General features: G+C 47.7%; 3 protein-coding genes across 6 annotated transcripts; 1 reads left to right on the forward strand and 2 right to left on the reverse strand.

Annotated features, from left to right (window-relative positions):
- Window positions 1-43,504: 43,504 nt before the first annotated feature.
- On the reverse strand, window positions 43,505-66,285 carry SNX5 (sorting nexin 5). 3 transcript variants are annotated; one of them, XM_082857920.1, is made up of 14 exons: window positions 66,177-66,285; window positions 65,856-65,937; window positions 56,257-56,361; window positions 55,030-55,140; window positions 53,855-53,976; window positions 52,672-52,795; window positions 51,900-51,995; window positions 50,587-50,692; window positions 50,429-50,504; window positions 49,124-49,163; window positions 48,948-49,034; window positions 47,549-47,708; window positions 44,964-45,049; window positions 43,505-43,688 (listed from the first exon to the last, which is right to left on the reverse strand). In XM_082857920.1, the coding sequence occupies exons 2-14, from the start codon at window positions 65,904-65,906 to the stop codon at window positions 43,638-43,640; spliced, it is 1,215 nt and encodes a 404-aa protein (XP_082714046.1). In that variant the 5' UTR covers window positions 65,907-65,937; window positions 66,177-66,285; the 3' UTR covers window positions 43,505-43,637. The 3 variants fall into 3 exon arrangements, with proteins under 3 accessions (XP_082714046.1, XP_082714047.1, XP_082714048.1); XM_082857921.1 differs by having other exon boundaries at window positions 65,856-65,933; window positions 66,177-66,224; XM_082857922.1 differs by lacking the exons at window positions 65,856-65,937; window positions 66,177-66,285 and adding an exon at window positions 61,004-61,147.
- A 76-nt stretch (window positions 66,286-66,361) lies between these two features.
- On the forward strand, window positions 66,362-75,165 carry MGME1 (mitochondrial genome maintenance exonuclease 1). 2 transcript variants are annotated; one of them, XM_082857924.1, is made up of 5 exons: window positions 66,362-66,440; window positions 67,679-68,256; window positions 71,407-71,626; window positions 74,374-74,506; window positions 74,894-75,165. In XM_082857924.1, the coding sequence occupies exons 2-5, from the start codon at window positions 67,746-67,748 to the stop codon at window positions 75,053-75,055; spliced, it is 1,026 nt and encodes a 341-aa protein (XP_082714050.1). In that variant the 5' UTR covers window positions 66,362-66,440; window positions 67,679-67,745; the 3' UTR covers window positions 75,056-75,165. The 2 variants fall into 2 exon arrangements, with proteins under 2 accessions (XP_082714050.1, XP_082714049.1); XM_082857923.1 differs by lacking the exon at window positions 66,362-66,440 and adding an exon at window positions 66,516-66,601.
- Window positions 75,166-94,168: 19,003 nt separating this feature from the next.
- OVOL2 (ovo like zinc finger 2) lies at window positions 94,169-120,653 on the reverse strand. Its single transcript, XM_082856476.1, has 4 exons — window positions 120,542-120,653; window positions 119,654-119,874; window positions 108,715-108,907; window positions 94,169-94,966 (listed from the first exon to the last, which is right to left on the reverse strand). The coding sequence occupies exons 1-4, from the start codon at window positions 120,639-120,641 to the stop codon at window positions 94,653-94,655; spliced, it is 828 nt and encodes a 275-aa protein (XP_082712602.1). The 5' UTR covers window positions 120,642-120,653; the 3' UTR covers window positions 94,169-94,652.
- Window positions 120,654-143,325: the final 22,672 nt, after the last annotated feature.

The following is a 143,325-nucleotide window of genomic DNA, read 5'->3' on the forward strand; positions in this document are numbered from 1 at the left end:
CCAGAGCCACCTCCACCCACGAGGGTTAGGAGCTGGCCGGTACATCCCTCAGCTTCCCCTTCCCGGTGGGACAGTTCTGGGGTGCCTCCTACCCGGTTCTTCAAATGGTCCCGGGAGGATGGAGTCCCAGGTGCCGTCGCAGGTAACCACCCACTATCGCACCATCACCTCCCCCTTCCTGTCTCCTCTCTCGTCCCTGCCTGTGCACTGCCTGCACCTGGGCTTGCGCAGGGTCTGCTCTGGTGTGGAACTTCATTCAGACCTCGGTCTCACCTCCCGCTTCCTTCACACGCGACAAACTTTTGTCCCGTGTCTGCTGGCATCAGGCAGTGGTGACGGGGTGAGGAGAAAGTTCTGTAGCCCTTGCCTGCCCCCCTTGCGGTGGGCACCTGGGCACCACGTCCCGGGCGAGAACTGGGAGGGTTCCTCCCTCGGGTCAGTCCGGGGTCTGGGCACCCTCTCTGGCTTCTCCAGAAAACCCCTCCATCCACGGGTGGCCCCACGGTCCTGCAGGCTCAGGACCCACCCTGCCCCGCACCCTGGAAAGCTGAACCCTGGGTCTTGCATTGCCTGGGGCTCTAGTCCCCTCTTCCTGTTGGATCCAGCCCTGGGGGGGAGACCCTGGCAGGAGACTGGGGGAGGGCTCAGAGCCTTGATCACACCCCTCACTCCTCCCTCCCTCAGTCATCGGGGTCTGGTGGGGCTCCTGGTCGGTAGCTGCACTGGAACACCCTCTCCCTGGGCCCTGCTGGCTGATGCTACTAGTGGATGGCTCATCAGCCCCTGTGGTTCCCTCCACCCTGCCCACCTGGCTGTAAGCAGCCACTCCATTAGGAAAACATCCTTAGTGATCCCAGCTGAGTTGCTGCTGGTCTGTTGTCGCCTTGACAGAGCTGGGGGCCGTGGACAGCACCCGGCCCCAGCAAAGTGTTTGGTATTCAACTCGGATGACCTTGACGCAAACCCCAACGCTACCTTTTACTTCCAAGCTGCTAGGTGTCTCTCAGCCTTTGCTTCCACATCTGTAAAATGGGTATGCTAATAGCTATGCTAATGTCTCGGTAATCTCAAAGCGGCAAATAACAGAGAAGAGGGAATTCTCTAAGGGCCCTGGGGCTCCTGACTTGACAGAGGAACCCGAGCCATGTTCTCATCCAGGTTCCGTTTGTCTCTCTGTCTGCTTCTCTCCTTACCTCACACTTGGCCAACTGTGGTTCCCCTCCAGTTCACCAGTCTTTACACTCTGAATAAATACAGACTTTATTCCACAGAAATGGGCCCACACTGCACAATGGGCTGCAACCCGCTTTTACTCACTGATCGCCAGGAGCCTCCCCCGGTATCACTGGATAGTCTTCTGCTCTGCAGCCGCACTGCCCCGTGTACTCTGGAGGTTCTACTAAGATTTATTCCTTTGACTTGTCCCTTATCCTAGGATGTTTTGTAGTGACTGTCACCGGTGTTTGAAGCACACATCCCTTCCAGAGCCCTCTCCCAGGACCCTTTTTTTTTTTTTTTTTTTTTGGCCACACCGCATGGCTTGTGGGATTTTAGTTCCCGGACCAGGGATTGAACCCAGGCTCTCAGCAGTGAGAGCGCGGAGTCCTAGCCACTGGACCGCCAGGGAATTCTCCCAGGATCCCTTCTGAAGCAGGGACTGACTTCCTTCCCATCCTGATTTCCTTCCTCCACCCCAGCCCTCGACCTGGCTTCCACCTGGAGCTCCCTACACACAGCGTGGTGCAGGCACGGCATCCTCCCCTCCAGTGCTGCTCTGACTTACTGTGAGCTTTCTGAGGACAGCCCCCTTGGGGACGAAACCATCTCCAGTTTGGGCCCCGTTCCCTGGCAACCGTGACTTTTAAAACACAGTTGACTCTTGCGCTGAAGAAAAGCACAAAGCTACTCTTGTCTCCTTCCCCAAAGGCCTGTTTTCAAGTTCAAACAATAGAAATTCGATTGAACACACACATCCACATCCCTCCTGAGGCCTTCGAAAGAGGAAGAGGACACCACAGAGCTTTTGAAAATATTGTACAAAATAAAGTTTTGAATATCGGGTGAGGCACAGTCCCTGGGGGCACAGAGGGCACTCAAACTGGGTGATTTGAAGGGAGTTTGGTAGATTATTCACAAAGGAGCAGTAGGATTTAGGAAACGAGCATGGGGCTGTGCAGAATCCTGGGCTCAGCAACATCGAGGGGCCCTTCCCAGAGCTGAGGAGGGATCACCAGAACCCAGAGAGAATGACCGCATGGAGAGGGCCCTAGACAGGAGCTGGGGCCTTTAGGAGAGGGAGGCCCCCGACCTGTGCAGACCCAGAAAGGAAGGAGCTGGGGGGTAAATACCCAGACCTCACTTTCCTCCTGCCCCCCAGACATCATCCCACTGGATGGACCCAGCTGGAAACAAGACATCATGGCTTAAGTGTCCAGAATCCCAGGACCCAGGTCAGAGTGGAGAAGGACCAGGGGTGCCCGGGCGGGGAGCAGGGAGGAGAGCACTGAAAGATATACTCTCACAAAGCCTTTGAAAGTGTGCAGTCCAATTAGAAATTATGAATTTATTGAACAAGGAGTAGTCATTTGCACAACTAAATGATGTTTTTGATTTTACAAACATTTTCAACTCGTTACCTTTAAACTAACCAACTTCCCCCTGCAGTTAAAATATGGTTCCATTTATGGACAATTCAGCTGATTCAGAGTTGTGCAGGACCCCAGACGTTCAGGTAAATCAAACCAGGGCGCACCAAGGGCTGGCTTGGAGTTACGCATAATTCCCGACAACGTCCCGTCCAGCGACCTCCCTGACGGCATCGGAGTGGGGAAAGGGCAGATAGTTTCCCAGAAGGAAATTAGAGGCCGAGAAAAGAGGGGGCAGATGCTGGAAGGCCAGGAAGCCAGCTAGCCATTCCATGAGGCGCAAATTAACTTGCAAAGCTCACCCTGTTCATTTAGTGGCTGAGTCCTGATCAAAATACCAGCCTGTCCTCCCCGACAGCTCTCGTGAATATTTCAGGCTGCCTTCCACCTTGACCTAAGCGTCCGACCAGCACAATCTTTCCCAGAGATGTTCTTTCTTGATGCTCCCATCAGGAACTACTCAGGCCTACCACAGGAGCCCCTTGCCTTGGGAGATCCAGGAGCCAGTGAACATTTCCCAAGGAAAGTCCTTATGATGGGATTTTTTCCTGTGCTCGTAGCTCCCCAGGTACGAGACATCACTGCAAAGCTGTACTTCACTGGTAACAGTGTAACACATGACAGCAATAAGGATAGACCCGCATGCAGCTGGGGGCTCTGCTCAATGCCAAGGCCCAAGGCACCCACAGAGCCCCAGCCAGCAGACATGCAGCTGAGTCCACTGTCCTCGCTGCTGCACCCAGGACAGCACATCTGCCAGCACTCTGCTGGATACCTGACCTCAGCTGGAAGTCACGGACACAGACAGAACCTCCACGTGCCATCCAGCCATCCCAAACGGCCACGTGCAAATCCTCTCCTGGTTCTTCATCTCTTCTCACCTCGTGCTAACAGGTAATCGTGCTTCACAAACTTGGAAGGTGGATACAGAAAGCGCCATCCCGAGCTGGGTGGGACAAACTACAGGAAGCTCAGAAAACACTGTGTATTTAAAGAGCCGTTTTGAACAGCTGACCTTTTCAGACAAATCCCAGCAACCTTGGCACCGCCCCTGAGACGGCAGACTGGGGAGGGTGTGCAGCCATGGTGGCATGTCGATGACCACTCAGTAACACCTCCTGCACCCTTTTCAAATGCCTACTGTTTCCTGACAATAGTGGTGGCCGTGGACAGGCTGGTCCCCGATGTCATATTCCCTCAATGGAGGCCTTTGTCTCCTGCCAGCAGCTCCACAGCCCTTGTCTTCACGATGCGTCACCCTCCACCGGAGCCCTGCTCTGTGGACAGTGTAACATGGTTCTGGCAGGGCTCAAAGGAGGCCTCCACTCCCTCCCAGCACGTGCAGAAGTGCCACTGGCAGGATGCAGAGCGGAGACCTCCATCCCGGAGCTTGGCGGGAACTCGGCCAGCCTGAGTGGGGGATGATTTCATCACACCCTCCAGCTCCAGCCTCTCCCGATCACCTTCCAGCCACATCCCTGTTCCCGTCCCTGTTCCCATGGTAACCAGCCTTTCAGATGGACCCCCACCTCCTGGCAATCAGTCCCTTCCCACATTTCAGAGGGCTGACCCGAGCAATCTGTTGTGGAAGGGCAGGATGTGACTAGGTCATAACAGACATCGTGGCTTCCACCTTGCTCTCCCCAGGATCACGCCTCTGCCATGGGGTGAGGGCAGTCAAGCATCCCCGTGGAGAGGGCCATGGGATCAAGAACTGAGGCCTCCTGCTAACGGCCAGCATGAGCATTGCATCCACGTGAGTGGCCGTCTTGGAAGCCAGTCTGCCAGCCCCTGTCAACCCTTCGGGTGAGTGTAGATCTTGCATCTTTACGGCAACCTCATGGGAGACCCTGAGCCAGGACCGCCCTGCTAAGCCACTCCCAGATTCCAGACCCACAGAAACTGTGAGACAGTAAATGACTGTTGCTGCTTTAGGCCACTAAGTATTGTTACACATAACATGGCATTAGGGAGCCTGATATTCTGGGTGATAAAGTCTGAAGCCTGCAGGGGCAAAGAGCAGAGTGGTGAAGGGCAGAGAATGGACATGGTCAGTGATCCAGCACACGTGGTTTCCGGATTCCTTACTGTCCTGCCCCTCGTTGTGAAAAAAGGAAGGAGGTGTTAAAAATGCAATTATCCAATATGCTCCAACCACCAGTCAGTACGTAGGACACCCCCCCAACCATGAACTGGATACTGCCCTCCCACAAAGCACCCCAAATCATGTTCTTCTTATAAAAATTATACAGCTTTCTTGACTAGAGCCCCGAACTCCTTTTCACAGAAACTACAGCCTGGCCAGACCCCCTCAACCAGTTCTGCACTTGGCCAATGGATTTCTCTTTAAAATCTAACCTCCTCTCTCGTCAGTTTTATCTTAGCTTCATTCTAAATTTCCAAGCTATCGAAATAACTCATCTCAGCTCAGTGATCACTTTCACTCTTGTGCCCCCAACATTGCATCACCTTCATATCTGATGCCATAATTTCTCCCCATCTGCATCTGGAAAGTTGACTGAAGTAGTGACCTGGGCAGAGCTAACCACAGAGCCCTTCGGCCCTCCACTACAGGCTCCACTACTGCCTGGGGCCAGAGACCCCTTGACGACAAACACTTTGCAGAAAGTTGTACAACCTGCCATAAATGCCCTGGAAATGCTCTCATTATCAATGAGTTTTCCAACCCATTATTCAAATGCTGGCTGGATACAGTTTATCCATTCACTCTATTCACCAGCACTGTCTACAAAGAAAGTTATCTTAGCTTGTGTCCTAGTTTCCCACAGCTGCTGTAATAAATGGCCACAAACCTGTTGGCTTAAAACAATAGAAATATATTCTCTCACAGGTCTGGAGGTCGGAAGTCTGAAATCTGTATCACTGGATGGAAATCAAGGAGTGGGCAGGGCTGTGCTCCCTCTGGGGGGCTCTAGGGAGGAATTGGTTCCTTGCATCTTCTAGCTCTGGTGGCCGCTGGCATTCCTTGGCTCGTGGCTGCATCACCCCAACTTTCAAGTCCAGTATCTTCAAATCTTTCTCTGCTCTGTCTTCACTTCACTTTCTCCTCTCCACGTGCAGGTCTCCCTCTGCCTGTCTCTTATAAGGACACACATAATGGCATTCAGGGTCCAGCCGGATAATCCAGGATAATCTTTTTTAAGATCCTTTGTCACATCTGCCAAGACCCTTCTTCCTTATAACATCAACAGGTTTCAGGGATTAGGACCTGATATCTCTGGGGGGCGGTGGTGGGGGGAGGCATTATTCAGTTCAACCACACCAAGATTTCCCACCTCCTGATCACTGCATTCTTTCCTAATGTTTACAAATAAAGTATATCATGTTCTGCTCTATCATTTTCCAAAAGTTAACATCAAGGTTACTGTCTCTACTTTTATCAATCCACTTAAGAACTCTGCTTCCCCAGGCCGCATCAGTCCGGACATAAAAATGGGGTCATAATAAACAAAAACAGCATTTCTCAAGTTTGCCATTACTGCTGGTTCTCCAGCCCCCTAGAAACATTGGGAATCCCTAGAACATATCTCTTAAGTGGAGGCAGCTTAGAGGTTGAGATCACAATCTCTGTTTGGACGGTCCGGGTTTGACCCATCACTGTGACCAACATTCCAAAGATGACCACAGAAATCTCTCCCCTCCCAATGCTCTTCTGCAGTGTGGACTCGACCCCCGCTCCCATCAAGAGGTGGAGTCCGTTTCTCCACCCCTTCGATCTGGACGAGTCTATTGTGCGTTCTCCCATAGAATGTGGTGGAAAAGACACTGCCATCTCCGGGCAAAGCCCTAAACTGGGCGGGCAGTTTCCCATTCCTGCCTCTTGGAATGTTCTTTCTGGGGATGCTCCTTTCTGAAGCCAGCCACCCGGCTGCGAGGAAGCCCACCACACAGAGAGACCACTTGGCCGACAGCCCCCGCTGAGCTTCCAGACGGCCAAAGTGAGAAGCCACCATGGACGTCCAGCCCAGTCAAGCCTTCAGAGGCCTCATGCCCCACCAACATCTGACTGCAACCACAGTGGACCCCAAGTGAAGACCACCCAGCGAGCCCAGTCAACGCACAGAACCACGAGTGACAATAAATTGTTGTCTTAAGCCATTGAGTCCTGGGGTGGCTTATTATATACCAATAGATACTTAAATGAGCCACTTATTAACTGTGGAACCTGAAGCAAGTGACAGGCCTTAGCTGAGGGTCCAGCCAGAAGCAGACCCTGCAACAAAGACCTGGTGCATGTAGTTCATCTGCATTCCAGGAAAGCCAGGTAGGAGAGTGGGGAGGTGAGACAGGGAAGAGAAGGCAGCCAATAAAAGGGTAGCGTTTATGAGCGGGTTACCACAGTGACCCGTCCCTCCAGGGACCTACAACTGTCTTATCAATAAAATGGTGCAGCCATTGTGGACAACACTATGAAGTTTCCTCAAAAACTTAAAATTACTGTGTGACCCAGAAATCCCACTCCTCAGTATATATCCAGAATAATTGAAAACAGGATCTCAGAGAGATATTTGCACACCCATGTTCATAGCAGCATTATTCACAATAACCAAGAGGTGGAAGCAACCCAAGTGTCCATCAGTGGATGAATGGATAAACCAGATGTCGCATATACCTACAGTGGAATATTTTCCAGCCTAAAAAAATAAGGAAATTCTGTCATATGCAGCAACACGGATGCACCTTGAGGACTTCATGCTAAATGAAATAAGCGAGTCACAGAAGAACCAACACTGCATGATTCTACTTATGTGCAATATTTAAAGTAGTCAAATTCAGAGAAACAGAAAGTAGAATGGTGGTTACCAGGGGCTGGGGGAGGGGAACAGGAGCTGTTCAATGGGTATAGGGTTTCAGTTTTGCAGGATGAAAAGTTCTAGAAACCTGTCGCACAGCAAGGTGCACGCAGGTAACACTGGAAACTTAAAAATGGTTAAGATGGTAAATCTTACATAATGTTTTCTTACCACAATTAAAAAAAATTGTCTCAGCAAGGAGCAAACAAGTTGGGGTATTCACCATCAACTCCCTTGTTGAGGGTCACTCTTGGGGTGTTAACTCCACCCCCCATGCTAAGGGCCAGAGAACACCCTGTACAGAGATGCAGGAAGCCATCAGCACAGATGGGACTCTCAGGGGTGACCTCTGGGTGAGCAAGGACCTGGGTGGGGCACTTATGGGGTCTGACACATCACCTACCTTTGAGTCTCAGTTTCCTTGTCTGTAAAACAGGAATAAGCAACACCCACCTGGACGGAGGTTGTGAAGGCTATTTTGGGTGACAAAAGCTCCCTGCCTGCTCCCCCCACCCCCGGGGCCTCCCCAGTCTGAATTTAAGTGCACACAGCTCAGTCCCGAGTTAGGACCACCCCCACCATCACACACCCTGCCTCCCCGCTTTTATTTTTACAAATCAGTGAAATATTTGCCCAGACCCAAACTTTTGGAACCAGCCTCTGAGGTTTGCAAAGACCGAGGCAGTAGCTCTGGGTCCCAAATGCACACTCCACCTCCTCCTGGACTCCGCCCCCCCTCCCAGCTCACAGATGTTCCCGCTGAGAGAGGTGGACACACAGGCAGCCTCTCTCACCAACCTCCACCAGCGTGACATCACCTCCCCCGGCAGACAGACTTCGCCCTTCTTTATCTCGCTCGTTTCAGCCTCCAAGCACGGCTTTAGACACCCTTTCTGGAGGCTGGGAGAAAATGTGCTGAAATACCAGCAGTGATCCAGCTGGTTGTAGGACTGAGGGAGTCGCTCTTTCTTCTCTATGCTTCCTGGATTTTCCATAATAAACACATTCTCTTTTTTTATTGACAGAAAAACCAATTGTGTTTTTTAAGCAAGCCACCTAAAAGCCCTGGTTGCCTCCGCATATTTCGTAGCCTTAGCTCATTCTGAGCGTCAGTTTTTCAGCCATGATTCTATTTCCTGCCTCTCTGGTTTGAGTCCTCTGCCTTTGGACCTTTGCTCCGTCCTTTGAACATTTGAGCTAATCACAGATGCTTGTGTAAACCACACCAGCCTCCCTCTATGTGTCTTGATTTTCCTTTTCACTGGGAATATTTATAACCCAAATTTGCTTTACAATCTCCCAAACCAAGAAATTACCCTCACGTTCTGATACGATGCACTAAGAACATGCCACCCCGTCCCTAATATAGGAGGAAACATCAGACAGACCCAAACTGAGGGACAGTCTATAGCATAACCGGCTCTCACTCTTCAAAACTGTCAGTGATGACAATGGCTCCTTTCCTCCTCCCCAGCTGGAAGCACAAGGGAAGTTTTCCCCCAATATTCACTTCTTAGAGCAGATTGGGCTTCTGGAGGTAATTCACAAACAGGTGAGGACCCCTCTCCCACTGGGCCCCCTCTGGAGTTTCAACTCAGCCTGGTCTACACTGAGCCCCCCACCCCCACCCCCCGCAATTCGTCAATTTCCGTTCTGGTTCCCTTCCCCAGCCCTGGTTCCTGTGTAGCTTTCTGCTCCTGGAGCCGTGATTCTCTGCACTTATCTGTTGGTGCCTCCGATGCGGGGGGGGGGCAGCAGTTTGCCCTGTGGCCTCACTTCTTTCACAAATCTAACAAGAGTTGTTGATTTAATAAAAAACAGGACTTCCCTGGTGGTGAAGTGGTTAAGAATCTGCCTGCCAATGCAGGGGACACGGGTTCGGGCCCTGGTCCGGGAAGATTCCCACATGTCACGGAGCAACTAAGCCCGTGCGCCACAACTACTGAGCCTGCGCTTTAGAGCCCATGAGCCACAACTACTGAGCCCACGTGCCACAACTACTGAAGCCCGCACGCCTAGAGCCTGTGCTCTGCAACGAGAGAAGCCACTGCAAGGAGAAGACCGTGCACCGCAACGAAGAGTAGTCCCTGCTCGCCGCAAGTAGAGAAAGCCCACGCACAGCAACGAAGACCCAATGCAGCCAAAAAGAAATACATAAAATAAATAAATTTTTTAAAAAAGAAAAGCATTAGGGCTTCCCTGGTGGCGCAGTGGTTGAGAGTCCGCCTGCCGATGCAGGGGACACGAGTTCGTGCCCCAGTCTGTGAGGATATCACATGCCGCGGAGCAGCTGGGCCCGTGAGCCATGGCTGCTGAGCCTGCGCGTCTGGAGCCTGTGCTCCGCAACGGGAGAAGCCACAAGAGTGAGAGGCCCGCGTACCGAAAAAAAAAGAAAAAGAAAAAGAAAAGCATTAAAAATATATATATATCTTAAAAAAAAAAAACTGTCAGTGTTGTGAAAGACAAAGAAAGCCTGAGGAACAGCTCCAGACTGGAGGAGACACAACCACAGGCAACTTGTGATCCCGTGATCCTCGATATCCTTTTGTTTAAAAGGAAGGTATTGGGACAACTGGTGAAATCTGAATCTGAATAAGGCCTGATATTACATCACTGGATTGATAGAAGTTTCCTGAGTGGGGTAAACGCACTGTAGTTCTAGAAGAGAATGGTTTTTGTACTTTTTGGAAGTATACAGCTGAAGCTTTGGGAGGTAAAGGGTATCCTATCTGCAACTTATTCTCATATGACTCAGAAAAAACAAAACCAACATACACACACACACACACACACACACACACAGAATGTGGGCGAAGAGTAAAAAACAAGTTCTTTGTTCTATTCTTGTGATTTTTCTATAAGCCTGAAATTATGTTGAAATTAAAAGGGAAAAAAATCCCACAAACCTCAGGCACCGCAGGCCCGTCGGCCCCTGGGGCTGTCCTTTCCGTGTCTGTGCCTTTAGTTCTCTGACGAGAACCTCTTCCTCCTGTCTGGGGGCTCATCCCTCTCTCACCCACAATTCCCCGCTGACTGTCAGAATTTCCATTTGGGACTGTCTCAGGATCCCTTTCGCTAATGAAGACAAAAAGGCCTTTCCCTACCCTGCTGCAGAGCAGGAATTCCCCTCCACGGGGGATCCTGGATTCTCTCCATCACAGCAGTGGTTCTCACCCTCGGAAGCCCTAAAAACTCCACGCTGAGGAAACACCCTAGATTAGAATCTCTGGTGGGGGAACCCAAGCACCTGTGCTTGGAAAGCTCTCTAGGTAATTCTATTGAGTAGCCAAGACTTTAAAAAATTGACCCTACATCCCACCCAGAAAGACAACAATTAAGACCCCACCCCCACCCCAGCTGCATTCCAGAACAATCAGACCAGAACCTCCGGGGTTGGGGCCCAAGCAACTGACTTGTTTAAACTCCCCAGGAAATTAGACCGCCATCACGCTGATTTCTAAATATAAAAATAAAAGACACAATTGAAAACAAATCAAAAAATAAAGAAAATCAACTGGAAACAGGTGATTCCAAAGAGCAGCCACGTTTGAGAACCAGCGACTGAGGACGGCGGTTCCCAAACTTGAGCTGCATCTGAGTCTCCAGTGAGGCCTGATAAAGCGCAGATTGCTGGGTTCCACGCCAGGGTTTCTGATTCAGTCGGTCTGGATGGGGCCCGAGAACCTGCATTCCTGACAAGTCACTTGTCAGGGGACGCGCCTGCTGCCCCTCGGGACAAGACTTTGGGAACCACTGATGAGAATCTCCCTATTGTGTGTGGCGCTGGGATCAGCGAGGCGGCACCACCTGAGAGCCTGTTAGAACTGCAGACTCCCAGGCCCCCCCAGAGCTCCTGATTCAGAATCTGCATATTAAACCAGCTTTCTTGATTTCCAAGCCACGCTGCTCTAAAGGAAATCCCCACCATCTCACACACATACACGTGTGTTAGGGCCCCGAGCACTCAGGACTCAGGATGGAGTGGCTGCATCTGGGGAGGACTCCCATCAGTATGACCCAAAAAGCCCTCTCGTAAAAGATGGTTAACATAACCCAGACAGGCAGAGGCCACCAGTCTGCTGGACCAGGATGAGAGGAAGGGGGTGGGCAGAGGCCCTGTAGGGGTTAACCGTCCAGAAAGCACAGGTGGGGGTGAACACCCCAGGAGCCCCCTGGTCTGCCCTTTGATTTGACCACCAGAGAATGAAGTTGACACAGCTGCCTGACTCCTAGGAGACTCCTGGCTAGCCCAGTCACTTGATGTTCTTGACCTTGGACTGTGTCCTCACCCTGATGCAGCCCCTTTAGGGACCCTGAGCAGGGAGACCAGCTCAGAGCTAGGTGTCTGTCGCCGCCGCACCGTCATCATTGCCTGCAGGGGCTGCACTTAACTGTCTGCGGGCGCTGCCCTGAGGCTGCACTTCACCAGCTCTTCACAAGTGTCCTGAGGTCGGTATTTATTATTAGCCCCAATTTACAGATGAAGGAACTGTGGCTACGAGAGATGAACTTGCTCGCCCCAAACCACAGCAGCTGTTAAGTGGCAAGGGCAGAACTGACTCCCAAATCTCTCTGGCACCACCGTCTTGACAATAAACTAACCTGAAGCAGAACCCTCACCCGGAGAGCAGGAGCCTTAACTGGCCACTGTGCTCTTCCTGTGTTTCCTCTCTGGTTTCTCCTTTGCTGAAATGACAGAAACAAAAATTATTCTAAAGCTGTGACCCTTGGGCATGTGTGGCTATTTACGTATAAATTAAAATTAAATAACATTTAAAATTCAGTTTCTCAGTCACACTAGCCACGTGTCAAGCACTCAACAGTTTCACGTGGCTGGTGGCTACTGAAATCGCATAGGACAGATTGTAGAGCCAATTTCCAAAAGTTCTGTTGAACAGCCCTAGTCCAAAAAATTTTACATGCCCTTCACCACCCACGGTCACTCTTCATTCCAAGTTAACTTTAAAAAAGTAAAGAAATGAAACTTCAAGCCCACAAAGCGTGCTTTTACCTTGTTCTCATTTGTCAAATAGAAGCCAACGTTTTCAGCCATGAAACATCAGGTGTTAGAAGGGAGGCCCCTACTGGCAACACATGGGATTACAACCTAGCACAATCAGACACTGGAAACAGGCCGGAGGCTGGGGTGGAACAGCCATCACTGAGGTATCAGGGAATACACAAGTGTGGGAGAAATTCCATATCTGGATAGGATCAGGGCTGAGACTCCAGGAGCAGACCCTCAGTCAGAGAATCCATCCATCGCCAGACTGAAATCTCCAGTATCATATACCTCATGCCTAACACAATGCCTGACACCAAGAAGATACATAATAAATGTTACTTACTCAATTTCTAAAAATCTAATACCAGTAAATGGCACGAATTTTCCAGTCATTTATCAAAGTGGGCATATAGGTTTCTGCCTTTGATATTCTGATGTGATGATTATGTAACTTCCTAATAAAGCTTGGTCTTGATAGTAAAAAAAAATTAGTCACTTAAATAATTGATTGATTGATTGATTCTGAGGATTCCAGAACTGCACCACTGATTATTTAATCCTTTTATCATTTTTTCCCCAATTGGACACATCCTTCTTTTTTGTTTTTAATTTTATTTATTTATTTATCTATTTTTGGCTGCATTGGGTCTTCGTTGCTGCGCGCAGGCTTTCTCTAGTTGCGGTGAGCGGGGGCTACTCTTCGTTGCAGTGCGTGGGCAGGCTTTCTCTAGTTGCGGTGAGCGGGGGCTACTCTTCGTTGCAGTGCGTGGGCTTCTCATTGCGGTGGCTTCTCTTGTTGTGGAGCACAGGCTCTAGGCATGAGGGTTTCAGTAGTTGTGGCTCACGGGCTCTAGAGCACAGGCTCAGTAGTTGTGGCGCGTGGGCTCAGTTGCTCCGCGGCATGTGGGATCTTCCTGGACCAGGGCTCGAACACTTGTCCCCTGCATTGGCAGGCAGATTCTTAACCACTGCGCCACCAGGGAAGCCCCCATCCTTTATATTAAGAAGCCAATGGAGAAACAGGATTTACTATTTCAGACACTTAGCTGACACGAGAGTGTTCAATAATCAAGGGTGGTTAGAACTTTATGAAATCATCAAGAACAAGATGTCAAAATTTTTGAGTCTCTGGTAAAACATGAAAAGACATTCCTGGTTTCTCCTTTGGCCCAAAGTGGCAGGAATGAAAGATCGCCTGCCTGATTGGGAGATGAATCAAATCCCAAACCATTCATTTATCCATTCAGTTCACAAATACAGACTCGGCCGCATGGGAGCCAGGTGGCAAAGGAAATGAGCTGGCGGCTGCTTATCTGAGCCCTGCGCACAAAAGAACACAACGCATCCAAAGCTCATCCCCAATCTGGAAAGCACCCTGGGCCGAGCAAATGCTCCACAAAGACCTGGGCTGGGGAGGGCAGCCTGTGGTCTCTGACGTCTCTTCTGGGGTTCCAGGTGCTGGGAGCCCTGGGCTATTGGATGCGAATCTTGTCCGTGAAGAAATTGGAGTATAGATAGTGATGCAATCCCAGGGCCCTGCAGAGGACCCCCAGTTATTGGGGAGGCTTTTCACGGGATCCAAGCAAGCCGATCGACAGGTCTGAGTCAGGGCTGTATTAACGATCTGGTGGCCTAAGGCTGCTTATAGGTCGCTGTCCAGAACTGGAGGGGACACAGGGTCTGGCCTAGCTTCACGGGGATGGAAGAGTGGAGAATGGAGAATATCATTTATTGCAAGATCCAAAACAGCCCGCCCTCCGACAGAAAACAAAGGATGGTCCCCCTATTTGATGAGTTTCACTGGGTTCCAGCCTTGTGCGTGGTCCTGTTCTAGGTGCTGGGGAGACAGATCGGTGAGCTTCCGGGGCTGGGGGCAGACTCATTACAAAGGGCCCTTCTATCTCATCCTCCGCTTCACAAGCCCACTTGAGCCCCCTCTCAATTCCTGGCATAAGTAAGGCACTATTTCACGACACTTTTACCTTAATTAAAAGGTCTCAGATACCCATACCCAATGTGCAAACGACTTGGACAGGGGACTATCCGAATGGCTGGGAAACATGAAAAGATGCTCAACATCAATGGTTACAGGGAAATACAAATTAAAACTACGAGTGCTGTGACTGCACCCTCACCAGAATGGCTAAAGCCAAACCTCTGGAAATGTCCAGGGTGGGTGAGGCTGGGGAGTAGCACACACTGTCAGTGGGAGTGTGGATTGGTCCAAGCACTGCAGAGAACTGTCAGGCAATTTCTGTTCAAGTTAAACAGGGACTTCTTTGGTGGCGCAGTGGATAAGACTCCGTGCTCCCAATGCAGGGGGCCCGGGTTCGATCCCTGATCCGGGAACTAAATCCCCCATACCGCAACTAAGAGTTCGCATGCTGTAACTGAGGAGACTGCCTGCTGCAACTAAGACCCGGAGCAACTAAATAAATTTTTTTAACAAAATAATAATAATTAAAGTTAAACATACACTTAACATACAACCAAGCAGTTCCACTCCTGGGGATAAACCCAAAGGAAAGGAGGGTGTTCGTGCACCACAAAGGCCATGTCCAGAAATGCACATCACAGCTGAACTGCGAATACCCAGATCCTAAACATAACCCAAGTGCCCATCAGTGGAAGAATGGAGAAATATCACGTACGGCACCGAAGGGAAATGACCGAACTGCTCTTACATGCGATAATATGGATGAATCTCAAAAACAACGTTCAGGGAAAGAAACCAGACACAAATGAGCACATCCCGTATCACTAAATTCATACGGAGTTCGACAGGCAAAACTCACGGGGGGACTTCCCTGGAGGTGCAGTAGTTAAGACTCTGCGCTCCCAATGCAGGGGACCTGGGTTCGATCCCTGGTCAAGGAACTAGATCCCATATGCATGCCGCAACTAAGAGTTCACATGCCACAACTAAGGAGCCCGCGAGCTGCAACTAAGACCCAGCACAACCAAATTAAAAAAAAAAATCCTCATCCATGGCGCTGGGGTCAGATAGCGGCTGCCTGCTGGGGCGGTGGGAGGTGGCGACTGGGAAGAGGGCTTGAGGTGACTCACTGGATGATGGAATGTCCTCTGTGCTGATCTGGGTGGTGGTCACACGGGTGTAGACACAGGTAAAAATTCATCAAACTGTCCACCTAAGATTTGTGCATTTTACCGTGTGTAGATTATGCCTCAATAAAAGCGTAAAAGCAATCAAAGGTCTTGGGGACCACACTTGACAGAAGCGTGGCTGAACATCAAAAGCTTACATGAAATACCATGACCACATCCCCTGGGGATTTAACAGAACAGAGTCTCAAACACAGTCACAGTCCCCAGGCCCTTGGCAACAGTTTCCATCCTTACTGCTCACCTAGCACCAAAAGGGATGTGTCTCTTTCCAGCCAAGCGGGCTGCAGCCCCTCCCAGAGCTCTCAATGGACTCACTCCCTGGAGTTGTCCTCCAACAGCTCCCAAGCACCTGGGGTTGAGTGCTGCCGGTGCAGCCCTGCACCCCCGGAGCCAGGCCTGCTCAGAGCCTCGGAGACGGCCCTGCTGGACTTTAGTGGAAACTTACGGGGCCCTGAGCAAACTAGACACGCAGGGCTGGCCTGCAAGGAAAGGTTAGACAAAGGGGGCTTCCCTGGTGGCGCAGTGGTTGGAAGTCCGCCTGCTGATGCAGGGGACGCGGGTTCATGCTCCGGTCCGGGGGGATCCTACGTGCCACGGAGCGGCTAGGCCCGTGAGCCATGGCTGCTGAGCCTGCGTGTCTGGAGCCTGTGCTCCGCGACGGGAGGGGCCACAGCAGTGAGAGGCCCATGTACTGAGAAAAAAAAAAAAAAAAAAAGATTAGACAAAGGAAGAAATGCTTTAGGAGGGTCCTGTATTTAAAACACCTTTTCTGTCAATCAACTATACTTTAATGTAAAAAAATTTTTAAATAAATAAAACACTTTTTTTTATACACATTTCTTCATTTATTTATTTGCTGCGTTGGGTCTTCGTTGCTGCACGTGAGCTTTCTCTAGTTGAAGCGAGCGGGGGCTACTCTTTGTTGTGGTGCGCAGGCTTCTCATTGCGGTGGCTTCTCTTGTTGCGGAGCATGGGCTCTAGGTGCGTGGGCTTCAGTAGTTGTGGTGTGGGCTCAGTAGTTGTGACTCACGGTCTCTAGAGCGCAGGCTCAGTAGTTGTGGCACACGGGCTTAGTTACTCCATGACATGTGGGATCTTCCCTGACCAGGGCTCGAACCCGTGTCCCCTGCATTGGCAGGCGGATTCTTAACCACTGTGCCACTAGGGAGTTCCAATAAAACACTTTTTCTGATGGAATTGTGCAGCTTCAGCCGTGTCGCACCCCAGCCCGTGGACCAGGGCTTCTCAACTTTGGCTGCATGTCAGAATCACAGGGAGCTCTGAAATGTAGGATGCCAGGCCCACCCCAGCCCAGAGCAACCGAATCAGACTCCCTGGCACAGGGACACTCAGAGCGTGTTCCTGAAGCAGGAGCTTGTCAGAGTGCAAATTCTCAGGCCCACTCTGACCTCCTGGATTCTGGAGCTGGCCCTGGCAATCTCTGTGGTAACTGTTCTAAGAAGCCCTCCCAGTGATTCTGACACATGGTCAAGTGTGAGGGCCACTGCTGCTCTAGGAGGTGGGAGGGGGATGGGGATGGGGAGATTAAAAGCTACACAGGTGAGTGACTCTGATGCAGGTGAGGGTTAATAAACGCTTCCATGGACTTTCATCACCAAACCTGGCAGGAGGGGCACACCTGGGCAGGAGGCCCACACAGGTGAGAATGTTACAGGAGAAGAAGTGCAATTTGTTCCTGGGGCTCCTTTTCACCCCGTAAAACTGCAATGTGGGGTTCGTGCTGTGGCAGGAGTTACTTTCCCATCCCTGAGAGTTTCTTCTGGCACTCCTGGACCTGAAGAGGTTTCTGGTAGAACACTTTGCATAAAGGTCTCAGCTGGGGGAAAAGCCTAATTTTACCCTCAAAGGTTAATCTTTGGTCCAAGATAGATGGGAAGCAAGGGTAGGGAAATCGAGGAGTAAATGGAATGAAGAAGAGGGTCTGGGCGGGGCTGGGCATGAGACAGGGATAGGCTGGAAGAGAGAGCTGCGGGATGGGCGGGCGGGCAGGGAGACATGTCTTCTTTCTAAGGAAGGCTGACCCTTTTTTTTTTTTTAATTGATCCCCAAAAGGGTTTTGTGCAAGATTAGAGAGAGGAGCTGAGCCAGCTGATCTGCACAGCAGGAAAGAAAAGGATTGAAGTGAATCCAGAGGACTGGGAAGGGCGGGGAGACCAGCACTTGGGGAGGGTGGGAGCATGGTCAGGCTCAGAGGATTAAAGCATTCTTTTCTGAAAAGACAGACCACAGGCTGGGAGAAAAGAGTCATAACACATATACCTGGAAAAAGACTTGCATTTAGAATATATAAAGTACCTGTACACCTCATTGGTAGGAAGGCAAACAACTCAATGAAAAAAAATGGCCAGAAGACATGAGTAGGCCCTTCACAGAGAATATACAGATGGCCAACAACCACATGAAAAGATGCTCAGCATCATCAGTCATCCGGGAAATGCAAAATACCACATAACACCCACTAGAATGGCTAAAATTAAAGACTTCCAATACCAAGTGTTGACAGAATGGAGGGCATCTGGAACTCTCATACCCTGCTGGCAGAAATTGAAAATTGTACAACCACTTGAAGAAATTCTGGAGTTTCTTTTAACATTAAACATACACCTACCCTAAGACCCAGAAAATCCACTCAGATCTTTCCCAGAGAGCAATAAAAACAAATGTCCACAAAACGACTTGTGGCTATATTTATATATACCCTGCAAAAGTCTTTGCAAGTGCCAGGGAGGAAAAGTTTCCTCCACCTTCTTAGGTTTGTGATTGGGACCTGCAAATTAAGCTGACAAAAGATAGAGTAGCAAGAGAAAAGGCAGAGTTTATTTATTCATACATGCAAGAGTGCCCAATGATGAGTAACAAAGTAGTCTTTCGAATTTGGGCCTTATCTACTTATATACCTAACTTAGTAGGGGAAATGCAGGGGGAGAAAAGAGACTTCTATAGGAGAACAACTAGGTTTCTTTAGGAAAGACAAATGGATTTTTAGGAAAACAAACCAGCGATGAGAAAGTTTGTGACAGTGTTTGTTCATGCAGGTCTTTTCATTTTCTTCATGGCCGTGAAACCCTCCCAAGAGGGGATTTTTGGGAGGTTTATTCTTGGTTTCTCTCCTGGAAGTAGAAGCTGCCCCCAAAAGGAAATTTATGGTGACCCTCATTTCTCAGAAGTTTATGATTTTAGTCAGATACAGGAAGCTCTAGGAAGACTTCTTTCTGCATCTGTTGAATCTCAAACATCTTCAGTTTAAAATAATGTTTATACCAACTCTGGGGTTCTGAGTGGATAATAATGGTTATGCATTTGTAGGGTGGGAATGGAGGCAGGTGGGAATTGGGAGCCTGGGGACAGGGGTATAAGGAAAACAATTTGGGCACATTTTTTTAAATTTTAGAAAGATACGAATGCATTGCCCATTCAAAAAAAATTTAGGTCTAAGTATGTTTCCAATCTATTTAAGGATTAGTTTCAACCCCCTATTAAGAAAAGATAGATTTTTGCCTCATTAGCAAGGCTTAATAGAATCCACCCTGAGGGGAGTGCAAAGATTTTATCATCATTGGCTGCAACTTCTACCCAGAAAGGTTTTAAGAATCAGGTCACCCTTTCCACTTTGCTGGGATGGACACTTCAGCAACATCTCAGCTGTAAGTCCCAAGACCGTCTCTCATTGTTCCCCTCTGGTCACCAGGAAAACAAGGGCAGCTGCAGAGGACAGTGGGTGGGGTGGAGGTGGGTCTCCAAGACCCAGCGGACAATGGAAACCTTCCCCCTTTAAGCAGATGTCAGGTGATTATTTGGGCTTTGCACATGGGTAACAGGATGGGTGAAACTCTGACAGACACCTGCATCTTGTCCTGACATCCTGACTTGTTGCCCATAAAGGGATCAAAGTACTTTCTAGCTCAGAGAGGGAGCCATTCTTGATCTGAAGAAGATCTCAAAGGGACTTCCCTGGTGGTCCAGTGGTTAAGAATTCACCTTGCAATGCAGGGGACACCGGTTCGAGCCGTGGTTGGGGAAGATCCCACATGCCGCGGAGCAGCTAAGCCCACACACCACAACCAGAGAGAAACCCTTGCACCGCAACAGAGTCCACATGCCACCACGAAAGATCCCACATGCCGCAATTAAGACATGATGCAGCCAATAAATAAATAAATAATAAATAAATAAAAGAAGATCCCAAAATAGGAATTCAAGGTCAGTTCAAGGTTTTTCAAACAGAGTTGACGAGAGGGTCCTAAATGCCCTGAAATTTTAAAATACAAACCAGAGAGGAAAAGGATCAAGGTTCTGGTTGTGGGGACACATCTCACTTCCAGAACACACCAAACCCACTCCCACCTGAAGGCATCTAAACTAACCATGTCCTCTACCTAGACTCCTCATCTCAAATCTTCTCATCCTGATCTCCATTTAAATGCACCTCCCTCAAAATACACCTCTGATCGCCCAAAATATAAGTCCACCCATGCAGCCTCCAACACATCCACCTTTAACCATTTATTCTCTTCAGAGCCCTTACCACCCTCAAATCCTTTCTTATTTGCCTGTCATCTGTCTCCCAATGAGAATGACCCCAATGGTGTAGCCATAACTGGCCCTTCTTCCCGTGCTTCCCGGTGTTTCAAGCAGTTGCCTAGTACACAATGGGTGCTCAATATGTGCTCAATGGATGAGCACATAAGTAAAAGTTAAACTTGAGATGTCTGTGAAATAGCCAAGGAGCGATGTCAAGTAAGAGCTGTTAAAGGTCCTGCTGGGGCTTCCCTGGTGGCGCAGTGGTTGAGAGTCCGCCTGCCGATGCAGCGGACACGGGTTCGTGCCCCGGTCCGGGAAGATCCCACATGCCGCGGAGCGGCTGCGCCCGTGAGCCATGGCCGCTGAGCCTGAGCGTCCGGAGCCTGTGCTCCGCAACGGGAGAGGCCACAACAGTGAGAGGCCCACGTACCGCAAAAAAAAAACACACAAAAAAGGTCCTGCTGTATAGCACAGAGAACTATATTCAATATCCTATGATAAAGCATAACGGAAAAGAATATTTTAAAAAAAGAATGTATATATATATATATATGTGTATGTATGTATAACTGAAGCACTTTGCTGTGCAACAGAAATTAACACAACATTGTAAATCAACTATACTTCAATAAAATATTAATTAATTTTAAAAAACTAAGAGAATGAGTTAAAAAAAAAAAAAGAGCTGTCAAGTGGTAGGAAAGATCCAGACTGGAGGTATATTTGGGCATCATTAGAACAAATTCAGTTTTTAAGTCCATAGGAATCAATGAATCACCTGAAGAGAGATTTAAAGAAGAAAGAGCCTGAGCGCCTAGGAACCCAGACTTTAGAGATTGGGTAGAGCAAAGGGAGCAAGTAAGGAAGCACAAGAAGACTCCAGCGAGGCAGAAGGGAAACCAGAAGAGGCAGGTGTCGCCGAGGCGGAGAGACAAGAGGATTTGGAGAAGGAAGTGGCCTCCCGGGTGGGACGCGGCCCATAGGGTGGGCAGCACGGAGGCGGTCAGGACCTGGATGAGGCAACTTCAGTGCAATGATGGGCAGAAGCCCACTGGGATGGACCAAGGGATGAATGGACGGAGCGGGGTGGGGAGTGGAAGCTTGAGTGTCAGTGACTCTATCCAGAAGGTTGGATCAACTGGGTGCAGCTACAGGCAGATATGGATAAAGGATTGATTCTCTTCTGCTCAACATATTATTGTGAAAAACTTCAAACCTGCAGAAAGTTGAAGGAAGAGTACAACGCACAGCTCTTCACCCTTCACCTAAATTCATCATTTGTTAACATTCTGCCTCATTTACTTTCCACACACACACACATATTCATTTTGGGGTGAACCACTGGAAATAAAGTTGCAGATACTCCTAAATACCACAGCATGCCTTTCCTAGGAACAAGGCCATTCTCCTACATGACCTCAATGCCACATCCCACCCAAAGAAATTTAACATTGAATCGGTAACATCATCTAGCAAACAGACCATATTTACGTTTCCCCAGAAGTCCAGACACGGCCTTTATAGCTGCTTTCTATTTCCTGGTCCTGGATCCAATTGAGGTTCACTCCTTCCCTTCTGTTGTCAGGTTTCCATACTTTAATCGGAAACAGTCCCTGGCCTTTTTCTTGTCTTTCAGGGCACTGACATGCTTGAAGAGTTCAGGCCAGTTGTCACGTTGCCTGTCCCCATACTGGATTTATCTGATTGTTTCCTCATGACTGGATTCAGGTTAAACATTTTTGGCAGGAATACCACATAGATGATGTGAGCTTCTCAAGGGAGAGTTTTTAAAAGATGGAAAATACTCCATCGACTTGAATGCAGATGTAAATGATGCAGTAGATCAGGATGATGACGGGGAGGGAAATTGGCTCAGTGAAGGAGGTCACAACATCCTTAAATTGGCCGGAGGTGGGGTGCAGGGCCGGGGGATGGGGAGGGTGGAAACAGATGAAGGGATAGACATACCTGACTGGCAGCAGGTACGTCTCCTTGGTTGTAGCAAACAAGGAGAAGCAGAAGGTGGTGTGAACGAATGAACATAGTCTGAGGCAGGGAGGGTGAGTCTGTTTGGATCTGATAGCTTCTACCTCTTCACTGAAATGAGGTGGCTGGTGGGAATGTAAAAGGGCACAGCCGCTGTGGAAAACACTATGGCAGTCCCTCAAAAAATTAAGTAGACAGGAATTCCCTGGTGGTCCAGTGGTTAGGACTCCGTGCTTCCACTGCAGGGGGCATGGGTTCAATCCCGGGTGGGGGAGCTAAGATTCTGCATGCCGTGCGGCATGGCCAAAAAAAAAAAAAAAAGAAGAAAAAGAAGAAATTCCCAGGCCTAGATGTTTTCACTGGATAATTTTATAAAATATTTAAGGAAGGCTTAACACCAATTTTATACAATGTCTTCCAGAAAATAGAAAAGTAGGGAGTACTTCCCAACTCATTTTATGAAGCAGTATTATCCTGACACCAAAACCAGACAAAGATAGTACAGAAAAGTAAACTAGAGACCAATATCCCTAATGAACATAGATGCAAAAACCCTTAACAACGTATTAGCAAGAAAAGTCAGTCATATATAAAATGAACCATACATATTGACCAAGTAAGATTTATTTCAAACAATAAAATATTTGAATGTAAGGTTGGTTCAATATTTTAAAAATCTATCAATGCAATCCACCATACTGACGGTCTTAAGAAGAAAAATCACATAATCATATCAATCAATGAGGAAAAAAGCATTTGCCAAAATTCAACTTCCATTTATGATTTTTAAAAAAAAGCTCTTAGAAAAATAGAAATAGAGAGGAACTTAACTTGAAAAAGGAATCTACCCAAAAAATCTACCACTAATGATATACTTAACGGCAAAGGACTGAATGTTTCCCCCGTAAGAGCAGGAAAAAGGGCAAGTAAAGGCTCTCACAACTTGTATTCAGCATCGTGCTGTAAGTTCTAGTCAGTGCAATAGGCAAATACGAAAACAAAAGAAACAAAAAAAGTAGGAAGGAGTAAAATGCATATGACTGGAAGAAAAAAATTGTTCCTGTTTGCAGAGAACATGACTGTCTATGTAGAAAATCCCAAGGAATCTGAGAAAACAATTCTAGAACTAATAAGTGAGCTCAACAAGATCTCAGGACACAAGTTAAACATATAAAAATCCATTGCATTTCCACGTTCTAGTAATGAACAGTGGACACCAAAATTAAAAATACAATACCATTTACAATTGCACAAAAAGAAAAGGAAATACTCAAGAGTACACATCTAACAAAACTTGTTCGAGATCTGTAGGCTAAAGTGACAACATGCAAGTGAAAGAAATGAAAGCAGATCTAAATAAATGGAGGGACATAGTATGATGGTGGATTAGAATACCCAGCATAGCTAAGACGTCAGTTCTTGACAAATTGATATACAGGTTTAAAGCAAACCCTATCAAATTCCCAGAAAAGGGCTTTTTTTTTTTAGATACAGACAAGATTATTTTAAAATTTATACTGAAAGGCAAAGAAACTAGCATAGCTAAAAGAGTCATGAGAAAGATAAATAAAAAGAGAGGAATCAGCCTATCAGATTTCAAGACTTGCTGTTAAGCCTGCAATTATCAAGGATGTATGGTATTGGCAGAGGAATATACATATAGACCAATGGAACAGAGTAGAACATTCAAATATAAATGCACACAGACTTGCCCAACTGATTTTTTACGAAGGTGCCAAAGCAGTTCAATGAAGGAAAGAGAGCCTTTCCTACAGGAGGAATTAGACATCCACAGGCAAAAAAAAATTATCATCAACCTAAACCCCACATTTAATACAAAAATTAACTCCAAATGGATTACTGACTTAAAGGTAAAATGTGAAACTATAAAACTTTTAGAAATATGCATAGGAGAAAATCTCTAGGATCTAGGGCTTATACTTGATACTAAAAGCGCTATTCATAAAAGGAAAGATCAGTAAATCGAACATCAAAATTAAAAACTTTTGCTCTATGAAAGATCCTATTAAAAGGTAGAAAGACAAGGTACAGAGTGGGGAAAAAACATTTGCAAACCATGTATCCAACAAAGAACTATTATTTTGTGTATATAAAGAACTCTCAAAACTCAACAATAAGAAAAACAAACAATACAATTAGAAAATGGGCAAAAGACATGAAGAGAGATTTCTGAAGAGGACATATGGATAGCACGTAAGCAGTTGAAAAGATGCTCAATGTTATCAGCCATCAGGGAAACGCGGTTTGAAACCGCTATGAGATATCAGTACACATTTATCAGAAGTCTAAAATAATAATAGTGACAACACCAAATGCTGGCAAGGATGTGGAGTAAATGAATCCCTCCTACATTGTTGGAGGGAATGTGAAATGGAACAGCCCAACTGGGTCTTGGAAAATCTAAACATGCAACTCCCATATGAGCCAGAAATTGCACTGTGGGTAAATTATCTCAGAGAAATGGAAACTTATGTTCAGACATAAACTAGTACATGAATGTTTATAGCAGCCTTATTTGTAATAGCCAAAAACTGGAAACAACCCAAATTCCTTTAAGGGGCAAATAGTTAAAGCAACAGTAGTACATCCATACCATGGACTACTGCCCAGCAATAAACAGGAACCAACTATTGATACGAGCCGTAACCAGGATGAATCTCCAGAAAATTATGCTGAGTGAAAAAAAAAGCCAATTGCGAAAAGAAATCTAAAGAAGAATGAATATATGTATAACTGAATCACTTTGCTATACACCTATATAACAAATTGTAAATCAACTATACTCCAATAAAAATAAAATATTAAAAAAAGCAAAAATTTTTTCAAAAGCCAATTGCAAAAGATTACACATTGTGTGATTCCATTTATGATTCCATTGTTGAAATGGCAAAATTATAGAAATGGATTAAGGAGGGAATGGCTGGGCTTCCCTGGTGGCTCAGTGGTTAAGAACCTGCCTGCCAATGCAGGGGACACGGGTTTGATCCCTGGTCCGGGAAGATCCCACATGCCACGGAGCAGCTAAGCCCGCGTGCACAGCTACTGAGCCCGTGCACCTACAGCCCATGCTCTGCAACAACAGAAGCCACCACAATGAGAGGCCCGCGCACCGCAACAAAGAGTAGTCCCCCACTCGCCACAACTAGAGAAAGCCTGCGCGCAGAACAAAGACCCAACGCAGCCAAAAATAAATAAATAAATAAATATATATATATATAAAAGGAGAAAATGGCTGCAGGAGGCAAGTGGGTGTGGCTATAACAGCTCAACATGAGAGCCCTCCCCATGTACACAGGATCACTCTGTATTACTTCTTCCAACTACGTGTGCATCCACAATTATCTCAAAATAAAGTTTAATTGAAAAAATTCCAGTTGAATTATTAGGAGATAAAGTCAATGGCATTTTCCAAAAGTAGAATGGCAACAAAACATGATAACCTGGAAACTAGGAAAGAAAACGTAAGAAAAATACAGCATTCATCCAGGTGGTCTGACATCCAGCTAAGATGAGTTCCAGACAAAAGAACAGAGAAAAACAGTGGGGCAGGAGATTATCAAGGAAATTATACAACAAAATGACCAGAATGAAAGGAAGTGATTTTCCTATTGAAAGATTCATATAAATGTAAATCATCACGAATGTCAGGACTCTAGGGTGGAAGGACCCAGAGAAGGAGAAAACAGAAGTGTCTCTGGGGTCCTTTGGTGTCAGCACTTTCCACTTCCCCACTGCCGGCCACTATGGATCCCTGTGTCCTGGCTGCTCAGCCTCTCCAGCCTCTTGTCTCTGTAGGGTTTCTCTCCCTTTACTGTCACTTGGATTCAGGAAGGAGCCGACACTAATACCTGTGCTCGGTCTACCCTCAACTCAGACGTCAGGTGCTAGAATTTTACTCTGTGTTTGAACCTAAAATCTAAATTCTCTCCTCTGCCACCTCACAAAAGGCTCATGTACAACCAACAAGCCAGTCCTCTCCCAGCCTCTCAGTCTGCTGTGCCTTCTTCATGGGAGTTCACACCTGACTCTTACTGTTGTCTAGTCCACATTTCACCTGCATGGCAGAGTGAGTGCTTTATCCCTCGGTTGGGAGGTGGGGCGGAGTCTGGAAAATTCACTTTCCAGTGTAACTTGCCTGTCTTAGATCAACATTGCCTAGATGTCATGTTTTTTAATTATACGAGTAATATTTGGATGCATTCTTTTCATAAAAATTAAGCCCTTACAAAAGATTCTGCCTTTACCCAGCATTCCCAATACAGGCAGACCTTGCAGGTTCGGTTCCAGGCTACGGCAATAAAGCAAGTCAGGGGCTTCCCTGGTGGCGCAGTGCTTGAGAGTCCGCCTGCCGATGCAGGGGACACGGGTTCGTGCCCCGGTCTGGGAGGATCCCACATGCTGCGGAGTGGCTGGACCCGTGGGCCATGGCCGCTGAGCCTGCGCGTCCGGAGCCTGTGCTCCGCAACGGGAGAGGCCACAGCAGTGAGAGGCCCGCGTACCGCAAAAAAATAAATAAATAAATAAATAAAAGAAAGAAAGTCAGATGAACTTTTTGGTTTCCCAGCGCTCATAAAGCTATGTTTACACTCTACTGGAGTCTATTAAGTGTGTGATGGCATTAAGTCCAAAAAACAATGTACACACCTTAATGAAAAAGTACTTTCTTGCTAAAAAATAACTCTCATCTGAGACTTCAAGGAGTCATGATCTTTTTGCAATAGTAACATCAAAGGTCACTGATCACAGATCACCATCACAAATATGATAATAATGAAAAAGTTTGAAATATTGCCAGAATTACCAAAATGTGACGCAGAGACACGAGGTGAGCAGATGCTGTTGGAAAAGTGGCACCGATACACTTGCTCAACGTGGGGTTGGCACAAACCTTGAATGTTTGTGAATATTGTAAAACATGCAATATCCGCAAAGTGCAGTCAAGTGAAGTGCGACAAAACGAGGTGTGCCTGTACCAGAGGGATGCGTTTCCAGTCCCTTTTCTATACATTTTCATACATATTCACAAGCCCATAGAAAACATAGAGCATTGTTTTATTGCAGATTTTCTTTTTTACATTTAACACTTGAGAAAACTGTATACCCTTTTTCTACTCAATAACATGTCTCAGCCACCTTTGCACGTCAGGTCTTATAAATCTCCCATCTTTATTTCTTACTACTACACGGATTTTATGCTATGGACATAACATGTTTATATAGTCATTCTTCTATTGATAAGTATTTAAGCTCTTTCCAGTTTGTTTTGCAAGCAGCACAGCTGAGCATCATGACTCAGAGTCTGTGGTCCAGCAACCAGGGCTGGCCCCGAGTTGTGAGGCAGGGGTTGGGAGGGAGTGGTAAATACTGAGAAACTTTTAGAGTAATTTGGCAGTGATGTTATGTCAAATCTCACAATAAAAATCATGGGCTTGTATTTTGTAAGCCTTTCATTTTTAAAACGTTCTCTAGTGATTCATTTTTACTGTAAAAGTAAAAATGTATGAGTTTGTGACAGATTGGAAATAAAGTCTAGAGCTAGCCCAGGACCGCTGAGAAGCCCTGCTTTTGTGAACAACCTCACGCACACCCAAGACCTTACCCTCCTGCTCAAGGGTCTCTGTCCCACAGATTCAAAGACGTGATTCTCTGGGTTATAGGATGTGGAAATTTTTTTATTGCAATAGGTAGTTTCAACTTGCCTCTTTAATTCACTAGTATTTTTTTTTAAGAATTTATTTATTTATTTATTTTTTCTGCGCTGGGTCTTCACTGCTGTGCGCGGGCTTTCTCTAGTTGCGGCGAGTAGGGGCTACTGTTCATTGCGGTACACAGGCTTCTCATTGCGGTGGCTTCTGTTGTTACAGAGCCCGGGCTGTAGGTGCGCGGGCTTCAGTAGTTGCAGAACACAGGCTTCAGCAGTTGTGGCTCACGAGCTTAGTTGCTCTGCAGCATGTGGGATCTTCCCGGACCAGGGATCGAACCTGTGTCCCCTGCATTGGCAGGCGGATTCTTAACCACTGTGCCACCAGGGAAGCCCCTCCACTAGTATTTTTAATTCATATGTTCCTGAAAACCGGTGAGGTGGAGCTTCTTTTTAGATTGTTTTTTTTTTTTAATATTTATTTGATTATTTTATTTTTGGCTGTGTCGGGTCTTAGTTGCCACCACGGGTTCTTCATTGGGATCCTCCACTGCAGCGGGTAGGCTCCTTGTTGCAGCGCATGGGCTTCTCTCTACTTGTGGCCCACGGGCTCAGCAGTTGTGGTGCGTGGGCTTAATTGCCCCAAGGGCATGTGGGATCTTAGTTCCCTGACCAGGGATCGAACCCACATGCCCTGCATTGGAAGGCAGACTCTTAACTACTGGACCACCAGAGAAGTCCCAGAGCTTCTTTTTATATGGTTATTGTCTCTTTCTGTTCCTTGGAGGCCAGGAAGTCAGCCAGGCCCTGGGTTGTGACAACCCTTTTGTCACCTCATCTGCTTTGAAGCCCTAGGCAGTCCTAGGAGGGGGACCAGGCGAGGGTAATTTCCTCTTTAAATTTCTTCCTGTGGGTAATGGAGGCGGGGGCTGCACCCGGGCCCCACATCCACAGATATTTATTGGCAAAGCCCAGGTCCCCTCCCTCCGGACTCAGAACGAAAGCCCAGGCCCAAGAGTTCACCAGGAGAACAGGCTGGGAATACAGGAGGGGCTGGAGGAGTAGTGAGAACATGAAACAGGAACTAGATGCAGGAGGTCAGGAGGGCCGGGGGAACAGTGCAGAGCTGGGACACACAAAGCGTGACTCGGTTCCCTCTTCTGGAGCCGTCAGAGGGGCTGCCTGGGGCCAGAGAGACAGCGGACTATCCATCAGCCCGACAGTCTAAGTCAATAAGAAGCCAGGCGTTTCTTCTGTCTATTCACCTAATCTTTTAACACTGTTTATTGGAGGGGTTGCCATAACTCAAGCCTCCTGAAATAATGCAGGGGCTTTTCCCCAACCAACTCAAACATCGAACCTGCAACTACCAAGACACTAGGCGGAACCATCACAAACACACACCCTGCCCAGCCTGGGAGGCAGTTTCCAGGCTAGCAAGAGGGCTGCAGAGGAGGAACCTGCCCTGAGAAGCAGGGGCAAAGGGAGAAGGCTCCAGGGTGTTCGGTGTAGACTTAGAACTGTCACCCAAATTCATATCTTCAAGCGCCAGCTCTCAGTACTGTTTCTAGACCCCAGATAAGTCACTTAGCTTCTCTGTACCTCAGTTTCTTCACCTGTAAAACGGGGCTATGCCTGGAGTGGATGCTGTGGGTGTCCTGCCCGTAACCTGTAGACCCTCACCATTCCCGGGCACAACTTTGCCTGAGGACTTTCTCCAGCCACCATAGCCTGCTCTGCCTGCATCCTTAGAGGAACTAGAGAATGAACACGCCCAGGAGCAGCCATCAACCCAAACTAACGGGAATCGGTATATAAGCACCCCTGCTCCTGAGGGGCCCGAGAACTCAGGTATGAATTCCACACTGTCTCCCAGGCTCTCCAGCAGGACTGAAGTCCAGTTGCTCATGGTGATGATTTGCTTGATTATACAATAATAATACAGCAATGGCTGCCCTTCTCTCCCTGTCTCACCTCCCCACACCCCCGAGATCACTTCCCACAGAAAGCCCTTGCCCTTGAATCATTATAACAAGGTCAGCTTCTGAGGGACCCAAATGAAGGACCTCCCTTCCAACAACATTCTCAGTTGTTGGTAAGCTCAGTCAAAGCTCGTAGACAAAGGTCAAGGTTATCATCATGATATCTTGGCACTTCCCGTCTGCCACGCAAAGGGAGCTCCTGGTCAGCATGACTTGGGTGTTGTCCAGCTTTTGAACCCTAGGGGCTCCCTGGGGGGGCTCTAAGGTAGAAGGAACAGAAACCATCAAAGACAATCCTTTGGAGCCAAACTAGGTCCTACCTGGTTTGAATGGCTCCCGACACAACAATCACAACTTCCAACCTCCAAATGGTGGGGATTTCTGCAAAGACCCAGCTCTGCCAACACACCAAACAACGAAGATATATGTTTAGGTATAATCTGGCCCATAATCGATTCAAACAGAAGATGTGACCTGTGGCCTCAATAGCCCACAGAACCCAAGGAGAATATCTAATAATTAGCTGAGTGAGGGTGGCAGTAAATCCTAGAAAACCAAGGGGAACCAGAAAACACGGGGCTGGTCCAAAGGGTACAGGGGCCCTGAAGGAGCTCCCAGCAGCCAGGGCTGAGAAATGTGAACAATAAAATAAAAAATGATAGTATCAGATTATCACCCACAGAATAAAATATCCCTAAGTCCACACAGATATAAATAAGTATTTGATTAAATAAGTCGGAGCAGAAGGGACAGCTCTTTCTTTTTTAATGTTTTAATTTTTATTGGGGTATAGTTGATTTACAATGTTGCGTTAGTTTCAGGTGTACAGCAAAGTGAATCAGTTATATATATATATATACATATATCTACTCTTTTGTAGATTCTTTTCCCACATAGGCCATTACAGAGTATTGAGTAGAGTTCCCTATGCTATACAGTAGGTCCTGGGACAGCTCTTTCTTGCAGTGGAAATCCAATCAATACATGTGGAAGGAAGGAGGGACGGAGGGAGGGAGGGAGGGAGGGAGGGGAAGCCAAAGAAGTGATGCTGCAGACAAGATCTGATGGAGGCTAGAATCTTGAAACGTTTAAGGAGAAAAGGCATCTGCACGGCCTCAAGGAATTTCTCCTGAGATGTCTGTCGATGGGGCTGGGGGTGGGGATGGGAGGTGAATATAACCTTACAGAGGAAAAGCCCCTCAGGACCACTTGACCAGAGAGCCAGGCATCGCTGCACAAACCAGCATCGTGACCCCGTGGCCCCAGGTCTGGAGCTCCACGGCAGCGGTGCCCTTGCCAGATGTACGCCCTCCACCCAGACATGAGGACCCCACAAAGCCTGGGCTCAGGGGTGTCGGTCAACACTCCTCGCGGGTATCTGGGTCTGGGCAGACAAGGAACAACTTAGGGACTGTTGCTGATAGCAAAGCAGCAGAGATGCAGAACAACTAAATGCACGGGCGGGACCCTGGCTGCATTCTTCTGGAGCCAAGAAGGACGTTCGTGGAAAAGCTGGTGAGGTTCACGCAGGGTCTTGGGTTGGATTAAGGGTGTTACGACGAGAGCTAACCTCCTGGCTTTGATCGCTAGGCTGCGGGTTTGTAAGTTTGGGGAAGTTGGGAGAAGAGGACAGGAAACTTTCTGTACTGTTTTTGCAACTTTAATACTATACTTACTACGTTTTACTCCTACTTTTTGAAATGTAGTTCAAAATGAAAAGTTTAGAAAACAGCAGCCAATGTCCAGTTTGCCAGCAATGTCCTTCTTAGAAAAGGAACAATTGCCACACCTGTGCTGATCTGAGCAATGCTCAAAACTGGGACGATAGACCTCAAAATATTCTGCCGCGTTTGAGTGGGGAGGTAAGAGCCAAGGCCTTTTCTCTCTGCAACGCGCCCCCCAGGTTCAGAGGAGGCAAAAATTGCAGGATCGCATCTGAATAAACTTGGCAGAAAAAATGTTTGGTGGCCTGTCCGAGGGCCGGTCACACATTCACCAACAGCGTTCGCAGCTCTGGGCTCCCCACTGGGGTCTCCCAGGCCTGTGCACGGCATCCGCCAAGGCCAGGAGCTGATTTCCTGGAAAATAACGTGCAAAACTGTTTCAGACAACACGTCCTTTCACCACAACCTCTACGTGGCTTGTTCGAACTGGGATCAGGAGCCCGTGTTGCAGCCAGGAGCAGTTTGGGACATTTAGAATATTCTCGGGACCTCAGTTCTAGGCCCGTGGACCAGACCCGACATGTGTGGAGCCAGAGGACAGGTTCGAGGTGGAGTCGAGTGACCTGGGAAAGCCATGCTGGGCCCAGGGAGTCTGCTCGCAGAGAAGGGGGAGCCCCCAAGGAAGGACAGGGAAGCAGAGGGCAAGGAGGCGAGGGCTGCCATGTCTGCTGCCGCCCTTTAAGTAAATACCAGCCTGTTTGAGGAATAAATATTGACCAAGGCGAAGAGCAGCACAAGGCCAGGAGGCTGAGGCTGCAGAGGGAGCCTGGCTTAGAAAGGGTCCCCTGGAGAGAGCTCTCAGGATCCCCAGGCCACTGAGGTCCTCTCCCCAGGGCGTTGGAGAGGGGCCCTCACACACGTCCTCGATGTCTTTCAGCTGATGCTCCTGGGGGACTTGGGGTCAGTGGCCAGGATGGGAGCCACACCAGGGGCAAAGGCGTAGCTCAAGGGGCTGTCCCTGGTCTAGGATGAGTGCCAGGCCTAGAAGGTCCTGGGTAAACACAGTCCTGCTTCAGCGGGTGCTTCATGGGTCCCAGGTCCAAAAGGCCTACCAGCATTCTCAGGGTCAGGGGAGCTTCTCAATGTGTGGGTACAGGGCTCTCATCAGAGGCCCCTGGAGAGCTGGGTAAAAATGCACATTCCTGGGCCCCCCGGGCCCCTCCATACACTCAGAGGTGAAGCCTGGGACTGTGCATTTTTAGCACCTTCCCTGGTGATTCTGATGCTGGTTCAGGCATGAGGCCGGTTAGACCCATTTCGCAGAAGAGTAAGTCGAGGCCCAGAGCGGGAAAGGTGGGCACGGCTTCCTTTGGCTGCAAGGCGGGTGAGGGGCAGTGAGGGAGGGAGGGGAGCCCTGGCTTCACCTCTCCTAGCCCCCGGGAACAGCCAGCCGCTTCCACCCTTTGACTGGGAACGTCTTTCCCTCCCCCCACCCAGATTGTACAGATGACTCCTCTGGGCCACGGGGGTCTCAACCTCTGCCTCCAGCCCAGGAAGGAGTCCCTGCCTGTCCTCGGCCCCCAGCCCCTGGCCCTCTCTCCCGGCACTGGCCACGGCGAGTGTGACTGACCACGACCCCCGGAGGCCCCACAGCAGCACGGACACGGGTGCTGGAGCCACAGCCTCAGGGATAGCTCTGCAGCGCCACACTGCCCACCTCCACCCTGCAGCTCTAACAGATGAGGAGCTGGTCCTCCAAGTCCCAGGGCCGTCCCCCATCGGCCTGCCCAGGTCAGGGGAGAAGCTCACCCAGGCCGGACCTCAGGGCTTCAGCCTCACCGGGCATGGGGGCAGCCCTAGCAGGAGGGCAGGGCTGGGAGTGGGGGAGAGGCTCCTGGGATGGGGGAGGTTCCTCCCAGAGGAGGGAGCAGCTGGGGAAGCAAAAGCCAGCACCTGTCACCCCGCCCACCCCCTCCTGACCTGGGTCTCACCTTCCGTGAGGGCTGCATCTCCTGCCCATCCCTTTCGCTCACCAGACGGCCCCTAACGGGCTTGCTGGCAGCTCCCGTGTCCCCCCCCAGCCACCCCAGGCTCCACTCCCCTCACACGGGTGTATCCCTGGCCCAGCACTCCCACTTCCTTTGCCTAGAATTGCAGACCCCTCCCCTGCCCAGCCATGGACACCTGCCCTTCCTCGCACGTGGCCACTTCCCTGCTCAAACCCTCAATGGCTCCCTATTACCTGCCATCTGAATCCTCACTCTGGGGTTTAAGTTCCACCTAAATCTGGCCTCCAAGGTGTCACTGGCAGTGTCATTATTCCATAAGCCTGTTCTGATTACTTATAATAAAAAAGGTAAATATCTCCAGATTCTCCGACCCTCATAGAGATTGGACCTGCTTGTGGCCACTCTTTTCTTCTTTATTCCCACGTGGGATGGAGAAGACACCAGCCACCTCATTACCTTCCCTCACTTTTCCTCTAAGCCTAAAACTGCTCTAAAAAATAAAGTCTTAAATAAAGCCACCCCCTGAAAAAGTACTTGCGAGAGAGGGAGAGAGTGAGTGTGTTTGGGGTGGGGTGGGGGACCCACACTTGTGCAGAAGGCTGGAAGGCTGTGTGGGTGTCTCACCTCTCCGTCCTGCCACTCAGTGACTTAACATGTAATTTGGGGGACATTAAAAATCAGTTTAAGGAACTTGGGGGGGCAAGAGGCAGTTTGCATGAGAAAAGGCACCAACCACGACATTACACAGGCTGGGTTGGAATCTCCATGGTCACGTGGCCTTGGGAGAGTCACTTGGGCCTTTTTCTCTCTGAGCCCTGGCTTCTCACCTACAATGTGTGGGATTATAGTAAATTGCAAACGTGGCCGCAATCTTTGCAGCACCTGCTATCAAAAATTGGATCGATTTGCCCTCCCCTTGAATCTTATATGTTGACAAAACATGTCCGAAGTGACCGTGCCTGTTCCAAGCCCAGACTTGCTCTCCTGGAAGCTTGTCCAGCGGCCACGAGCACAAGCTGGGTAAGGCCTGCTGGGGGCCGGGAGCCGAGAACACTGACCCCAGTGGAGGCTATCTGAAGCCCCCCACCCCAGCCGGCCTGGCCGCTGACCTCAGGCAGTTGAGTAAGCCCAGCTACCAGAAAAACTGCACTGCTAGGTCCAGCCAGTAAAAATAAACAGCTGCTATTTTAAGCTACTAGGTGCTGGGGTGGCTGTTACACAGCACTAGCTAACAGATATACTCACCAAAAATGCCCCGACCTTGCAACCTTTGCCCTTGCTCTTTCCTCGGCCTGGACCCTCTTCCCCAGATACCCACATGCCTTTCTCTCTCATCGTCCTCAGGTCTCTGCTTGGTGAGGCCACCTCAGCAGGTCCACCTCCACTCACCCTCCCAGATGTGTACCTCACCAGAGCACCATCACCTTGCTTCTTTAAGTGCCTGCTTGTTTGCTTACTGTCTCTCTCACCCCAACACTCACAGTAGATTAAAGCTCCACAAGGGCAAGGACAGTGATTCCTGCCCGGCTGGCTCTGCACCACCCTTGGTGGCTTCATGCCGGCAGCCCCCCATTGGCCCACCTTGCTCTGGATTCTCACTGCCCTGGTCTTTGCATTCGAACGGTCCCTTTAGAGTGTAAAAGGGACTCCACACCATCTATTGGTCCCCTTTCCCTCCATCCACCACTGGGGACACTCCCACCTCTATTTTTCAGAGGGGAAACTGGGGTCTGAGTGACTTGCCAAAGGAGATGGGGGTATTTCAAGGCACATCTTGCCCAGAGCTCCCTCAGACCACTGGACAGAGGTACCTCCTGCCTCCTAGCCCAGGGACCCACTGGAGCCCTGGTTGTGAGACCGCGCTGGAGCCTTTTCTTCTGCTCCAGGCTGCACTGGGGCCTGACCTGCCCTCCCCGCAGAAGTTGTTCCAACAATCCCAGTGCCTCATGACGCTGACCTCAGCACTGTTTAATGTGAAGCACACCACAGGGGTCTTAGACTTTGGCCTGGGGTCCCTCTACACCGAGAGCTTCAGAGACTAAGGAAGAGGGGCAAGGAGGGGGTCCCCTGCAGCCTCGGGGCTACTGCCACCTGCACCTCAACCTCCCTCCCACCCCCATGGGCACCTTGGGGTTGTCCTAGTAATTTGGGAGGAAAAGCACCGAGGGCAAGTCTCTGGAGTTCCCGGGTGGGCGCTCCGCCCTGTTTGCCGTGGTTCGGGCTCTTCCCAAGCATACGGGGAGGACTTGGGCACGTTGTATTTGGGATGTGGCCCGGGAAGCCCTGGAAGGGGGTGTGGAGGTGAGTGGGGTCTGGGACTGTGGACCCACCTCTAACTCATCCCACCGAGGGCCAAGGACCCTCCAGCTCCTGCCCCTCTCCGGGTGGGGTCCCTCCCAGGGGAGCAGCCAGGCCCGGGGGCAGAGGGCCAGCTGTATGTGCAGGAACAGCAACAGGTGGCCTTGGTGGTCAGGGTTGAACCCAGGGTACCTGCAGTGCCGTGCGGGACAGAGACCAAAGAGTGGCTCCCCAGTGGCTGTGTCAGAAGAGAGCAGGGCCAGGAGGAGGGCTCACGTGGCTGACTCTCCATCTCCAGACCGAACGCAGGGTTTTCCGAGCCCACCTGGCTAAGGGCCTTTGCCCGCAAAGGCCCCTGTGTGTACACAGTATTCTCGGAGGGCAGCTCCAGTCTGGGGAGCAGGTCTAGGCCACTTTGAGAGCTGCCCACCTGGCCAGAGTAAAGCCTGTTGCCTCTGGCTGCCCTGCAGGCGCCTGAGATATGAACTCTGGCGGAGCTGGAACTCCTAGAATTAGCCCCAAGGAAAGTGGCTCCAAACCAGTGGAACAAACAGCAGTGATTGGGAGTCTGCTGTGTGCATGGCCCTCAGCCAGGAGATGGCAGGATGGATAACAGGACGACCTCACTTTTGTGAAGCACTGACTGCGCCGCTCAAGGCTTTGCGTGGACCATCTCCCTCGGTCCTCACAGCCCCTCCAGCTAGTCGGAGCTATGACACTCATCTGAGATGACACTGATATTCCAGCATCTCAGGTATGCGCAGGGGCCCATACCTCCCCGGCTGGACCCTCTACTGTGCTCAGAGCAAGCCCCACCCTGTCCCCCGTCCCTGCGCACATGTGCAGAGGCCTGAGCTTCGGGAGCGGAACCCCTGTCACCGCTGATGGGAGGGAGGTAGATAACTCGGCCTGGATGACGTGGAAGCGTCACAGAGTCCTTACCCACAGGAGACACAGTCCAGGCAGAGAAACAAGCCCCGGAGGCAAATGAGCAAGAGAAGTTAAACCCCAACACAACACAGTGACACAGGAGAGGGTGCCACCCAGAGCCAGACGCTGGGCACCAGCTGTCCTGCCCCTGCTCTTTACCAACCCTGTGGTTTCTAACAAGTGTCTGAAAAGGCACTTAGAACAGCACTGGGTGGATGGAGGAGCCGCTGCCTCCTACTCTAAACTGTTCGCGACAGATCTTCCCACCCCTTGCAGGGCTCTGCAAACAGCCGCTGCCCCCCTCCGCCCTCCCCCAGAGGGATCAGCCAGCAGGAAAGCAGCCCCTTCACTAAGGCAGGGATGGGCCTCCTACTGCAAATGGAGTCCCCAGGCCTTGGGACACTGCTGGGGAGACAACAAAATTAGAGGGAAGGGCAGTGAGCAAATCACAAAGTGGGAGTGGGCGGTTCAGAGAGCCTCTCATTAGGCTGGTGAGCTGTGCAGTGTGAGCCCAGGCCCTGCGGAGGGGTTACCTACCTCCTGGGGGGCTGAGGGCCCCTCTGAAGCCCAGGGCACCCCAGCCTCGGCTTCCACCTTCTGGGCAGACCCTGTCCCCTCACTGTAGGGGAGGAGCCAAGGGGCTGCCGGAGGGACCCTTTGACCTGTGTGCCCGGCCGAGCCTCATTTTCCTCATCTGTGAAATGGGGCTTATGAGAACCTGGCTCACAGGCAATGACCAGGGATCCACCTAAACAAGTGGTTCTGATCCTGCCTCTCCATCAGAACCACGGTGAGTGCTGTGAACTGCCAGCACTGGGGCTGTACCCCCCAGCACTGAAATCAGAACCTTGGGGGTGGGCCCAGGCATCAGCATTTAAAAATCTCCCACACCAACAGCAGGTTGAGACTAGACCAGGCCTGTGAAAGCGGCTACAACTCCTTGGTTCGTGTCACCAACACCAAGTTAAATGGCCGATTTGGAGTCGCCCTCCCAGATCCCCACCCTCCTAGAACAGAGGCTACTTGAGGTCAGGGCCCTCATCTGTCACAGCCACCTTTGCAGCCCCAGGGCCTGGGACGGTACATGGCATACAGTGTTTGTTGAATGAATGCTGGTAACAGAACGAAACCTTACATCTACAGGGAATCTAGGGTCAGCAATCAGCGGTGCTGAATACTCGAGGGCGTTTGGAAAGACAGCCCTGCCTCTCCACTAAGCAGTGGTCACTCCTTCCACAGACATCTGCCAAGGACCCACTGCATGGCAGGCACTGTTCCAGGCGTCCAGGCACATGAGGGAACAGAAAAGGTGTGGAGCCCTGCCCAGCCTCCTTGAGCTCACAGTCCAGCAAAGAGAGACAGAAAATGAGCTGAACATATCAAGAGTAAAGATGGAGAGGTTTGTGAACATTTTTTCAAGTAGGTAAAGTAGATCAGGAATTAAGTAGGATGGTGAGGGAGGCCTCAATGAAAGGCAAGATCTGAGCAAAGACTGGAAGCATGTGAGGAAAGGAGCCAAGGGCGTGTGGGAGAACATTCCAGCTCAGGGCCCGGGGTGGAAGTGAGCTGGGTTCCTGGGGGACTGAGGGAGTTCCAGCTACAAATGACCACAAATTTAGCGCATGAAACAAGCACCATCTTACCGCGCTCAGGGATTCTGTGGGTCAAGGACTCAGGGCCTAGGGGGACAGCTTGTCTCTGTAACACATCGTCTGGGGCCTCAGCTGGGGAGCCGCAACTGTCCTGGGGTGAATGACTGGACCTGGCTTTCTCTAGAGGACACTGGCCAATACAGTAGCCACCAGAAACATGTGGCTGTTTATTCAAATTTTTGTAAATTGAAAAGTCACTTCTTGCTAATTCCCTGACAGTCCAGTGGTTAGGACTCGGTACTTTCACCGTTGTGGCCCAGGTTCGATCCCTGGCTGGGGAACCAAGATCCCACAAGCTGTGGGAAAGAAAAAAAAAAAAACTCACTTCCTCAGCTGTACTAGCTGCATTCCGGGTGCCAGACTTTGCAAATAAAAATGCAGGATGCCCAGTAAATTTGGATATCTGAAAAACAACACATAATTGTTTTGGTATAAATATATTCCAAATATTGCATGAGACATACTTAACACTAAATAAGTAGTGTTGAATTCAGAAACAATTTGACAGGGTGTTCTGTGTTTTCTCTACACCAGAACTACCATGTGGCCGACAGGCACCTCGCTAGACCACACAGACAGAACCTTCCCACTGCTTCCTGGGCTGGGATGGCTTGAAGGCTTGGGCTTAGCTGGGACCCGCGACCTCCTGCATGTGGCTTGGCTTCTCCCAGCACAGCAGCTGGAGACAGAGAGAGACAGAGACCAGAGGCAAGAGAGAGAGCAAGGCTTCCTCTGGTCCCTACCAGGAAGTTCCACCCCCACCCCACCCGCAGTGTCACTCTGTCCCATTCTATGGATTACAAACGTGTCACTAAAGCCAGCCCAGGTTCAAGGGGAGGGGAAGTAAATTCCTGTGCCGGGCAGTCACATTACAGAAGCACACAGGGGACGTGGACACCTTTGGAAAATACAACCTCAGGGTGGGGTCTACAAATCAGGTGGGGTCTTGCAGTCGTTGGAAGGACTTGTGACTTTATGTTGCATCCATCAGATGGGGGCATCCTGAAAGGGTGTTTTGTGGATGAGGGTAATGATCAGATTCAGGTTTTTAAACTGAAACGTTAGGAGCGAAGTGGGGGACCGTGAGCTCGTCCAGCAAGTGGCTGCCAGTGCTGGTGATGCGGAGGCTCCCTGACAATCCCGGCCCCTGCCCACCTCCTCTCTGCTTACCCAACAAGGACCCTCGCGACAGCACCCCACGCTGGCCTGTCCCCGCCCCCCTCAGTGGGACAAGCGCTTTGCAGGCGGTGTGAACGGGCCCAAAGGCAAAAACCAGACTCCAGAAAAAACACTTGTGCAAGCCCCACAGGCTTCTGAGCAGGCGTTTCCAGAGTTTCCCTCTGACATGGGCTTTATCCATCACCTGTTTGTGGGCACTCACCGGCTGCTTCCCTTTTCCTCCCCCTCCTCCTCTGGCCACTTTTTCTGCCCCCAAATCCATGCCGAATGCCTCCTAACAAGACCAAATGGGCTCGTGATACGATCAACCCCGAGGACAGGGAGGCCCCAAGAGCCTCTGTTGGAGCCAAAGGCTGACTCACCCTCGAGCGACCTGCTCAGCTGCTTTGCAGGAACCTCCCTTCCCCAGACAGGACAGGCCACTGTGGCGTTGGGACTCCCACCACTAGGCCAGGAATTAGCACGTGTACCAGGCCTGAATCTGGGGAAATTGGTACTAGCCTAAGCCCAGCAGCAGCGTTTTAATTTGCTGTCCCGGAATCTTGCCCTGTCTTAGGTTGATCCTCCAGAGCAGGCAGAGTCCCCTCCTGTGATTCTGCAGTGTGAGGGGACATGGCCAAGTACAGACACACAATCTCCATTCCATCTCCAAACTCCACCAAAATGACAAGAGTCTGCAGCGTGGCAGTTAAAAAATGAGGCCAGTAAACAGTTCCTGAAACGTTAAGCATCTGGCCAGCCTTCCACTACATGATCTGTGCAGCAAGCTTCAGCGGAAATCCTATCCCGACCCCGCAAGCCTCTCCCCTTTGACTGATGCTAAAAAATCCTCCTTCAGCTGAGGGTGCACCAGATGAATTAATGCAAGAGCTGGAAGGCAGCCATCAGAAATAAAATGGCTGTGGGCTGGGATTATGGGCTCTCCTTTTTCCTGAGTGTTTTGAAGATTACAGGTCTCACAATTTAACAAGCTTTAAAAAGAGGTTTTGTAAAGCATGAAAGTAAGACCCAATTAAAATTAAAATCTTCCTAAAATGGCTATGTAAGTCTTTGGTTTAACAAGTGAAGACTTTGCGGGAGGGGAAAAAAGATTGCTGAAGAGACGCCCGAGGGTGGGAAGGCCAAGAAACCCTCACTTCCTCCACACTTGACTTCCGGGGGTCCTGCCCTCTTTCTGGTGGGACTGGCAGTGGAAAGACAAAGAAACAAAAGGTGTTCAGGCCTCTGGACCACGGAGACCATTCCAAAGGGAGAGAGAAGGTACTCAGCGGTTAGGAACCTCCAGAAGCCAAGCCCTACTCTGGCATCCTGAACTGTAAAATACACTACCTACATAGGTAGGGGGAAAATCAGAAACATATTAACTGACTTTTATGGGATGTGGTAAAATAGGATTTTTACTTCCTAGTTTAGTTTGTATTGTCTGAATTCCTTTCTGGTAGTCAGAAGTAAAGATTAAAAACAGAAATTAAATGCCTTTTGAATGGCAACTAACTAAACCTGCAATAAGGAGTCACTCTGCTCTGCCCACCCAAGCAAGGGGAGCCATGCATCTGTTTTGAGGGGCATGGGGAACAGGGCTGGGGGAGGCTCCTCCTGGACCGCTCAGCTCCCAGCTGTCTGTCCAGTTCATAACCGGCCCCTGCCCAGCTGTGGTGCTCCCGGCCTTCCTTCCAGACTTGTCACACGGCCCAGCTCTGAACCCATTACCTCCCATCTGTCTGACACCAGTCCCAGAATGCAAGGAGCAGCCTCAGCAACAGAGAGTGTCTTGGGTCACCCAGAGAGGGCTGCCGCTCTGGGAAGAGACCATCGGAAACAACTCTGCAGACACCGGGCTGCCCCTCTGTCCCACAAGCTGAGGGCACGTGTGGGATCTGGGTGACTCTGCCCCTACAGGTGGAAGCTGACGGTGCAAGGTGACTTCCAAATGGAAACCACATCTTACAGCTGGGTCTAGGCATCACCTCAGATGAACCTCGAAGGCAGCACCTGACATGCGCTGTATGTGGTACAGAAGGGTCACTAGCCACCAGGTCTCTCAGAGCAATCCTCAACCCTACAGCACACTCACTGAAGCTTTCAGAACACCCCAACAAAAGTCTCCCACACATCACTCAGAAGTGGCCCCAATTCACCCATGGGCTTGAGGAAAAGCATTTTAGAATGCTCTGTGCCCACCTGTGCCCCTGGAAGGTGCCTGGGCAGCTGTAAGTTTCCCACTTGGCTCTCCTCCTGCTGAGGCTGCACAAGGTAGCCCCTCCCTTGGGTCTGCACCCTCTGCCGCCCCACAGATGTCAGCACCCAGTCCCACACCGAGCCTTGCCTTCCTGCATCAGGGCGTTGGCTCCCTCTTAGCCAGGTCGCCTGGCTCCTCAGGAAGAGCCCAGGTTTGCAGAGGCAGCAATGGCTCCACTGGCCGACGTGGGCAGGGAAGGGGAGAACTAGAAACACCCTCACCCGCCCAGAACCCCGTGCAGTTTCACGAATGACCAGCAGGCCCATGAAGACTTTAGTGCAGACGGTAAACACAAACACTCTTGAGATCACTCGTATAAAATTAACTTGAGGGGCACCTAGTTTAAAGCACTGCTGCACCTTACAGATCTGTCTGGTTCAGCAGGGTGCCCCCTTAGCCACCAAGCAGGGCCGGGACTGGGACCCCAGCGTCCCAACCACCTGTTTCACATCCAGCAACAGACCTAGTCCAAAGTGGCCCCCAGTCAAGGGCTGAGGCAAGGCGAGCCATAGCCAGAACTCCTGGGACCAGCTGTGACCCAGGCACACTAGGCAGAGTCGCACACCCCAACGCCACATGACGCCTGTGTTACTGTGGGGAATCCGGGGGTGACAGGTGTGCGGGAACCGAGATGTGGTTAGGAACCCAGACTGGAGCACAGCTTGTTGAAATGCACTCGCTTCCTGCACCACGCCTCCCTCCCAAACGCTTTACGTGAAGGGAGCAGGAATTACTGTGTCTAGGCTCGTTTAGTAAATTTCAGTCACTGTAACTGGCTGGGAGGGCAAGACTTCAGCATCAGTTTAACATCAGAAAAAGTCACCTATGGTGTCCAAAACCAGAGTTTTACAACCCTCACACCAGTTACAGCTGATTAAAACACAGGCTAAAAGAAGTGGGTAAACTTTTTACATAGTCTCAAAGTATCTTTGGAATAATTACAAAAGATAGACATAAACCTGGCAGGCACCACCTTAAGGCTCAGTCACACCGATGATGGGACAGATATACCCTTAAAAACAGGTCTGTAGTCTTCTAAACTGTTAAGATTAGAACAGAGTCTGGGACAATGCCTGGCAGATACCAAAGCCCTCACCACCCCCAAGGCTTAGCTGCAAGTGCAGTCTCAGGGCACACCTGGCCTTGTTTCCCACAAAAACACTCCATAGTAGAGCACGGATTATTTTATTGTACACTTTATAAAAAGTCCAAACACACATACCGCCCCCCCATTAGGTAGGGGGTTCACATCTTTCTTAATGTAGATCTGGCCACCTTCTAAATTAGGCCTTATTACTTGTTCTTATACCCTTAAGATGCTTCTCTTCCCTCAAATATTTATCTCCCAACTACAAAAATGGAGTTGCAAAGGGTGTATATAAAGATATGAGATTTTTCTTGCTCTTGTTATAGTACAAACAACTCAAGGTGATTAAAGAACCAGGAGAGTAAGAAAGGGGGAAATTACCTAATGAAGAGATGGAATGTCCCTCATCTGTAACAAGCGGCTGACTCATCTGTTATAATTGGCACCTACCCTAAAGTAACCGGTTTGTAGGGGCATGGGCACAGGGAACAGTGAGGCAGTGTATGCCAGACCACTGCTTACACAGACTCCAGAAGGCGCAAGATTCCCGCACCCTTTCTTAATTACGAAAGACAAATTAGAGGAGAACCCAGTACTTAGATTCTACCCGCTCTGAGGTATTAATGCATAAAGATTAGTTATGTCGAAGTAGCATGCAATAGAAATATTTTTGAACCAACATGGTTAAGTGTTAAGATCTTTAGAAATCAAAATATTTATTCACATAATTTTAAACTAAAGCCAAAGGTAATAAATCTTCCGTGGTAATGATCTGAGTGCAAGTGATGCGGGCTTTCTTCACATTCACGTCCTTCGTTCAGTTGTTCTTGAACAAGTCGATGCAGCTCTGCAGGAGGGAGACGTTGTTCTAGAAGACAGACGTCGGGGCACTGGTGAGGCATGGGCCTCAGACCTACCAACTTCACTTGTCACAAGACATCTGGCCGGGTACTTGTTTTTCATTCAATGACCCCTGAACCACAATTCCCCTCATCCCAATTTCACGTTGGGGATTTCCTCACCCTCAGAAGGGCTGGTCAGCACTTCAGCACCTCCACCCCACACCCCAGGTTTTCCTGGGTTTCCAGGTTTCCAGGTTTGCTCCCACTGCAATCATGCCAATCCCACTCATGTGACTTAACCTAAATGTGGTATTTGAAAGCCTTGGAAATACTGGATAAAAAGTTGTTAAAAAGTAGTTATGGGTGAGATTATAAATGAGATTACAAATGATAAATATTCACATAGGACTTGGCAGGAAATACTGTACAAAGTACTCACTTTAAAGGAATTCAAAAAACCTAGAATACTCAGAACACTATCATAAATGACCCATAAATGATACTTTAAAACTCCAATTTAAAAGGTCATATATACAGCAGGACTTAAAGAGGCAAGTGAGTAAGCATCTCTGTTGTGGTCAAAATAAAGAAATTCAAAATACATACAAACGTTCAGTCTTCCTGCTTTAACCAGCACAGATGGCCAGTGACAGTGATCTGACTGCCCTGGCTCAGACAGCACCCTGAGGCTCAGTATCTGCTGTACCCAGGAACCACCCAAAGAGCCCAGAAACCCTGAGTGAATGAGCCTGGGCACAAAAAAAAAACAAAAACAAAAATTCCCTAAGAGCTCCCCAGTAGGATTCTAATATGCTCTAGCACTGAGAACCACTGTTCTCCCATCTTTTCTGGGCTAAATTATGCTACAGACATTATGAGGAAGTTTTCCTCCCTTTTAAACCAAAAGGGAATTAATATCAGAAGACACTTAGCAAATTAGGAAACTATTTAAAAAAAAATCTTCCATGAAAACTCCAGATAACGAAGAGCTTATAAATGCTATGATGGATGCTCACAAATTACTGAAAAAACTCCTTCAGGGTGTGGCCCGCAATGACGTCAAGAGAGAAGCTGGGTAACCGCCACCAAGAATGCTCTTCTCAAAAAGCAGTATTTCATCAAGACATACGGAGTTTTGGTTTGCAGTGGAAAAAATACTCTGACAAGGGGCTCCCACCCACATCTCAGGGGATTAAAACCTCAAAGCAAATGCCATCTGCTTGATGACACTGGAATAGTGAATTGGTAAATAACTTGAAAAAGACCCCCCAAAGTTGACTTAGTTTGAAGATAACACTTACCCTGGCATGCTTTATTTCCAGTTCAGACATTTCAATCAGATTCTTCCTAAATGCTGCCACTCTCTTTCGTTTGAAATTGATTAGCTCTACAAAGCAAAGTTTACCAAGAAAAACAGAACAATCTTCATCTTTAACTTCCAAATACCATTTTTACAAATAAAATGATCTCCAAAGCTTTGGTACCCTACAACCACATTTTCTCACATTTTTGTTATCTCTGCCATTGGAACACACCCCCAGTCACCAAGAATGGCCCCTGAACACCTGGAGGTTTCTGAGTTGAGCTGCCTTGCCCTTTCCCTCTAGGAACCAGTGCTTGTGGAGGGTGGGCTAGGGAGGTAGTGGGCCACACATACTTGCACCAATGACCTTTTTATGGATCATTTTTAAACTTTGAAAACTGCTTTTTTGTGGCTATTTCTACAGAACATGCCACCTTTGTGTCTATATCCATCATGAAAATTCAGGATCACTGTCCTATCAGACTCCCTCTGATTCCTTCCACACACTTGTGAACTCAGGCTCTACCCTGCAGCTCTCACCATCATTCCTGTAATCAAAATCCTCCCTTAGCTTAAGCTGGTGCTCAGAGTCCTGTATCTTGTCTACACAGCACCATCCAACAGAAATGTAATACAAGCAGCCACATTAAAAAATAAAAACTCAAAAAATGCATAGTGATGTTAACGATAGTAACTCGGATACATCAGGCTGGTTTTGTCAGATGTCAAAATAAGCTCTTCTCCTTCCCTCCAGGACCAGAACTCCAGACTGACCCATCTGTCTCCCAGGACACCTGCCCACTGCCCTGTGCTTCTGCAAGAGTTCCCATCAATTCAGCCACAATCTTAGAACCTCAACCTAAGACAAACAGGCTAGGAGCCATTTATCTCATTATTCTACAGAGTACTGCACTTTTAAATAGTGTACACCCAGGCTTACATTTTGAATAAGGAGGATAAGATCAAACAACAAAGGGACAAACCTTGGGCAATAGAGACAAGCCTAATCTGGCACCATTGTAAAGCTTTGTGGCTTCTCTTTAAAAAAATTCTCAAAGCCACTAAACTCTGGCCTATATAATAACCTAAGATTTCAACTCAGTAGTTTTGAAGTGTTCTTTTTCCTTATAAATTTAAATTAGCTGTTTTTTTTTTTAAAAAAGCTAGAATTTTTATTTAAACTACAGTGCAGCAAGAAAGAGGTTCCTCTGAAAGAATACAAAGGGCAGCCATGGGAGCATGTCTGCAGGCCATTTGCAAAGACTGTACAGAGAAGCCCTGTCCCTCAGTGAGGGCACCGGAGTCCTGAACAGAGAGAAGCCAAGACAAAGGAGCAGAGCTCTTCCAGATACACCCGGACTGCAGCGCCAAAGAGGAGGGGGAAGTTCTGAGGAAACAGTCTTATAATGAGATACGGATTCCACATGGAAACCTGAGTTTTGAAGGGGGAGGGTGTTTTGAGGGTGAATCAAGTGTCCACTCTAATTTACATTCACATTCTGGAAGACACAGTCTTTACTTTTTGCTCTGGCATGTTCCATGGCCCCTAAGAACTTCAGGGCAGGGAGATCCCCACTAAGGAAAGGACTACCTAGAGTACACTCATGTTCAATGGATATGGTACACCATCTCCCAATTTTATTTTATTTTTTTGGCCATGCTGCGTGGCATGCGGGATCTTAGTTCCCTGACCAGGGATTGAACCTGTGCCCCCTGCATTGGAAGCACAGGGTCTTAATCACTGGACCACCAGGGAATTCCTAAATTATATTTTAAAAGCCCCTTACTCTGGAATGGTAGAAGGCAAGAACCAACCCTGTGGAGATGGAATACAACTGAGTCATTATCACAGACTCATGATCCCTGAAGAGTATATACATGTATGCACACATCCTGATATTTCCCCACTGTTGGCTGAAAGGTCTAGAAGCAGAGGCACCCCAGAAGAAATGAGCACACGTAGCACTCAATCTGGGCTCCTGGAAGAAATGGCGATTTTCATGGCTGGAGTAGAAAAGGTCTAAGATTAGCACAAAACATCTAATCCTCAAAAATACAGGGGTGTCATAAGGCCACGCCAGCTTTAAGGGCGCTCTCACTGGCTCAGTCTGGACAGTAGGAACACCAAAATAATTTCGTACAGTCATGAATTTTAAAACTGTTTGAAAACAGGAATCCATGGGTCTAATGAAGATGATAAAAAAAAAAAATATGGGAGAGAAGGGAAGGCTTGTGTTAATAAAGGATAGACAGCACCAAGTGCTGACCTGGAGGAGTGGGGGAGAGGACAACTCTGTATTGTATCAAAGGTTACCAAAGTTGGTAACTGTACTGTAGGGATGCACAGCGAAGTTTTCAGGGATAAAACGACTAAGAAAGATACAACTTAATCTCAAATGGTTAAAAAAAAACCACCCAGATATGTTTATAAAATCACACAAGTAGGAGCACATGTACGTGTGCAAGTGACAAGGCAGAGGATGTATGGGTGTTCTCTGTACCATTTGTGCAACTTCTCTCTGTAAGCTTGAGATTATTTCCTAATAAAAAGCAAAAAGTAAATAAAAAGTGGCCCCACTCAACCTTCTTTTGCAGATTCAGAAAGCTGTTCAAATTTCTGGCAGCATTCCTGCTGGTGTGCCTCAGCCAGCTTGACATCTTTGCTTTTTAACCGGGCCTTATCCAACGCCTTGTTTGAATTCTCATAGTCAATGAGGGCTTTAGTGCGTCTGTATAAGAGATCCTGAGAAGAAAATTAACAGATATGATGCATGGTAGTTAAACCAATACCGAAAAACCTCTAGAACAGAACAGGAAGACTATCTGAAGTACTCTAAAAAACAGACAAGTACCTTGGGGCACTGCCTAAAATGTCAGACATCAACCACCTCCTGCACCGCCCCCGCTTTAAATCTCAACATTAGGCTGGTAATAGCAGTACTTAATGCATTGCTGACGGCCTTTCCGGCATTCTTTATACAGATCAAGAGAAGGAACCAAACAGTGACGACTACAGGATTTTTTTTCTCTAAGAAAACATGTCACAAGACAAGTCACCTAAAATAAAACTAAACTATGGAGGAAAGAATGAATTTCTACTTCCTGATGACATTTTCCCATTAGGTATTTTCCCTACCTAATTTTATGCTGCCAGGTTTAGTATATTTCATATAAAAATAATTTAAACATTTTTCTTCAGGACAGTGTAGACAGTGAAGAATGCACGTTCCATTCCCAAAGGTCATTCTGCCGACCACTTCACCTTGCTTTTGGTTAAGTAATGCTCTATGACTCAAAGGCTGCAGTGACAACTGCAATTCAATAAAAGATCACAACCCCAAAGCCTTTTCTGCCTCAGAAATAGCCCCTTTGGCATGTGTCCGGTTATCTCTGCATCCAACAGCATATAATCTCCCAAGCCATTACCTGTCTACTCAGCACCAGCCCTACTGCCCCTAAGTTCCTAAGCAATGCAAACTAAGGACACAATGTCACAAAAAAGGCACGTCACTGTGAGATGATTTCAATCTAAAACGGAACTGGAGGATACACACCCGCACCCTCAGAATATAACTATACAAATTAAGAACCGAGAGACTGATTTCCCACAAACACCTGATATACAGGAGACCCAGACTTACCTCCTGACCAGTGAACACCAGCCAATGAGCTTACTGGTGGGGACCAGCTCCCTCACGCCAACCATCTTACTGCCAAAGACTCTTCCTCTCTGCACTCCTTGCCCCAAAATACATCCCACCCCACACCCTCAATGGACTCTCCTGTGGCTTGCTACAGTGTTTCCCACACTGCATGCAACTCCTCTCCTACTCCTGAAGAAACTCGAGCTTGCCTCAGTTTACTTCTTTATTTAGGCTGACATCACTTACATGAACAATCCTGACAAATTCCCATCTTCTTTCATTTTTAACAAAGAGAATACATCGGTATCATCAGACCTCTTCTGGGAGAACTCCCTCACCTTAGCAGCCTCTATGTTGAGCATGTAGTATCGGAGGAGCTCTGTCAGCTTTAAGTCTTCATCTGAGGAGACTCGACTCTCTACTTTCTGTTAAAAAATCAAAGGCCACCATCATCTAAGCAGAAATCTACAGATTATAAAACACATACCTTGAAGACCAACATAAAAATCCTTACCCTAAGTTTTTCAAATAGCTCAGCCGCCTTCAATAGGTACCTGCAAATATACACGATTTTGGCTTACGGTCTTAAATCATGTATGAAATATGATCTTATCAATGCTCTAAGACATGAATGGGCAAATTCAGGAGTCCTAGTCTGTGGCGCTTCAGAATTAACTTATCAAAGCAATGCTTTCATCACAAGTGGCCCAAACTAGCAGAGAAGATGGTTACGAAATCGAGCACATTTCCAGTGCTGCACTCACCGGCATTGGTCTCTCTTGCTGCCACTCAGCCACCTTGCTGTGCAGAACCTGTGTCCCCAAGTTTTTATCCGCTGTTAAACTTGTGTTAGCCAAGGTCAGGTTCTAAGCCATAAATACGCTACTAGTTTGTCTTGGTTCTGCCATCAGCCTGACTCCCATTTTCAAGTCTGAAATACTAACGCCCCCTAGACCAAGCCTAGGTCTAAGTAGAACACAGTCATTTGACAGTAACAGTGAGGGGTGGTTCCAGGATACAGTGCCCACCCTGCACAGAGCTTAAAATCCACAGTTGATCAAGTCCCTTATCTATATGGTGTATTTGCATAGAATGCACATACACACTCCTGTATATGTTAAATCATCTCTAGATTCCTTATCACGCATAAAATGTAAATACTATGTAAATAGTTGTAAGTACACCGTAAATGCTATGCAAATAGTTGCTGATGCACAGCAAATTCAAGTTTTGCTTTTTGGAACTTTCTGGAATTTAAAAACAAGTATTTTCGATCTGCAATTGTTTGAAGCTGTAGATGCAGAACCCACAGACATGGAAGGGGCCAACTATACCATCCCACACCAGAAATAACTAGAATGAAGAAACTGTGAAAAATTAATATAAAAAAATGCTCAAAATCAGACTGGGGTCATTTCTTTACCCTTATGGCTACCTTAACCAAATCTCTTCAAGTCAGCCCAGGGCATTACCGAGTAAAGCGCAAGCACCATTTGCCAGAAAACACAAAGCAAACTTCTCTCAAAGACAATTCCAAAATCAAAAGAATCAACAACAGACACATGTAAGTTTGACAGAAATAAAGGCTTTGACAACAACTATCACGTTTGGTACAGAAGTGCCCTGAGTCCCCTACAAATGTCTTACAAGTACTTATGTTCAGAGGGTGTATAGTATAAAGTGAGTGCTGGAGACTATGGTCCACCCGAGATGGGCTTGGCTCAAGAGCGGAACTGAACCTGTGTAGTCATTACCCATTTTACCACCCAACAGTTTTCAATTAGGGGATTAGAGAAAATGTTTTCCAACAAAAACTTACTTTTTGATGACCGTGGGCTCTTCTAAAGCCAGGCTATGCAAGCAGGCTGCGGTGTGGATGTAATCGTCTGCTACATCTGCAGGAACAAGGATAGCCCTTTTATGTGAGCAGAGCTGGTACATTAGCAGACTAAGGGGCTAATGGGCGAAAGTATTTACTTTTATGAGCGCTGGTCATTCTGTCAGCCTTTGCACAGGAACCCTTGATCCTATCGTAATAGTTACTGAGGAAATGCTTCTCTTGCTCAAAGAAGTCATCTACTTCCTAAAGGGAAGGAAAAAAGAGGTCTAAGAAGCAAAACTTCTTACAAATATGTATTTTATATTAGAAAAAAACACTAAAGAAATAAGCTTATGCATAAGAAGTTTAACCTCTAAAGACTAGGGAAATAAAAATAATTTTTTTTTTGAAATGCACTTTTTATACCTGGGATTAGGAAAAGCGAAATGCTGGCAGGAAATGTCAACAGAGAGAACCACTTTGAAGAGCCATTTAGCACAGCCCAGTAAAACTCAGCATCCTCTCTAACCTCCAGCAATTCTGCTAGAGCAGTGGTTCCACCCAGTGGGTGGCTCCCTCGCCTCGGATACCTGCACCTGCCAAATGTGTTCGGTTCCAGACTGGGAGGCAATGCTGGCATCTGGTGGGCACTGACCAGGGATGCCAAACGCCCCCGCAATGCGTGGGGACAGCACACCTTCAGCTGTGCCAGAGACAGCCCCAGAGCTTCCACATTTCTGACAACGCCCTGTCTTTCGCAGCACCTACACCCTGGGCTCCCTACTCAAGCCCTGAAGTGGCAAAGTCAGACACCAGACAGTAACTGTTATGGTAGAAGGGAGGGGCGCTGAGGAGTGAAGAAATAAACCACACCTACAAGACTAGTGAGAAACTTGTACATTTATTTGATGTTCTAGAACAGCACTGTCCAATAGAAACATGTGAGCTACACGTGCCGCTTAAAACTTTTGTAGTAACCACATTATAAAAAGAAACAGGTAAAACCTATATTTTATGGTTCTTTCTTCCTATCAAGTCCTTGAAATCCAGCATGTAAACAAAAAATTCAGTTCCTTTATTACACCAGCCAACTGAATCTGTCAAGTGCTCTACTGCCACCTGAGGCTGGGGCTACCAGGGGGCAGTGCAATTCTGGAGAATAGCATGAAATACTGGTCTTGTAGCTTATTTTTTTAAAAAAATAACTGAGTAACCTCTCCTTACAGAAAAGGAGAAAATGAAGATTTAAGTGTGGAAAGGTTCTTATCCCTTCTCCTGGGAAAGAACAGAGTATTTTTGGAAAATAAGTGAAAATTCAATGAGTAGATAAAAATAACCAAATTTGAAAAAAATTATTTACATTTTTGAGAAGCTAATACCATTTGTTTCACAAATATCTATTCTGAAGAAACAAAAGGTCACCTATTCACACAAAGAGAAGAATTTTCTCAAATAGCTAAAGGCCACTTACCTTAACTCCTGAAAAAAGAACTTCATCAGCACTTTTCACCACACTTTTGAAAAAGCCACCAAACATCTCTTTGGTATTTTTCCGCCTAACACTTAGCTAAGGAGAAATCCAAAACAGTTAACGGTACATATATTTCCCATCAAGTCCTGAACACATTCCAAGTAATTGTTTACTAGTATAAGTATACACTTAAGATACCTCTAATTCCATCGTTAACAACAGATCTAAAATATCAAATAAACAGCTAAATCTAAGCACAGGTTGTAATTCTAAAAGTGTGACTTAGGAGATATTGTGAAAAACTATCTAGGTATCAATATCAAGTCTTAGTGCCTTTAAATTCTTGATAGAATTACTGTGCTGTTATGTTGATTATTCACTGGTTAGAAGACCTGTGAGGAAATGTCTAGGTCAGGGCTTGCCTCATACATATTAAACAGCAAGAAATGTAACGTATTTTTGTAAAAAAGCAAGCATATGTCTCTCTTTCAATGAATAAAACAAATGTGGATCAACTTAAATTATTTTGAATAATCCCAAGCTTAACTGAGGGGAAAAAGGTCAAAATATTTACATGCAACATTTTATAAAAATGCCTTACACATTGGATCTATTGCCCTGGGGGAGGTAGGCAAGGGGAGGAGCATCTAAGAAAGGTTTCTGTTGTGTTGATAAGAAACTCAACCTTGAAAGTCAATTTTTCAGAAAATATATCAAGTATATTCTTTGTACATTTTAACTGGATCATGGAAATGGAATAAAAATGCCTTACATCTTGATCATATTCCAGGAAAATGTGAAAGTTGCGATCTTTACTGAGAACAGGGTGAGAGGAGAGCCGCTGAAGAAAGACTTCATGGGAAGACACAGTCTTCTTGAAGACCGCGAGATACTCACTGGAAGAGAAGCGCACAAGGCCTCAGCTCAGCTGACCACCCAACACTGCTCCCTGGGACCTCACTGTGCTGCTCCTGCAGCCATGCAGAACACCTCAACTGGACCCAAAGCAGCTTGGTATAATGTAGCATCCAACTAGGTAATAAGGCAGTTCTCGTTTTGGAATCTGTGGAACAGCCACCGAAAGGGGAAGCGATATAACCAGAGTTGATAGGGTACATCTGTGAAGCCCAAACCCACGTGTACTTAAGCACAAAACACTGGCTTCTTTATAACCATGAAAACCCTTTAATTTTGCAGCCATGTACACAGCAGTGAGTCTAACAAAGCCTGGAACCATCAGAAACTACTAAGTGGCTTCATCTTAATCTACACACTAGAGATGACTCTAAACTTCCCAACAGTAGGAACTTCTCTGTTGTGTTCAGCGCTCTATCCTCAGAGCTGTCCACGGGGTACCAGGCTAATGGGCCTGTGGCAGCATGCTGAAGAGACTCGCTGAGATGGACCCCGAAGAAGGGAGGGAGCCAACGGAAAGAAGTGCAAGGAGGGCGTCATAAGAAACTGTATGCAAACCTCCAACTATGATACAGAATAAAGAATCCATTTTTCTTTGAAAGAATTACAACCAGATTAAGAGCCATAGCTGTGGCTATTCTTAGAATGCTTCTTTGTAGCAGCACTCACTGCCATCTAGTTTCAACCATACTTCCAGTAAACAAACTTCAGGGAAGAAAGTTTTGTACATTATCACAGCCTGAAGACTTGTTTATATATAAAGACAAACGTTTAGTTCTTCACTTTATGCCAGACCAACACTCCATGACAAGCATGGTCTACAGATAGAACCACCATCTACTCAGCGTCAGCAGTCCCCAGGGAATCAATGTCTAAAGTACAAAGACCAGGCCCCTTCACCCACACTCTGCAAAATGTGGTTTGAGAAGACAATAGCCAGGTAACTAATTAACTGAAATTAGCTGTCAGATTCTCGTTTCTGCACACATCACCACTTTTATTCTCAAAGGGTAGAGCCCCCATCAAGAAAATGCACTTACGCTTCCAGCTCTTGCTTCATCTTGGCAAATTCTTCTTTGGTCATAGACCCTTCACCCTCTCCCAGTTTCTGCATCTTCTCTCGAGGGCCGTCGAAGTCAGGCTTTGCAGGCGCGGGCGGAATCTGCAGTCAAGGCAGTAATTCGTGAGGGTTCTTGCCCCCGAGATGTGCAACTCAGTGCCTGTGCACAGGAGGCAGGGAGCCCAGTGGGGCTGCCTGAAAATCAACTTGCACTTTTCTCTTAACCTTATTCCTTTCGGCCATTTAAAAGAAGTGTCCCCTACAATGGGCACTCACTTTGACTGCAATCATTTGTTCGGTTAATCACTGGACAGTTGGTAGGTATGACAGTTTATCCTGCTTCAACTGTCAGTTTAATTTATATATTACAATCAATGCTAAAATGAAGCCAATGAAGTACGATGAAGATAATAATCTCTGGATTTATAAAGGAATTTATTCCAGAGGATAAAAGATTCTAATTTTGTGTGGACATTCTTAAACATAAGCTTCAGTACTGATTTTGTTTAACTATTTGGCCAGATTCTTCAGCTGGCCTGGCAGGAAAAGCCATGTTTCTCTCTCCTTTAAAATCGGCTAAGGGACTTCCCTGGCAGTCCAGCGGTTAGGACTCTGCGCTTTCACTGCCGAGGGCGTGGGTTCAATCCCTGGTTGGGGAACTAAGATCCTGTGAGCTGCACAGTGCAGCCAAAAAATAAAAATAAATAAAATCAGCTAAGTCTCTTCCCAGAGCCACGCATTAACTCTCAAGGGCCAAGCACAAAGACAACTGCCCCCTTTACACCTTCAGCAGAACACACCTGAGAAACCCAGCACACACTACCACCAGCAGAGATCAATTCCACTTGATGGCTGAAAGGAAATGCCAGAGAAATGCTAAACCCAAAGGTAGACAAGACTTTACACCATGAAACTGCTTACTCTTTTATTGTACAGAATATAAGACTACGCTTCATCTTACAGCTAAAACGCTATTTTCACATACTTTAGATTTTACCAGTAATAGCTAACACATACTCTAGTTGACAAATGAAATCAGACTATTTTCACAATCTATTATAAATAAAAGTGGGTAAAAGTCTCTCAAAACAAAATGAACAGCAAGGTAGAAGAAATTGGCTTCAGTAATTATCTGATTACCCAAAATGTACTTACAATAAGCCCAGCGTAGTCTGTAGTTTCAATAAGAGTGTCATGTAGCCACACAAAGTCTTCATGTTGCCTTGTAACAGAAAACTCTGGGCTCTGAAACGTGGGCAGCGTGGTCTGTAAAGAAAAAAGAAGTGACTGTTAACTACTATTTTCAGATAAAGTGGCTTGGGTTTCATGCAGTGCACTATGGGAAAATTCTGCATAATAGAACATCCAGTTTTTTAATGAGATCCAATAAAGAACAAAGCTAAGATTCAACACGTTCTTTACGGAATTCTAGTCATAAAACTCCACCTTTCAGGTCAACTCAAACAGATATAATCACGTAGGCCTCACGCTGCCTGAGTGACAGGTATGTTAATACCACCAAGCCACCAAGGTACACAGAGAAAACCTCATGGGAGAGGACCTCATAGACAACATATTACCAATATTATGCTGGAGATGGCATAAACCAAGAGCTCTAGCTTCAAACTTCCTGACTCAAATTGTGCCTCAGCCATTTACTTCATTTAAACCTGTACCTCAGTTCCTCACCTGTAAGATGGGGATAACAGAATACCATAAGATTGTTAGAAAGAGAAAATTAAGCCCATGTAAACCCTTTACAAAAGTGCCTGGCATAAGACAAGCACTCAATATATTTTAACTAGTATGGAAGGAGAAAGGAGGCTAAAAATGTTCCTGAAAAGATCCCAAGGAATTAAATTTTCTATATTTTTCACAGATTGGCATATTGCTTTTGTCAAATTAAAAATCTGGAGAAAAATTAACACAACATTATAAATCAGTTATACTTCAAAGTAAATTTTTTTAAAAATCTGGAAGAAAAAAACCTCTTCTGAATCATAATAGGTGGGGTGACGGCCAAGAACTTAGTAAATATGGGAAAAGCAAGCACTTCCCACGCACACAAATTACAAACAAAGGTGGAGTTCTGTGGCAGGTGGCTCCAGCTCTGTGGCTCTGCCTGGTTTGCTTCCCCACGGAGCAGAGCACAAGCCACACTAAACACCAGCAAAGCCCACAGCCCCAGGGCTCCACCACAGTAAAAAATGCTGTAAGAAGAGCACTCATCTGATGCTTACTAGGAGCAAGTGGAGGGAGGGGCCTCACTTAGCAGGAGTGCCACACTGCACTCAGGTCACTAGGTCTCTTCTCACACCCACTGTGAATAACAAGGCTGCAACCTGGCACTGTTTTTATTACTGAAGTCATTCTGTCACTTACCTTGGTGTGCACCGTAAATTTGACTTTATCCCTCTCACTGAGTGCATCAGGTATGTCAATCTGAAGCGAGGGATCAACATTCAGGTCCACTGACACAGATCTCAGCTGAAATACATTTTTTGGCTATTAGTCTCAAGTTCATTTTAGTCCTAAAAAGTATCCTTCCAAAAATGGGGAGCTAGTAATTAAAAAGCAGTCTACACAAGACTTCTATTGTTCTATTTTAGAACAAAGTTGAGCTAGTATTTGAAACTGTGGGGAAACCTGCTCTTAAATGCATGGGTGGGTCCAGTGAATTCCTGTAATCTAAACAAAGCAACTATATAATTCTAATATCATGTACATTACATACTTTATGTGTACATGAAAAATACATTTAACCAAATAATTGAAGAACTGTACTAAGAATAAGAAGGCTTCAACTGGATAAAACGAAATCTTGAACTTCTTACATAAATGCCCAAATTACAAGAACATTCAAGAGGCGTTAACAGACTGTCCGTATATCTGAAAGTTAGAGGCTGGGAAAACTTGGAAGTACAGAGAACAGTCAGGTGGTATGGGATCTTGCGTGGAGAGATAAAAACCCACTCAAGAGTGGACCTATTGATATTCAGGGACTGTCAAGGAGATGCGAAATCTAGACACAAGAAGTGAATTGTAAAAACCAACAAAGGCCTTAATTATCAGAATTCCACTGCGATTACACATAAGGAAGAAGTGTGAGCACTGCCCTGGAAACAAAAGTAAATGATTTTTGTTAGTTGGAAACTCAGAGGAAAATAATATCCAACTCCAGTTTTGACTGTTTAAAAAGAATTCTTGGAAGAAGTGGACTATTAGGAAAAAGTGGTTAAAATGGTCTTGCTTAAAAAAAAAGCTTTCCTACTGAGTCTAAAATATGATAATTTCTTTCATTCTTAAGACAGACAAGCTGACAGTGAGTGGATCTGAAGGCCTGACACAAATAAGAGATTGCAGGGATTAAACACCTCATCCTTCCCCCAGCCCCCAACTGTAAACTAGTGCTAAAGTTGCCAGAACCCTCCAGACTATTAAGGAAAATGCCAAGTGAAGACTGGAGTTAAGAGGATGAGAGAACAGGGAATCCTGAGTATTTCCCTTTAAATTTCCCTTTGAATTCCTTTCTTCAAAATAAAAAGACCAAAGACTGATGAACTTCTGAAAATAGAAAAACTGGTTCTATTAGGTATGAAAAGATTAAACATATTCTCTAAGAACACATGGATTACTTCTCTCTCCTTTGTAGTATCTCAGAAACTGTCAGTACTTCCCTTTTTCCTTCAGCACTGTGACCAAGAAAAAAATTTTAATTGCAAAAACCAGAGTGAGCCCTTAGAACAATGGCTTTCCTCTAAGAACTAAGGCTCACGTTCTTGCCATCAGAACTTGATTTTTAACATCAAGTATTTTAAGATCACAATATACTTAACAGTTCCTTACATGTCAACCTAAATACATCTTCCAAGTGAACTCGTGATGACTCCTATGAAATATTTGCTTGTGTGGCTTAATTTTCACATGTCCATTTATAAAATCTCTGCAAAGAAAGATAAAGCTTCAAGGTCAGGGATACTTCATTTTATCACAGCTGTGACTCTCTGACATATTTCTGATAAAAGCTTCCTTCCTTCTGATAATTTACCACTGGGCAAATGCAGCATTCAAAAAGACCTCAAAATATAGACTAAATTTGACTGCAGAGAATACTGGCCACCCCACTGATCTCATGTTTGTACGCGTCAAGAGTCAGTACACGAATAAAGTAGGTCAGGTAACTGGTGGAAAGATGGGGCCGGCCCAGGGACCGTGTCTAAGGTGCATTTCCCTGAGTTCAGCAACAACAGCCATGTTTCCTGAGATTCCATTTCCTAACGAGGTCACAAATCCTGGTTTCCAGCAGTCTCTCAATTTCTGAACACACCGTCAATTCCATTTTAGCTCACTCCCAGCCCAGTGAGCCTGCGAGCACCACAAGGACTGCCTTGGGAATTAGGGTTAGAAGACCCAAGGGGAATGTAATCTAGTAAACGGGGCTCATTGAAGCACCAGTCAAAGCAGCAATGGATTTCACCAGCGAACATCAGATGTCACCTCTTTCCCACACCTCCAACCATACAGAAGTAACAGCCCAGGTTATTCACTGTGTTACTATCTTCTTGTCAGCAAAGATATTTTGTTTTTCAGTCTAAGAGTGTGATGAGAACACAAAATAACAAAAGCCACTAGAGGTTTGGAAAGACTGTGCACTATAACAAGATGCCAAGCACCCAGCTTCTCCAGCAGTAATCACTTTTGCCTAAATATACCACCCTAGGAAGGGACTCAACAATCCCACCACCTGACATGATAAACACTCCCACCCCACCACGAAAACAAAACAATTAAAAAAAAAAAAAAAAGAAACCCACAACAGATAACACGAAAAAGTCTGCATTTGGGCCTCAAAGAATTGTCTGAAAAAGGATGGTGGCAAAATTCTGAGTATGCAGACCATCACCAACTCAAATGATCCCTATTCACAAGTCAAAGGAACTTTCTTGTATTGTAGCAAGATAACCCTCCAGATAATGAAGCCCATAAATCACCAAGGAGTGAAAAGTTGTGAAATGTTTAAAGCTTCTAAGTCAGCACTGTCTCCTCACTCCGGAAGCATCAACTGTGATTAAAAGCTCAGCATTCCTTTTTCTGCTTGGTCAACAGAACCAACACTCCATAGCCCCACGGCACAGTACTTGCTAAATAATCAACAGGGTGGAGGGTACAGCGAGTGGATGACACGCCTCCATACACTTTCGCCCACTCACCATCTCTGCCCCCTAGCCTAAGTAAGTGCCCAGAGTGCTGCCTTAGCCCTGTTGGCCAACACTGTCTGACCTGGGCCACAGGTGTCAAAATGACTGGGACAGCTGTTTAAAGCAGCGGGGAGAGGCAGGCAGGAGAGGCAGGCTTCAGAACAGAGTCTAACCTTAGGCACGTTAACTTTCCCTTTCCCATTCCCTTAGGTCACTGGTGAGAATCAAATTTAAAACACATTTATTCTCCAATGCGCAATGTTGTTTTAAAACAGACCTTCTTTTGTAGATTTCCACAGAAACCACTACATCACATACTCCAAGTTTTAGATGGAGTTTCAGTCCCCAATATACTTCCTTATCAGACTAATCCTTACAGTAAGGATTACAGTGATCTTTGTGAGAAGAAAAGGGGGTAAACAAGCATCGCTTCATTTAGAAAACAAAATTTTAACTGTTTTAAGAAATCTGAAGGCTTGGTAAGAGAGCTGAAAAGGAGAAAAACTAAATCAATCCCTGTGCATTCCCTCACTTGTTCATCAGCCTCCCAGCTGGGGCACCTGACACTGGCCACAGGACAGATCTGCAAAGCTCTGAGCTGCTAAGGACCACTTTTGGTCCAGATCTCACTTATGACTCACTTTGGTACACAACTTTAATTTAACGCCACTGCAAAGCCTCCTCTTCAAAAGGTTAAGTGGCACACAGATGGCAAAGAGCATCTCTGTGGCTGGACGACACAGAAAGCCAGATTCAGAAATTCAGAACCCACAGAAGAAGATACATAAAGTACAAAAAATGTTATGGCAGCTGCAGACTCCAGTTTACATTACTGCCATATAGCCAAATGACAAACACAATGGGAAGAAATCATCTCCACAGTCACTCTGATCTGCTAGAATGGCGTCTAGTTGAATAGCCACTTAAGTCTAACCAGTTTTGTATACATGCAAGAAATTGAATATGCCAGCCCCTATATTTCCATCTTAATTTGAATGTTGCAAGGGAACTACTGCAGATAGAAGAAAAGCCTGCATGTATACACTGAAATGACTTTCCATTCTCCAGTACCGAAGCAGAAATGTACTTAACCAGCACATGCTACATCAGTGTGCCTCTCCTTCAAACTGTTTCTCTCCTAAGGATTCTGCTTTGCTTTCCCTTCACCCAATGGCTAAGGTACTAAAGACCCCTACCAGGGAGAGGGCCAATATGACAAATAATCTTTGAATGGTCTGTAAACAGCATGGAGCCAGAACAGGCAAGAAACAACCAGGCCATATTTCAGCTAGACAGGTATGGATACCTTGCCTAATCCAATACTCACTAGTGAGGAAATAAAACCAAAAATGCTCTGCAGCAGACACACTGGATTTGCAGTAATTTCTGAAAACTGACTCACATGATACATACTTACGAAACATATATTACTTTGTTACTGTTTCAGCTCACAGGAAGGAAGTGCTCTGTAAGAAATTCTCATACTGTATCTTTCTCCGAACCCCTCTTTATGGCTCAAATACTGTAATGGTACTGAATTATTTCTCACTATTTTCTCCCACCCTGAAGGTAACCAAAACTTGTCTGTATTCTATCCCACTTATCCCTGAGGCACTGGTGCATGAAAAACAATTGAACTGACTGTGCAATACATGAGCTGCTTTTACAGGTATATGTGTTCATCTCCCCCCCCACCACTGGCTCCCCCCTTCCTATAATTCAGGCCTGCCAGTATCATATCATAGTCCTCAAGGACAACAGAACCAAAGACTTCTAGATCTCAGTCTACTAACATAGATAATAGTTATGGAAACTAGCCACAAGCTTAACAACTAGATAAAGAGCTGCAGCAAGTGATCAGATTTCCACCACTCATCTTGGTGAGATGAGACCCACAGGGACCCATCCCTGCTGACACCAACCATTCTTACCGGTAGTCCACCAACACACAAGCTGTCCACAGTAGAACACTGCAGACTGCAGGGCATTTGGAGGCTACGCAGCCCAGAGCTCCTAGAACAGAAATCCAGGCTTCGAAGAAGGTCAGTGCAGCGCACTCAGCGAATGGATAAACTGAATCATCATTTCACAAGGCTGCAAGCCCACGAGCCAGTGGAATCCCAACGTGGAACCAGAAAGAGATTAAGTTGAATTATTGGCTAAAATAAAATTCATTGTGAAATTCATCTAATTACAATCCATCTAATTGCAAGATACCTGGATTATTTTCAGGAGTTCACAAAGTGAAATGCTTAACCACATGATCTATAATGATCTAGCACAGAAATTCTATTGGGAATCAACATACCACTGCTACAGAGGAAGAAGCTGCCACAAACAAAAAACTAATTTCCTCCATTCAAAGCTAAAGCCCTTCACCTACTACTAGATTTCATCAAGTCTCCCTTCCAAAAATTCCTGGTCTATCAAGTCCACGGCTCCTTACTACAAAGCAGTCTTACTTTATGATCAACCCAAGATGAAATAGAAAAAGATTTGAGAATAAAATTTACCTTCACCAACAAGGATGATTCAGCAACATGGATGGAGCTGAGCTTGAGCTTGTGTCATGAGTTAAAGATACAAATGGCAGCGTGGAGAGAAGAAAAGCTTGCCTGCTTCCCGGTGGGATTCCTTGTACGCTAGTCAGAGGCACCACACATTTCGCAGATCTTTCAGATATAAATATTTCAGCCCTTCATCCCTCACCAGATACCTGGTCCCCACTAGCACAACATGTAAGCTTTGTACTGCTCTTCATTAAAGATCAGGTGAAAGCCTTAAGGCTGGTGACATTTGCATTTGTGCTCCTCACCATTTATACTAACTAGACCCAAAGGCTTAGGGATCTGCCCCTCAAAAACAAGTAAACCATAAACTCTTCTGGCAGAAAATGCATACCACAGATTAACATAAGCAACTATTTTGAGAAAACTACACTTTTCTCTCCAGACCATATAGCAGTGCCTGAAAAAGTTACACCAAATTTCTAAAAGGAAGCGGGGGAGTCAAGCCAAGAACCCAATCTCTAAACTAAAGTTCAGTCTCTCCTGAACCTCAAACTACAACTTCACTCCTCCCTGTGTATTTACGGTTTGCCTTTGGGGTATGAAACAGTTGAGAAATTCCATATCCCCCTTTTAGGGGGAAATCTCTCTTCTTAAGAGTTAACTCAATGGCCAATCAGAAAATATACAGGTGTTGGAGGTGAAGTATCTTTTTTTTTCTTTTGGGGGGGAGCTAGTTTCTCATGTAAAGATGTAGAGAAACTTCTCAATTTGAACCTGTAAAAAACAAATTTGCTATTCATGCAAGACAAGATTTCCCACTATCCCTTCGCTATTTCAAAAATAAAAGGCAGAACTTATAAAGCGCAAAAATACTTTTCTCTGAATAACTGGGTTCATTAAAAGGTTGTTTCCCTAAATACAACCTAACTTCACTATATGTGCCTTTCACCACTGGCCAGTGGTACTACTGACCTACAGAAGTACATCCTAATATCCTCAAGCAATCAGGACAACAGAGCAAAAAAGCAGGATTTTTAAACTAAGTTCCACCCTGTAGCACATTTCTCAGTGATCTTCAATTCTGCACCACAATGCTTTGTGAGTACTGCGGCATCTGAGCCTCAGGTTTCCACTGTCCAAAGGGGGCAGTGAACTCCAACATGGTAAACACAGCAGAGTTTGTAACTCTCAACTGCCCAGAACCCTTTACCATTTTTTGGTAAGGCTCCTCAATACTGGGCGGAACGCTAATTCTACCAAAGATAGTCAACGATCTGACCCACCCATATCACACCATTTTAGAAATTTTAAATTGGTGATTCTCAACCAAGGGACATTTGACAGTGTCTGCATTTATTTTTGACTGTCACTGATGAAGGGAAGAGAGCTACAGGTACCCAATAAAGGCCAGGAATACTGCTACAATATGCAGGAAGGACAATTCCCCACAACAAAAAATTATCAAGCCCAAAATGTCAATCGGTAATGCTCAGGTTAAGAAACCCTGGTTTAAACTGAAGCTCTACATTAGATGTTAGTCACTTACTACGTCTCACAGCAAATGAGAATTTGGATCTCAGAATCCAGAAAATTCTCTCATAGTTGCCCTAAGCCATTTCTTCCTACAGCCAAAAAAAAAAAAAAGTGGGCAGATCATGACCTGCTTATAGTAGTATTCACAAATGGGGATCTTAAGACACTGTCTGCAAGTTACTGATCCAGAACTAAGGCTTGGGCAGCTTTGAGAAGCCACACTTCCCAAATTTAAGAAGTCAAGCCATAAACATAGTACAAATCTTCAGTCCACAAGAATCAGTTACTCTGGACTTGCTGCAGTATTGGTGAAAATTCAGGACTGTTCCTATACTAACATAAATTTTAACACTCTTCATCTAAGCTGTTGGAGAGTGGTGTCCCTAGAGACAACTTCCACACCAGTTAACAATCTGCAAACCAGAGCAGCAGCATAAATGTAAAACATTAATGACTGGCTCTGGGAAGGAAACACTGTCCACCCAAAGCCCATGTAACCAACTAGTGAAAGTTAAGGTGAAAGTAACAGCACTAGGCTGGGGAGGGCCCTTACAGATTCTCCTGTGTGATCATTTGCTTCAGTCCACTAACAAGTTAAGAATAATAAAAATCCCAGGAGACAATCAGGACTCGCACTCCATTTGCCGTAGGTTGGCAAGACTAACAGGACCAAGACTCATCGCAATAGATATACACTGAGTCTGTGAGTGGGAGCCTAAACGTGCTGCCCACTGTTTAAAGGACCTTTTGGCAAACAGGAAACCTGGGTAAATATCTTATGGGAACAAGGTTCTGCATAATCTCCATTTCTCCCCCCAACCTTTAAAAACTCCAGACACCTTAGAATGTTGATGCAGCCAGTGCGAGAGGCGGGGCGGGGACTGCACTACACCAGTTTCTTTATCGTGAAGATGCGGCCTAATGGTGTTAAAGGTTCAGTTAAATTTCTCAGGGGCTCGACTTAGCAAAACCTTACTTTTCTAAATTTAAAGACCAGAACACCATCTTTCCCATCAGTAGAGGACTAGTTAAAGAACAAATTAATCATGCAACTGCTTTCTGGGAAAGGAGACAAATAACACCTTCAGCTCAAAAGGATATGACTAAATGGAAGTGCCAGGCTACCGGATATAGGCCAGTACTCCTGTTTTGCTGAACTAGCCAAAAGTTCTGCAGGAGCACTCAAAATCCTCAAGAATTAATTATGTTCCCTGCCTTATTAGCAGGTCTAAACCTCAAGAACCCCTATCCTCATGGAAATTCCAAAGCAATCAAAAAGTTTAAACTTACATTTTCAGCAAAAACGTAAAATATTTCAGTTAACTAACAAAGTTGAATTACAGCAAGAGAACAGTTTGCCCAAGATTTGCCCTCCTGTTATTCCACTCTTGTCCCAAACTCCCCTTTGGCGAACAGTAAAAATCATCTAGACTTGATCCACATGCCAGGACTAGTATCGGATACCAGGAAGAAAAATGAAGCCACGTGTTACAGTAATATTTTATTAAGTTTACTATTTCCTTATTTCTGCAATTAAAAGAAAACCAGGAAGATAATTCTATATAATCCTTTCCTGTAGTCACTAAAACCAGGAGGCAGGAAACAGCCTTCAGAATCCTCTTTTGCTCAAGGATCAGAATGGTGGGGAAGTTATTTTAAAAACCAACCACAGGTATACTATACTAACAAATAGGAAGGTCGGTTGAAGTTTTAAACAGCTGTCTAAAATAAATTCTGGACCAAGAAAGAAGATGGAAGGTAGGGGATGGGGGTGGGGAATCCATCTACCCAAATTTCTATTCAGCCATCTAAACGTCTAGAGAGAAAACTACCTTTGGAATGTTCTAGAAAGAATGGTTCTCAAGTTCCCACTTCCGGCTTTAGGGAAGGAAAAAAAAATTACTTCTTTCCACTTTGAAATAAAAATACCCCAACCAAGACCCTATCCTCACGCTTCATTTCAGTAACTAATACAGATGTGACCCCCTTGCTGAACAATCCCGCAGCCGTGTGCGACCTTTGGCACCACTAGATGAAAAGGTCTTTCCAAAGAGCTGTGGATCAAAAATGCCTTTGATTTCTTAAGAGATGCCTTCCACGTTACTTAAATGTCAGAGCGCCTCGAATTTCTAGATTAGTTATTTTGATTTTCTGTTAGAAAAACGTTTCTGTTGACGATTCTGCACAAAACGTTGCGGCTCATACCAACCCCTGTATATTTCAAACTAACTTATAAGTAAAGGACGAATCAAAGTGGAGGCTTACCTCAATCTTCAATTGGTTATGGTGACATAAATTGACTGCATTAGTCACCTTTTAGACCTCAAGATCCAAGCGGCATGGGGGTACCTGACATCAACACGCAAATCTTAAGAGCGAAACTTAAGTTCAACTATTTGACCACCTCCTAAAACTGACAGCACTCCCTCCCGGAGCGGCGCACTGAGCGCTTATGAAGTTGCAAGAGACACTCTCGATACCTGACTGGACTGAATCTCCCCAGTATTTTGCAGGGGCTGGGGTGCGGTTTCGAGCTCCATCGTTTGCTGCAAAGCGGGTCACGCGTGCACCGCGCGGTCTCCCCCGAGAAGTTTTAGCAACTTTCCACGCCGAGCGCGCGCTCCCGCGTCTCCGGCCCCTGCCCCGCGAGCCCCTCCCGGGAACCAGGGCAAAGAGCGTGGGAGTCTGGGTGACCGCCGGGGCCTCCCGGCCCGGGGGCCGAGGGCGGCCAGGGCCTCACCTTGCTGCGGTCCTCCTCCTGCTGCTGCAGCAACTCGGGAACCGCGGCCATGGCGACGCGGGCCTCGAGCGTGGCCGCCTGGCTGTGCGAGGAGAGAAGAGGCTGGGCCGCCGCCGCCGCCAGGGCTCGTCTCGAGGGCGGCCGCGGCCCCGCCTCCGCCAGCCTCTCTGCCCGACGGCGGCGGGAGGCCTCGCGACTCCTCCACCGTCCCAGCAGCCCCAGGAAAGGCGAGCGGCGCCCCACGTGCTCCCCCAGGGCGGCCTCCCCCGTCCCCGCTGCCGTCCATCTTGGAGCCGGGCAAAGAAGCTACGCGGGGCCTACCCTCGCTCCGAGCCACGCAGAAGCCGCCGACCACCGGCCGCCACGGGGACGCGGTGCCCCTGACACTCTCCCAACGAGGCGCTTCTCAAGAAAGGCTGCGCGCTCTTGGAGGGACGGAATTTATTATTCAGTCAGAGTCCAAGATGGCGACGAGCTCTGACGTAAACGAAATCTCGTGAGAGAGAGAGAAGGCGAGATTTGGAGGCGCCCGCGCTTCTGCGTGCGGGGAGGGTCTCCCCACGGATCGCTCGAGTGTCCACTGAGGTGCACGAGGGGCTAGGGGTGGGGCGTGAGCACCGCAGTGTATGCTGGGGCCGCCGTGCCTGGGGCGGGGCCTAAGTCTGGAGCAAAGCGCGGGACTGACGAAAGTACCTGCTCGCGGGATTGTCGCGCCCTGGAGCTAGCGGAGCGCGCCGGCTTCCGAGGTACCTCCCCTGCCGGCCCTCCCTAACTCTGACGCCCGCCCGAGGGGCCGCCGCCGTCCTGTCCCCGCTGGGGCTGCGCCTCCGCCGGAGCGGAGATTGGGCGGTGGGCCTTGCTGATGGCCTCTAGCCGGCAGGTCAATGGGGACCCTTCAGGAGCGCGAGTGCCGCGTCTTGAGCGGGCCGGGTCGCAGTGGTGCCCACCTTGGAGGGTGTGAGGGGTTAGATGAGAACTCTCCACGCAGGATACGTAGCAGAGAATCTGGTGTTTAGGGATGAGTGGAGGCACTGTTAACTGTCGCCGCTCCTCGAGCGTCCTGTGTTTCTTTGTCTCACACACGCCTACCTTCGTGGCCGGCACATGGCTCCATAGCTGGGGACATGTGGCCCCAAGCTGTCTAGTTCACGTTTAACAGGTGCCGGTCCTTTAGAAATAGTTTTGTCCGAGTATTACTGAGTCCAAGCTCGGCTGCAGGACAAGCCAATAAATTGACAGATGAGCTGTTAGGGCAAAGTATAGAGACCTTATTCAGAAAGCCAGCAGCCAGAGAAGATGGTGGACTTATGTCCCAAAGAACTATCTTCCCCAGTTAGAGTTAAGGCTTCTTTTATACTAAAAGGGGAGGGGGTGTGGCTGCTTGTTGCCCACTTCTTGGTGCCAGAATCCTTTGTTCTTACAGCTGTCCACGCAGGTCTGGTCACAGTGTTCCTATATACCTGCAACAAGATCGTTATTTTCTGTTCTGCAACTTTTTAATCTCTATATGATTGGAAAAGTGTTAATACCTTTAAAGGTCAGAGCCTTGAGAATGGGTTCTCCTGTGTATTTCAGGCTATAGGCAACGTACTTTTCCAAAAGGTGCAGAGCCGAAAAGACTAAGCCCCCTGCAACAGGGCACAAAGGTTAGAGCTAAAGTAATAGATTCAGTATGGAGTTAGGTTTGTTTTCCTCTGTTAAACATGTCGAAAAAGCGTACCGAATACAATTTTAATGTGCAATATCATACTGTTGCAGCTTTCGCTTTGATGGTTCAAATATTTAACACATTTGATATCTAACACCACTTTTCTCTTTGATAGGAAAGCGAAAATTAAAAAGGTCCTCGACATTACAAGTAGACTAGAGGGAAGTGAAAAAAATCTGAAGATGAAGGTATTTCAGACCATCTGCAGGCAGCTTAAAAGTTCAAAGGGGTTTTCTGTAGAACCAGCCCCCCGTGTGGTCTTCTCCACTTCCTCTTATTTGTGTGGCCGGAAGAAAAAAGTGAACCCTTATGAAGAAGTGGACCAAGAAAAGTACTCTGATTTAGTGAGGTCTGTCTTGTCATTCAGAGGCCATGCTCAGGCGCCACAGTCTTTGTTTGAGGAAGATGCTTTACTCTACGGGCCTGTGAGGAAGTGTAAGGCCCCAAAGCAAGAAGCAGCAGGAGTTCCACGAAACTGGTGTCCTCTCTTCAATCCAGAGAAAAGCGGAAAACCAAATGCAACAAATGATCCTACAATTCCTTTGAAAATCCCTTTGCAAAAGAATACGATACCAAGTGTGACCCGAATCCTTCAGCAGACCATGACCTCAGAACAGATTTCCTGTTTGGAGAGGTGGAAACGTCGGATGATTCTGGAACTGGGAGAGGATGGCTTTGCAGAATATACTTCAAGTAATTTTCTTAATCCTGATTCTGTATGGTTATTATGTTTTCCAGAATACAGAGCACCAGTGTCAAAAGGATGAGTTGTTCTTTTTCTAACGTTAACTAGTGAGGAACTACTTTCAAATGATAATTAGTATTAACAGCATTTTTTATATATTAACTCATTTAATCCTCATGACAACTCTATGAAGCACAGATACTATTATCCCCATTTCACAGATAAAATTGAAGCACAGAGATCAAGTACTTTGACTAAAGATGTATGAAATTCATTTATTTTATAAGCTACAAACTTAAGTATTAGAATTGCCTGTTTCGTTTGATTATGGGACAGTCGCTTCATAATGGAATTCTGTTGTTTGCTAGGCATTCTGTTCAGAATCTAGTAAATACCCCCTTGCTCTGCTTATCAGCAGAGACTGACTCATAAATTTAAAGATGGGCAAAAAGCCAGAACATGTGATCTGTATTTAGGTCTTAGTAAATTGAGATTATCGGATGTTCTTCATTAGGAACTGAATTGATAAACTTCAGCCTTCAACTCCTAACTCACTAACTTCTTAGACAAGTGAAGAGAATAGCTTTCTTAAAATAGATTCCATTCAAAAGCAAGATGAAAGAAAAGACCAATGGTACAGGAGAATTAGCTGGTCCCCCATCAGGATTATAGTTGTTGAAGCTAAGTTTTACGCTGAGCATTCCTTAGGCCATGCTTCCCGGAGAGCAGTACGTGTACCCCTCGTGGTACACAAGAACTTTAATTTTTAATATAAGAGCAATGCACTTATTTTGAGGCATCTTAGAAAAAACCTGTGTGTATGCATAACACATTAAACCTGTGGTCACGTGTTTTAAAGAAAAAATATTAAGTATTTAGGTGGCAGTTGGACATGGCAAAAATAGTCAAGGCCGGAGCCCCATGTAAATTCCTTGGCTCCCTGGGGCAAGGACTATATGCAGGAGCTAATCGCCTTTTATTTTTATATAAATTTATTTTATTTACTTTTGGCTGCGTTGGGTCTTCATTGCTGCGCGCGGGCTTTCTCTAGTTGCGGTGTCCGGGGGCTACTCTTCATTGTGGTGTGCGGGCTTCTCATTGCAGTGGCTTCTCTTGTTGCGAATCACGGGCTCTAGGCACACAGGCTTCAGTAGTTGTAGCACGTGGGCTCAGTAGTTGTGGCCTGAGGGCTCTAGAGCAAAGGCTCAGTAGTTGTGGCGCACGGGCTTCGTTGCTCCACAGCATGTGGGATCTTCCCCGGCCAGGGCTCGAACCTATGTTCCCTGCGTTGGCAGGCGAATTCTTAACCACTGCGCCACCAGGGAAGTCCTACACTGACTTTTTAAATTCTAAAATATCCACGCTGTCAGTCAGAATATAGGAAACTCATGTTTTGTGTTTTTTTTAATACGTTTTATTTACTGGGACTTGAAAACATTTCACTTTTATTCCTTTAATTTATTGAGTGAATTACTCTGACTTGATGCTATCTGCGATAACTCTTGAATCTTTTAAGATTTATTTCCACAAGTTTAATCACGTTTAACGTTCTCAGCTTTCCAATCCTAAGGGATTCTGTAACCCAGATCCCATGTTTGTTGCCCCTTAAATATGAAGACCTCCCTGGGGTTAAGACTGCAGTGGGGAATGAGTTGTCTATTTGCTTGGCTGTTGATAAACAAATTTTTTTCCTTCATGTTTTTAATATGTTTGTGTTCTGCTTCAGTAAAACTAGTCTGTAGATAAATACTGCTCTTCTTTTCCCTAGGTTTTAATTCCATAAGGCTTAAATTTGTAGGCCTTTTATGTGCTAATAAGTCCAATTAAGCCAAGTAAATTTGGAGTAGAATAACTTATTTCCTCAGTTGAATTTCACTTCACTTTCCAAGTAATTTCCCTGAAGCAATTCCACTTTTTGCCAATGGTAGAACTGACCTTTCAAAATCTTTGTAAAAAATACTTGACAAAGGTAATATGGTTTGACATTACCTCATTAGATGAGATGGTTTTCCTCATTTTCTGTGGGTCTGTCTCCAAGCATGTATATTTCCTGCTCTGTTTCTGTATCTTCCTGATGGTCCCTGATTTTTCATCTCTCACTCTGCTGTGTTAGGGACCAGAATGACCTTAGGCTCTGGTGCCAGGCCCCAGGCCAGCATTTTGCTTTGAGGCAAATTAACAGCACTGCCTAGGCCTTCTTCATTAAAATGGGGGTGATGATCTTATCTTGCCAGGTTGTTGTGTTTGAAAGTTAACAGCTTGAAAGCGCCAAGTCCACTGCTTAGCACAGCAATACCCTCTTTTTCTTTCTTTCTCTCCTTCCCTTATCAAAAGTCAAGTGAATATGTAGTGTTTCTTGCATTTGTTGAATATGTTTGTGTCCTCTTTTCTTAAAAGTGTATGAGAAGGGACTTCCCTGGTGGTCCAGTGGTTAAGACTCCACACTTCCATTGCAAGGGGCATGGGTTTGATCGCTGGTCAGGGAACCAAGAACCCACATGCTACATGGAGGCCAAAAAAAAAAGTGTACGAGGAAAAAAAATTCAGGACAGAGCCACTGTCGTAGGCTGTTCTTGCCCTAAAAGAAAGTGCAGGAGAAAAATGTCATATATTTTCCTCCTCTCTGCCCCAAATCCCACAACATTAATTTGTGTGTGCCTTGATTTTCACTTTGCCAGTCACTAAGCCTGTTGGTAAAAGGATGCCTCCACCTATGTTCATAATTAAGATTTGGTTGTAAAAAGAACTGTAAACAAGCACAGTTCCCTAATATTTATCACAGCTAGTTAACTTACTGGTTACCTAAATTAAACGGACACTTAAATTCACACTTAAATTCTGTGTGAATTCACTAGGTGTGGTCCTGTAAGCCCAGATCTTCAATTCTAGCTTTGACCTAATGCTACTAGAAATACTTCATTTTAATCTATTTTATTATCTAAGCTCTACTAGTCCCTTTTGTTTTCAAAGTGCATTCTTAGTGTATTTCACAAGAGGCTGAAATATGGTGTCTTAGGGGTTGTCACTTAAAGATAACTCATGTAATTTTTAATTTAATTGTTGAGAGTTTTATAGAGCATCTGTTCGTTAGTATTAGCTTTGTTTGGGGTTTTTTTGTTATTGCTGTTGTTTTCCTTTTCCCCTGATTTTCTTTTCAGACATGTTTTTACAAGGGAAACAGTTTCATGAAGCCTTGGAAAGCATACTGTCACCCCAGGGGAACTTAAAAGAGCCTGATGAAAATCTTCTCAAATCCGGCTACATCCAAAGTATCCAGCATGTTCTGAGAGATGTCAGTGGAGTGCAGGCTCTGGAAAGCGCTGTTAAACATGAGACCCTAAAGTATGTAGGTCTGCTGGACTGTGTAGCTGATTATCAGTAAGTATTCAATTTTTTACATCAAGTGTGGAGGTGAATTCATTATGGGTGGGACACATGGTTCCCTTCCAATGCTAGTTTTTCCTTTTAATTCCTGCTTCAAGGTGTGGCCTCTGTAAAGTCACATCAGGTAAGAGCCATCTCATCCTTGTAAATCTACATTCCGAAGTCAAAGTGTTTCGTGGAGAAAAGGTACAACTTTCCAGTATCCCTAGGATGGCCTTTTTTCCAGCATGTTCCCCTCCCCTCCCCCCACCCACCCCTAGCAAAGTACCAGCCGTGAGATCCAATTTGATTCCTGCATTTTCTTTCCTGTTTCCCTAAAAATAGCACCTTGATCTGTTGGCCCTGAAAGTCAACTCCTTGCCTGGCTTCCAGGCTGTGTTTGACATGGATAGGAACTCTGAGCTTAATAAAGCTTCCAGGGGCTTTTAAATTGCTGCTTTGTTCCTGTTTTCACCACTTACTCCTGATTTCAAGGGTAGATATAACCTGCAGATACCCCTATTCCCCAAAAAAAAAAAAAAAGGAAAGAAAAAAGCATATGAGCGATACAACAGGATAAGGGGAAAATCTGTGAGTGAAACCCTTGGAACTCTAGTTAAAAGTTACTGGGCTCTGGAGACAGGCTGCCTGAGTTTGGTTTCTGGCTTTTCTTCTTAACCCTGGGCTACTTACTTGGCTTTGGCTTCTCTGTACCTCAATTTGTTTATCTGTAAAATAGGGCAAATAATAGTACCTACCTCATAGGTTTGTTACAGACGTTAAATGAGACATTCCCTGTACGGTACTTAAAATGCACACTATCTACTCAGTAAATGTTAGCAACGTTATTTTGATCCTATTCTCTCTTGATCCTATTCTCTTTTTAACTGCTGTTGGGTATGAATGAACCATATCCAGTTCCCTGTTGGGAGCACTCAGGTTATTCTAGTTTTTCAGTTACAAACTACAGCAGTGACCGTGTCTCCTCCTATTCTGTCGTGAGTTTCTCTCGGCAGGCGCACGGGTTCGTTGGTTTGTTTGTTTTGGTGAATGATATGTGAGGTTTGGATAAATTCCGTTGATCTGAAGTAGGCCTGGGCGTGAATACTTCTTAAATTTTCCAGGCATGTGTCACTTGCACCCAGGATAGCGAACCGCTGCTCTATGGTACAGACCTAAAAGGGAAATTGCGGGGCCACAGGGAACATGCGTTTTAACACTGTTTTGTCATTTCAGCCTGCATTTCAAAGTAAATTAGGCTGAGCAAAATAAATTAGCTCTTTTTATTTGTTAAAGAGCTATTTGTGGACTGTCTCATTACAATTTTAATTTGGGTTTATACTACTAAGTTTTTTTCCATGTTATTAAGTTCTACAAGTTATAGTACATTGCTAGACACAGTGGTATGTGGCAGAAGTCTTTACTGTAGGGTGTTTTGATTTTTTTCAAGAGAGAGAACTGGGAATGGTAGTGCCCTGGGGATGCTGGGGCCCTCTCTTCATTTGCATAGATTGTCAAGCTCTACAGCAATAGAAAACAGTTATAAAGATGACATGTTACCTCTGTACCTGCACCGTCCAGTAGAGTAGCCTTTAGCCATAAAAGGCCATCATTAAGCACGTGACTGTGGCCAGTCCAAACAGAGGTATGCTGTAAATATACAAACTAGATTTCAATGCCTTTGTACAAAAGAGAATGTAAAATATCTCATTAATAACTTCTTAATATTAATTATATATTGAAATGATATTTTGGATACGTTGGGGTAAATAAAATATTAAAATTTCATCTTTTTTTTTCTTTTTGGATGTAGCTACTAGAAAATTTTAAATAACGTGTGTAGCTCGCATTTTATTTCTTTAGACGGTGCTATTCTAGACTTTATATATTTTATAAATACCTTGCATAAGTTGTAATCTAGTGTTGCGGTGACAGGAAGGTAGCTCTGTGCAGATCTCCCTCTACACTGCTGGTTTTGAAGCTGAAGTGAGCAGATAGAGCCCTTTGAGAATCACCGGTTCTCAGTGCACCCACCCTGCGGCCCTTTTGACATCTGTGCTTGGCAAGTGTAAAAGTCCACCGGGATGGGGTGGGGGTGGGGGATGTACTGGTTATTTAACTTAAAAAAAGTGGCAGGAATTTTTCTATTTTCCCAATATCCCTAATAGTAATATCCCTACCCTGTGTGTAAACTTTTAGGACAGGGACCAGGTCTTCTTATTTATATTTCTGCATATAGTTGGTGCCTGTTAAGTGTTGATGGATTTGAACTCCAGCTTTGGTTTCTGAGGCACCACGATGCTTAGTCCTTTACAATGGGGACTTTGCTACTGGTCTGTTGTGGTTCATTCTGATAGACGTTTGAAGCCAAATCAACTAAGATAATAATAGTTTCAATTCCCTTGTCAACTGTTAAACCATGGAGGTCCAAAGGAACGTCTAGAAAGTTTAGAAGCTTGTGCTGGAGGAGTTGTTTCCCAGCACTCGCACCTGGGCCCGCACCTGCAGCTCCCATGGGTGCACTTAGGAAGCATCTTCCGTCATACCTCGTGGCTGACCTGAATGAGGGGCTCAAAGGAAAGAGAACGTCACACCTCTTCAACCCTAAGTAAAGCTCAGGAGAGCCGACTTCTTGGAATGTGGGGAATAGAAGCAACAGTCATTGGGTGACAAGTAGCAAACTATGTATAAGAAGAGGCTTAGCCTAATAGCGTTTTAGTGTGCACTATTACCTTCAAGGGCTTCCTTTGGTTTCTCTTTAGGGGCAAGCTGTGTGTGATTGATTGGAAGACATCGGAGAAGCGAAAGCCTTTCATCCAAAATACATTTGACAACCCGCTGCAAGTCGTGGCGTATGTTGGTGCCATAAACCATGACATCAACTACAGCTTTCAGGTCAGGACGCGGAGCCTCCGCTTACTTAAAGCTTTGCTCGATGCTGGGTTATAGCTCCTTCCCTCCTTAGGGTTTTATTCTGTTTGTAACCCACTGCTTACTCTGTTGCTGTCCTTCTACCACTTCAGAAAGCACTTTCCCCCTCTTCCTGGGCTTTTTGTTGTTGTTAATCTTTAACGATCACAGTCCATTCTTTAGCATCTTAACTGTCATCTTTGTGTTCTTGTGTATCCTGGGCCAGTCTTTCATCAACCCGCCTTAGAAATTGAGTTAGCAGCTGTTACTGTAGATTGTTCTGTTCTGAGTGTGCCCTGGAGTAAGAAGGAAATGGACCTCAACTCTGTTGCTACTGTGGAGATGCTGGAATTGCCCTGTGTTCCTTCCTAGGTTCAGTGCGGCTTGATCGTGGTTGCCTACAAAGACGGGTCCCCTGCCCACCCACATTTCATGGACGCAGAGCTCTGCTCCCAGTACTGGGCAAAGTGGCTTCTTCGACTAGAAGAATATACAAAGAAGGAAAAGAACCAGAATATTCAGAAACTAGATTAACGGGCAGGAAGCTGTGTGGGAACGTTCAGAGCTTTCTCAAAGTTTGGGAACATGTATCGCTGTGTCCTGTGATCTGGAACGAGGTGCCACAGGGTCTGAGAGCTGCAGTAACACAAGCAGAACTAGTAATTTGTTGAAATTTATTGCAACCAAAAAGGCAAAGCCAGAAAAGTTAAATTTAAAGAGCTGGACTTAAGCACATAAAAGACCAGCTCTGCTACCTCTGACTAGCATTTACCCGAAAAAAAGGCAAGCAACACTGGCACAGTGTTGGTGGCTCTTGGACCTCCATAGACCTTTCTGTGTCCCAGGCAGGGCGCCCAGTCTTTGAACTGAGAGATTCAGGGCAGTGAGGCTTGGTGTGCCGAGCATCTCCCCTGGGTACGCCCGGGGGGGGGGGGGGGGAAGGCTGTGCGCACCCCTAGGGTATGCGTGCAGTGAGAATTCGTATCAGCCAACTACTGCTGCCAGTGCCGGCTCCTAAAACTTGTTTTATGTATGTGGTTCCCTGTATTTCATTTGGGGGAAAAAGCTTCCATTTGACATTTTTGAAAAATAAACATGATTCCTTAGCCTCAAGTAGACATTGCTCTCTGGACAGATGGAGCACACTCACCTTATCGTGGGCAATGCCCCTTGGCATCCCACCAAATAACCCTCAGAAGCAGCCAGGCTCTAGTCTGAGAATTGTAATTGTAGGTATTTTGGTAGCTAGCTTCTGGTTTGAGTCAAGGGATTGTGTACATGGAGAAAATGTATTGTTTGTGGAATTTTCCAGCTATGGGAAACAATAATAACATGTAATTTTTTCCTATGTTTGATAAGTAATAAAACTGACTAGTTGCCCCTGGGTTCGGGAGACTTAATAAACGCCCACTACAGCCCTGGGGGAAGGCTCCCTATTTTATGGAGTAGATTAGCATTTAAGTTACAGTTGCTGTCTTAAAATAGTAGGATGCTACAAACACTTTTTTCCTTCATTAGCCATTAATTATAAGAAATAAAATACAAGATGTGATTAAGGAATGAGGCTTTTGGTTTTGCTTTTTATTTAAATTTGTGCATTTATAGAGTGATTTCACAAACCTGGAATTGTTTAGATTTTGTTTCTAAATTCAGAATTTTACCATTGACCCAGTACCTCTGGGGCATGTTGTATGTACATGCACACACGAAGGAGGTGCCCTTGACCATGGTCACCTCACACGGAAAGTAAGCTTCGGGTAGGAGGGGGGAGGATTGAGGGAGACCTGGTGTTGACTCCACACACGTCACATATTTTTCAAGCAGCGTATATTCCTGTAGCCTGTAATTTCCAAAGTCAGAAACCAAGTGAGAGCATTCGGAGTTGTCCCAGCAGGTGTGGCCACTGCTCCACCAAGCCTCACCCTAGAGTTGGGGAGCCCAGACCCAGCAGGTTCTCTCGGCTTAAGATAAACACACCTCGGACCTGTTACTCTGTCCCAAGTCTCCCAAGCTGAGGTGGCGCGAATTGTTCCATGAAAGACCCTCAGTCCAACCGGGAAGGCGTGGTGAGAGTGAAAACAGTTAAGGCCCCCGGAACTGCACCGGTTCCTCCCTGCATCCGCCACACGCCTCAGGCTCACCAGTGAAGGAGGCTCTCAGTCCCCTGAGCCGGGGAGGTCAGCTGAAAAGAGCTTGTCTCACTACTACGGCAGAAGAGGAAGTTTCTCACGGAGTCACAGCTCTTCCAGAACTACCGTGGGTGTTCCTAATATTTGGAACCACTTGTTCCCTTAAGCGATGTGGCATGTTAAACTCCAGGGAAGGGAAACAGGATTTGCAACAGGATAATTAAAGTATTTGTGAAAGGAAGTAGAGATTGCTCTTCTGAGGAGGCCTCACAGAAGTGCAGAACAGAGCCATACCGTCCTGAGCTTTGAGGCAATCCCAATCCGTTAGAGTCAAAGCTAATCTGCACGCCAAGCTATTCCTCCTTTCCTCTGCAATTCTACACTTCTTTCCCGCCCCCTCCACCCCCCCCCCCCCCCCCCCCCGGCTGTGTGGCTTGTGGGATCTTAGTTCCCCGACTAGGGATTGAACCCAGGCCCCGGCAGTGAAAGTGCAAAGTCCTAACCACTGGACCACCAGGGAATTCCCTACACATTCTTATTAATGCATTTGGCAGCTGGCAAAAGCTCCATGCTGGCACTAAAAACCAGTTTTCGATTTTTTTCCCCTCAGACCTGGCTTCTTGCTCAGAGCCATTAGCCCCCGTTAATCTTGGAACATTAACCTCCATAAACCTTTCAGAGTTCTAGGGAAACTTGTCAACGAATGACCTATGGTTTCATATGTGTTGACCCTGGTCAATACAGGAGGCCGGTTAGTCATAAGTCATTGTGTTTCTAGGTAACCAATTTGCCTACAGCTTTAGAAGAACTTGGAGGGGGGAAATTTGTTTTAATCACTGACCTTTCCACCTGAGCAATTAAACATTTGATTGTAACCTACCCTACCCTCCTCCTACACGCAAAAAGCGAAGCAAGGGAACAGTTGGAACTTTTATGTTTAAAGAAACACCTCAGTTGTTTGGAGCTGGTGTCCTAAAGAGAAGCACTGTCTTAAAGCAAAGCAATTACTAAGTAAAAGGCAGAACTGACTCTTCCCGGGCTCCCTTCCTTTCCCTCCATCCTTCTTTTCCAGGTTAACGAAGATGTGCTGTGGCTGGAGGTCTAACCTGCTGAACTCATGAGCTATTTACACCCCAGGAGGGAGCCTGGGGGAATCTCTGGGGAGATACCCTGCCTGAGCAAAGGCTCACCTGTTGCCTTGACAGTCACAGCTGTCAGGTGTAAGAATTGCGTTCGTGGGGACTTCCCTGCGGTCCAGTGAGTAAGACTCCACGCTCCCAGTGCAGGGGGCCCGGGTTAAATCCCTGGTCAAGGAACTAGATCCCACATGCCTTAACTAAGATCCTGCGTGCCACAACTAAGATCCTGCATGCCGCAGTTAAGACGCGGCGCAGCCAAAGAAATATTTTAAAAAAGAAATGTGTTTGTGAAGATCAATCATAAAATGCTTTTCTGAGTTAGAGTAGGGTTTGAGTTTTTTCCTTTTTGCTCAAGAGGGAGGGAGGAAGTGAGAGAGAGAAAAAAGATAATAGACACTACAGATAAAAGCCTTTTTCCCTAATCCCACTTGCCTCTCCCCTGAGACAAACACCATCATAAACGGGGTGCGCTATTTCGAGCGTATCCTTTTATAGTCTTACTACTTATACCTGTGCTGGTCGTCATGAATAACACAGTTCTAATTTCTGTGTTTGGTTTTTACTGCTGTGTCTCAACATCAGTCTCTGAGATCATCCAGGTTGACCACCACTAAATCTAGCGCATGGTTCCCAAGCGCCCTGCCTTGTCCCCTTGTGCTTTACGGTCTCGCCCGTGGGCTGTTAGACCAACAGTGTTTCTCTGCTGCAGACAGTGCGTCAGTGAGCACCCCCAGGTGTACCTGTTTCCTGGAACACGAGCCGTGTGCAGCGCAGTGGAAGCAGGGTGTGGATTGTGGCTCTGCCACTTGCGAGCTCTGTGACCTTGGGCGAGTTACCTGACCTTTCTGCGGCTGACTTCCTCATTTGTAAATTGAGAGGAAATAATAGTACTTCTTAGAGTTGTGGGGATTAAATGAGGCTTCATGCCTGGCACACAGCAGGAACACAGTACATGTTGGCCATCCTCGTCCTTATCAAGGGTGAGACCTGCCATGTCTGCCGGGTCCCAGGACGTGCAGGGCGTGAGCATCACTGCCCAGTCCCCCGACAACTGCGATGTCAGCTCACGCGCCCACCAGTGGCTGCTGAAACGTCCTGCTTTCCCTCATCTTCACTCACAAAAGGGTTTAAGACTTATTCAAACATAATGGGGTGAAAACAGTTATTTTTTACTTTTTAACTTCAACAGTGTTATTGCTTGAATAAAATCTGCTTTAAAACACGATTGCCGACGGGCTTCCCTGGTGGCGCAGTGGTTGGGAGTCTGCCTGCCGATGCAGGGGACACAGGTTCGTGCCCCACTCCGGGAAGATCCCACATGCCATGGAGCGGCTAGGCCCGTGAGTCATGACTGCTGAGCCTGCGCGTCCGGAGCCTGCGCTCCGCAACGGGAGAGGCCACAACAGTGAGAGGTCCGCGTACCGCAAAAACAAAAACAAAACCAAAAAAAAAAAAAAAAAAACACGATTGCCGGGCTTCCCTGGTAGCGCAGTGGTTAAGAACCCGCCTGCCAATGCAGGAGACACGGGTTTGAGCCCTGGTCCGGGAAGATCCCACATGCCGCGGAGCAACTAAGCCCTTGTACCACAACTACTGAGCCTGCATGCCACAACTACTGAAGCCTGCACACCTGGAGCCCGTGCTCTGCAACAAGAGAAGCCACTGCAATGAGAAGCCCGCGCACCGCAACGAAGAGCAGCCCCCGCTGGACGCAATTAAAGAAGGCCCGCACGCAGCAGCGAAGACCCAACGCAGCCAAAAATAAATACATAAATTAATTAATTAATTTTAAAAAACGGGATTGCCATCTAGTGGTGGGAGAAGTGGACTGCAGTTAGGGGCCTAGAGCCAAATGTGAGTGGACCCACATATACCTCGGGATAAACTGGGCATTTTAGTCACTCACAGCTGGTTTGAATTGAAGCAACTGCGTGAGAGTTCTTCTCTTCTCCCCTTTTGAGGCAGCTTGTGATTTTGTCCTCACTTTTCCTGGTGCAGCGGCATGGAGACCCGTCTGCACAGTTCTGGACAGAATCTTCCAGCCAGTGGACTGGGTCGCTGGCTCAGAAAGGAGCAGGGAGGTAGATTAGGAACGAGGCTGTTTATAAAGTGGCGGGATTCTGTGGCTCCAGCCGGGCAGGCTTTCCTTGAGCGACCCTCATCCTCCAGGGGAGGAAGCTCAGGAGCAGGTGGGCGTCAGGGCTGTGCCCACAAACTGCCTCCGAGGGCTGAGCTGAGCCCCAGTGAAACGTCCTTCCAAGCCAGGGTCTTGGACTGTCTGCTGTGAAGAGTTCTAAGATCACAGCTGAGGAAGATGAGTGCACGAAAATGTTAGATACTGTTCATCAAAGACAGAGATACCTGTTAATGGATCTGTACAAAAATGTTCCACGGAAGATAAGGGTGTCAAAAAAGCAGTGTTGCTGAAATGTCATATAACATGTCTTTAAGTCAGTACTGTCACTAAATGAATGGGATAGTGAAAGTTAAAAAAAGAAAACAAAGTCTAGGACTTCCCTGGTGGTCCAGTGGTTAAGAATCCACCTGCCAATGCAAGGAACATGGGTTCGATCCCTGGTCTGGGAAGATCCCACATGCTGCGGAGCAATGAAGCCTGTGTGCCACAACTACTGAGCCCGCACGCACTCTAGAGCCCATGCTCCACAACTACTGAGCCCACACGCCACAACTACTGAAGCCCGCGTGCCTAGAGCCCATGCTCTGCAACAAGAGAAGCCACCACAATGAGAAGCCTGCGCACTGCAACGAAGAGTAGCCCCCACTTGCTGCAACTAGGAAAAGCCCACGCTCAGCAACAAAGACCCAATGCAGCCAAAAAATAAAATAAATTAAAAAAAGAAAAGTAAAAGATTATTCTAAAAAATAACTACTTCATAGGGTTTTTATAAAGATTAGAAATAACAAATTTAAAGTCCCTGGCATATAACCGATACTCAGTAGTAGCTGTTTTATTGTTATGAATAATGAAGACGTTTAATCTCTATTGGATACGAGTATTTCCTAAACTTCAGTCACTCCTGTGCCACCACCAGGTCTTTTACCATATGTGAGGGCCATTAGACAATTTTTTTTAAATAAATTTATTTATTGTATTTATTTATCTTTGGCTGCGTTGGGTCTTTGGCGCTGTGCACGGGCTTTCTCTAGTTGCAGCGAGCGGGGGCTACTCTTCATTGCGGTGCGCAGGCTTAGTTGCTCCGCAGCATGTGGGATCTTCCCAGGCCAGGGCTCGAACCCGTGTCCCCTGCATTGGCAGGCAGACTCTTAACCACTGTGCCACCAGGGAGGTCCCCACTTAGACAATTATTTACACGATATTTTTCTTTCAACAGGTTCACTCTTCTTATTTAAAGAAATTTATTTCAAAAGCAAACTGTATCTCACTACCGCCTTGAAAAACAGCTATGACTTGCTGTAAACAGAAGGCAGCTGTATAATAAATACAAGAAAAACAAAACAGTGCTATTCATTCTAACTAAGTTCCCTTGCTTTCCGAAGGCCAAATCTGAGGCCTGCTTTCTCTTGGCTAAAGAGGGTATTCGAGCAAAAGAAGGGCCAAAAGGTACAGCCTACAGCGGTTTTCTTCTCAATACGGACAGAAAAGAGGCCTTTTTCACTGCGTGCTCGTGTTATTTAGAGCAGCACATGGGCAGCACACAATATGGTCTCAAGCCATCTGGGAAATGCTGAGGCCGGACCAGAGACCAGAGGGAGAGAATGGCCTGTTTAGCCCCCTCCCACCCTCGTGACGGCCCTTGGGCCTCTGGGGGGCTCTAAAATGAGGGAGACACATGGGACAAGGACCCGGGTGTGCCTCCTGGACCTGCCACGTCCTGGCTACGTCACCTCGGGCCCATCCGTTGGCATTTGGGAAACCTTGGTTTCCCAAAGCTAATAACTTCTTACCTGCCTTACGGAGTGGCTGTAAGAACCGATCATGAGCGTGTATGTCACTTTGCTTCTTAATCTGTAAGCTACTGTGTAAACAGAGCAGGTCATAAGGATATTCCCTGAGGCCAGGCATGAAGAAGTGGGCGCAAGGAAGGGATGGTCTGCTCCTTAATCACTGGCACAGGTGACAAAGCGTGGGCACACTCCCCACCCGTGTGGTCTTAAAAGCAAGGAGCTAGCCAGACACGACTTGGGCAAGGAGGCAGGGCCGGGGCCTCTCCGACCACTTCCAATGCCAGGACCCTCTGATTGGTCACCAGGGCCACTGGGCTGCTGTCCCTCCCCACCTGGCACCAAAGGTGTCACCCTGGGATGTGGGGCTGCCTGAGTCCAGCCCCTTTGCTGAATGCCGGGGGAAGCAAGTATCCCAGCCGTCCAGCCTCACAGAAGGCAGCCGCCACGTGAGGCAGAGACGCTGTGAGCGGCTGACCACGCGCACATGACCCTGAACTTCACGCGGCTGTCAAGAGGCGGCTCACGTCCCCCGCCCTGCGAAGCTCCTCGCTGCCCTCGGTGTGGTCTGCCTCCCGTGGCGTCTGAGCCAGGCCTCTGCGTTAGTGCCCACCTCATCTGCTCATACAGCCACTGCCCCCACTAGACGGTTTGTGTTTCTTCTACCCCCAGGTCTGGCACCACACCTCACCTGCCGCGGACGCGCAGGCCGTGCTGGTCGGTGTAGCACACCCCACCTCGCCCTGTCCGCGTCCCCTCAGCGCTCGCTGTTCGAAACCACGGTGCAATGGGCCGTGTCCCCTCAAACTCGTATGTTGAAGCCTCAATCCCAAAGCGATGTTGTTTGGAAGTGGGGCCTTTGGCAGGTGATTAGGTCATGAGGGTGGAGCCCTCATGATGGAATTAGTGGCCTTACAGGAAGAAGAGCTGGCTTGCTTTCTTCCTGCCATGTGAGGACACGAGAATTTGGCGAGAATTTGTCTACAACCTGGAAAAGGACCCTCACTAGAACCCAACCATGCTACCACGCTGATCTTGGACTTGCAGCCTCCAGAACTGTGAGAAATACATCTCTGTTGTTTCTAAGCTACCCTATTTATGGTACTTTGTTGTACCAGCCCAAGCTGACTAAGGCATCTTAGTAAGAACCTGAGAACTTCTGCCTGGAGGTTTCGTTGGGCTGCAGGCAGACCGAATTCCACGAGGGTAACGCCCGGGGGTCCGCCCTCAGCCAGCGGAGCATAGGAGGTGGTGGGTGAAGAGCCCAGCTTCCCCACCCCTTGGGGTGCCCTGAGCCCCGCAGTGGGGCTGAGGCCCGGTTGCCCACAGCGGTAACCTGCTCCCGGTTAACCCCGGGCTTTCTTCTCTTACGTTTCACAACCACCTCACACTTCCTGGGGGCAAATAAGCCACTGTCTCAGGCGTGCTGGCTCAGTCCGTAAGTTAGCTGGTCGACTGGATGAATGGAGCATGCCTAGCAGCACGGGACATGGAGGCAGCTCGCACGGCGTCCCCAGCACAGGCTGCTGCTCCCAAGGCACGTCCAGACTCCAATGGGCACGTGCACAGCCAACAGCTCGGGCACAGGAGAAGCACTTCCCAGCTGTCCTCACCAGCCTGCTAGCTGTCATCCCATCCATCTGCTGTCCCCACGAAACACTCCCCCACGTCAGCTAAAATGGTGCACTGGGCTTGGAATCCGATGAGAAAACGTCAGGCGGATGGAACCAAGGAGAGACCCAAAATAGCAACTGTGTGGACCGTGGTGGCAGCCGCAGGACTCAGGCCCTCTGCAGAGGAGGCCGGACTCTGGGGCCCGAGAGGCCTCTCCGGGGGATTATTCCGTGGCGGGGTGTGCAGGGCAGGCCCTGCGAGGCATGAGCAGCCCTCCATGCATCTCCTACCTGGTACCTGGTGCCTGGTACCTCCGCCCCTTCCTCTGGCTGGCTTCCCGTCACCTACTGCTTCTTGTCCCCTCTTTGGGAACACAGGGGATTCTCCAAACACGCAACTGGATTCGTTTAAAGTTGCCGTTTTATTTTTAAATGTTTATCTGTTAGTTTTCCAAGCAGTCTTCCATGTAGCAGGAGTTCAATAAAAATGTGCAGATTCTCATGCCTAAGGTCAGTTACAGGAGGTACTCACAGAACAGTGTGTGCCCTTATGAGCTGGGGATTGGATTTTTTTTCTTAGAGGAAAAGGGTCATTCTAAAACCAAGGCCATTTTGATCTCAGAAGAGGGGATAGTAATCCACTCATCCATTCAGTAAGTATGTATGGAGGGCTTGTTATGAACCAGCCACTGTCCTCAGCTCCAGGGATAAAGCCGTGAGCAGAACGAACAAATTCCCACCTCATGGAGATTGCAGGGCAGTGGGAGAGATGGATAGTAAACAGATGCATGTATAAATGTCAGGAAATTTAAGGGCTGTGAAGAAAAATAATGCAGAAGAAAGGAAAGAGAGACAGAGGCTGCAATTTGAGTGGGTGGCCAGGGGCAGGGTTCCAGTTATTTGCAGCCTCAACAAAACTAAGTGATGAAAACAATCAATTTATTATCGTTCAAGATTCTGTGGACTCAGGGGTATCAGCTCGGTGCTTTGTGACCGCCTGGAGAGGTGGGATAGGGAGGGTGGGAGGGAGGGAAACGCAAGAGGGAAGAGATATGGGAACATATGTATATGTATAACTGATTCACTTTGTTATAAAGCAGAAACTAACACACCACTGTAAAGCAATTATACCCCAATAAAGATGTTAAAAAAAAAAAAAAATTCTGTGGACTGACTGGGCTCAGCTGGGTGGTTCTTCTGCCCCCTCCTCCCCCCCACCCCGTGGAGTTTCGCTGGGGCTACAGTCATCTGAGGCTTCCCTGGGTGGGAACGACCAGGGTGATTCATTCACACATCTGTGTCCTGGCAGGATGGCGAGAAGCCAGGGCTCTGCTGGGATGTCAGGAGAACTGGGCCCCTCTCTCCATGCAGTCTCAGGGCTGTTCCCTCTCTGGGTGGCCTGTCCATGTGGCCTTTCCCACAGCCTTTCCAGCAGGGTAGTCGGACTCCTTACATGGCATCTCAAGGCTCCCCAAATTCAAAAGCAGAAGCTGCCAGGCCATCTTTAGGCTTAGGCCTGGAGTAGCACAGCATCACGTCTGACACGCAGTGTTGGTTAGTGTCACAGGGCCAACACAGATTCGGCGTGGGAGGGGGCTGCGCAGGGGGCAGAGCACTGGGGGCCGGCCACCCAGAAGGCCTCATCGATTGTGCAACATTCGAGCAGAGACCAGAATAAAGTGAAGGAGAGAGACATGTTGCAGTCAAGGGCGTGCAAATGTCCTGAGGCAGGACTGTGCCTGGGGTGTGAGAGGAAAGCAGAGTCACCGAGGCTGGAGCTGAGCGCTGGGCCACGGGGTCAGGGGGAGGCCTGCGGGCCACGGAAGGGGAGCAGGGAGTTGACCTCGGCGTGACGGGAAGCACCAGACATGCCGTGACCCACAACAGTCATGTGATCTCGATGCTACTGGATCCCAAGCTTTTGGGTGCAGACTCCCCGTCACCTTCCCACCAAGGCCCAGGACCACCTGTTTCACCCACAGCCCCCCACCACCCGGCTCTCGCAGGCACCTTCTCTGCTGTGTGACTCCACAGCACTGAGCGCCCCCTACACGCTCCATGTTTCACTAATTTATCTATGTCCTACCTTCTGTAAATCAAAATGTACTGTAAACAGACAGGCAGGGTTTTTTGCCTGCTTTGTCTGTAGGCCCACGACTAATACTTGTACGAGTGAACTAATGGGTCACTCCCTGCAGCCCCCCACCCCGGGTCTAACACGACATTTGAGACACGTGGGGTGGGGCTGCCTAGTAAACAGTGAACAACATAATTAAGTTGGCAGCAGAATAACTTTTTTTTTAACATCATTATTGAGGTATAATTGCTTTACACTGTTGTGTTAGTTGCTGCTGTATAACCAGGTGAATCAGAATAACTTTTACGGTTCACTCCGCTTATCCAAAAGTCGCCTTCCAGGAAGCAATTATCCAGGGAAAATGAAGAGGTAAGGAAAGCAGCCTAAACAGGGACCAAAGGTCACAGGACAGCCCCCGCGTCACCTGTGATTCCAGGGTGCCCCGCGAGCCGGTCATCAGACAAGTCCTGGATGAAAGCAGGAGGCGCGGTGAGAGGACAAGGAGAAAGTGACGGCCGGGGGAGGGCAGATGCTTCGAGCAGCGGCAGGTGGGACGACCTGGGCTGCAGGGCGCGGGAACAAGCAGCCGGTGGGCCACGGCGCCTCGCCAAGGCTTGCACACAAACGGTGTGACCGCAGGTGACGTGTATAAAGTGACCAGGTCACTCGTAACAGATCGGATTGTGTTCACAGTCCTTCGTTGAAGATGAGGAAATACACACCACTGAGAAAGATTTTCGTTCAAAGGGATGAGCAGGTGCCCACCGGTGACGGAAAACACCCGTGAAGGTGCACCCGCCCCACTGCCTCTACCGCGTCCCTCCTGTCCGATGACAGCTCCCTTTTAGTCCCCATCACTGGGTCCCCCCTTCACTCCCTAACCTCCATGCCGGCGTGCCCACGTGCCCACGGTGCTTCTCTTCGCTGGAAGGACAGCATCCAGCCTTGTGGCCTCTCGCTCTCTGCTCCAGCGAGGCTCAGGTTCGCATCTCCACCTCCGACCTCAGGAGGGAGCTCCCACCTTCCCAGGCAACGTGGATGTCTCATCAGCAACTTGAAAAGCTCAAAAACCAGAACTCCTGACCCCGCCCCTCCCCAACCCAGCTCCTCACGCTTGGTCGGCCCCACCTCAGTAAGTGGCACTGCGACGCCTGCACAAAAACTCTGGAGCCATCCTTGACTCCTCTCTTTCTCATCACCAGGGTGATGATCGTGTCGTTCATATATATGCTGGAACTGCTCCAGACAAAGAAAGCTGTATGGTCTGTCGATAACCCACGTCCAACTCATCAACAAACCCCGTTAGCACTACTTTCAAAAACACATCCGGGGCTTCCCTGGTGGCGCAGTGGTTGAGAGTCCGCCTGCCGATGCAGGGGACACAGGTTCGTGCCCCGGTCTGGGAAGATCCCACATGCCGCAGAGCGGCTGGGCCCGTGAGCCATGGCCGCTGAGCTTGTGCATCCGGAGCCTGTGCTCCGCAATGGGAAAGGCCACGACAGTGAGAGGCCCGCGTACCGCCAAAAAAACCCAAAAAACAAACAAACAAAAAACATATCCGGCATCTGGACGTTCCTGCCACCTCCTCCACCATCACCCTGGTCCAAAGGTTCCTTGTGTCCTGCCTTTATTTCTGCAGTGGCCTCCTAGCTGGCCTCCCCACCTCCACCCAGGCCTCCCACCTCCAAATCTGTTCCCACAGCAGCCACAGCCAGTCCGCTCAAACCTAAGTGAGCTCTTGTTACTCTTCAGCTCAAAGCTCTCAATGGTTTCCTGATTCATTCAGAAGAATAGCTGATGTCTTCAGACCACCTGCAGTGGCGGCCTGCTGCCCCCAACCTCCCTGACCTGTCAACACTCGCCCCAGCTCTCCTCACCCCCTGCTCTCAGGCAGGCCGCATGCACTCCTGCTTCCCGGCCTCGGCCTTTGCTCTTCCCTCTGTCCTCACTTCTTCCAGGCCACACGTCCCTGCCCCCCAGAAACAAAACACCAACACTCCCCACCAACATCGCCTGTCCATCCTGGTCCCAGCCTCCTTGCTGTAGGTGGCAGGTTCCATTTTCTAAAAAGGGCCGTAGCAACGTGGATGGTTCCCATAAGCTCTTCTACAACCACTCCTCCCATCAAAAGGGAGACTCATTTCCCTCCCCTCAATGTGAACCAGCCTTAGGGACTTGCTTCTGACATAAAATGCGGCAGAAGTGACCCTGCAGGACTCCGGAGGCTTCAGAACACGCCCCTGGGAACCCACCACGTTGGAGGAAACCCACAGAGAGACCCTGTAAGGAGAGGCCCACAGCGAGGGGAATCCAGACCCCAGGTGACAGCCAGCATCGGCCCCCAGATGCACGAGTGAACAAGCCCTCAGACAGTCCACGGGCCCAGATGCCCTGGAGCAGAGGAGAGCCATCCCCTCGGCCCCTGTGCTGTACCCTGTCCCAATGCCTGCCCCAGAGAGCCCCGAAGTTTTGACACAGTTTTTATAGCCATAGTAACTGGAACACCAAATTTTATTTTTTCTATACTAGTTAACATAGGGGAATTCCCTGGCGGTCCAGTGGTTAGGACTTGGTGCTTTCACTGCCCTGGGCCTGGATTCAACCCTTGGTCGGGGAACTAAGATCCCACAAGCTGCACAGTGCAGCCAAAAAAACCAAAAAAACCAGAAAACAAACAAAATAACACAGTCTATATTTGCTTATTTCTTATCTGTCTCCCCCCAGTAGAATGGGCGCTCCCGGAGAGCAAGGGCTTGGGTCCATTTCTTCCAGCCTCAGTATTTAGAAAAGTACCGAACACACAGTGGGCACTCAGTTAATACTCGCGGAACAAATGAATCTCTGCTAATTAAAGAAAACTGCTCCTCACTATAATTTGCAATACCTTCTGCTGAGGCATAAGACCTTTTCCTGAAGACAGTGTTTTCTGGTGTGTTTTGGACCAGCTCCCTGTTAAAAAATATCTCTTGTCAGCCATCTGGAAAATGATAAAGTTGGATCCATACCTCCCACTATACGCCAGGAAATAGTCCAAATGGATCAAAGATTTATACGTGATAAAATGAAACCGTTAAAGTCCTAGAAAAAAGCATGACAGGATTCCGGTACAACCTTGGAGTGGGAAGGCCTTTCTAAGTATGACTCGGTCTCCAGCAGCCATAAATGAAAAAGATGGATCAATTCAAACTACATAAACATCACAAAACTTCTGCTTGGCCCCAAAACAAAAAACAAAACAAAAAAAACAGCATGAGCAAAATTGAAGAATAAATGACAACGATCTGGGAGAAAACCAGCAACTTCGACCACAAAGAACAAAACTTCCCGATATATTTAAAACAAACAAATTCCTACAGGTTGGGCAGAAAAAAAGACCAACCACCCCACAGAAAACTGGGCATTCGGGCAGCTCCCAGGAAAAGGAACTACAAACAGCCCTTAATCATGTGAAAAGCTATGTAACCTCTTTCACACAGAATAAGAAAAACGTAAAACAAAATTACACTGAGAAACGATTTCTCTCTATCAGATTGGTCCAAATCCCAAACCATGGCAATATAAGGTCAGCAGGGTGGTGGGGAGAAGGGCCGTCTCACACTTTGTTGGTGGGACTGCTAATCAAATTGGTACGTCTCCATGCTGGGCAACTGGGCCATATTGATCAATGTTATGGCAGGTCCACCCTTAGCCCTAACAATTGCATTTCTGGGAATTTATCCCACAGATATGTCTGCACATATGTGAAATCACAAATGTACAGCGTTACTCACTGTAGCATTCTTCGTAGTAGCAAAACTTTGGAAACAACATAAATGTCCATCAGTAGAAGACAGATAACCTAAGTTATGGTACATCCATACAATAATAGATAGCTATAAAGAAGAATAAGATCACTTTTTTGTACTACTATGGAAAGAGCTACTAGATGTATTATTAAAAGAAAAATGGAGGGGAGAAGGATAAATTAGGAGCTTGGGATTAGCAGATACAAACTACTATATATAAAATAGATAAACAACAAGGTCCTATTGTATAGCACAGGGAACTATATTCAATATCTTTTAATGAACTGTAATGGAAAAGAATATGAAAAAGAATATATATGTATAACTGAATCACTTTGCTGTACACCAGAAACCAACACAACACTGTAAATGAACTATACTTCAATAAAAAATAAATAAAATTCAAAAAAGAAAAATGCAAGGTTCCAAAGAGTATGCATAACGCTATATGTTAATTTTAAAAACAGCAGTGGGGAACAAGGATACATATATTCCTATTTGCTTCTATATGAGTAAAGAAACTCAAGAAAGGTACACAAGAAGCTAAGAGCGGCTGATGATGACAGTAGAGGAGGTCTGGCAGATGAGAAACGAATCTGGGGGGAAGACACTTCTCTGCATACATTTAAAAACATTTTTTATTCCCCCCCCCAAACACCACATAATTTGCAATAAGTGATTCACTCCTTTAGCTCCCAAAGAGGGCCCTTATCAAAGTATAGCTATTGGACCTCAAATCTCCTTCACCCCTAAGAATCCACTCCTGTGATTTCTCCCTCCCTCACCCTGGAAACCTCCGCGTGAACCACCCCCAGGTTCCAAAAGGGTTGGCTGCTGAACAGCCGGTGGTCCTGCCTTCCCCCTCCCCCGCCCAGGGATAAGCCACAGCCAATGGCCGGCCCCTGGCCTCGCGGTGGGACAGTCTATGGCACCTCACACTCCAGAGCTCCCCCTGGGATCGGGCTGAGGCTAGACTCCAGCGGAACCCACAGCCTTGCCTGGTTTCTCTCTGTTGTAACTTGCATCCCTCACCTCCTTATTGGTTTCTTCTGAGAGCCTCCCCCAGTAAGTCACTGCTGCTTCAAGGAACCCAGCCTAAGACATCAACCAAATAGAGCACATAGGTTGATAACAGATCCCTCTCTCTGAAACAAAGCACCAGGGGCACTTCTGATGAGCACAAGAATCCGTTTCCATACTGCGTGCTGACCTAACACCAACCAAAAGCAAAGATGTTGCCGGGTGGACTTCATACAGGCTAGTAGATGGTTTCCAATGAGGGACAGAAGATATTGACAATAGCTCATCCGTCTCCACCCTCACCACTTACAGACTTAAGGTCCCAGGGCTGCCAACCTGAGAACCAGTGCCCTAAATCATGACCCTGGACACTGTAGCTGGATTTCCTGACAACTGGCTGAGAGCAGGACAAACAGACAGGGCTGGGAGGAGGAGGGGGTCAGAGGCTCAGGTGGTCGTCAGCTGGCTTTGCCTGCCACGCCAGAGACCGCGAGTTGCTCCCATAATCCATCCCCTGCTCTGGCATACAACAGCCTGTGGCTGAGAAGCTGCATTTTTCTGCCCCCCAGGTAACATGACAAAATCCTCACCCTGGAATGTGAGTGGAAGGGCTGTGTGCCACGTCCGGGCAGCAGCTTCAGAGGGTGGGTGTGACGCGTCCACACCTGTACCAGACCCAGGGCTGCCCCACCCACGTCCCCTCAGCATCTGCTGTATGTGGTTGGTATATAAGATTGCTCACGGCCAAGCCCTTGAACTCTGCCTGAGGGCTTTTCCTGGCACAGGAAGCATGCCTGGCCAGTGCACAGGGCGGCTGGAAGCGCCCAGAAATGAATGCCTCCAGTGCCAGCACCCTCAACCAAACCCCCAGGCATGGGGAGCTAGCGGACCATGGCTTGCTGTGCCCCTCCTGTGGGGGAACAGTCTCCCAGCAATCCCCTCTTGGACTAAGCTCCAACTGCCCACATCAGTAACTTCTCCGGTTACAGCCCTTGCATTCGTTGTCTTTCTTTTCCTGTCCCACTTCCCCACCTCCCTACATCTGTTGCTTTCTGGGATCACCTGCTAAGCCAGCAACTTGAACTTGAACTCTTGACTCAGAAGCAGCTTCTGGAGAAAACCAAACCAGAACAATTCTCTTACTGGCTGAAAACCAGAACCCCAGCTCCAACCATGCACATGTTCACAAGGTCCCAGGGCAACAGATGAAAGAGGTTCCAGGACTTCCCTGGTGGCGCAGTGGTTAAGCATCTGCCTGCCAACGTAGGGCACATGGGTTCGAGCCCTGGTCCAGGAAGATCTCACATACCGTGAAGCAACTAAGCCCATGCGCCACAACTACTGAGCCTGCACTCTAGAGCCCACGAGCCACAACTACTGAAGCCCGCACGCCTAGAGCCTGTGCTCCCCAACAAGAGAAGCCACCGCCATGAGAAGCCCGTGCACCGCAACGAAGGGTAGCCCCCGCTCACCGCAACTAGAGAAAGCCCGCGTGCAGCAACGAAGACCCAAAGCAGCCAAAAATAAATAAATAAATACATTTATTAAAAAAAAAAAAAAAGAGGTCCCAGTCCCTGAGTGATTGTATGGAGGAGAACTACCTGCCAACCCAGAGCCGCTAGGTGAGGAAGAAACACCCTTCTCTCTTCTTTAAGCTATACCACATGCTGGGAATCTTTGTTCCAGCAGCTGTGCCTTGTCTTAGCTGGTACACCTACCCAACCTCCATTTCCTCCCTGGGTACTGCACCCTGCTTTCTGCCGGGGAAGCACTTTCCCATCCCTCCCAAGCCAGAGGTGTAGCCAGCCTGCTCTCTCCAGCCCTGCTTCGGAGGAGGCAGGAGCCCATGGCTCAGGCCTGGGCCAGCAGAGCACAGTGACTGGCTAGGGTTGGAGGGGAGAGGTGATGACAAGAGACAGACGGGGCCAGTCAGACACAGGAAGCATCAGCCCAGGATCTTTGGCTAAAAGATAAACCCCCCTTCTGCTGGGCTGCTGCACAGACGTCCAGAGCAGTGGATGGACATCCAGCCCCCACTTGAATCTGCCCGAGAAAGAAGCCACCTGGGGGAAAACTGGATAAAAGACAGAAAGATAAAGGATATGATTTAAGCACCTAGATCCAGCCACCCCTGAAGCTGGAAAAACCCTAGACATTACAACTAATACATTCTTTTCTTCTGTTAAAGTCATTTTAAACTGAGTTTCTGTCACGTGCCACCAGAAGAGTTCTGTTTAATAAAAATCTGACCCTAAAGAGAACACCACGTCAGCTAGTTCACAATTCCCTATGCAAAACCGGCCACAGGCCAGCTGGCCCAGCCAGTCATTGAGATATTCCTTGACAGGAATGCCAGGTAACTGAGGAAGGCAAATCAGCCACCTTCTAGCCTCTCTCCCCTGTATCAACTGCTGAGACACAACCCAGTTTGCCCACTGGACCAGGGCTGAGCCCTCAGCACTGGCTGTGTCCCTTGAGGCTGCACTGGGCAACCACCACACCCCACATGCCACTGTGGGTCCCAAGGGCAACCCTGCCACCGCTGATGCTCGAACGTGGCCACTTAGACCACGTGGCACTGCAGCCTCGGCCCAAACACCCAGACCTTCAGATGCAGCAGAGCAGGACCCACGGTGCCCCCTCAGGCTGGCCCGCAGCACTGAGTCTTACCTTCAGAGAAGCCGGAGGGGTGAGGATCCCCCAAAGCCTGCCCTAGTTTCACGTTTGCCTCTTGTGTAGCCAACGTTGGACCTGAGGCCTTGTCTTTCCTTTTTGAAGGGAGGGTGGGGAGAGGGAGGGAAAAAGGAGTTCTGACCAGATTTCGCGGCCCAGGACCCTTCCTCCAGCGGCCAGCCCGGCCGACGGCCTCTGTGGTTGCCTCCCCTGCCCCCCACCACCTGGCACAGGGATGCTGACCCCCCAGGAGTGCTCTAGAGGACATCATGCAGCGAGGGGTGCCTGGTTCAGTGCCCGGTGCATCGTAGGTGCTCGGAAAGAGGGTTTATTTCCTCCCTCTCTCCCTTCCTTCCTTCCGAAAGAAAAGTGCTGACTCACCAAAGAAACGTTGAGTTATACGGGATGTACCACTTAAACTGCCCGGATCCTGACATGAGGCCCTGCCCACAGTGGTGGCAGGGGAGGGGGCAGGGGGGAGAAGTAGGGAGAGAAGTGGGGAGGGAAGGGGGGAGGGGAGGAGAGGAGCAAGGGAGGATAACGGATGGGAGGGAGGAAATAAGAAAGAAAATGGCCTCACCATCCAAACGTTCCCAAAGAAAGACTTCCTTGACTTTCAGAGTGGAAATGAGCCTGCGCGCTCCGCCCAGGCAGCGCCCAGGCACAGCTGATCCGCACCTCCTATAAGTCAATCCCTCCCAGCCACAGGGGCTCCTGAGAGTTCTAGGTCCTTTCTCCAGCCCCTGCAGGCACAGAAGGACCCTGGAGACCACCTCACACACTCGCCCCCCCCCCCCCCGCCCCGCGTCGGCTTTATTGTTAACCTCCCACGTGAGGAGGTGCAGGTGGCCAAAGGTCACCTCGCGCAGCAGTCACATGCCCGGAAGGAGATGCTGACGCCGCCATCACCTCCCCACCCCCCCCCGCAGGGGCACTGAGGGCCCCCAGGGTCTCCTCATGCTCCAGCCTCGGCCCCGCAATGTCCACGATGTCCCTGGTGCTGGACTCACGGAGGGGGGATGGCCTTCAGCCAGCAGGCCCGGTCCTGGAGGCCAGAGCATCTCTGCAGCAACACCCTGGCCCAAAGAGCATCTGTGAGCCGCCTGCCAAGCTGAGCCCAGCACCTCTGCCTGGCAGCCACGTGTGGGGCTGTCTTGTCACCAGCTGTCTGTTTACCTTTACCCAAGGCTCAAGATGCCCTTCTTCAAACCCACCCACTAGTACAAAACAAATAACCTGAAGTCGAAGGTCCCACGATATGCCCTGGACAGGGAGCTACAGGTCAACGCTCTCCTGTTTCATTCTGATCAGGAAAATGTCACCAGGACGTTTCCTTTATTAAAATAATTCCTGCTAACTCTTTCAGAATAATAGGATTCATTTTCCCTGCTGGAGGAGCATTTCAAGTGGAAGTACTTTTATTTCAAGGCACCATATCAATCTCTCCAAGGGGTGTCTCTCTTAAGAACACCCCTGCCTCCATGTGTGAAAATCCTAAAAAAAAAAAAAAAAAAAAAAACCCAAACCCCAGACGGTGATCATAGCCATCCAGAAGCTTTCATTCATGTGACAGTGTTCCTGAGGATACGGGTTACCGGGGGCCTGAAGCCACTGTTATCACTGACAGCCTTGGAACGGAGCCCCCCATAGAGGCCCCCAGAGGACAGAGAGATGGACGGAACACTTGGACTTAGAAAGAGCCCGTGGGTCAGGGGGCCCTCAAGACCGGGAATCTGTGGACACGTGGCAGCGTTGGCATCCACGCCCTCTCCTACTTCTCCTCCTCCTCGCTCAGGTTGGCATTGCCCTGGAGCGTGGATGTCAGCTTGTTTTGCAAGAGGGCTGCCAGTTTCTTGGATGTCTTTTTGAGGAACGCGCTGCCCGGGTGGGCACCATTCACATGCAGGTACAGGTCCTCCTGGGTGGGGCCCGTGTAGCCACAGTCTTCACAGACGTACAGCTTGTCCCGGCGCTGCTTGTAGGCATACTGCTGCTGCACCCCATGGATCTTCTTCAGGTGGGATTCCAAGGAGCAACGCTGGGTGAAGGCTTTGTGGCAGACGTCACATTTGTAGGGGCGAATGCCTGCAGGGTGAGGGGCAGACACAGCACCGGTTGGTCACAGCCCAGCCAGAGCCTCCCACTATGAAGCCATTAAAAGTCATCCTGCACCACCCAACGGCAAAAAACCAACAACACAATTCGAAAACGGGCAGAGGAACCGAACAGGCATTTTTCCAAAGACGTACAAAGGGCCGACAGACACATGAGAAGATGTTCACCATCACCAATCATCAGAAAAATGCAAATCACAACCACATAGAGAGGAGAGATCACCTCACACCTGTCAGAATGGCCATTATCAAATAGACAAAAGGTAACAAATGCTGGTGAGGGTGTGGAGAAAAGGGGACCCTTGTGCACTGTTGGTGGGAATGTAAATTGGTGCAGCCACTGTGGCAAACAGTATGGAGGTTCCTCGAAAACTTAAAGACAGACCTTTCTATAGGATCGAGCAATCCCACTGTGAGTACTTATCCAAAGGAAATAAAAACAGGATCTCAGAGAGATATCTCCACAGCCATGTCCACTGTAGCACTATTCACAATAGCCAGGACATGGAAACAACTTAAGTGTCCACCAATAAATGAATGGATAAAAGAGGTGTGGTGTATATCTACAATGGATTATTATCCAGCCAGGAGAAAGAGGAAATCCTACCATTTGCAACAACATGGATGGACCTTGAGGACATTATGTTCAGTGAGATGAGCCAGACAGAGAAAGACGAATAGTGCGTCGTGTCACTTAGATACAGAAAAGTCAAACTCTCAGAAACAATAGAAAAATCGTTGCCAGGGGCTGAGGAAAAAAAAAAAATCATCATGACCAAGGATGAGAAACATGAAAATGATTCAGTCAGGAGACAAAACTGTCCACAGAGCAAACATAATAAAAAAGAATGCACACAGCAAAACACCACCACTTGCCTGCCTTAATGTCTGGGTTTCAAAGTGGGCAGAGTAAACCTTGTTTTCATTTTAGTTTGGGTTTCACTGGAAAAGGAGTTATTTGGGAGGTTGCCCTCAGGAGCGGTGACCCCATGAAAAGTGGGAGGTGACTCCCCACCTGCAGGGGAGGGAAGATGATGATGACAAGGGGGAGAGGGGTCATCCAGCCAGTCACCACTGTGGGCAACCAGAGTCCACATGGCCAGACAAGGTGCAGGACAGAGCAGAACACACACCTCCGAGTTACCCTGGCCCTCGGGAGCTGGAGTCTTTGTTCGCCTGCTCCAGTAGCACCGCGGAGAGCACCCTGGGTGGGACAGGTTCTCTCTCCCCACCATGTACAGCCTGCCTTGGGGTAGAGTGGCCTCCAGCAAGGTCATCCTCAGGCTGGGCTGCAGGTGTGGGCAGCCATGACATGGACGGGTGTGCCCAGAAATGGCAGGGGTCACGGGACACTGATAGCGTCGGCTACAGTTAGGAAACCATTTCCAACCTAGATCTCCTGCTGGCTTTAAAAGTGAGCTACTACGAGTGGGGCCTGCCTTCCAGAGGGAGAGGCCACAGGTACCATATGAGCAGGGAGCTCAGCCAATCAAACACAGTCATGCCCATGCCCACCGTGGGCACCCGACAGGGTGAGACGGGAACTTAGGTAAGGAGACCTCAGTAGGTGTATCTCAGGCTCTAAAGTCGGCGGGGGATTCAAGGAAGCATATAGTGTCCCATGAGCACGGAAGCCCAGAGAGGGTGAATGCTGTGCTCGGGGTCTGTGGAAGAGAGTGGGCTGCCACCTCTCAGAGCATCTCAGAGCCCAGAGGCCAGGAGGACCAGTGCCCGCAGTAATCCCCAAAGCTTTAGGCTCAAAATTTAAGAGTATGTGAAAACATCAATCAAGATAAATATTTTCAAAATTAAAATACATACAAAAAAATCCATGACGAACAAGTTATCAAAAATTTAAGTAAGCACAGGATCCACCAGGGCTGCATGGAGTCATGTTGGAGCTTGAGGTGAAAGGGAAAATGTGCATCCCCATGTAGACGTTTTTATTTGTTTTTTTAATGGTCAATTTTTTTTCCCCAAGAATGTTCGAGTTGCTGAAAGAATAGTGAAAAATTGAAAAACAGGTGTATTAAAATTCACATTCTAAAATGCTTAAATAGTTTATTTATGCAATAATGGGTTTTATCATGATTTTACTATCCTGGCTTTAACGGAAGCAAGCTATTATCAAAAGGTATTTTCAAAATCTACTTTTCTCGCTTAACAATATTCCTGGTGCACCGTAACACACTGATCAGAATGGCCATCATTTAAAAGTCTACAAACAATAAATGCCAGAGAGGGTGTGGAGAAAACGGAACCTCCTGCACTGTTGGTGGGAATGTAAGTTGGTGCAGCCACTGTGGAGAACAGTATGGAGGTTCCTCAGGAAACGAAAAATAGAATTACCCAGCAATCCCACTCTTGGGCATACATCCAGACAAAACTATAATTTAAAAAGATACATGTACCCCTATGTTCATAGTAGCATTATTCACAATAGCCAAGACATGGAAGCAGCCTAAATGTCCATCGACAGATGAATGGGTAAAGAAGATGTGGCACATATATACAATGGAATATCACGCAGGCATAAAAAAGAATGAAATGATGCCATTTGCAGCAACATGGATGGACCTAGAGATTATCATACTAAGTGAAGTAAGCCAGACAAACAAATATCATATGATATCACTTATATGTGGAATCTAAAATATGACACAAATGAACCTATCCATGAAACAGAAACAGAATCACAGACATAGACAACAGACTAGTGGTTGCCAAGGGGGAGGGGCTTAGGGGAGGGATGGAGTGGGAGGTTGGGGTCAGCAGATGTAAGCTATTATATATAAGATGGGTAAAAAACAAGGTCCTACTGTATAGCACAGAGAACTATATTCAATACCCTACGATAAGCCATAATGGAAAAGAATATCAAAAAAAAGAATGTATATATATATATATATATATATATATATATATATAACTGAATCACTTTGCTGTACAACAGAAATTAACACAACATTGTAAATCAACTATACTTCAAGAAATAAATAAATATTCCTGGAGATTTTCCCATATTGGTGCTTACAGCTTGGTCTCATTCCTTTTTAAGAGCACCGTGGTGTTTTGTTGGAAGTGCAGAGCCTCGGGCCCCACCCCAGACGTCCTGATCCAAGCGAAAGCAGTGTTTCTCAAATGTGAGCCCGAAACAGAACCACCTAGAGGGCTTGTCAAAACACAGATTCCGGGCCCCCCTGCTGGCGGATCTGGTTCTGGGGTGGGGATGAGAATCTGCATTCCTCACAGGTTCCCAGGTGCTGCTGAGGCTGCTTATGCTGGAGTCACAGGTCTGAAGCAACGCGTGGTGAAGCCTTAGGACGGCACTTGGGGTGTCTGAGGCAGCCGGCCCCCCCAAGTCCTCTCTTCAAAGTTAAACGTCCCCAGTTCCTCACTGGTGACGCGTGGTGGGGGGCCGGGAGAGCTATGTCTGTTCATAAAGTTTTTTAAGTACACAGATGACAAAGGAAGTCAAAATGGAAAAAAATACTCCCCCCACCCTCGTTCAACCACCTGAAAAAATCGAGTCGCTTCCACTTTTCTTCCTGTCCACATCCAGAAGCTCCCATCCTTTCCTCTAACGTTCATGTGAAAAGAATTGTGTTAGCTCAATGCGTGGTGGGGTGTTCCTCCAGCCCACCCACGCAGAAAGCAGGCCTGTATTATATTCCACATGTTTCAGAAAAACTGCTAAAAGAAACTCCTTTATAATCCTCAGCACTTGGCACATAATAGGTGCTCAGTAAATCATTTTTATTTTTTATTTTATTATTTTGTTTTTGGCCGCACCACGTGGCTCGTGGGATCTTAGTTCTCTGACCAGGGATCGAACCTGGGCGCTCGGCAGTGGAAGCGTGGAGCCTTAACCACTGGACCAGCAGAGAATTCCTAATAGGTGCTCAGTAAATAATTTTTGAACGAATGAATCCTACTGGCCCAGGAAAAAGAGAGGTCACATCTTGAGGCTAGTTTTCTACAAACGTAGGGGCCGTGAGGCCTCTCCAAAGGAATACACCACGTAGGTTGCATGTCTGGGCCACAAGGGGCTTTGTGTTAACCAGGCCTCTGCACCCACATGGCAGCTGGTTCCCACCACCTCTGGCTGATCAAGCAGCAACCTGACTTCAGACCCAAAGCTCATCAAGACAGAAATTCACCCAGAGGCCAGCTGCTCCTTTCAAGGGTGACTGGAAACAGCCCTCGACTATTTTAAAACATCCAAACTCAACCGGTGGGGAAACCAGCACACTGACACCAGGCTTTAACCTGGATTCTGGAAGTGGATGCTTCCAATCCTACTCCTGGGGGTCCCCACTCCCAACGGTGACCTGAGAAGGCGATGCGGACAGGGCTGCATGGCTTTGCCTGAGCCCTGCCCCTTGCCGAGGGCATCGGGCCAGGGCCAAGTCCACTCGCACGGTCACGTCTCCTTCCTCTCTTCATTCCGCAGCTCAGCCGAATCCTACGGGCACAGCACCCAGCAGAGCCTGGATAGCCAGGGCTAGAGGATTTCAAAGCCCTGTGCCGTGCAGATGACGGCTAGGATGAGGATGACTGCGGGGGGTGGAGCGGGGTAGACAGGAGGTCCCCACACCTCTAGTTATCGCAGTTAATTCTGACTTTTGCAAACCTACCCTCCCCACCCCGCTCTGCAAACACGACATTCATCCCTCGCTCACTGGTGCAGGCAGGCATGGTCACCCAGCAGCCGCCTCTTGGTGACTCTTTCTGGGCTGGGGAACAAGTCCCTCCCTCCTGGAGTCCTCCTCTCCCCCAAACTCGGGGGCCAGGGAGGAGCCCCAGATGAGGGGGACAGATACCAAGGCCTCCCTGACATTGGGCCTCACCTATCCTGGACGTGGGCGCTCTCAAGCAAAGGCCAATCTTGTCCGAGCCTGGAGTGGGATCCCGGAACCATCCCCGCACCAGGCATCATTAACCTACTGACACCTACACAGTAACAGAGTCCAAGGCCGCTGGAAACCCAGGCACCACCCATCAGCCACGCATTAACTGAGTCCACACCTCAGTTTCATCACCTGTAAAATGGGGATAATAATTGATACCCCTTGTAAGGCTGCTCTGAGGATTAACCAAGATCTCACAAGCAAAGGATGCAGCACACACTGAATATTCAATGGGATGCAGCTTCAACAGCTTACAATCCAGGTCAACAGAACGCAAACACGCTCTATTCAGAAGCTGGCCGGCTGGTGGGTATGTGAACATTTACTATCTGTCTTTAAACTGTATCTATATGTACACCTTTTTGTTCATTATCTATTTTACAATAAAAAGGATAATTTTTTCCTATAATAAATCATAATGGAAAAGAGTATGGAAAGGAATATATATACACATATGTATAACTGAATCACTTTGCTGTACGCCAGAAACTAACACAACACTGTAAATCAACTATACTTCAATTTAAAAAAATAATTTTTTTAAAGGCTAATTTTTTTTAAATGTCGTTCCTAGGCAGCTGATGGAGAGAGGAGGGGACAGACTTCCTTCCCCGTCCACCCTCCAGACTACTGTGCTGTGGGTCTGTATCACCTCGAGCAGAAAATACTGTGTGTTGGGTTATCACAAAGGGTCTCTTCTTTTCAGATGTTCTATTCCTACTACCAAGTCAAGCTTCATGTCACTCAGCCCCAAAGAAAAGTCTTTGTCATTGGCGCTCTCTGCTTGCTGTAGCTAAGTCTCCTTTACTGAACTTTATCCAAACATGAACTTCAGCAAGGAGCTCTCTGCAGGCCTCCTTGTGGACTGGACATTTAGGACAAACTCTTCGGAAGGCAATATGACCACCCCATAAACATCATAATGGGTCTACCCTTTGGTCCACTTCAGGGAAATTATCTACAGAAAGACTCACACAAGTAGGCAAAGGATTTACAAGAATATCTGTGGTAGTCCTGTCTAAAATTAAAAGAGAGAGACAGAGAAAGAGAGGAAGGAAGGAAGGAAGGAAGGAAGGAAGGGAGGGAGGGAGGGAAGGAGGGAAGGAGGAAAGAAAAAACCGACCCTGAAAATGTAAATAAGTGTCATCATTTGGGACAAGAGAAAAAAATGACAGCGCCTCCACATTTGAAATTACGTCATAATCTCATATTAAGAAACGCTCTGACAACTATTCAAAAGAGTGATGTATGTCTACCTCTGCAGATGGGAAACAATCTTCAGGATAGATAGTGCACGAAAAAAGCAATGTGTGTTAAAAACTTCTGGGGAAAAAAAAATTAAGTGGTGGCTTGCTTTCAGGAGTGGAACTAGGGCTTGGCGTGGAGAGGAGGCTTCTTTTTTTCTTTCTTTCATTCTTCCCTTTCAATATTATTTTTTGTAGCTAAAAAGTCAGTCAAAGTAAAAGAGGGGAGAGTTTGGTGAGTGAAGGAGGCCACCCTACAAGGCAGCATTCAGCTCCCTCGGGGTGGAGGTAACTCTATTCTTTTCTCCCACCCGCCCCGCTCCAAACTTCTCCCAGCCTGCATTTTTCCCAGTCCAATCAACCCTTCCCCGTAGGCTCCAAACAGACACCATTGTTTCCTCTTCTTCAATCAAGATGGGATTTGTTTGCCTTCTCCTCCTTCTCAATGTGGCCCAGATGGAAGATAAGGCCCGAGGGCCCCACCAAGGGGGGCAGGGCAGACCCTGCGCTCCGGCCAGAGCCCCCTCCCCACTGCCCAGACCTCAGATCTGAATTCCTCAGCCTCCCTCCGTGGAACTCAGAAGCTTCCGTAGGAATGGCAGGCGCACCTCGAACCAACTCCTTTACTCTAGTCAGGGTCGTAAAGTTATCACCAACCCGAGTTATGCCCCCCTGGAGCCCTCACAAACCGAGCGGGGGACCCCGCACGTGTGTTTGCCCTTTTCGACTGGTTACAGCAGCGCAGGTTTTCTCCTCTGTAGTCTGTATATTGACTGAAGTCTTTTACAAAGTAAGTAGTCACTTTACATATGAGAAAAATAAAATGCATTCAATGCAAGCTGTACTTGTCTGATGAGCCTGGCACACCTGGTCACGGTGGGGAACAACGCCCAGACCACACGTGACACCTCAGTAAACGTTCACCACGCCCCCAGGCGCCACTGGCGCTGGGGTCCCTGGGAAGCGAGGGGGGAGACGCTCAGTGCTGAGTGTGGCACCTGCTGGTTGTTGGGATCTAAATGACAGATTTCCCCCACCCACACCCTGCCCCCAGCAAACTCTCTCCTTCCCTGGATGGCCAGCTGGCTCAACCTAAAACACGTGAACAAATCCAGAAGAATATTCTGTAAAACCAGGCCCGTGACGTTTTTCACGGGCTATGAACTGAACATACAATCCTGTCTTGAAAGCTCATCCCTCCCCCCGCCCCCACCCCCGGCTCTATTTTGTCCTGAGGTGGGTCAACAGCCGTAATTTCACACATTGGCCTCAGTGACCCTGTCAACTCCACTTAAATAGAGCAATTCCCTCTATTATGCGTGCAGTGGACCCTCTCGGTCCCCCATCAGGACCCCCTTTTCTGGGCCAGTACTTCACTCCCCAGCTGTCACCTATGTTGGCAGCTAACAGTTCCTGGATGTCCCCTTCTCCAAGGAACAGGCACTGGGCAAGTGACTTGCCCACCCAGGGGAAAGGCAGCCTCTGACTCACATGGGCACAGAAATGTCCCCCACTTGCCTGGGGACAGGACAGGCCTGTAGCGCCAGTCACACCCCAGGGCCCTGGTGGGATCAAGCTGGGGCCACATCCCAGCTACCCTGTCCTGCTCTCCCCTCCCTCACAGGTTTCTCCCAAGAGATCTCCCTCAATAAATCGGTTTATAAGAATCGCCATCTCAGAATCTGCTTCTAGGGAACCCAACCTAAGTCAATTTGGATTGAAAACAGCCACTCGTTTGCAGACGTATTTTCACAAAATGTTAACCGAGTTTCTTCTGTTCCAGTTTCTCTCTTCCAATCTGGACTCAGGTGTCATTTGCTGCTCCCCCTCCCCCATCTCTCACACACACACACACACACACACACACACACACACACACACACACACACACACCCCTCTGATCTACTCTTTCCTTGGTGAAGTCATATCCAGAAAAGAAGTCTTAATCTTTTCTTTCATCTGCTTGGATATTAAGGTAAGACATTTCCAGGCTCCGGTTTCCCTGGACCTTTTCCAAGAAGTTTCCTCGTGTTCTGAGTCTTTCCTTAGAGGCCCCGCTCTCTCAGGAGGAGACATGGGGGAGGGGATTAATCCCGATCCCCGGTCCCACCGTCTTTGCCCACCTCATCAACACTGTCGCTGCAGTTCTCAAAAGAAGGGTCCTGGGATCCCAGGTAAGTCTTCAAATTAGTCATGGTCTGGCCCAACCGGACTGGGAGCAACCATAACCTTCACTCGTCTGCCTACTGTAGTTGTGAGAACACTGTCCACATCTTTGCTTCTGGTCCAAACACAACATTTACTTGTAATTGTCAAGAGCCAAAATCCAACATTCACGTCTCCATCAAAGGCAAAACCGAATTCCCAGAATTCTGGTGAGATCTTTTGGAGCCAGTGAGGTGGTACACATGAACTACAGAAAGGTCTGAGGAGCCCAGATGTTTGCTCTTTTTACTGATTATCCCTTTTGCACAGAGCTCAGAGCTTGCAGGGCAGGCCTCTGGTGCCAGGAGGCCAGGCCTGTCCCTCCAGCCCCTGCAGAGGGGCATCCCCAGAGCTGGGGCCCTTTTTTCCGTTTGCCACCAGCCAGTTTGTCAGCAATGTTTTGACCCCTCTTCCTGGTCATTATTACCTGGAGGCACATCTCCATCAGAAAATAAACCAGGGAATTCGTCCCACCCTCCCCTTCCTCCCGTGTCCACATCTCTGTTCTCTACATCTGCATCTCTATTCCTGCCCTGCAAATAGGTTCATCTGTACCATTTTTCCAGATTCCACATATCTGCATTAATATACATATTTGTTTCTCTTTCCGGCTCACTTCACTCTGTATGACAGACTCTAGGTCCATCCACATCTCTACAGTTGGGAGATTAGAATTGACTTATATACACTACCAACGTGTAGAATAGATAGCCAGTGGGAACCTGCTATAAAGCACAGGGAGCTCAGATCGGTGCTCTGTAATGACCTAGATGGGTGGGATGGGGGGTGGTGGGAGGGAGGTCCAAGAGGGAGGGGATATAGGTATACATAGAGCTGATTCACCTCATTGTACAGCAGAAACTAACACAACATTGTAAAGCAATTATACTCCAAAAAAACCAAAACAAAACAAAAACGAAACAGGGAATTCCCTGACTGTCCAATTGTTAGGGTTCCGCGCTTCCACTGCAGGGGGCACGGGTTCGATCCTTGGTCGGGGAACTAAGATCCCACGTGCCTCGAGGCACGGCCAATTAAATAAATAAAATGAACCAGAGGGAAAATAGGTTCAAGACATTTCCATAATGCTATTTGTTGGTCACTTTAAGCGTCAAAATTATAATAAAAAAAATTTTAAATCATTAACTGTAGATTCAATGACCTTAGAGCTATCCAACAGAGATTAAAATGCAAGCCATTTTGTAATTTTAAAATGTCCAGTAGCCTCATTAAAATAAGTAGAAACAGGTGAAATTATTTTAAGGATACCTTTTGTTTAACCCAATATATTCAAAATATTACCACTTCAACATGAAATCAACATTAAAAATTGATATACATTACGTTCTTATTTTGCATTAAGCCTTTGAAATCTAGTGTCTGTTTTACACGTAACCACACATCTCAATCGGACCAGCCACCCTCCGCGGACCCAGAGCTCCCCGTGCGCAGAGAGGCTGCAGGGTTCCTGTCCTAAATGCCTCCTGAGTGCCAGCCTCGCCCCTCGTGGGATAAAGTACATGATGTCCTTTGGGGAAGCTTCAGGTGGAAGGCGTTTTTATTCAGCAACCCGGTGATTTTCAGCCCCTCCTTTAGGAGTCACTAGAAGTCTCATGTTTGAGGAGTAGGAGATGAAGGAGCCCAGGGCCCTGGGGGTGGGGCGGGGTGCAGGCCACCCCCTTTCTGCTCACTCTGTGGCCAGAGGACATGCTGGCACCACTGAACACATGCTCAGACTCCTCAGCAACCCACTGTAAAGCCCAGGCTGGAGGGTGCGGCTTGTGCCCGGCCCGAGTTCCTCTCTATCTCGCCTCTTGCAGAGCAGGCTGGCTTCTAGGAACTGAACCGGGGCGGCTGGTAAGTAAGGCCCAGCCTTGGGAAGAACGCTGAGTGAGCACAGTACTGAGGGGCAGAGACAGAGAAGGGGCCTGTGGAAAGCGGGGGACCTGGACTCAGGAAGACCAGCCGTGCCCAGCTCCTCACCTGTGAACTGCGGGTAACAAGGGCTCGGGGCTCCTCGGGGCTGTTGGACACAACAGGATAAAGCCGAGGGCCTGGCCTGCAGAAAAGCCACCACTCTGAGCTCGCTACCACCTGAGGAAGCTGTGCAAGCCTCCACAGGCTCTCCCGCCTCTGCCAACGCCCCCCCCGCGCCCCCCGGCCGCTAAGCCTCGTTCGCCCTGGCAGACACTGCTCCCCCCCACCGAACCCCTCAGCCTCCCACCAGGCCGGCTCGGACAGTCCCAGGAGGCCAGTGGCTTCCTGCCGCTCCTGCCCAATGGTGCTCCCCGGAAACGTGAGGTCTGCAAGGGGCTTCGGGGAGGAAGTGCCTAGGAGCAGAGGGTCCCAGGATGGACCCCCAAACAAGGAAGGATGGGAGTTGATGGATAAATGCCCCACTTCCTGCCCCTGGAGCAATTCTGGGGTGCACTGTGTGCATTCAGGGGACCCCCAGGGGGCTTGAGCCCCAGTTGCTCCCAGTGGTAACCCACGCAGTAAGTAACTAGCTCTCACTGAGTCTCCTTCCCTCTGTCTCCTCTCCTCATCCCCTCACTGTGCCCCTGGGACCATCTCCCAAATAAATGGCTTCACCCAAATCCTCGTGTCAGGGTCTGTTTCTGGGGGAACCCAAACTAAGACATTACCCATCTGCAATGCCCTTCCCTCCCCGTCCAACTGTGAAAATCCTGCTCACTCTTCAAGGCTCAGCCACAAGGACACCTCCTCTGAGAAGCCTCCCTGGTGCCCCTGCCAGCAACAATGCACCTTCCGGGCCTCCCCACCAGCATTCGCCACTTTTTCTTCTGTCTGGCACACCTGCTGGTTTCCTTGGGTCACAGTCAGGGGTTTGGGTTCTTTCTCCCTATGTTGGCTGAGCTCTCCACAAGCACAGAGGTGAGTCTTCGAGCCTGCCACCCCGCAGGGCCCCAGGAAAACTCTGCCAACTATTTCAACATTTACCACCACTAATAGCTCATAATTACTAAGTGCTTACAATTTGTGAAGCACTTTATATGCCATTCTTGCCCTGAAACCTCGCAGCCATCACTTAGGTGATAGGTAATAAATCCATGCCCATTTTAGAGATGGACACACTAAGGCAAAAAGATAAGTAATTTCCACAAGGTTGCAGAATCAGCTAGCTCAGATCCAGAGCGCTTAACCACTGTGTGACCAACTCAGTGCAAACTCTTACAAACTCTTCCCTGAGAGCAGTCAGTCCCTAATAGTTCTACTAATGGAGAATTAACTCAGTCACAGATGAGGCAGCTTACTCCAACTGAAGGTACCAACAGCCCACAATGCTCCCCAAGCCCCCTTCACTCTGTGGGGGAGTGACCACAGAGCCCACCAGGTGAGGAGTTGCAGAAGAAATAGGCCATGCCCTCAAGGACACCCTCAGATAGAGAGGAAAAGCTGAGAAACTCTCCAGGACAACCAACGACAAATGACGGCATGAGTGGTCCCCAATTTCCTCCAGCTCCTTGGGTCAGTTGCCTATAAGCCCAGCTTTGCAGTCACGTAATGGGTCCATTGATAACCAGTGGTCCCCCCGTCACCCACAGGACCCCCACCCTTCACAGGACCCTCTACTACCCACAGGACCCTCCACCACCTACAGGACCCTTCACCCTCTATAGGACCCTCCCTAATCACACAGGACCATCAATCTCCCTAAGCATTCTCCCTGCCCCAACCCAGGTGTCAGCCTGGCCACACAGAGGTCAAACTTTTACTGAAGTCAGGCTACTGGTGCCTCTTGGAGGGAAGGTGACAGTGACCAGAGGGGGCAGGAGGGAGGGGGCAGTGTCTTATGGGGGCTGGAAATACTCCAGCCAGTTATATGCTTGTGTTCGCTTTGTAAGAAGTCCTGCATCCTCAAACTATGCACTTATGGTTTGTGTGCTTTGCTGGATGTATGTTACATTTAAATGAAAATTTCACTTTAGAAAAGTTTTTTTTAAAGGAAAAAGAAAAACCTTTTAGTATGCCAGTCCACTCTCTAGGGTGGAGGACACCCTTCTGAGGCCAGGGAGGAAGCTCATGGCCAGTACTCTAAGAACAAAAAAGTGTGATAAGGGCTTAAAGGAAATCTGAATACAGAGGATCTGAGAAGGGCCCTGTGTGGCGGCTGGGGACCTGAGAGAGAGGAGTGGTCATTTTCCCACCCCACCCCCAAAATGCTGAGGGAAACCCTAAACCCTGAAAGAGCTTGATGGGATCAGCGGGACTATAATTAGTAAATTCTATGAGGTTGTAGGGAGAGTACGTGGCACCAGGGCAAGACTGAATAGTTAGGATGGGATGGATTTAGATGAGATGAAATGGGTGGGATGAAAAGATGGAGTGGGATGGGGTGGGAGGGGCTGGGACAGGACGGGGATTTGAAGATGGGACCCAGACTGTGAGGGGCTTGACATGGAGCCCATCAAGATGTAGAGTTTGGATTCTGTCTTGCCCAGAGCTGGAGAAGGTTTTTTTGTTTTGTTTTGTTTTGTTTTTGCGGTATGCGGGCCTCTCACTGTTGTGGCCTCTCCCGTTGCGAGAACGCGCAGGCTCAGCGGCCATGGCTCACGGGTCCAGCCGCTCCGTGGCATGTGGGATCTTCCCGGACTGGGGCACGAACCCATGTTCCCTGCATCTGCAGGCAGACTCTTAACCACTGCGCCACCAGGGAAGCCCTGGAGAAGGTTTTTTTAGCAAGAAGATGGCATCTTAGAATTCTCCTCCAGGGATCGCTGTGGCACAGGTGTGGCCCTCAAGGAGCAGCCTGGAGGCCAGGTGTTTCCTAGACAAAACTACCGAGGCTACGAACAGCCAGAGGGGGCGGGAGGGCGGCCAACCGGCGCCCCAGGGCTGTCTGTGGAAGGGAGCTGGTGAGGACCCAGACCCGCGCTGAGTAAAGCTCAGGGTGGGGGTGACACTTGCCCACCCGCCCCCGCAGGAGGCTCGGGCAGCGCTAAGTCAGCTGCGTGTTCTCTTTCTGAGCTCTCAGGAGGAAGCCACGTGATGCTATTTTGAGACAGACTCACTTCCTGAGAAAGGAGCACAAAATACCAGCAGAGGGACCAGGGGGACCACATTCCATCCCTCAGCCCGGCCCGAGGGCTGCACCGAGTGGGCATCACAGCTCCCAGGACACTTCCGGCCAGTGATGCGCTGCCCATCTCACCGAGGCGAGAACAGGCTGAGAGCGGCGCGCGGGCCCCAGGGGACACCAATGGCAGGTGGCAGAGCCGGGCGGCCCACCCCAAACACCCCGCCCCGCGATTCTTCCGGAAACATAACTCTGCCCCAGGCTCCCGACTGGGTTCCTTGCGGGGAAAGTCCAGGGGCTCTTGGCCGCGTCCCTCCCTCACCTGTGTGCGTGCGCACGTGCCTCTTGAGGTCGAAGGTGTCGTTGAAGCCCTTGCCGCAGAAACTGCACAGGTGCCTCTTCACCTGGCTGTGGCACTTGAGGTGCCGGTTGAGCATGCGCTGCAGGCGAAAGGCCTTGCCGCACAGGTCGCAGGTGTGAATCGCCGCATCGCCGCCGCAGGTGCCTGTGGTGAACTGGGACAGAGAGAGGGGTGAGGACCCGTGTGGGGCGGCGTGCCCACTGCCTGGTGCGTCTAGGCTGGACCTGACTCGGGCTCCTGCACCCCCCCCACACACCCATGCTCCCCTTGGTCCTCGGGACAGACCTCTGATTACCAGCTGGGCGCCCCGCCCCCAGCTACGCGCCTGCGTTTCCCAGCCTCACAGCAAGTCCTGCGGGTGGCACCACCTGGCTGGTGAGATACACTCTCTAAGGGGAAGGATGGTGCCCTCTCCCCTGATTTACTCCTTCCTGCTCGGGAGAGCAACAGCCCCCTCGGACCCAAGGCGGAAGCCAGTGCTGAGGATGGAAGAGCAGAAAGGAAAGAGGAGTCTAGGTCTGATAACATCACAGAGCCCGCAAAGACAGCCACAGTCAATTCCTTCCTCCCGGCCAGCATCCACCAAGAGACTGTCTCCTCTCCCCCTGGATCTGGGCAGGGCCTGCGTCAGTTCCAGATCTTAAGAAACGGTGCAGCTTTTCTGCATCCTCCCTCTTGGAAGCCAGCAGCCATGAGGAAGCCTGAGCCCACCATACTGTGGGGAAGCCCAAGCAGCCATGCAGAGGAGCAATGAGGTGCCAGGTATGAATAAAGACTCACTGGACCTTCCAGCCCAGCCAGGGCTGCCACCAGCTGAGTGAACAAACCCGGCCCAGAGGAAAACTGCCTAGCCCAGCCGTGCCCCAGTTCCTGACCCAGAATCATGAACAAATAAGACGGTCATCTCGGGAAGTGACTTGGTCAGGATCCCACAGTTTTGTTATCAGAAAAACTATAACCAAATCCCAGGTTCTGGACTGCCTGGTTCATTCTGTCAACCGTGTTTGCTGCCTCAAAGGAAGGAAACAGAATCTCTAACTGTGTGAAGAAAAACACGAGATCTGATACATTCATTAAACGTTTCCTAGTTATCAGATCCTTTAGAAGATGGATCCAACCGTTCTGCCAAAATTCTATTCATAAAAGGACCTAAAAAACTTAATTTTCAGACAAACATTATTAGCAAGAAGGGTTGGTCTTTTCCTGGCTTAACACCTTCCTTGTCTCAAACACCCTCCTTTCATCCACTGGGGTACTGCCTTCTGCCAAGCCTCAGCTCACCTGTTCCGTCCCTGATGAGTTTCTACAGCCACTGCAGCCCCTGCCCAAACTGGTCTGTGTACCCCTAAGACCAGTGCCTCTCAAGCCTCAGTGCACACACGAATCCTCTGGGGGTCTTGTTAAAATGCAGGTTCTCTCTTGCACTGTTGGTGGGAATGTAAATTGATACAACCACTATGGAGAAAAGTATGGAGGTTCCTTAAAAAACTAAAAATAGAACTACCATACCACCCAGCAATACCACTACTGAGCATATACCCAGAGAAAACCATAATTCAAAAAGACACATGCACCCCAATGTTCATTGCAGCACTGTTTACAATAGCCAGGTCGTGGAAGCAACCTAAATGCCCCTCGACAGACGAATGGATAAAGAAGATGTGGTACATATATACAATGGAATATTACTCAGCCATAAAAAGGAACGAAATTGGGTCATTTGTAGAGACGTGGATGGATCTAGAGACTGTCATACAGAGTGAAGTCAGTCAGAAAGAGAAAAACAAATATCATATATTAACGCATGTATGTGGAACCTAGAAAAATGGTACAGATGAACCGGTTTGCAGGGCAGAAATAGAGACACAGATGTAGAGAACAAACGTATGGACACCAAGGGGGGAAAGCGGCGGGGGTGGGGGTGGTGGTGTGATGAATTGGGCGATGGGGATTGACATGTATACACTGATGTGTATAAAATGGATGACTAATAAGGACCTGCTGTATAAAAATAAATAAAATAAAATTCGAAAATAAATAAAATTTTAAAAAAAAAGTGCAGATTCTGATTCAGGAGGTCTTGTGGAGTCTGGATGCTGCATTGCTAGACAGCTCCCAGGAGATGCCACCGTGCAGTCCATGGACCACACCTGAGATGTGAGGGGCTGGCCCTCACACGGTTCAGGACTTTATTCCAACTCATTCCAGAGGCTTCCATCAGGCACGAACGTTTCCTCAACTAAACGCCTTGCGGAAGCCAGCAAGCATTCGCGCAGGCTCCTGCCCACCCCCCACCCATGCCCCAAGTGCACGTGAGGGCCCTGCACAGTCAGAAAGTGTTGGTGGGCAATGGCTCACAGGTGGCAGGAGGCGAAGACCCCAGCACAGGGCTTTCCAGTCAGCCCCCTCCACCAGTTCATTCTCACTGCTCCACCTTAGTCTCGGCCGACACTGACGTGTGCCTGATCCGAGACGGGGCCTGTGCTCAGAGCACCAGGATGGCTTGTCCCCAAGAAGCTGCCAGTCTAGTCGGAGAGCAGACCGGGCAACAGGCCACTGCCATCTGGGAAGCCCCAGGTGCAAGGGGTGGCTGGGAGCGGAGCCTAGCCCAGACAGTGGGCGCATGGGAAAGTGTACCCAGAGAGGTGAACATCTCAGCCAGGCCACGATGAAGAAGATGGGGGAAGGGCAAGGAATATCCCAGAGGGGGCGCTGGGAAAAGGGGGACTGTGTGTAGTCCAGCCTGGCCAGCCTGAGCCCTGGAGAGTAGCTGACGAACAGAGCTGAGGGAGGAGAGAAGGGCAGGGCCCCCAACGACTGTCAGAGGGCGGGGGGAGGGTGGGCGCATTGGAAGATACAGGAGGACAACCACAGGGCTTGAGTCTGATGACCCTCCTGCCTCATACCCCACCTCTGCCCCCCAAAGGGGTGGGGCCTGGCAGGGCCTGAGGGAGACCCAGCTGTGCCCAAGGCTCTCCTATCACAGGACAGGTCATGGTCTCCTGCGTATCCGCAGTCCCCATTCTAGTCACTGCCTCCCTTGAAGGGATGTGAAGAGACTAAATATGGCCCAGGTCTTGGCAAACAAAGTGCCGTGAGCTTCTGAAGGCCAAGTCTACACAGGATAAAGGTCATTTGAGAGGTAGTGCGGCTAATGAAATAGAACAGAGGCACATGAACCTGGTAATTCTGATGAAAAACGTGAAGAAAGCTAGAACTGTCTTCTGGAAGTCTTGCACCATGTGCCCGAGGACTCGCCACCTATGGTTCCAACCTGAACCCTTGTTTACTTTAATCCTTTTGGTAAACTCCTATTTTTAAAATGCTCAGCATGTAACATGAATACCTCCTATTACAGTCCAGGATGGAAATCTCAAATCACTGGCATTATTTGGTTTGAAAAGAATAAAAATTTTGAGGGCAGAGGGGATGGAGATCAGTGACCATTTAAGGGAGTTCAGGGTCAGTGGATCATCTGACTGAGAGAGATACAGAAAGCTTTTTAACACAGGGGAGAAAGAGGGAATGAGACGAGGGGACTGGAGAGGGAGGGCACCCCATTCTCTGGGGAACTTCCCTCTGGTTTTCTCAGAGCAAAAATAAAAGATCTCCAATTGCCTCAGCAAACGCAGTGTTGCCATTTCTCCACTTTTCACAACATGGAAAACTGAGTCAACACAAAATGCTCATGTAGAGAATTGCCATAAAGTGCACCCTCCAGCCCATGAAGGGTTGTTCGCCAACTATAAATGTATTTCTGACCAATCCAGACTCCAGACGTTTATGAATTATAGCCAGAACGTCTGAAGAGGGCCTTTTCAAAAGAAGATGGAGGGTTAATTCAACAGCAAAAAGATCATGGCTGACGAAGCCAGCTTCTGCCAGACTTGTTCACTTTTCAGAGGAAGGAAAACTTCCTTCGTTAGAAAGGTGAGAGTCCTTATTATTCAGCCATAAAAAAGAATGAAATCATGCCATTTGCAGCAACATGGATGGACTCAGAAATGATCATACTAACTGAAGTAAGTCAGACAGGGAAAGACAAATACTATATATCACTTATATGTGGAATCTAAAAAATAATACAAATGAACTTATTTACAAAACAGAAACAGACTCAAAGACAAAGAGAACAAACATGGCTACCAAAGGGGAAAGAATGGGGGGAGGGATAAATTAGGAGTATGGGATTAACAGATACTACTATATATAAAATAAACAACAAAGATTTACTGTATAGCACAGGGAATTATATTCAATATCTTGTAGTAACCTATAATGGAAAAGAATCTGAAATATATACACACACATATACATATATGTATATAGACATATGTATAACTGAATCACTCTGCTGTACACCTGAAGCTAACACAATATTGTAAATCAACTACACATCAATTTTTTTTTAAAAAAAAAGGAGAAATTCCTCAGAAAAATATTTGGAGGATAAATTCCTAAACATGAAATTTATCCACAGAGTGTACTTCACATGTGCCTTGAAATTTGGTCTGTGATAGCAAAAAGCTGGAAACTACCTATATGCCCATCAATAGGGACTTGTTAAAAAAAAGATGGTATAACCATATAATAAAGTAGCTAGAAAAGGACAAGAGTACCAACTGCCAGTCACATGAGTGAGCCCTCCTGGATGTTCAAGCCCCCAGGAGACTCCAACCCCACTGTCATCTGACTGCATCCACAAGAGAAACCCCAGGCAAGACCCACCCAGCTGAGCCCAGCCAATCCGCAGAACTAGAAGACGTCATAATAAAGTGTTATAAGCTGCTAAATTTGGGGTTGTTTGTGAAGCAGCAACAGAACACTGGAACGGTGAGAGATGTATCACATTCTCTCTAGAACACCAGAGCTGCCACATTTCTACGTGTTCTCTCCCAGGATGGGCAGCATGATACAGAAGACAACCCTTATTCCTGAAATGATGCCCCATGTGCCGGACAACCGGCAATCTCTCCTCGGGTCACCTGTCTGCTCACTGGGCCATCTTTATTATGTTTACACAGGCTTACACCTACCACTCTACTTCCTAGAAGTCCAAAATAGGGTTAACCAACTACCTTGTTACTCTACTCTGCAAGGCGTAGACCAAAACTAGTTACATCTTTGTCACCTGGTCACAAAATGTGTGGGGTGGAGAGACAAGAAATGCTGAGGATCAAATAAAAACCTAGACCTGGATGGCTGTGTGATGTCATTTAATATCCCTGGGCCATACTTTCCCACATGTAAAAATAATAAAATGGGACTAGATGAGCTCTTTTCCTAAGTTCAAATCCTGCTCTACCACCTACAGTCTGGGAAGTAGGCAAGTTACTCAACCTTTCTAAGCCGTAATTTCATCACCCATAAAATGTGGACAATAATGATACTTGCCTCTTGAGACTGTTAAGGAATTAAATAAGAAAAGCTACTTTAAAAAGACTAGGGTGCTTTTTTGAAAAAAAGGGTGCTAGGGACTTCCCTGGCAGTCCAGTGGTTAGGACTCCACGCTGCCACTGCAGGGGGCACGGGTCCGATCCCTGGTCAGGGAACTAAGATTCTTGCAAGCCGTGAGGTACGGCCAAAAAAGAAAAAACAACAAGACTGGTTGCTGCAGTAAATGCTAACGCTTAGAGTTCGACAAGCTCCAGAGTCCTGTGATCCTAAATAAAAGGTAATTGGTCAAAACCCATTGTTTCTCCATTTGTCTTTTGAGTTTTTCTCTCACTGATGGAAGAAAAAGGGAACCAACCTTCAGTGTGCGTCACTAGCCCCTAGTCTTTCATCTGCGACTCTGAAATCCAAATAGCTCTGAAAACCAACATTCGCTCCTATCTCCCTTGGCAACAAAAGTGGAAGCTACCCATTTGGTGTCAATATTCGTGTTTTGATATGGAAAGTATTAATGTGTTCAATTACAGTATACCGCTCCAGACACTGTTATACTCAGCAAAAGCTTAATAGTCTCATCCTTAATCCAAAATTAACTCTCCAAAAGGCTTATTACTGAAGTGAGGAAGCTACCACGAGGATGGGAGGTGACATCAGTCTGGAGATTAATTAACTAACTGGAGATTAATTCAGGGCAAGAAAGATGAAGAGAGATAGCAGTTCCCCAACCCTGAAGCTTGGCGCTTTCTTATTTGCTGTCCTGTTTTCTGCAGGATCTCGGCTTTCATTTTAAAAAACACACAAAGTTCCCCTCTAGTTCTTCTAAAAACAGGCCTGTGCAGCAGAAACAAACCCATCATTGTATCAGAGCTGCTGAAGACTTCAGGAGCATCTAGGGAGGTAGGGACCTGGGCTGGCCCTCTGACCAACTTCAAAAGCTGGCTAAGGTCACTTACCTGTCAACTTCTAAAGGAAAAAAAGAAAAAAAAAATCCTTTATTTTCTGTGGATGCTTCCACCAGACAAGTTCCTTAAATTAATGGTCCTATTTCCTGTGGGAGGCTACCGTGAGTGCAGGCTACCTTCCGGTGGCCGTGCAGACGAGATTTCCAGTGACACGTGTGCTTATGCCTGAGCGCTCAAAACATGCTAAGCGTATTTCCCCAGCTCCTTTAGGATAAAAATTCCCCTCCTGCTCCTACGTACTACTTCCTTAAGCTTCCACTACATGGCAGAATGCAGAACCTTCCCAAATGCAGAGATGCTGAAGGGAACGTATCCTAATCATCCAGAAGAAACAGCTTCAAATACCTGAAACCCGCCTGTGGCCACAGGGCTTGTAGGTGCCCACACCGAGATTCTGATGGGACTTGTTGTCTGCAAAACGTGTGCCTGCACTTCCCCGGGACAGGCCCATGGGTCTGGGCATGACGTGTGGGAGAGGCAGGGATGAGCCCTGTGGTTTTGTCTCATGTCACGGTGAGAAACTGCTTCAATTCCTTCATATCAGGCTGTCAGTGCTAATGGCTAAGGCGTCAAAGGTGGCTTCCACGATGCAGTACAACAACGCTAAAGAATAAGGAGCCTTGGGTTGGGCTTTGCCACTAGTACCTGTGACGAACTCAACAAAACCTCTCTGGCTTTACCTTTCTTCCCACAAAAATAAGGAGATTGGACCACATAAGGGTCCCTGAAGTAGATCCTGTGGGTGGACACGCTCAGCCTCTATTCCTGCTCCTCTGGTGGGCCTTCCTGTACAGCAGAGGCTACAAAAGCTAGACACTACATTTCCCAGAATCCCTGGCATCTGTGGTCTTTAGATGTGACTGGGGTACCACCAGTTACATGCACCATCAGGAGATTTGACTTCAGGCCTGAGTTAATTGAGCCGAGGCAGGTATGCGGCAATTGTTTCACACCCTGCATTAGCAGAAGCATCGTGATGCACGACAGCAACCAAAGAGGCCGCGGCTGCAGTTCCCTAGGTAGCCCAGTTCTGTAGTGTGGCTCTGGGAGTCACTCCTAGGAGCTCAGCCTGGTCTCTCTTTAGCGCATTTAGTACCCCATAATTAACCACTGCCTGCTTAAGCGAGCTACAGTGGATTCTGTTTCTGCAACAAATCCATTCAGACCCTTCCAACCACAAAAACCGACTTCACCTATATTCCACTTAAAAGCTGGCTGCAGTTAACACTTGCATTGTTCTCCTATTCCTTTTTCCCCCTTTAAATTAATTTAAGCTTTTTCAAGCATCCATTCCAAGCTTTTTTCCCTTTTGTCTTGCTTCCTATTTCCCCCCAGATGCTATTGACTCCTTCCCTGCCTGTATTCCTCTTCTATGTTGACTTATGTCCTCCTATGAGTCAGGCATTACTGCACCGGGTGCTGAAAATACAAGCTCAGCAGGAATGCTCCCTGCCTTTGGTGGGTCTAGAGTCAAGAAGAAGAGTCTGGTCAGCCAAGGAGATGGTCAGTGAGTTACAAGACTGGTGGGGGGAATTGGGACATCCAGTTCTGTCTTGGGAGACTGAAGTCAACAGGCAGGGAATTAGGGATGGGGCTTATGTTACCTTCCAAATATCAAATGGGTAGGTTTTTTAAAAATACTTAAATCCAGCCAATCCAGTTGGTAAATCCCTTGTCCCTGCTGTAGGCAACAAAGTATTGGACATTAACAAAACTTGCTATGAGTCACTGTCGGCTAACTCCCCACTGGGCAGTTTACACACACACGAAATTGCTCAGCGTGTTGCCTCCATTGTCTCATGTAATCTGCCCAATGCTTTGGAGAGGCCGATTCGCTTATCTCTATTTTGCAGATCAGAGAACTGAGGCTCAGAACAGATAATGTATCCCCAACCACAGCTGGTAAGATGGACCCAAATGAGGTTTTCCTTCTCAAAAACCTTCCAGAGCCCCTCCTCTGCCCCCACGGGAGCACCCACACTTCTCGGCTTGGCCCCATTGCCATCACAGCCTGTCCTGGCTACATGTCCAGTTCCTCACCTTGACTCTCCCTGACCCCAGGCCCATTTCCCATCCTCCCTCCAGCTCTGAGTCCTGTCCTTACTCAAGCTTTGGGCTCAGCCCATACGACCCTAAAGCGTGCCTCTCCCCCTTCTCTCACAGCCCTCAAATCCACACCAAGAAACCTTCCTCTGCTCAGAATGTACTGCATCTTGGCTTGTGCTTCTAGTTGAGCATTCACTTTCCTGTAATAGGGTTAATAATTAATTTAGTATTTGTGTCTCTCCACCAACCCAAATAATTCTAGCTAGAGTTATTGGACACCTACCATGTTTCACGCTTGACTCATTTATCCTCACAACTCTATGAGGTTTCATTACTTGTTTCATTACTATCCCCATTTTTACAGGCGAGGAAACTGAGGCCCAGAGGGACTAAACCAGAGCCTAGAGCCCTAACCGTTACTGTCAGAAGATTCTGGAACACCAGGGCGGCAGCATCTTTATCTCCTGGCTGCCTTGTGCACAGCAGGCACTACATACTGTTGGATGGGATGTAGCTTCTCTCTGCCCTTCTCTGGTCCTAAGAACCAACTGTCCAGTAAGTGTCTTCAAGTCACTGAAAAACATGCATCATGCCTGAGTGGCTTCCCCCTCTTATGGTTAGGAAACTAATTCTTAGACAGTTCAGCATACTTGGCATAGAACTCTACAGTTACACAACGTGCTAATTCACGGGCAATTGGACCAGTCATTTGAAAATGGCCAATACCACAGCTGATGATTCTGTAGGCTTGAAGCATCTTAACCCCAGGAGGTCTTGTGGAAGCTGAGAAGGAGAGGGAACCTGAACTTCGGCCTCAGTAAACAAATAAAAACTCCTCTGGAAACCTTGTTAAGGGTTGAGGAGCAAACTCTATGCCCTCCCCCCCACCCCTGGCGTCAGCACCAAAACAAGGATCCTGGGAATAAGATTGGTTTATTCATTCCCTTAATCCAGGGCCCCAGTGGAGCTGTTTGCCTGGGGTGGCAGAGATCTCCTAAAATGGTGGTTAACAGACTGGATATTTTCCTGTGCCACCTTGTCTCCAGGGCAATCTGGGCAGTTGGGGGACAGAGGGGTGAAGTATCTATAGAGGACCCGAAAACAATGTTGCAAATTGTCCTTCCCGCGGATGATAAATATGCAAGTGGATACTTGGTAGAATTTCCCGGAGGGCAGAGCTACAGGCCTCAGGCAAATTGTCCCTCCCAGTTAACCCCATCTGGCCCAGAAAAGCCTCCCATCAGCTGACTTTGAACCTCGTCAGCGCACTTAACACTAAGCAGGATGCCTACACCCAGTCGCAGCATCCTTTAAAGGTGTCTTTCTTAAGGATTCCAGGCTCAAGCCTCTAGCCTCAATTGATAACCAAATGCACGCCAGCCCACCACGGAGCCAAGCCCCTGGAGCCAGGAATATGCACAGGGGAGGAAAGACCTCTCCCAGGAAAAGTAACGGAGGAGGCTTTGGCAATCCACAGCTAACCCTAGGGCTTCCGCCCCATCACGGTGCCTGGGCAGGGGGCTTCGGGACCACCCTGGAGTGCCCAAGAATTAACACCTACACCAAGGGCCTGGAGCCCGAAAAGGCTCACACTAAGGCCCACTTGGCTAGGAACTGGGGTTCTGTGATTCCTAAAAGCCACTCCCAGGCTCCCGCCGTCCGTGAGTCAGTGGAATGGGACAGCTTAGTCTTAGAGGTAGCGGATACCTTTGAGCAAGCAATCATGGCAGTTCCACACAGCAAAGAGCAGATGGGCGTCCGGATAAGCTGTGGCCTACAATTCCAGGAGGCTGGGTGGGGGTGGGGGCTGAAGCGCGAAGATAGAGGGAAGCAAGCACTCCAACCCACTGGGGGCGGGGCAGTAGGCCAATTTGCAGTTGAATCCGTTCATCCGTGAACATAATTCAAGAAGATTTGACAAACACAAGTTTAAAGTGCCCGGCACAGACCTCGTGTCTAACGGGCACTTCATAATTGGCACTGGGAATAGTTGTGATTGCGAAAGACCCACTGTGTGCCAAGCTACCACCACTGCCTCCAGAACTCGAGGAAGGGGGCGAAACTCAGAATTCACAAAGCTGTAGGAACTGCACCTGAGAGGAGGGGAGCCCGGGGCCTGGGGTCCCTTCTTTCCCACTCCAGGAACTCCGACGGCCAGGGTGTTCCTCAGGCCCTGCGCACAGAATGGACTGCTGGGGGGAGGAAGCTGTGCCTGAGCCTTTAGGCAGCTCCGGAGGCCACGCGGAGGGCCTGTGCCCGCGCGGGAAGCCAGTCTCCGGGGTGCAGCAGCGCGGGCGGCCGGCTACCTGGCAGGCGGGAGGACGCGGGGAGGCGCCCTGGCCGCGACCCAGGGGCAGGTGCAGGAGCTGCGCTGCGGGCGCGCTGGGTGCTCGGGTGCCGGGGCGCGCGGGCGGGCGCGACAGGGAGAGGCGCCGGCCCTGGGAGCCCGACGCCAGGGCGTGGTGCAGGTGGCGGCGGGGGCAGAGTCGACATCGTACCTTGATTTTCGATCTGGCGACCGGGCGCTGCTTCGCCGCCAGGTGTCCACCGGGGACCTCGCCATCGCCAGGCTCGGGGGTTTCGCGCTCGGGGGCGCGCGGGGACGAGCTGCTCTCCGCGCCTCCGGGCTCCCCCGCGCTGTTGCTGCCGCCGCCGCTGCTGCTGCCGCCGTCGCTGCGGCAGTCCTCGGGAGGGTCGTGGAGCAGACGGCCCAGGCCCACTGCATGGGAGGGCCGCGCCCCGACACACAGACACGCGGCGTCAGGCCCGGGCGCCCGCGGCAGTTTGACCTGCGGGCGGTGCCGCCGCCGCCCCGCCCCGGACCTGGGCACCTCGCCAAGTGGGCAACGCCGCGGGGGTGGGCGAGAGAGCCCCGGACTCGGCCTCCTGAGCGATCTCGGGGTTCTGGGAGCCGCTCCTCAGTCCCAGTTACAGCGCCCACGAGGAAAAGAGGGCCCAGCGCGGCTGGGGACCCGCGCGCCAAATTTCCTCTCCCTGGGATGGGGGCGGGGGGCCTGACCTCGACCCATCCAGCCCCGGAGAGGTTGACCCATCCCTGTGCAACCCCACGAGGACGTGGGACTGAGGGTTGCCCCTACTGGCCCCTAGCCCCCTTCCCGGGCCACCCCGGCCCGCGCTGCAGCCAACGGTCCCGCCGCCGGGCAATTAGAGGCGCCCACTAGGGGGAAGGGGGCGCAGGGCGTCCCAGGTTCCCAGCCTCTCACTCTCGGTCCTCCCGCGCCTCCGTGACTTACTCCTCCCCTTGAAAGAGGGACATGGGGGAGGGGGGACAGTCCAGCCTCGGCCGTAGAGCAGAGGGGACCAGGCCACCCTTGCCCGCACCCCAGGAACCCGGCGCCCAGGCCCGGCCCCGGCGCGGCGCTCACCTGGGATGTAGGTGTCTGCCCTCTCCTCGTCCGGGAGCTCATCCCAGCTGCGGACCGAGACCCCCGGGCTCCTCCTCTTCACCAGGAAGACTTTGGGCATCGTGGGGCCCCCTCCCCGGACTGCGGCCCCTCGTCCCGGCTGCTCCCCTCTAGGGGCGGCGGCGGCTCGGTCCCCGGTTCCCCGCGGCCAGAGCCCACCTTCCCGCCCGGCCGGCCCTCTCCCTCCGCCCCCCGCCGCGGCGCGGCCCGGCCTCTCCCCCGCACGCCCAGCGACTCCCAGCCTCCCGGCTCGGCGACACCTATGCCTTAAATCGCGGGTGAGACCACGCCGAGGAAAAAGTTTCATAAGGTGGAATAGAAAAGGCACCAGGAAACTTGGGAGTGAGCATGCGCCCTGCAACATAACGGTGTCAACAAGCTCGCTACCTGTCCGACCGGTTCCGGCGGCCGGGGCTGCCTGTTCCAGCCCTTCCTTCGGCACGAATGTTTGCAAAAGAATTTAACGTCTCAGTCTTTCCCCCCTCCCCTTCTTAAAAAGGGAAGAACGTTTTTCTCTCAGCCCCCTGCCCCATTCCCCATCACAGGCACCGCAGGGCGAACTCTTTGAGGAAAGCACCAAGTCCGCTCCCCGGGCGTCCCCCCTAGAGCTGGAGCCCCCGCGAGTCGCCCCCTCCCCCGCCCCCCCCACCCCGCCCCAGTGGATTCGCCTCCGACAAGCAAGCCAGAAAATGGCTCAGTTCCTCTGGACTTTGTGGATCATTCCCGGGGTTTGTTGAAATCTCGGTGTGCGGAAGGGGGAGGCCGCGGGAGACTCCCCAGGATTCTGATCTGATAAAGAGGGAACTTGGGACCTTCAGCTCCCCCTCATAGACAACAGTCCCCCAAATAAACACAGTAAAATTAAATGTTAAAATTCATGCATCTTTAGAACGTTATTTTGTGTCATACAATCTAAGAAAAACAAGTCCGCTTGTTCCACCCCAAGAGTCCCCTTACCCCAAATAAACACGATGGAAAAAAAGCCAAGGGCTGGCTATGCAAACACAGCTTTGAAACAAATTTCTTATCCTCGCCCACTCCCATTATTGCCTCCCCTAACCGTTTGCTCCCCAAATTCTGAGGCTGAGAAATACTTTCCAAGAAACCAGTGAAGATGGGCTACATATCCCCTCACTGCCCCTACTGGGGAGGTGGCTGGAGAGCTTGGTATTTATTTTGGGTTTGGGGTTTTTTGCTTGTTTGTTTGTTTTCATCTACCTTTATACCTGGAGGGCCGAGGATGGGGGAGAGGGTAGAGAAGGAAGGGGAGCTGGTAAAAGAAAGATGCCAAGTTTCTAAGAGCAGCTGTACCCGCGTTGCGGGATTTGGCGGGCGCGCTGCGGGTCCTACGACCTCTGCTCGGTGTGCCCAGGGACGCATAGCACCGCCTCCACGGCCGTGGCGGCCACCCCCTTCCCGGGGTGATCAGACGTGTGCCAGCTCCGGGGGCTGCGGGGACGCGGCCGGCCAGGGGTGCTCTGGCGCCAGCAGCTCGCCCATCCGCCCGACTCACCTGTCTGTAACCTGACCCGTTGCGCGCCCAGCCCACAGGGCGGGAGAATCAACACAGCGGTTTTCCCCGTCCTCTTCCGCCCTGGAATGGCCTTTGGGGACACAGCAGCCTGGTAACGGATTTCTTGGCTCGGCTGGAATACTCTCCCCGCTCTCGGAGACGGGGCGCAGCTCGGCCCAGACTGCTCAGGGTGCAGACGCGCCCCGCCTCCGGAGCTGCCCTCAAGGGGTCACCCTCTCTGGGCTCTTCCCTGTCTGGACTCCAGATTTTCTCTGAGAACGACAAACAAAGAAGGAAAAAGACTTTGCGCCGGGTGAGCCAGGGGAGGAGGAGGAAGACATTTCCATAGCGGCACAAGGAGACCAGGCTTCTTTCTCGTCCACGAGGCTGATGGCGCAGCTTCTGGGAGAGACTGCGAATGTATTTTTATCCGCCAACAAACTGGAGCCTTGCTAGAAAGAGAGAGCTTGGCTGAATGAAAGTAAAAATAGAGTAACACTGTGAAATCACGGAAGTATGTCCCATCTCATAAAAAGCTTAAAAACTTCACTTCATTCAAAATTCCTTATTTTACAAAAAAGACCCCATTAACAGAGCTTTTTTTTCTTCTTCTTCACCTTTCACTGGATTTCAGATCACCGAATGCCTGAGACACTTTGTCCATTATTTGGAAATATTATAGAATGATAGGATCTAAGAATAGAAACCTCAAAATGCAACACAACCTTCAGAGGATTGGAGGTGAAAATAACAGGTATAATTACACTTTTATTCAACCAATAGTTGTATGCCTGCCTATTCTGATATTTGCTGGATATTTCTTTGGAAGAAGGGAAATCTAATGTGTTATCTTTCTTTTGTGTGTGTGTGATCAGACGAGATAGGTTTATCAACAGTATTAACATTTTCAAAGAAACAGTTTTGCCTTTGTTGACTTTTCTCTAGTGTAAGGTCAGATTTCTAAGTATTATGAGAGGTATTGATAGAGTATTGCCTAAAAGTAGGATAAGAAATGGTAAAAAAAAAAAAAAAAAAGAAAAAGAAAAAAAGAAATGAACCCAATTCTTTTAAAAATCTCAAAAGTTTGGAGTTGGAAGAGACGGAAGACACGCTATGGTCCAGAGCTCACCCAGTATTGCGGGGAGGAGGTGGTCCCGGCAGAGTGCCCTTGATAGGTGTGTCGCCAGCCCTGCTTGAATACCTCCAGTGCTGGAGAGCTCATTTTTCCAAAAAGCATCCTATTCTCTGGTTAGACAACACTGATCTTGAAAGCTTTTCCTTCTGCTGTATGGAAATCTGTTTCCCTGCATTTCCATCTACCCTCTCCATTCTGCCCTCAGGGGCTGCTGAGCCCCCTCCCCCTGATAGTTCTTCTAAAGCATGCAAGCACCATAGGTGTTCTCACTTACGACTTCTTTTCTCCAGTAATGTATGGTGAGATTGAAATAGACAGGTACAAACCTGCTCAGTGGCATCCTTGGAGCAGACAGTTACGAGGAGAGGTTAGGATGTCAGGAAAATATTCCTTAAATTTTTTTAAACATTTTATTGAAGTATAACACAGTGTTAGAAAAAATGCACAGATCATAAGGCCACAGCCAGATAAATTTTCACAAACCAAATTCACCTTTGAACCAGCACCCCAGACCAAGATAAAGCTGCCGGCTCTCAACATTCCATTCAACATTAGACCAGCTTCCTTATAGGTTCAATAAGGCAAAAAAGAAGAAATAAATGTATAAGGATTATAAAGGAAATAACAAACCAACATGATTTGTAGTCAGTATGATTGTCTATGTGGAAAACTAAAAAGAATCCTCAGATAAATTATTAAAATTAATAAGAGAGTTTAGGGCTTCCCTGGTGGCGCAGTAGTTGAGAATCCGCCTGCCGATGCAGGGGACACGGGTTCGTGTCCCGGTCCGGGAAGATCCCACATGCCGCAGAGCGGCTGGGCCCGTGAGCCATGGCTGCTGAGCCTGCGCGTCCGGAGCCTGTGCTCCGCAATGGGAGAGGCCACAACAGTGAGAGCCCGCGTACCGAAAAAAAAAAAAGAGAGTTTAGCAAGGTTGTTGTGTATAAAATCTGTGTGTGTGTGCCTGTGAGAGTGGATATGTGTTGTGTCAATTGCATTTCCATATGGCAGTAACAGAAAAATTAGAAGTCTAATAAAAAAATTGACTTACAACAGCAACCAAAATAAAAGTGCCTTGAAGTAAATTTTTTAAAAATATTGTGCAAGTTCCTTGTGGATAAAATTAGAAAACTTTTTATTGGAAGACGTTAAAGAAGATACTAATCAATGGAAAGATTTACCATACTAATGGATTGGAAGACTCCGAGTCAAAAAGAGGTCAAAAATCCCCAAATTCATCTGCAGATTTAATACAATTCTTAAAAATACTTGGGGGGAAAAAGATCTTTTTGTGGGGCCTGACAAAATTATTCTGAAGTTTATATGAAAGAATAAGCAACACACTCCCGAAAAAAAGCCAAGGTGTATAGATTTGCTCTATCAGACATCAGTAGTAATTAAAATAGTGTGCATTGGTGCCCAGATAGACACTGGTGCACAGGCTGACCACCATTACAGAACAGAGAGCCCAGAAACAGGCCCACACATATGTGGAAATTTGATTTATGAGAAAAGGCATGGCAGAGCAGTGGGAAAAGATGAGTCATTCAATAGGTGGAACTGGAACGTTGGTTATCCATTTGGGGAAAAATAAAGGAAATTGACTAACACACACACAGAACAATTTCCAGTGGATTAAACATTGAACTATATATGTATAATTATACATATATATTGGTTTGACCAAAAAGTTCATTTGGGAAAAATCCAAACGAACTTTTTGGCCAACCCAATAGAGAGCTAGATAATGTAAAAGAACATATTTATGATATAGGGTAGAGAAGAGTTTCTTAAGAAACAAAAAACAGACCATAAAAAATTTGATAAGTCTGACTGCCGAAAAATTTTAAAGGTACCAACAGGCACCTTTAAAGAGAATAAGCTAAACAACATACTGAGAGAACTTTTTGCAACACATTTATCTTACAAATGCTTAGGATCCAGAATATATAAAGAACTCTTACAAATGAATATGCAAAGACAAACTCAACAGAAAAATGTCAAAAGACTTGGATAGGCATCTCCCAGAAGAGAAAACATGAATGGCTCATCAACATATAAAAAATACTCAATCTCATTAGTAAACAAGAAAATACAAATTAAAATGACAGTGAAATGCGATTTTATGTTTACCAGGCTGGCAAAATTTTAAAGTTTGACAATACTAAGTGTTGGTGAGGATATGGACCAATGAAATTGTTCAAACATTGCTAATGTGTATGTACATTGATTCAAACATTTTGGAAAAGAGTTTTGACTTTACCTAGTCAAATTGAACATACACATATTAAATGACCCAGAAATTCCACTTCAGGTTTTGTAATCTAGAAAAAGTCTTGCACTTTTGCACCAAGAGTCACAGACAAGAATATTCATCATAGCATCATTTGTCATACTCAAAAAAAATAAAAACCTCAACACAACCCAAATGACAATAACTGATTGGATTAATACATGGTGATAAATCTGTACAGTGGAAAGGAATGGCTCACAGACACACACATTAACAAAAGTAAATCTCAAAAGCATATTGTTGAAAGAAAAAAGCAAGTTACAGAAGAACTATACTATAAGATTCAAATGATTTTAAAAAACATCAATGTAAACAATATATTGTTTAGGAATACAGACACTTGTTAAAACCATTAGGCAACAAGCAACGACTTGGAAGAATCTCTAGAGACTATGCTGAGTTAAAAAAGAATCCCAGGGACTTCGCTGGCGGTCCAGTTGTTAAGACTCTGTGCTTCCACTGTAGGGGACACGGGTTCGGCCCCCGGTTCGGGAACTAAGATTCCCGCATGCCATGTGGCCCGGCTGGGGAAAAGAAAAGAAAAAAAAAGTAATCCCAAAGGTTACCCATTGTATGATTCCATTTATATAACATTCTTCTTATTGTTTACTTTTTATTTAAAAAATTTTTATTCCATTTTTATTTGTAGCAAAGAAATGCAGGAAGATAAAATTTCAGTTGTTCTAACAGGCTTAACAAAAGGCCATTGTAACCCTTGACAGTTTCTTAGAGGCAACAAAATCTTTTCTGGTTATGCTTGTTTGTTTAGTTTAGAAACTAAATATGCTCACAGTGATACCTATGTATATTTGAGTTTACTGCATTATCTTTTAATATCCTACATGGGAAAATAAGGATTTAGGGCAATCTCCCTTCAGTCTCTGATCCCTCTGAAATTAGTTATTTTCTCTTTAAAAAAAATTAATTTTCCATCTTTATATTACTTATATATTTTATATTATTTTGCTAGGGCTCCATAACATTCTTTTTTTTTTGTAAATCTTTTATTTTTTGCCCTATACTTTTTTTAATATAAATTTATTTATTTTATTAATTTTTATTTTTGGCTGTGTTGGGTCTTCGTTGCTGTTCACGAGCTTTCTCTGGTTGCGGTGAGCAGGGGCTACTCTTCGTTGTGGTGTGTGGGCTTCTCATTGCAGTGGCTTCTCTTGTTGAGGAGCATGGGCTCTAGGCACAAGGGCTTCAGTAGTGTGGCACGTGGGCTCAGTAGTTGTGGCTCGTGGGCTCTAGAGTGCAGGCTCAGTAGTTGTGGTGCACGGGCTTAGTTGCTCCGCAGCATGTGGGATCTTCCCGGGCCAGGGTTTGAACCCGTGTCACCTGCATTGGCAGGTGGATTCTTAACCACTGCACCACCAGGGAAGCCCCCCATAACATTCTTGAAATGACAGCATCATAAAAATGGAGAAAAGATTGGTTGTCAAGAGTTAAGGATTTGTAAAAGGTCAAGCAAGGGATCCTTGTGTGATGGGACTGCTCAGTGTCTGTAGTAGCTGATACACGAACCTGCACCTGTGATACAATTGTTTAGAATCAGACACACACACACACACACACTCACACACCAGTGAGTACAGTAAAACTGGGTAGATCTGGATAAGACCTGTGGGTTGTCTCAGTGTCAATATCCTGCGGATAATACCCTCTCTCGTCCCGTAAAATTTACCATTGGGGAAACTGGATGAAGGGCACACCACTGCATGTGAATCTGCATTATCTCAAAATGAAAAGTTTAATTAAAAAAAATTGAAAGTTGCTAAGAGAGTTGATCTTAAAAGTTTTGATCACAAGGAAAAAAACTGTAAGTATGTGTAATGATGGATGTTAACTAAATTTATTGTGGCAATCATTTTGCAATACATACGTATATCAAATCTGCATTGTACACCTAAAACTGATAGAATGTTATATGTCAGTTATATCTCAATTTTAAAAAACAGTAGGCAAAGCAAGAAAATGATTGACACAAAAGTCAGGTGAATGCTGCTCACTTGGAGAGAGGAACGGGTCTGAAATTAGGGTGGGATAAACAGGGAGTGGGGCGGGCATGCCAAAGTACTGGTAATACCGTATTTCTCAACCTGGGAAGTGAGAATAATTGTTGTTATTTAACCATGTATACATTTTATACACATTCTTGTCTATGTAATATGTTTGACAATATTTTTAAAACTAAAAAACCAAACCAGCTGATGTAGCGCGCATGAGCCCTACTTGAGGAAAGCTAGTAACTTGGCACACCTTCCCTTTTGGGTAATTTTCCCTTAGGAGTCTCACCTCCTCACAAGGGAGCCAGAAGATTGCTTTCTCAGACTCTCTCGCTGCTGGGTGCAAGCCTGTGACCCGGGATCCATGACCGGGGGTTCACACACACACTGGGTTTAGCACAAGGAGCGGGGGTCAGAGTCCTGGAGGCCCGTCCTGTGCTCAGCGAGGGTGGGACCCCGGGCACGCGGACCACGGCGACAGAGCCCCTACTGGAGACGCCCGGAACTGCAGTCTGAGCATCGTTTCTGGCGGCTCGCTTCGGAGACTGATTCTATGGTCTCCTGGAGATTCCACGAGCTACTTAACAACCTTCCATAAATTCCTTTTCGCATTAAACAAGCTAGAGTGGAGTCTGTTGCCACATCTTGGGTCATCTATTCTGCAACTGGCGTTGTCTCCAGGACCTCATTAGGTTGTCTTCCAATCAATGACAAGATTATGAAGTCTCATTCCCACGCTACTATAACTCAAAATAAAAACACGAACCACAAAATATGTATCCTTATTTTAAATCTTTGCTTTCTAGAATAATTTGCAAGGTGCTGGTTAAACTCCTGGACGTGAAACTTCTCTCTCTCTTCTCTCAGCCCCTCTCATGCTCTTGCTTTTCTGGTGCCCTAAACTGACACCTAATCTGCCTCTAGTCCTGCACTGTCCAGAACGAGAACCACCAGCTTGTCCTATGCGGCCGCTGAGCACCTGAAAGGTGGTTGGTCTGAACTGAGATGTGCTGTAAGTGTGAAATACACATTGGACGTTGAAGACACTACTGGAAAAAAAAAAGACTGCAAAATATTTCATTAATAGTTTTGTATATTAATTTATATGTTGAAATGATAATATTTTGGATATATTGCATTAAATAAAATGTATTATTAAAATAGAGTTCAGGGTTTTTTGTTTTGTTTTTTACTTTTTAATGTGGCTACTAGAAAATTTAACGTGACATCTGTGGTTCGAGATGTAATTCCATCTGACAGTGCTGGTCTAGACTGTTAATGACCAGCATGAGGCGCCTATGCTGTTCTGGACGGCTGTCCTTCAGCATCCCCACGTGTTCCTCGTCAGCATTGTGATTTGGGGGGTGACAGGGAGGTCGCATTGAGAGACCAGGACTTGGCATTGGACGATGGCTCTGCCACTGACACACTCCAGGGACATGGCAAAGTCATTTCAATTCTCTGAACCTCAGTGTGTTCATCCCTAAAATGGAACGATAACGTGTCTCTTACCTACTTCACACAGTTACTGTGAGTATAAAATGGGATCATATTTGTGAACGTGCCTGTAGGAAGCATTTTCCTATTGTTTAGATGCCAATGACCAACGTTAATCGAATGCCTTCTCTAATCCAGACGCTGGGTAATATGCACTAGCCACGTTGTTTCACTAAGCAACCATCTTTATACCCACTTCACAAGTGAGAAAGCAAAGGTTTAGAAAGGTCAAGGACCCCTTCTCTCGAGCCCCTCGTTAGAAAAGCACCAGATGCCGAGAACATCCATCCTACGCTCAGCAGAAACCAGCAGTGTGTCCTTCAGGGTCCCCAGCCAGCCTGGGATGTGCCATGCGGGGGACCCCCCTCGCCTGAGGGTTACTCTGTCTGTAAACACACTCAGAATCTTCCAAGAACAAGATCTCGGTGTCTCTTCCACACTAATGAGCTCTCCCTGCTCCTGGGCGCACCTGTGTCTGGGGAAGGGCAATGTCTACCTGTGGAGGCCACCTGGTGTTTCCACCTGCCCCCCGGGCATCCATTCCCCTGTCTTCCAGTAACTGAACATACGGTTCTGGACAGGCTGACTCTACGCCTCCTGCGGGAGGTGGGTGCTTAACTCGGCTAATTAGAACCTTCAACTTGGCCACAGGGCAGAGATCCAAACTGAACCAGTGCTGGACAGGAGCTGTTGCCGAGACTCCAACTCCCTTGAGATTGAGAGAGCATGCGACACAAGCCCAGGGCAGGCAACCACCTTTGCCACCAGCAGCTGCCTGAGAATGCTGCCAACACAGAGGAAAGCAAAGCCAAAAGATGGAGAGAGCCAGACTGAGTCCTCATGACAGCCTGAAGCAAACCTACCCCTGGAAACGTTGAATAAATTCTCTCTTTCGTATTTTTGCTCAAGCCAGTGGGAGTTGTGCTTTCTCACTTTCTACCAAGAGTTTCAACTAAATACCTAATCAAAATGACACTTGTTCGCTTCTCTGCTGTCCTGTGATTCATGGAGAAGACAGTGTGTCCCTTCCCCATGAACCACAAGCTGGGTCTCCAAAGGCCACCAGACCACAATGACTTCTTAGCTTATTCCTATGAGACAGAGGGCATGCTTCTGTAAATTAAGGACGTACATGAGAAACAGCAAATCTCCATCATTTGGGCACCATATAAATATAAATAGATAAATGGCTTGGGAGTGAGTTGATTATCATTGTGAGTTACTGATCTAATCTTCTAAGATGCTTACAGGTGTGTACGAATCCAGATTCGCAACTCAGGTATAGGGACAACGTCACAATTTTATTTTCTTTTACCTGACTCCAAGCTCCCATCCCAATGTGGTGGGTTTGCCATGAAGCCACCTTCTCTACCTTTTCTTCTAGATTCTGTCCCCAGTGAGGGGCATGAGGGTCCTCACTGCTTCTGGATCCTGGGATCCAACCTCCCTGCTCTCCCTCGATCCACACCTCTCCCCCCAACTTGTGAGTTTAGGTTTTCTTTAAAGACTGCAAGAGAGATGCCTCAAAAGCCTTTGCTTTTTCAACCCAGACCTCCCCAAGGACTAGAAAGCATCAAGGAACATCTACCTGATTGGTACTGATGAAGGAAAAATTACTACTTGAACATAATAAAAGTTAATATCTCAATAATATTCCCACCGCAAGGCTTCCCGGCAATGAACTCGACAAGACAAGGCTCTGTGGCTGTTTGAGGCGTATTTACTGGTCTCAGGTAAACACGAACATGGAAGCCCCAGGTGAGAAAGTTGTTTTCTTTTTAATTCTCTTTGACCTTTCTGATTAGGTCCAGGAGAAAGTCTCAGCTTGGTGCTAATAGGTCTTTAACTCCTTTCTAGTACTGGCAAGACTCCCCTGTAAGGAGCAAGCCAACCTCAGGCTTTGATCCTCTGTCAGGCAAGCAATGGGTACCTGGTTAAACTTTAACAACGTCATTCTGCTGGTCTATATTGCCATCTATATTTTCAGCTTTCCCCCTGTTTATGGCAAGTGACATTGGCTTTCTATTTCTTGTAGTGGTGTGAAATGTCCTATTTATTTATTTATGTTTATATTCTATTAGATTATTTTATTTAATTTTTGAAATTGAAGTATAGTTGATTTACAGTATTATATTCGTTTCAGGCATGCAGCATAATGATTCAGTATTTTTACAAATTCTACTCTATTAAAAGTTATTACAAGATGATGGCCAGGGGAAAGCAGGGAAGGGGGTGGTGGTGGGATGAATTGGGAGATTGGGATTGACATGTATACACTAATATGTATAAAATGGATAACTAATAAGAACCTGCTGTGTAAAAAAATTAATTAAATTAAAATTTTAAAAAAAGATGATGTCTATAATTCCCTGTGCTGTACAATATACCCTTGTTACTTATCTATTATATACATATTAGTCTGTAGTCCTTAACCCCCTATCCCTCTCTTGCCCCTTCCTGCTCCCCCCTCCCCTCTTGGTAACCACAAGTTTCTTCTCTATGTCTGTGAGTCTGTTTCTGCTTTGTTATATTCATTCATTTATTTCATTTTTTAGATTCCACATGTAAGTGAGATTGTGCAGTGTTTGTCTTTCTCTGTCTGACCTATTTCACTAAGCATGATGCCCTCTAGGTTCATCCACGTTGTGGCAAATGGCAGAATTTCATTCTTTTTTATGGCTGAGTTAAAATTTCCTTTTTATTTATTTATTTATTTTTACATTTTATTTTATTTATTTATTTTTGGCCACGTTTGGTCTTCGTTGCTGCACGTGGGCTTTCTCTAGTTGCGGTGTGCGGGCTTCTCATTGCCGTGGCTTCTCTTGTTGTGGAGCACGGGCTCTAGGCACGCAGGCTTCAGTAGTTGTGGCACGTGGGCTCAGTAATTGTGGCTCGCGGGCTCTAGAGCGCAGGCTCAGTAGTTGTGGCGCATGGACTTAGTTGCTCCGCGGCATGTGGGATCTTCCCAGACCAGGGCTCGAACCTGTGTCCTCTGCATTGGCAGGCAGATTCTTAACCACTGTGCCACCAGGGAAGCCCTAAAATATCCTTTTTAAATACATTTAATGATGAATTACTTAAAGATAAGTATTAGGTAGGTAATATGTGTTAATCCAGATTATCTAAGAAGCAGATACCAAGAAGGAATTAAATGTGCAAAAAGTTTATTAGGGGATATGCCTGGGAGAAAACGGAAAGGAGGGAATTCCCCTGTGGTCCTGGGTTCAATCCCTGGTGGGGCAACTAAGATGCTGCCAGCCATGTAGTGCGGCCAAAAAACCAAAAATGAAACAAAACAAAACAAGAGAGGGGACTGGGATAATTTGGAGAACTGTCCGACCAGGCTCCAGTCCGGACCCCAGTGACAGAGAGTGGGAGGGAGGGAGGCTGGGTGGATGGTCTTAGACAGGCGCGAAATTCTAAGGCCTAGCCAGCGAGGCCTTCAGGGAGTCCTCAGCCAAAGTCACCTCTCAGAGGGGCCTCCCGGGGGTCGGCGGCAGCCTCAGTATCCCTGCTGTGCTCAGTCACTGGCTGGAGCAGCCCCTGCTTCAGAGCAGCAGCTGAGGTCCAGGGCCAATCACACTCCCGCAGGTGGGGACAGGAGCGGCATGTTCTCACGGCCACCGTGTGATGGAACGGTGGTGTATACATAGAGCTAAGATACCGCAGGCTGGTGTTGGAAAGAATGATTTGGGGCCAGTGTAGTTCTAAAGGGAGACGGCTTTTCAAGTGGGGGAGCTGACGCATCCATGTCCTCTCCTTGGCTGAAAAATGCCCCGGAAACCAGGAATGTGATATTATTTGGAAAAGGGGTCTCTGCAGAGGTGATTAGGTTAAAGATCTTCCGATGAGGAGGTTATCCGGGATTATCTGCTGGGGGGGGAGGGTAAATGCCGTGACAAGTGTCCCTGTAAGAGGAGACAGAGGGGGGCATCACACGGACAGAAGGGGAGACCATGTGAGCACGGATGCAGAGACTGGAGTGATGCGGCCACAAGCTAAGGAACACCAGCGGCCCCCAGACCTGCAAGAGGCAGGAGCAATCTCCTCTGGAGACTCCAGAGGGAGGACGGCCTTGCTGACACCTTGATTTCAGCCCAGGGATACTGATTTCAGATTTCTGGCTTCTACAACTGTGAAAGAATGTATTTTGGGGACTTCCCTGGTGGTCCAGTGGCTAAGACTCCATGCTTGCAGTGCAGGTGGCCTGGGTTCGATCCCTGGTCAGGGAACTAGATCCCACATGCCGCAACTAAGTGTTTGGATGCAGCAACGAAGCTCCCCCGAGCAGCAACTAAGACCCAGCACAGCCAAATAAATAGATATTAAAAAAAAAAAAAAGAAAGAAAGAATACATTTCTGTTGTTTAAGCCACGAAGTTTGTAGTAATTTGTTATAGCAGCCCCAGGAAACCAACATCCACCTTCCCTTCCTGCTTTCCTCCTCTCCTTTCTTTTCTCCCTTCCTCTTGTGCTTTTTCCTCCTAATTTCTATTCTCTTTAACCACCTTCTAGGTTTGTTTTTTGTTGCTGTTGTTTTTTCTTTTTTCTTTTTTTTGGTTTTACTCTCCTTTTTACTGAATCAGCATGAGTAATTTTACTTGCCAATTAATGTACCTTATAAGCCTATTTTCAAGAGAATTTTGTGACTGGCTCTGAATGTTTCTTCTGTTTTGTTTTCTCGTCTTCTTATTTCCTTCACTTTTCCTAAGTAGACCGTCTATTATCAAAACTCCCCAAACCTGGAAGTCAATAACACATTAATTTCCCCATCCTGCTAGGTGATGGGGACCCAAAGGGGAACAAATCTGGGCTCCTGACCTCAAAGGGTCACATCGAGAAGAAGGAGACAGAAATGTAAATTTAAAATGAGTCCTAAGTCTTTCACGTGCTTTGATAAAAGCCTGTCCTGGGTATTGCTGGGCAGAGGATGTAGTTAATTCTATCTCAGGGTGAAGGGTAGGGACTCTCCCTTAGAGGAGGTGACCTGGGGTCCTGATTTCTAATCCACAGTGGCCACAGTCCATCATTGTTGCATATTTACGACCTACCAAGTGCCAAGCAATGAGCTACTTAGGGAAACATGGCTGACACAATGTGGCCTACTAGATATCCATTCTCCATTTTTTCCTTGGTGACAGACCTCCAATTTCATGTGGCATAGTAATGTACCAAGCTCCACTCTCTTTCCCAGCCTCCCTTTCAGCTAGTTATGGCCATGTGACATAGTTGCATCCAAGGAGTCCCAGGCAGAACTCGGCTTGGATATGATGTCTGGAGGTGTGGCAGCCATCTTGTGACCATGAGGATGGCAGCACAATGATGAGAGCCCATGTGCCAATGTTGGCAGAGCAGAAAGAAAGAGCATGGGCCTTTGAAGGAATCCTTGAGCAGCTGAAGGAATGCCAGCAACTGTTCATTTTCATATTCTTTATAATGAGAGAAAAATACCCTGTATTGTTTAAGCCACTGCTAAAAGAGAGAGAAAGAGAAAGGGTGTGGGGAAGAGAGTCTATTTATAATAAAGAGTAGGTTTGTTTCACAGCTGAATGACTTTGAGACTTTCTCCTTGGTACTTCAGCAAGTCCCCCGCTTTGGAATCCTAGCAGGCTCTGCAATAGCTTTGACCAGTAGATATGGTGGAAGTGAGGTTGTGCCAGATTGCAGACTGAGAAGTTTTATTTCCTGTCTCATTGAATGCCCACTCTGGGGGAAGCTAGCTGGCATGTAAAAAGTCCAAGTATCCTGAGAGGAAGCCCGAGCTACCTATGGAGAGAGGCCACACGGGGAAAGCGAGATGCCCGGCCAGTTCCAGCTGCTCCAGCCACTCCAATCTGGGGCCAGGCATGTGAGTGAAGGCAACCTAAGCCCTGGGCACCATCTGACTACAGCTGCCCGACTGAGACCACTAACCCCCAGAACCGTAGGAGATCATAAATAGTGTTTCAAGCTCCTCAGTTTGGGGGTGGATTGCTACACGGCAGTAAGTACCCAGGACAGGCAGACACTATTATTATCATCAGTTTTTGAGTTGGGGAGATGGAGAATGAGAGCGCTTCTCCAGTAAGGTCAAGCCAAGATGTGGCCAATCTGATATGAGCTCTTGTTGTCTGACTCTAGTTGTCCTGGTTTGGAGAGCTTGAAAAGAAAGATGTGACCAATAGTGTCAGGGAAGTGAGGGCAGAAGAGTGTTCCCTGTTTTGGAAGATCTTAGGCTGAGCAGGTCTGAGAAAGGAACACGAGCAGATCAAGACTGCACGGTGCAAGGCATGAGCAGAGACAAAGGATGTGAAGAGACAGCGGAGACCATTCCTTCAAGATGCTTGGCTGTGAAAGGAAGGAGAGAGACAAGTTCATATCTGGGAAGAGCATCCAGTGTAGGAGGGATTATTTTATTTAACCTTTTCATGATAGAAAATTTCAAATATACAGAAACTAGAAAGAATAGTATAGGGACTTCCCTGGTGGTGCAGTGGTTAGGAATCTGCCTACCAATGAAGGGGACACGGGTTCGAGCCCTGATCCGGGAAGATCCCACATGCCGGGGAGCAAATAAGCCCGTGTGCCACAACTACTGATCCTGCACTCTAGAGCCTGTGAGCCACAACTACTGAGCCCGCGTACCACAACAACTGAAGCCCGAGCGCCTGGAGCTCTTGCTCTGCAACAAAAGAAGTCACCTCAATGAGAAACCCATGCACCGCAATGAAAAGTAGCCTCCGTTCTCCGTAACTAGAGAAAGCCCACATGCAGCAATGAAGACCCAACACAGCCAAAATATAAATAAATTAAAAATTAAAAAAAAAGAAAGAATAGTATAATGAAGCCCCCAGTACCCCTCATCAGCTACCACTAATCCTCCAGTGGCCCCTCTTCCTTTATTTATGCCCCCACCATTGGGCTCATTTTGAAATATATCCCAGATATGTAATTTCACCTGTGAGTATTTTAGTTCATATTCTTAAAATATAAGGATCGTAAACATAACCACAATCAGTTATTATTGACGTGTCTCATAAATCTCTTTTAGATTTCTTCTCCATCTCTTTTTTCCCCCCTTGCAATTAATTTGTTCAAGAAGCCAAGTCGTGTATCTGGTAGAATTTCCCACAATTTAGATGTGCTGATTCTATCCCCCTGGCGCTAACATGTTCTGTGAAGGGGTTGTTGGATCTAGAAGCCAGGTCAGACTCAGAGCTGGTTTTTTGGCAAGACTGCATTTGAATTCTTCCATCAAGCAACATAAAATATCTTGTCCCTCGTTTTTGTGGTTTTAGCAGCCGTTGATGAGCATCGCCTATATCTGTTATTTCATTAGGGATTTATAGATTGTTATCCTCTAATTCTATCATTCCTTCTTTATTAGCTGGAATGTTGCATAATGAGAAGTTCCCCTTGTCAAAAATGTATCCTTGGGCTTCCCTGGTGGCGCAGTGGTTGGGAGTCCGCCTGCCGATGCAGGGGACACGGGTTTGTGCCCCGGTCCAGGAAGATCCCACATGCCGCGGAGCGGCTGGGCCCGTGAGCCATGGCTGCTGAGCCTGCGCGTCTGGAGCCTGTGCTCCGCAATGGGAGAGGCCACAATAGTGAGAGGCCCACGTACCACAAAAAAAAAAAAAAAAAAAAAAAAAAAAAGTATCCTTGAGATACAGTTTACAGATAAAGTAAGATAAATGCTTTATTCTGTCCACAGTGAGGACACATTTGAGAGTCCTCTTGTCTTCAGTGTTCTTCTTGTTCACATCCTGCACCAGACACTCTACAGTCCTGCATTGTAACCACTCCATCCCCAGTACCCTTGATGCTTTGGTCCTCTCTCCCTTTGTCCTACAAATCTGAAAAAACTCCACCCTGAAAGTCCTGTATCATCCCCCTTCTCTGGCCCTGGCCCTGAACTGGTGAGCGTTGCTGAAGAAAAATGACCAACCAGGGCCAGCTGGTTTCACAAACCCCAGGCCCACCTTCAACTCAATTCCACAGCCCAAATCTGTTTCTCTAAGAATGCGCCACTGAGGCATGAGATGTGCCTAGTGAGCTAAGGAACAAAATCTCTACTTTTATTTAATGTAAATTAAGTTAAATATAAATTGTCTTATGTGGCTAGTGGCTACCATACTGGACAGCACAGATTATAGAACATTTTTCTGATTTCAGAAAGTTCTATTAGGCTGGTCCAGGAAATTGACTTTTTGTTCCCTAAGACAACAGGTTCATACATTGTCCCCTTGCCTCAAACCTCCTCCATCATCTTCTCCACTCTGCTTTCATTCTTCCCTGAGAATACAGAATACAAAAGCTTCCAGACGCACTCTTCATTCTTTATGGTGGTTACGGAAGCTCCCTGGTACAAGCTTGCTCAATGTTCCACGTCTAATCCGCCAAACCTATGCACACTTGCTACCATGGGGTAAAAGTCCAGCTCCTACCAGAGGCCAAAGCCCCTATGATGCTCCAAATCCAGCCCCATTTGCAGAATCAAGGACTTTGCCCCTTCATTTATCCGTTTATTTCTGTATCGTCTGTCTCTCTCACCCTATCAATCACTCCCATCAGCAAGCAAATACCCTTCAACTTCAATCTTTAAAAATTCTTCCTTTGTCCCCCCTGCCCTCCAGTTTTCTGATGCCCATTCATATCGAAAGTGTTTATTTTGCCAGTGGGTCTCAAGCTGTCGTCCTCAGGCTAGCAGCATCAGCAGGACCCATGAATTTGTTAGAAATGCAAATCACCAGGCAACACCCAAGACCTCTGGGCCCAGGAATCTGGGCTTTACAAGCCGTCCAGGTGATTCTGCTAATCATCTGGGTTTGAGAACCACGCTATGTTCTCTACAATATGTACCTACGCTTTTTCACTCTCTCTTCACTCTTCCTCCCGAGAACCCCCTCCAGCTTGGCTTTTGTTCTCAACTCTTCCTCAGAGCTTGGTGCTGACTCCTTTCACTTCCCTACCTGCATTCTTTCCCAAGGAGATCTCACCCATTCCTTATTGTTAAATCTCTTGACCTTCAAAGTCATAGGTGCAACCCACACCTTCCTTAGAGTTCCAGATTCCCCCAGATCAGCTGTTTATTTGGTATCTCCATCTGAGTGTCTCCTGACCATCCCAGTAAGTCTGAAAAAGTCTTGACGGTTTCCTCGAAATTTCTCCTCGCCCCCCCCCCCCGCCCCCCGTCCCTGCCCCAGCCTTCCCTACGTCAATAAATGGCGTTCATGGGCTTCCCTGGTGGCGCAGTGGTTGAGAGTCCGCCTGCCGATGCAGGGGACACGGGTTCGTGCCCCGGTCCGGGAAGATCCCACATGCCGCGGAGCGGCTGGGCCCGTGAGCCATGGCCGCTGAGCCTGCGCGTCCGGAGCCTGTGCTCCGCAACGGGAGAGGCCACAACAGTGAGAGGCCCGCGTACCGCAAAAAAAAAAATAAATAAATAAATAAAAATAAAAAATAAAAAATAAATGGCGTTCATTCAGCAGCCCCAGAGGAAGAATCCTTGATCCCTCCTTTCTCTCTCCACCCCTCTGCATCCTTAATTCCTCTTTGCTGTCTGAGACATATTGACAGGTTACAGGGACTAGGGCGTGGGCAGCTGGGGGGAGGGCAGTATTGTGCTACTGCACCGTCCTCAGGGAAGTGAAGCCTGACTCTCCATCCTCAAGTGTGGGTTGCACAGCGACTTTTTTTTCCCAAAGAGGACAGTACAGAAAGGAAAACAAGAGTAACTTTAGTGGAGAAAACTGATAAACACTATCTCATCCAGGTGATCAAGATCGACATCAAATGTGGTAAGTCAGGTGCGTCATGTGCCCTCTTGATAAGACGTGACGAAAATGGCACTTTACCTCCCCCAAAACTTATAACCCCAGCCTCGCCATGAGAAAAACCTCAGATAAACTCCATTAAGAAACATTCTACAAAATACTTGCTTGTACTCCTCAAAACTGACAATAGCACCACAAAACAAGGAAAATCTGAGAAACTGTCACAGTCAAGAGGAGCTTAAGGAGACCTAATGACTGAATGCAACGTGGTGTCCTAGGTAGGATCCTGGGACAGAAATAGGACATTATGTGGCCATCATTAAAAAGTCTACAAATAATAAATGCTGGAGAGGGTGTGGAGAAAAGGGAACCCTCCTTCACTGTTGGTGGGAATGTAAATTCATGCAACCACTATGGAGAACAGTATGGAGGTTCCTTAAAAAACTAAAAAGAGACTGACCATATGATCCAGCAATCCCACTACTGGGCATATACCCAGAGAAAACTCTAATGCACCCCAATGTTCATAGCAGCACTATTTCCAATAGCGAAGACATGGAAGCAACATAAATATCCATCGACAGAGGAATGGATAAGAAGATGTAGTACATACATACGATGGAATATTACTCAGCCATAAAAAGAATGAAATAATGCCATTTGCAGCAATGTGGATGGACCTAGAGATTCTCATACTAAGTGAAGTAAGTCAGACAGAGACAAATACTATATGATATCACTTATATGTGGAATCTAAAATATGATACAAATGAACTTATTTACAAAACAGAAACAGACTCACAAACAGAAAACAAACTTACGGTTACCAAAGGGGAAAGGGAGTGAAGGAAGGATAAATTAGGAGTTTGGGATTAACAGATACAAACTACTATATATAAAATAGATAAACAACAAGGTCCTACTGTATAGCACAGGGAACTCTATTCAATATCCTGTAATACCCATAATGGAAAAGGAAAAAAAGAAGACATTACATAAAAACCAAGGAAATCTGAAAAAAATATTAACTTTAATTAACCATAATGTATCAATATTGGTTAATTAATTGTAACAAATATATCACACATATACGACACTAATAATAAGGAAAACGGGGCTTGGGGTATACAGGAGGTCTTTGTACTATCTCTGTAATTTTCCTGTAAATCCAAAACTGCTCTGAAGAATAAAGATTATGTTTTAAAATAAGAAAATGTAAGCCCCTCCCCTTCAAAGACAAGTACTCTATTTCTAACTCAATTACAAACTCCTTACAAAAAGACACATTTATAATAAAATTTTTTAAAAGTTTAAATACTTTAAAACTACTTTGAAAACTTTTTTAAAAGTTTAAATACTTTGAAAAAATCACTTAGGACCAAATAATTTACCAGTGAAATCCTTCAAGTGTCTAAGTCATAAAGATCAGCTAATTCCCATGTTATACAAATTACTCTATGAAAATAGAAAGAAAAGCAAAGAAGGAAAAACATTCTTTTCTGAAGCCCCTGCACCAAAAAAATCAGAAGATCCAGACACCACAAAGTAAACAGATCATAGTAAAATAGTTTTAAAAACCAAGTAAACAGGGGCTTCCCTGGTGGCACAGTGGTTAATAATCCGCCTGCCAATACAGAGGACACAGGTTCAACCCGTGGTCTGGGAAGATCCCACATGCCGCAGAGCAACTGAGCCCGTGTGCCACAACTACTGAGCCTGCGCTCTAGACCCTGCGAGCCACAACTACTGAGCCTGTGTGCCACAACTACTGAAGCCCACGTGCCTAGAGCCCGTGCTCTGCAACAAGAGAAGACACTACAATGAGAAGCCCATGCACCGCAACAAAGAGTAACCCCCGCTTGCCACAACTAGAGAAAGCCCGAGCGTAGCAAAGAAGACCCAATGCAGCCAAAAATTAATTAATTAAATAAATTAATTTTAAAAAAACAAGCAAACAAAAACCCCCTGAGTCAAGCAAAAGAAGTATAAGTTCTCCTTTTAAAGTTTCAAAAGGATAGATAGTTAGATAGATAGATAGATGTGCATATGTGTGTACAGATAGGTGGGTAGATATCCTCTTGGTTCTGGGTAGATATCCTCTTGGTTCTGGTTCTGATTTTCCGAGAACCTTGACCAATACAAGGATGAAGCCTGGATTTGCTGGAGTCATCTTGCCAGACCATCTGAAAAGAGAGCCCACAGAGAGGCTTCCAGAGGCTGAATGAAGAGCCAGGCCCTGTGGTGACATCTGAGCCCCTGAACCAAACTGTGCTTCAAGGCAGAATTACTCCTCATGTTTTCACTTAAATAAGCTAGGAATCCCCTATTTAGTTTAAACCCAATTTGACTTGTGACTAAGATTCCTCAGGGATATCAGATGGGGGAGAAAAGGGGTCTCCCCAGGTCAGCTTCCTGAGAGAGAGGGGATGTTTGCCTCCCGTGGCCCTAGGCTGTTAGCAGGTTTGTGTAGAGAGACATGGGGGTCAGGGGGACAGTTCTCTGCCTCCACAGGAGGGAAAACCTGCCTGATCCCTGCGAGGCCAGGCACCCCCAGCCCAGGAGGGATGGCCAGGATGTCCTGCTGGGGCTCCTCCCTGCAGGTTCTCTGAACCCAGGACAGAACAAATGCGAGCAGCTCCGCTGAACACTGCAATCTAAACCCTTAAAAGGCAGTAGATTTCTACTTTTCTTCCAGGAATATCTGAGCCCAAAACAGACAGAGCAGGATTTACATGAAAGCGGAGTCTGTCCCCTGAAGTCACCTTCACGAGGACAGGAAGCCTTCCCGTACTCTGTAAACACCTGCCCGTGGATGAGCCCAGGCCAACGCTGGACACAAGCCTCCCCCCTGCCACCACCAGCAGGTGTCCCAAGTCAATATGCAAAGGCCTCTGGGAGAGGTGGCGCTCTCAGCTATCAGACTTTAATAATCGTAATAGAATTTCACAGAGAGCAGATTTTAGAGGTGTGGGTGGGAGTGAGGCAGGGAACCTGGAGTGGAGGCTCAGCCACAGAGGATAAGGGACTCAGAACTGGGAGCCCTGAGGGTGCCTGGTATAGACTAAGACTGACCACAGGGGAGATGGAGGCTCGGGGGACATTCTCTTTCTCAAAAATGAGATCACGTTGTCCTGCATTTAGCTGATTCTCTAAAGCCATTTCCACGTGGTCTGTGGCTTCTTCCACCCTGTCCTGGCAAAGCCAAGTCACTGCCACGGAGACTGTGTGGCCCTTTCCAGAAAAAGTTTCCTGACCCCTCTAAACCAGTAGTTCACGAACTGGAGTGGGCATTAGAACCCCTGGCAGGCTTACCAACGCGTACATTGCTGAGCCCCATCCCAGAGCCTCTGATTCATTCCATCTGGGTGGGACCCAAGAATTTGCATTTCTAACGAGCTCCCGGTGACGTGGTGGCTGCTGTTCCGGGGGCCTTGCTTTGAGAATCAGTGCTCTAACCTCTCATATCCACACTCAACACTTCTTTCAATGCCTTCCCACGGTTATGCCTTCAAAGGACCCAGAGTACACGGTAATTCTGACTGACTTCGGCATATTCAGCAGTTCCACAGCTGCAGCCCCTGAGCCCTAAGACCCTGCTGCCTGTGGGGATGTGAGGACAGCTGCCCTGTGAAATGTCTGGGAAAGGGCAGAGGATTAGCTGCTGTAACAAAGTGATCCCCAAATACAGCAACTTAAGTGAAAAAGAGGCTCGTCTCTCCCAAGTCAACATTCCAGCTCATGCAGGATGAAGGGTGATTCTGAGTCACGTGGACATCAGAGACCTGCTTGCTTTCCATTCTGTGGCTCCACCATCCTCTGGGTTGTTTTGTTTTGTTTTTTTTCTTTTTTGTCTGTATGGTCAAAGGTGGATCCTTGCCATCTCCACATTGAGGCACCTGAGAAAGCCACAGCATGTGGCTCGTTGTAAGCTGTAGGTAACTAGAAAGCTGCTCACATCCTTCACATCTGCCTACTTCCGACTGGCCCAGGATGAGAGACTGGGAGATGAGAGGCCAGTTAGGCTGCCCTGTATCCAGGACGACGGAGAAGAAATCAGAGAGGACAGTTAGCAGCTGTCCCAGAGCACGGCAGTATTTTCTGGATACTTAAGAAAACAAAGGTTCTCTCACGCTACATGTCCAGGCCAGGTAGCTAGAGGCTTGCCCCAGATCAAAAGAGAAGTGCTACATTTTTCAAATCTTGCTTTTTAAAAATTTGATTGAAATACAACATACATATAGAAAAGTGTGCAAATCAAAAATGTATAGCTCAGTGAATTTTTTACAAATTGAATACATCCATGTATCCAGCTCATAGACAAGTAACAAAACATGACCAGGGCACCAGAAGCCTCCTTACACTCGGTCCTGTCAAGAGTAACCTCTATCAGCCTAAATCATAGATTCATTTTGCCTATTTTTGAACTTTATATGCCAAGTGTTGGTGGAAATGTGGGGAAACCAGAACCCTCATATACTGTATACCATACTGTATGGTTTCTTCCATGTCTAATTCTTTCACTCAACATTTTGTTTGTGAGATTTATC

Source organism: Leucopleurus acutus (assembly GCF_964270905.1).
Source record: "Leucopleurus acutus genome assembly, chromosome: 16".
NCBI lineage: Eukaryota > Metazoa > Chordata > Mammalia > Artiodactyla > Delphinidae > Leucopleurus > Leucopleurus acutus.

Excerpts from the sequence above, each read along its gene's own strand:
- SNX5 (XM_082857922.1), bottom strand. The coding sequence starts at position 61,060 with ATGCCCTGCAGTCTGCAGTGTTCTACTGTGGACAGCTTGTGTGTTGGT. Across the intron at positions 53,977-55,029 it reads CAGACTACGCTGGGCTTATT|ATTCCGCCCGCGCCTGCAAA; the intron begins GTAAGTACATTT and ends CCTTGACTGCAG. Across the intron at positions 49,035-49,123 it reads AGCTATTTGAAAAACTTAGG|AAAGTAGAGAGTCGAGTCTC; the intron begins GTAAGGATTTTT and ends ATTTTTTAACAG.
- MGME1 (XM_082857924.1), top strand. The coding sequence starts at position 67,746 with ATGAAGGTATTTCAGACCATCTGCAGGCAGCTTAAAAGTTCAAAGGGG. Across the intron at positions 71,627-74,373 it reads GACTGTGTAGCTGATTATCA|GGGCAAGCTGTGTGTGATTG; the intron begins GTAAGTATTCAA and ends GTTTCTCTTTAG. Across the intron at positions 74,507-74,893 it reads ACATCAACTACAGCTTTCAG|GTTCAGTGCGGCTTGATCGT; the intron begins GTCAGGACGCGG and ends GTTCCTTCCTAG.
- OVOL2 (XM_082856476.1), bottom strand. The coding sequence starts at position 120,641 with ATGCCCAAAGTCTTCCTGGTGAAGAGGAGGAGCCCGGGGGTCTCGGTC. Across the intron at positions 119,875-120,541 it reads GGCAGACACCTACATCCCAG|TGGGCCTGGGCCGTCTGCTC; the intron begins GTGAGCGCCGCG and ends CCTCCCATGCAG. Across the intron at positions 94,967-108,714 it reads GCACGTGCGCACGCACACAG|GCATTCGCCCCTACAAATGT; the intron begins GTGAGGGAGGGA and ends CTCACCCTGCAG.